The following is a 114,164-nucleotide window of genomic DNA, read 5'->3' on the forward strand; positions in this document are numbered from 1 at the left end:
CATTTACATCTGCTTGCTTCGGCGGTCTCCGAACAGCCATTATGGGACCTCTGTCTCACGTTTACCTGTGCGAGCTTCACTTTGAATCCAAACGCGCCCCATATACGTCACCCCGAGGAGTCGTAAGAAACCAGAATCCTATTTGTCTTTGCTTTAGTTTAAAACTCCCAGTCCCCGTGAAGACAATTACCGCACCCGCTATCTATCCTCACGTGCAATTACTAACAGTGTTTGCCTAATCATGCCGAGATTACCACTGAAATGATCCGCTCTATAGATATTGCACTTTGGAAATGATGTGCAATCTTCTTACATAACTACTTTGGAAGCGATCCAAATCAGAGCAACCCGTGGCGCTGTGGCGTAATTGCTCGACAAGAATAGAGTTAGTTCATAACAAACCTCAATGTGTCCTGCTGCCTTAAACCGCTGTGGGGAAAGAGGAAAGAGCTGTTAGAATGCAGTCACATGGGCCAGTTTCTGCTAGTTCGAAAACCTTGGATGAATAAATCGCGGCATCCAGTTTTAGTCATTGGATTGTGTTCATATTCCATTAAGATCAGGGGCCATAAATACAAATACAAATGAAAAATGTTCAATGTGTAAATGTGAAGGAACTGATCCATAAAACGTCCTTTCAATAGCGCCTTTGTGGTGTTTCCATTAAACTTCATGGCAGTTTTTGTTTTATGTGCATAGACTATGGTAAGTTAGGTGTTTAGACATAGTTTAATCCCATAATTAAGGCAAGACACTGCAGGTGAATAGGGAAAACAATTATATTTAGAGATATCCATTTGAAACTTTTGCTGTAGATCACTGGCATAAATGTGAGAAAAAAATACATGGCAAGTTTTCTGTCATTTTATCTTTTCATATAAGAACAAGGTGTTTTATGCCTAAAAATGCCCCAAATTTCCCATCTTTTCGGCAACGAAATTTGAATAATGAATAGAGCTACATTCAAATGTATGGTTTCATTTTATTGATAAATGAGTTGCCAAGACTTTTTCAGAGGGGATTTTGGATTTCTTGTTTAGTTTTAAAATAAGCAGTTTTTTAGTGGAAAGATTTGTAAAAATGTAATTTTCGCCTTATTTTTTGACATTCAAAACTCAATAAATGGGGCTTAGGGATTAAATAATAAAAAATCCCTCTGAAAAAATCTTCCAAATATTGTTCAGTCCAAGGCTGGAAAATTTGAAGTCTTTAGGTCCGACTGACGTGGACATAGTGCCGCCACAATGACAGAAAAATGTGTTTTGAGAAAAAGGCCCTTGAAATTGCATTGTCCCATATAAGTCTATGGGAGAACATTGAATCAGCGCAATATTTAAACATGTTTTTGTGAAGATTAGGCATATTTTCTGTTTCCAGGTGAAAGCTTGTATGTTCAGAGACCAATTTGGCCCAAAACCTGAAAACTGAAAAAATTGAGTTTTGCCTGTAGTGTCTCCCCTTAAGTTGAATTTATTTCATTTAAAACAGGCAGCAACCTTCCTCTCTCTCGGTACAGCGGCATTTTTTGCCTTTTTCTGCGAACTGCATTTGTGGATTCTGTGTTCCACATTGTTTTACAGGATACTGGATACTTTTTTTTAAAGGTCAAGAGCTAGCTTATCAACTAAACCCATTTGAGACACCTCACATTTATTATTCTGAGACACTGAAGAGGCACCAAGAGCCCCCACACACCTGCAGCACAGTGGAGGCGTCACAAGAGGCGCTACAGGAAACAAGAAAGGGACAAACCAGGAGGCATCTGGTTAAGACTCACAGCGAAGAGTGGATCTGATATCACCAAGTAAATAAAGGTCCTGGGTCAATGTCAAAGTTTTCTGCCCAGGACCTATGTTAGGGTTAAGGTTTGGCTGATTGGCTGGCTGTAACATATGTCCTGGGCAAATAACTTTACATTGGCCCTGGACTCCTTATTACTTGGTGATATCAGATCCACCCCCAGCTAAGCCACACATGCCTTCTATTGCTCTGGCTGATGGACATTCACTGGAGAATAAAACAGGTGGAAGAACAAGAAGGAGGAGGTGGAGGAGCTGACCAGTGCAGGACACCACGCTCTGAAACAGGGACAAACCCAGGAGGTGCTGTAAAGTGTCAGAGGATCAGAGGAGACTGAAGGAAGCCAGGTTTCCTCCGGTTGCTTCGGTCTCCTCTACCTCCAAAAAACATGCTGGTCAGGTTGACCCACAATGGCGGCGCGGCTCAGTCGCAGCGGCTCAGGACTAACATCTGAACACTATTTCGTTCTACGCTTGTACAATGACAAATAAACCACTCACTTGATGTCAGACACATTTTAGTCCTGATACGATCTTGATCCATACATACTTTATTTTATTTTTCTTAAATGGTACTTTGTGTAAAAACTTTGACAGCCACTGATTACAGATTACAGACAAGGTCAAAACATTTGTCTATAATAAAGTTAAAAGACAAATTCGACATCCACCTCCATAGACGATAAGACATTTTTTTAAAAGTCCATATTTCAACACTTGACGGGTCTCATTATAAAGAGAAACACAATATAGATTTTTTCATCTATATTTCCACTTTTGACCATTTTATGGGCAACTAAATCCACTGATAACATGGTGTCACTTTGCCTCTGCCAAGTGATGATGGATGAAAATATAGCTTGTATCTCTCCAGAATATGTGATATATTAATCATATTGTCATATTGTTTTTCATTTGTAAAACTTTTACCTTGGGGTCAAAAGGGGGATTGGCCATTAATTACAGCAAATGCCCTTCCTATAGTAACCAGTCATACAATGTTAAGTTAACAATGTTAAGCAATGACAGCCTTAAATGCCCTGTTGATCAGCTCGGAAGATAATATTTAAACCTAAAGTTGAGCTTATTCACAGGAGAAGTACAAAGAAAGAAGAAAAGTCTGCAGTCATCCAGGTAAAGAAGCATCCTTTTTGAGGTATTTTTCACCAATAAAAACACACTCCTATTTTATTCTCTTTATTGGGTGAAATGTTACGTGGTATGACTTTAACACTGCTCCTCTAAACTAGTTTGCAGAGTGCTTCCTGTTTGCACGTGTTGCTGCACAAATATTTACACCTATGATTGGCATGTGGTCATACTCATTAAAATTCATGATAGAGAAATACTGCTCTTGTGCCATCTGTAAGAAAAAATATTGAAAGAAGAACAAAAAACAGCATAACACGAATCCTTCTGCAAGTGGCCGTTCTCCAAGTCACTTCCCACTCACCATCTATGCTTGTGTGTCGACTTGGACAGTAAATACAGCCATACAATGAGCAGCTTATACTGGATTCACGTCGCTGCTGCTCACCCATGGGTGCCTTCGGCCTCTTACGGGCGCAATGTCAAGGTTGATCCTCCCAGTGGACGCAGGCTGAAAATGGTTTGAAATCCAGGTTTGATGGCCAGGTCTTTCCAGTGCATTCGAGGTGAGGAGACAATGGCAACACTCAGCACTATTTTAAGAAGATCTCAGTGCAGAGCTGTTATGAAATGCCTTTCTGTCTTCTCATCAAAGATGTGTTCTTTTCTGCACTGTGCACCAACACTGCCCCCTAAAGGGAGACAATGTTCACAACAACACATACAATCCCTCTCAATATATAACATGTCTTTGCAACATATGGTTAGGTCAAGCAGAGCATGGATTTCATACAGAGATAATAAGAGAGAACAGCTGGAAGGTAAAGGCATTCACACCACGTAATATATGGAATGTAAATATAAGTGGACAACACAATTACAGCAGCCAAAACATGGACAAGGAACGAGCCTAGTGTAGATGGCACCACAACAATCCTGATGTTGAGTTGATGAAGACCCATGGCCTTGTCAGCTTAGGAAAGAAAGGGTTTCACTTTTGTGAGGAGCCGGAGCTGAAAGAAGCTTGCATTCACAACAGCACAGACCTGCATGTCAAACTTCCGTTTGTTGACAAAAATGACCCGTAAATTCCACACGACTGAAGGGAACCGAGGGCCAAAGCTCAGTGGTAGCTCAACTCTCTGTTTTCTCAAATTGGGATTGAGTGGAAAAACGCCGAGCAAATACCAAACTTTACAAACATCTCAAAACTGTGAAAAGACTCATTATGTGGAAAACTTTAAAATAAACACCACTGCACTGAGAAATCTATACCCATTTACATTTTGCTTTTGAGGCTGTAAACTGATGCTGCAGCTGTAAATTTGCCGAATATGGAGCATATTCAGTGTGGGGTGAACAAACAGAGCACGTTGTGCTTTCAGATCAGAGCTCAGCCCTGGATCAGGACCTGCTTTGACCTCAGCACACAAATCTCTCCAGTTTCCACTGAACCTTTTCCTGAACCATTTTTAGAGGCTCCATCTTGTGTTATCTCCAACGGCGACGGTTTTGTTTTTGTGTTTCATTGTGGGGTAAAGTTCATGGTATTTGCAAAGCTAATCTGTTCTTTGCTGAACAATGTAGGGCCTAATAACAAACAAACCCATGTTCCCAAACAATGAATCCATGTTTAACTATCAGGTTTTCACACTGCGCCTGTGTCTCTATTAAAGAAGACAATGAGACACGGCTGTCCCATTCTTACTCTCAGAATGTATGTTTGACCTCCCTGTTCTTTTTAAAGGAGCAATGTCACATTAATGGAAACAGCAACACATAACCTCGTTTACAATCTGTAACGGTTTATTTGAGGAGCGCAACTCATACATAAGGTAATTCAAAGTGCTTATATAAGATTACAAGAAGGCAGATCAAATCAGTCCATAACACATCAATATAAAATGTAATTCATTAACGGCAGTCAAAGCAAAGAGCTAAATTAAAAGATATAAAGACTTTATAATTAGATAAACAGCATACTAAGGGCTTATTTTCCCACAAAAGTCTGCTTTTAGAAAATACTGGGGAAAAAACAAATTTATTCCACTGCTATAAAAAGCAACAAAAACAGGCAAATAGTGTCTTTAACAGAAGTGCAAAGAGGAAATGTATCTCCATGCAAAAATATTTTGGTCCCTAAAACACAACAGCCTTTTTTCATCTGCTTATATGCAAATTCGGGCAGCAAGGTGCTCCCAAATCTAATCAGTTCTTCAGGGGATGTCTCTTCATATTGTAGCAATGATTGTGCTGAGAACAATGCGTCCCCACCGCTGAAACACAGCGCAATAGAGGCCCAGTATACTGAAATGAAATCAATTTGCTTGTGTTCAAAGTTAGCTAAGGTGACCCTGTCCCGTGGAGCTGGCACCCAAGGGACCGCTGCACTGTGGGCGACCCAGAGCTGACTGATGTGGTAGGTCAGGTGTAATCTGTGACACAGAAAGAGAGAGAACAGAGGAGGGGGAGATGATGCCGGTCTGCAAAGTCACCACTGTGAGTGCCTTCAATAAAGACAAAGGGATGTGAGGCAGTTGAAGCTCCAGAGCCGAGGGTTTGTGGGTCAACGTCTGCCTCACCTCCCACTGAGACCAATGGGGGCTGGTTCAACATCTCATTTTCACATCAGCGCATTAGCTTAGAATAGAAAGAATAGAATCGAAATACATGACGACTACGGCGCAGCACGTCGAGAAGTTTGACAACCAACAAACAAACAAACAAAAAGCTATTACAGACGATTCTTTTTGCTTTGAACATTGAAAGGAAACGTGAACATGTGCAAACCCTTTCAGTACCAGCTGAGACCTGGGAGTCACAAGGCCAGAGTCAGCAGATGGGAGCATCCTCTGAAGTGTTATGGACAAACACGGTAGTGAATGCCTCGCATACATGACATGTCACATATTATGCTGGATAAGCATCAAGTTCCCTTATAGACTTAAGGTAATTGATGTTTCCCGTCTCTGCACTGATAAAAAAGAAAAAAGCTTATAGCATGCAGTCTCACATCCATCCCCTTAACACTAACCTACAACCTGCAACCCTTCATATCACACAACTAATTGGCAGTGAAGCAATGATTGGGTGGATCAGAGAGCCGTGTATAGAGAGCTTTTTCCCACTAGATGGCATTGTTGTCCCTGCAATTCACCAGGGGCTCAACTTTGCTCCTGATGTTTTCCGCTACAGGACGTGTTGTTTGCTGCTAAATAAACTGCCTTGTACAATCCACTGCTTCCTTTTGACTATTGACTCACTAAATTAAACACACGCACATATTGTACATCCATATGTGTCCAACACACGGCGTTAGGGCTTTGGCAAAGGCTCATGGGAAAAAAGATGGCTAAAAACAGCTTACAGTGTTCCAGGCTCACAAGGATTTGGATGCGAGCCTTTACACACAGGACTTACTGTATTTTCAATGGTGGAAAAGTGGATTAGGCGGCAGACAGGAGAATATGGTTCTCTTATTCAATTAGTTCAGTGCATTATCCAACACACAGCCAACACTTTATGGACAAATTCCTTATATCTGTTTCCTTCTTGGACAAACACATTCACTTATTTCACCCCTTTCCACTGATTTATTTCTTTGTCCAGGTGGTTCACTCCACACCTGGAAACAACAAAAATGGCAGAGAACTACTTGTGTTCCAAAGGTGCATGTGTGACTGGAGAGTTAGCAACCAAGATGAGAATACAACACAGCTCAAGAGAGTGACTTTCTTTATTCTCTTTAGCTTTTTGTGTTTGTATAAATGTTTGCAGATTGTGTTTACCACGCAAACAAAATGGAAAGAAAGCTACTGGTGGCACTTGAACTACTGGAGATCTCAACACTGACTGCAGGCTGGAAACACCCCACGCCAGGTTCAGATTTGGAAGTGTTTTTTAACCCAGTTGATTTGCTTTCAAAAATGTGAAACCCTCTCAAATCCTTGCTCATTTTTTTTTCCTTTTCACATCGGCAAAATGCTCCCGTGCAGTTCTGTAATGCAGTGATTAGAATACAAGTTATATCATACCTTAAAGGGATATTTCAGGATGTTTGACATAGGTCCTCATTTCCTTGTTATCCAGAGTGTGTTTGATTTCTGGAGATTTTTACATGTTTTATTCATGCAGTTCTTATATTTGAAGAGTTAGGCAAGTGCTAGGCTAGCGCATGTCTATGGTAACTAGTGGCCTGCATTAAAAACCTCTTCAAAATCATCGGGTCGTCCTCCAACGTTGCCATATCTGATTTGTAGAAAGCTCCTTTGTGAATTCCACATGTAGTAATGCCGGCCGTAGGTAAACAAACCACTGTAGATCCGGTAACCTAGCAGATCACTCCGCCGCTGCGTAGCTTACAACCAGGAAGCTGATGCTGCTCAAATATAAGTTATTTTAAATGCAAAATTGTAATATTTCACAAATTATTCAATCAACACAGACATTTATATTGGTGGTCTGGTGTTATAAGTGATTTGCCTCAGGTGCACTGTGCTTGGGTCAGACTGTTTTTAAATGCAGGCTACTAGTTACCATAGACATGCACTAGCCTAGCACTAGCATAGGCTAAAACTCTTCAAATGAAGGATTGCATGGAGTAAAAATATATATATATATATATATATATATATATATATATATATATATATATATATATATATATATATATATATACTGTATCTCCAGGAATCAACAACACTCTGGATAACTAGGAAATGAGGCCCTATTTCAGAAATCCTAAAATATATCCCTTTAATAGTCTTTGATTGATGTACAAGGCATAGCTTTGTGGACAAATATCCCTTTAGATTTTAAAAATAAATGTTCAACATGTACACGCCATACCTGATGTTGGAAAACTTAGCAACAATTTTAAGTTCACCAAGCCATAGCTCGATCTCTTCCATTTCAAAAGCTACACGTGACAACACATTTTTTTTTCCTTATTATACTTTGCTCATTTTGTGTTACTGTCACTCCCCATTGCAGAATGCACTAGTCAAAGGGGGCAGTAATTGGTAAGTGGGACCTCGCGATGGCCACAGAACAATGCTATCGATTCCACCTAATAAATTTGCAGCACGGCGAGAGCCTGGGCGTTCTTCGGGGACACATCAAATGAATGATAGCTATAGAGAGACGGATAGAGCTCGGGGAGAAAGCTTTAGGAAGGTAATAAATGGGGTGGCTTGAATGAGTGGGGACCCTCTGAGCAGCAGCCCTCTTCCTGTTGATGATTCGGTATAGATTTTCCATTTGTTTAAGCAGGGCGTTTGATATGCAGGAAATACTATGTTACACAGCCACCAACTTAACAACTGCTGGCTTCCGCAACTACGCTTTGTGGCTAATGGACTTTCATCAATCAAGGCACGATGCACTAAATCCATGTGTTGTATTTAGATGTTTAGGGGGAGACAGTGCAATTTTCAGATTCAGATTCACTTGAAAAACAAATAATTGGTTTGATTAGCTTTTGACACTTGAACATCAAAAAACAAATTTCAATTACACATTTTTTTCAGTAATGCTTATTGAAAAACTGATATCCAAAATTGCGATTCTTTTTTCACAAGCCCCTCCACAAGTTCATCTCACAACATGATTTTGGTTATGTAATTCTATCTTGCAAACAGAATTGACCTTTTTTTTTTTTTTTTACAGTGAGGAAGCGTGCACCATATGCATATTTAATGGCAATCCGCCTTTGAGGCCCGTCCCAATGAAATGTATTGACTTACTGGTCTCTGTGTGCGGAGCTTTTAAAAGGGGCCATCCAATAAACTTAAACACTTCATTATGGAAGATATATCACCTTAGGCCTGTGCACTGGAGGGAGCGCAGATGAGTGTAGGAACAGCTTCTCCTTTGCTGTAAGGCTTGAATCGTGGTGTAACAGGAAAAATCATAGACATTTTAAGAAAGTGGTCTCTCCATATTGACATTTTCATGTTCAAGTCAGTTATATTGTTTAACTTAACCTGAGTGTAATTTTGCATATTTTCTTTTGTAAGGCGCATTGAGTTGGTACGAAATGCGCGGTATAAATAAAGTTGCCTTGCCTTGTCCATTTCATCACATGTGGAGGAACGTACAAAGAATTGAAATGCTGATAGTCTCAAACCCTTGGTGAATCTAAAAAAATATGCCTTGGGGTTTGGTGTCTTTGCGGGGGCTGGAGTGTGCTTGCCACAAGAAAGCATTGGTTTTACTCACAGTTAGTTTCTCTGTGTGGAGTTTACATGTTCTCTCCTATGCCATTGGGGTTTTTTTGTCCAGGAAAGTCACTTCGGGGTTCAAAATATCATTTTTGAGAAGCCTGCTCTTGTCCCAAAATGAGCATTTGATAAAGAGAAACCAAATCACCATGAAGGCCCTTTAAACACTTTAGATGAACTAAATGAAATATTAATAAGCATTAGGGTGAGAAGCTCAGTTACCCGGGAAGAGCTCGGAGTAGAGTCGCTGCTCCTTCACGTCGAAAGGAGCCAGCTGAGGTGGCTCGGGCATCTGCTCCGGATGCCTCTTGGCCGCCTCCCTCAGGAGGTGTTCCAGGCATGTCCTATTGGGAGGAGGCCTCGTGGAAGACCCAGGACACGCTGGTGGGACTATGTCTCCGAGCTGGTGTCGCCTCGGGGTCCCCCAAGATCAGCTGGAGGAGGTGTGCCTGGAATGGGAAGTCTGGGCATCTCTGCTGAGATAAGTGGGGAAGGGGGGAAGAAAATGGGTGGATGGATCAGGTCAGGTTTAGGTTTAGGTTTAGGGTTGGCTATCAATAAGCGTATTACTCATGGTCTATTAGTATGTTAACAGGTAAAAGTATAATAAGAAGTGTGTTAAAACTTTACAAGCATATTATTAATGCTTATTAATTAATACCTTATTAATACTTAATGAGAACACCTTAATATAAAGCATTACCAAACATTCTTTGAGGTATGAGTGCTGATCATGTTGCATTTCAAAATTGAAATTCTTGACTTCAATATCAAGAAAAAAGGGGGCAAATTAGAGCAACTGTTGGTTAATAAAATATTACAGGCCTTCTTATAATATCTAATATATTATATTGTTATTGGGGTTGCGCGGTCACTCTCATTTTCTGATTATGTCTGCCCAATAGGAGGTAAGTGCGTTAAGAGGAGATGCCAGTGACCGTAAATATCCTGTGCCTTAACGCAGTCTGGTCCCGTCCTGACAGATGTAACCCTCTGGCCATCAATTACCCTGACTGTTTGAGGGGCTGGATACTAGAGGAGGAGAGTCTCTTAAAAAAAAACGCTCGCCACTCATTAGGGTGATTGTGCGCCGAGCGGCGGTCACGTGACGTCACGGCGCTTCTTTTTTCCCCCTTTTGGAGCGATTGTTCATCTGAGCGGAGCAGCACACACGGGGAAACAGTCCGGCCACGGATCAAACGGCGCGCTCCACCTCTTACGGAATTTATGTATCGACTTGTTTTGGGGATGTACTTCGCCCGCGTGCTTTAGTCCACCAAGGACGGCAAAAGGACAAAGTTGACCCTGCATGCGTGAAGAAATTTTGGACACGATCTTTTTTCTTTTTTTTTTTCTTTTTGGTTAATAAGTGAGTCACCAAAGTTTGCCCGTACGTGGTCTCCGTTCGCGTGGTGCTCTGTCACTTGTTTTGCGTGTGTTTGAGGGCACGCTTTGGTCCTGGCTGGACGCACGGGGAAGAGCTCGAGACGCACGATGATGGATCTAAAGGATGCGTTACCACAATTTGGATCGACGTGATGAGCTGAAGGGGATCGCTTCGACTCTCCGATTATATTTGATTTCACTCCAACTTTAAAAAACCGTCAAAGAAACATGTTTTTCACAACTTTAGTCGTTGTTCTGTCTTTGCAAGGTAAGTGCACACCGAGGCATGACCGTGCGTAAAGTTTCAAGTAAAGTTTGCGCGTTGTCGCCTATTGTTGAAGATGGGGAAACTTTACGCACAAACCATACATATTCCGTCAAACCCAACGTTGTTTTTATGTGTGTGTCTCCATTGTCAGATGTAGGCTTGAGTTTGAAGGGCGACGGTGCGTCCCGGTTAGCGCCAATGGACTGCGTAAAGGCCAGTGAGCAGTGTCTGAAGGAGTACAGCTGCAGCACCAAGTACCGGACCATGAGGCAGTGCGTGGCGGGCAAGGAGAGCAACTTCAGCGCGGTGACAGCCCCGGAGGCGCAGGGCGAGTGCCGCAGCGCCATCGAAGCTATGAAGCAAAGCCCGCTGTACAGATGCCGGTGCAGGCGAGGCATGAAGAAGGAGAAGAACTGCCTCCGGATCTTCTGGAGCATATTCCAGAGTCTGCAAGGTGCGTTCGCGCGTGCTTCAAAATGTCATGTCACATGGACATGAAGGTGCACAGGAAGGTCACAAAAGTATTACGCACAGTACAAATATATACATGTTTTGTTATTCCATATCAACTCAATATTAATCATGAGCTTACTTCACCAAAGCAGTTTTTTTTCTTGCCATAAAATTAAATATTAAAGGAAAATTATACATTTCCTTATAAAGCTGGGACAAAAAAAAAATCTTCTAGTTGAGGGGTATATGCTTTTATCCAAGTAAAAATTCCTGTATAAAGTACTGCAAGAAAAGGGATTAATATTGGTCTAAATCATCATAATTGTTGCACTATCATGCTTATGTTGTCTCTTAGTCATGCAGGAATCGTCGACTCTATACAAGTAGAAGTAGAGGATTTCAAACATCAAGATAAACAAGCGACAACGTACTTAGCCTACAGTGCACGCACCACCTGACATTAACAGCCATTATCAGCCGTGAGCTGTTATGACAAAGTAATCTGTTTTTGTGCAGGTAATGATTTGCTGGAGAACTCCCCGTACGAGCCCGTGAACAGCCGTCTCTCTGACATCTTCCGCCTGGCCCCCATTATCGGCGGTAAGGTATACACAATCAACACCAGTGGCATACCAGACGCCATTTCATTGTGCACAGTAAAGCTTTACTCAGTACACATCTATTATGTCTCCATTTCACTTTAAACCGGCCTTAAGTCGGCACATCTGCCATTTATTCCACCAGCACTCCTCTCAATTGCAGTCGACTTTTGCTTTCAACAGCTATTATCCATAACAGAGGCTCAGATGTGGCACTGTGACCTGTCGCACACAATGCATCATGTAATTTAGGAGATTTCACTCTTGGCTCTTAGGGCAATCTCTAGAGTTCTGCACGTTTGCCATTATCACTTGAATGCAGTTATGTACTTGAGCATGAATTGTCCCTCTTGAGCTTTTGCCATGCACCTGGTTAAAAAGTTGAAGGGGAAAAAAAGCAGTGAATGAAGCATGAGCACACACTGAGTTCATGATGTTCGTGGACAATTAAAGTGTGCTGGAAGGTTAAGCAGGTTATCTAACTGGAGATTTTGTGTTCTCAACTTGGGCAACGTAGCGCAACACACATTTGCATCAGGAAGGCAGGAAGGCGGGCATTTGGCTCATTATCCGCACTTGTTTGCGATATACCTGTAGTTGTATCTGGTTTGGAGAGGGTTCATTGTGAGCAGAGCTGGGAGCACGTGAACATATTTAGAACAGCTAATATCACCCACATAAACAGAGAAAATAAAAAAAAACAACAGCAATTAGCCATCTGCATGCTTTTACTGGGGCCCAGGAACAAAAGCATTTTTAATATGGCTGGATAGAGGAGGAGGTCTGCCGCTGAGCCAGACACAATACGCCAGCCAAAAACTGCCATTTGACTCGCTCTGGCACTGACTGTAATAGAAGCCACTTAGTGCATCACAGTGGCACCGTGCCATGTGTGACAACATAATGGTTAATAGTATTTTTTTTTTTTTTTTTTTTTACAAAAGGCTGCTGCGGTTTGACAGACAAAGGGATTAGTCCATCTCATTTCTCTTCTGAGCTGGTGACAATGCACTTACAGATTTAGCTATATGCTACGAGTTGGTGACATTGTTACTAAAGATATGGTAAGATATTAAATGACCCTTGGACCAAGTTTCTTTTTACACTCACCACTCTTATTTAGTTGGCCTTAATGCTCTATGTAGAACTTTTTTGCAGAGAAATTGTGTACTATCAGAATGTGAATGAATGTGGGTTGGCAGAAGAGATCACAGTCTGTTATACTCATCGTCTTCAATGGTTGGCAAAGGTTCTCAAGCCATAGTCTGTACATGAAGAAGGGGCATTATGCTTTTTGCAGATATTTAGTAAGAATCTCAAACATATCTTCTATCTTGCACTTTGTTGGGTGGATGCAATATATACTTTGTTGGGTGGATGCAATATATATCCAGTACCCAAAATATCCAGAAGTTTCACTTCCTGATGTTCATGCCTTTCTCACCATAAGCTCCTCCTCTTTCTTTCCTTCACTGTGCAGCTGTTTCGATAAACTGAAAAAGAATAGGGGGGAATGTTTGTGCAGCTCAAAAGGCTGTAGTGAAGCTATGGTAAATGGACTCAACTTATATAGCACTTTTCTACCTTTATCAGGCCCAAAGCGCTTTACAGTAAGGAACCAGTCAGCCATTCACTTTCCTTCATTTGCCAATGTACACAAACACTGGAGGCAAGTAGGGTGAAGTGTCTTGCCGAAGGACACAACGACAGTATGCATTTGCGGGAGCTGGGATTTTAACCCCCAACCTTCCGATCATGAAACGACCCACTCCACCAACTGCGCCACCAGCATCACCCCTATGCTATGGCGATAGTTTTTACTTCGCGATGAAAGGATTACACTTAGAAAGATTGAGAGGTGAGGAGCTCACCTGTCCAGGCTCCTCCCTGGTGCTGGAAGGAAAATTCCCATTCAGAATCTCCCTTGATTTTTCAAAGAAAAAATAACTGATAATAATATAATAGTTTCTTCCACGGTGCTAAGAATAGAAATTCGAGAAGACCCAAAGATTACTCAAAGATGCGCGAGTGGCTTGAAACACAGCTCCAGGTATGTTTTTGATGTAACCTGGTTAAAAGCTCTGAAAGAAAAACACTCACCCTTGAAGAGCCTTTAAGAATGATTGATTGACTTCTGGAATGAAGAGAGTACTTACTTCATATATTTCTCTATCATGTGACTCTAAATTAAGTTTTGGTCATTAATTAATATTCCAAAACTCTTTTATCATTGCTGGGCCTTGTATCTTGGAAGCAGAAGGAGTCACCGCTTAATACCGTAAGGATTATAAATCAACTTTGAATATACATTTCAGGGATTAAAAGGTCACGTATCCGGAAATCATTTGCTGCAAGTGACCTTAATCCTGTAAATCAAAGACAGGCTTGAGGGAAAAGCGCTGACATAATGCTCTGTGTACAATAACCAGTATGTGGGACACAGCACAGACATATGTAATGGTGATTTGTAATATTTCATTTGAAAAGGGTATTCTCTCTCTCTTCTCTCTCTCTCTCTCTCTCTCTCTCTCTCTCTCTCTCTCTCTCTCTCTCTCTCTCTCTCTCTCTCTCTTCCTCTCTCTCTTTCTCTCTCTCTCTCTCTCTCTCTCTCTCTCTCTCTCTCTCTCTCTCTCTCTCTCTCTCTCTCTCTCTTCTCTCTCTCTCTCTCTCTTTCTCTCTCTCTTTCTCTCTCACTCTCTCTCTCTCTCTCTCTCTCTCTCTCTCTCTCTCTCTGTGATATGACAGTAGCTATTGACCAATCTGCCTTTTCCTGGTTAAGAAGTGCACTTTATAGATTTTTCCTCTTTGGGCTCATGACAGGATTAGATTTCAGTCATTACTGGAGTCGTGTGATCATCAGGGCTCGCTCCCAAATGTTAAGTCATCAAAAATGTGTCTGTTAACACTGAAAAAGAAAAAAAATCACCATGCCTCAGTCCAAACTAATAAATATCCTTTTGTCATGCGTCTGTGCAGCAGTGGCTGAGTTGGTTCATAGAGAATATCTGATGTGATCTGGGACAATTGGAGTCCCCTCATTCATTGTGCCTGTGGCCCGAGGCACAGATTAGAGCCAGTCTGGGAGAACCATTCAGCGGCTCAGTGGCCACAGTGGTGCAACATGCTGCTTTACATTTCTTTTGGCCGCGTGCACAAGACAGCCTTCTGTTCAGCAGGGCTTTTAGTGGGGCATATTTTTTTGTAGGCAACACAGACAACTTGAAATTGTGTATCAAAGTGTATCTCCAAGTTATTGAATTGCAATCTTTTTATGGCGGGGACATGGATTACGCCTAGTTTATGTACCATGTTTTCTGGACAATAAATTACTCCGGAGTATAAGTCGTACCAGCCTAAAAATGCAAAATGAAGAAGAAAAAAAAACATATACGTTACTCCGGATCATAAGTCACACCAGTGTAAAAATGCAAAATGAAGAAGAAAAAAACATATATAAGTCGCTCTAGAGTATAAGTCGCACCAGCCATGTCAACTACCTGGGCATGGAGGCACTCTTCAGTGGTGCAGGAGGTATTAGTACAAGTCTAGAGCGGCCTCTCGCGGTTGTCAATGTAAAAATAACAAACATTGTGGGATTTTATATTTTGATATATAAGTCGCACCTGAGTATAAGTCGCACCAAGCCAAAGTTTGGGGGGCGAAGTGCGATAGTCTGGAAAATACAGTCTTGTTTTGGTCCAATTTAATTTGATCTTGGGCTCGACCCAGTGGTACTGAGGTTAAATACTTAATATTAGATATGAAGGGACATTAGGAGGGTCAAATCTTATATGACTCAGTAACTGGTGTGAAAAGTTTGAGACCCACTGCTGGAGAAAGACCAACGATTGTCCTATTTTCCTTATTTTTGGCAAATCCAAACAAGATGACTTGACACTTGATCCGTTTCCTTGTGCCACGCGGCCACGCTATATAAAGTTACACCCGGCATTCTTTAACAAGGGACGCCGGTAAATGGCAAAATCCATTTCCCATTAGCCCGAAACCACAATGATGATCTAACCTCGTGACCTAATGGATATGTGCCAGAGTGATTCAGTCTGGCCGTTGGACAGGTGCACCCAGCCGCGGCCGTGCATCTTCACAGCCTCCTGAACACAGCACTCAAACTACAACAAGCTGTCCATGCACCATTAGCCAGACGCCAGCGATGTTGATCTCCAAACACGTCAACATCGAAGCCACGAAACTGTAAACACCTACCTTTAGCCGAACTTATTCAAGTCTGCTGGAGCTTTAAGTCACTTTCGTCCGCCATCTATTTTTGTCGGAGCGTAAAATCGGGCTGATGCCAGTGCTCTTGTATCAGTTTGTATACGGTTATGTTGTACCTATTTCTAAAACACATCACTAATGCCCCCAAATGAAACACAACAGGGAAATAAAGTGTTGCCGCCATCTGAAGCCCCATCTGGAGGTGTTTAAGACTTTTGTAGTGCTTTAAGGGGAGCTCATGCAAACTTCTGAGGAGTCTATTTCGGGGGTTTGAATTCATGTCTATTAAAAACATTGCAGGCGTATCTTTTTGAATAGCCAAACCCTCTCAAAATGGCAAACAATGCAATGGTCAAAGTCATGTGATTGCAACCCATGAGAATAAAGATTACCAGTGAAGGTATTGTCTGTAGGATGCGCTCAGCAACTGAACTTTGGCTGTGTGAAGCTTAATATGAGGAAACAAGCACAAGTTTCACAGTTTGGAAAGCTAAATACATCCAGAATTCCGTCAGTGAGATTTATAGCAGAATGAAGTAACTCATGCCCCTAGAGGCCATAAGCGCCACTGCAGGTGTCGTAGCATGTTACGTTTTTTTACTCATTAATTGTCCATAAGAGTAAATACTACGCTGACAGAAAAGACAAAGGCAGAGAGGGATATTGTACATCCAATTACACAATGGAGATCATTTTTGTTACTCAAACTTGGCTGTAAATATTGTTTAAGTGGTGCTAGCCCACACTTAGCTTTGCCCGTTAGCCTGTTAGCGACTTCTTTATATTCTATTAGTGTGTATTGCGCCTCCAGGCAGGAAAGTTGTGGGGATCGAGACGTTTTCCGAGCTGGATTTCGCCATAGGTTCTTGTAAAAATCCAAGTTCAGTCATTTGAGGAAGATCACGGGTTAAAAACTGAACAAGGACTAAGAAAAAAGGTAGAAACAGACAGAATGGCAATATCTGAGTCACACAGTCACAGAGAGAAATATCTACAACAAAAGCAATTATTCAAACATCATTTTGAGGTCCAAATATAGTGCTTTGACCAGACCTGCCCACAATCTGCCGCGGTAATTGCACCACTTTTTAATTAATGCCTGAAGAGAAAACATCCGATTGTGCCAACTAAGATTTAGCTAATTGCATGGGGCACACTTCATAAATTCATCATCGAGTCTGAGGGAAGGATTTAGTGATTCTGGCAGCGCGCCTCCGCCGTTCATTTTGCTTTTTTTTAGAGAGACGGCAAAACATCGAATGGCCCTATACTGTCAGACGACAACAAAGATTGTGCATCAATAGATTTGGCGTGCGTTTCTACGATTCCAGTCTCAGGCGCACCGCAGTAAAGGATTTTCTATGTGCGGCTCGTCTATGGATCAATGAGTAGATACATATTCATAGGGCCAGTTCTCAGGTTGCAGAGTCTGAAGAGTGATCGCTGCAGGAACAGGGAGGGGCTTGTGATAAAGCAGTGACCTCAGAGTTGCAGGAAATGTTTATGTGACTCCATTGGCTGGGTACGCAGAGAAATGAGATGATATACAGAGCTGTGCAAAAGTTAGCTGTTGAAAAATGCCAGTGCAGTATAGAACACCAACGTTTCGAACTGTTTTTCGATATCCATCACTCAAACTAATGACAGCTAATCTAAACCACACACTAACATCCACAGCGTGACCCTCTCAGAGTCTCATATTGGCAGTGTTATTGAAGAACTCCCGAAGGACACCGTCATTAGGCTCCTTCCCGCAGTATCGTAGGATTGTATTAGTGAACCGGTCAAAGGTCAGCTTCCGGAGTTTGCCCCGAGGACGCATCACCTGACGTGCTCCGGCGGTGGCCTTGCTTAAAGGGAGAACCCAAAACCAACCAAAGCATGAGACAGATTTGTAAAGCTTCTCAGTCAGTTTGCCCAAGCTCATTTGTCAACGAGCTCGCATGGAATATTGTTGGAAAATGTGATTGTTTCGCCTGACCCTTTCGAAATGTGCCTCTTGTTCATACATTAGAAGTGTAGTCCTGTCGTGTTCCAGTGTTGACATTTCACATCTCTTCAACTTCAAAGTAACTTCATCCAGATTACTTGTTTTTGAAAACCTTTGCCATCACGGCTCCTTATTCGGATTTTGCAAATGGGCATTATCCAATGTTCTTTTGTGTCAGTGCCAAACCCCATTGAATACTGAAGGCTGCATCTACATCAGATTAGACAATATATGTTAAAGGTGCATTATGCAACTTTTTATGTGGAAAAAAAAAGTTGACATTTGTGCGTATTTGACCTTGTAGTGATCCAGCGCCTGTGTGATTGGTCAGCATGACGCCTTCACTTTCGATCACGGTGGTCTCCTGGATGCTCGAGGATCAATTGTTTTGTAGGTTTTTTGGCGAGAGGGTCCATCCGCAGTGAAAGCCTTCCAAACAATTGATCCTGGAGTGTCTTGGAGACCAACATGATCGAAAGTAAAGGCGACATGCTGACCAATCATACAGCCGCTGGGTCACTACAAGGTAAAATATGCACACATATCACCTTTTTTTCCCGCATAAAAAGTTGCATAATGTATCTTTAAATGTAAATTAAAAAATAATACAAACCAAAAAAAAGATAACGTCTGAAGTTTCATCATTTGACGTAGCTCAGCTTACTAGGGATTTCTCTGTTATTGACACATTCCCTGACCATTTATCGCCTTTATACTGGATGTGTGTGACTATGAGTAAGTAGTAAAAATGAAAGTAAAAAAGAAAAACTTGCAAGAATTGTGTTTTCACAAGTAATCGCTATGATTTTAAACTTATAGACACCATGTCGCCTTTAGTTCCCATGATAATTGATACTATTCTTATTTCCCTGCTTGAATTGCTCTACATTTCCTTTTACCTTTCTCATAATATTCAACTACTGTTCAGTTGTTCAGTTTCATATTCAGCCTAAATGAAGAGCCTATTTGAAGAGCATGGTTACGTGTAATAACAATTGACATCTGGTGTCATAGCCTCACCCCTGAGACTGAAACAGGAAGAGATCTGAAGGCATTTGTCAGTTGTAAAGAAATGGCTGTGGTAATGTGTGATTAACCCACGGTTCAAGACTGTATTCAGATGTAATCATTCCGCGGCGCACTGGGCTCCATTCTACCTCAAAGGCAGAATTACCAAATGCACTCTTCCATGCTAAAGGCGGAGGATACACTCGCGTTAGTGCACACAATCAGCGGAGCAAGAGCAGGTTTAGTGGCAGAAAAATGAGACGTTATCTTGTGTGTGAGTTGTGCAGCTGCTGTGTGTTGTGGAAGGAGTGAAGTCACCTTGAGGAGAGGTGTACAGGCAGGTTTTCCAATGGATTTCTGTTTGGTAATGTTGTGAACACTTACAGGAATTATGTGCATGACAAAGAACGCTACTGTGTTTTTGGTGTTGGATTCACAAAACGACTTTACTGTGAGTGAATGTTCTGCAATGACACTTACAAATGTGTTTACAACCCAGACACAGTCACTTCCAAATCTGAATGGACATCCGAACGAATCTGCCTTTCTGCACTGTGACCTTTTCACTGTCACTTCACTGTGTCCTCTTCTCTGCCATAGCTGAGCCTCCGTCCACTAAGGAGAACAACTGCCTGAGCGCGGCCAAAGCGTGTAACCTGAACGACACGTGTAAGAAGTACCGCTCCTCTTACATCAACCCCTGCACCAGCCGCGTCTCTGCCTCCGAGGTTTGCAACAAGCGCAAATGCCACAAAGCGCTGCGACAGTTCTTTGACAAGGTAATTGTGCACCACATGCAGATTCAGAACTATTTCAGTTCAGATTCTGAGATTTTTATGGGCAGCCTTACGCAAAACCACTGTCAGATTTCAAACACTTTTACTTTTTAGTCTAGACTAAATCTGACATCGTTGACGTGTGTATTTTTGTCAATCCCTTTCGTTGAATGAACAGGTGCCCACCAAATACAGCTACGGCATGCTGTTCTGCTCATGTCCGGTGGGCGACCAAACCGCCTGTGCTGAGCGCCGGAGACAGACCATTGTTCCGGTGTGTTCTTACGAGGACAAAGACAAGCCCAACTGCCTGTCCCTCCAGAATACCTGCAAGGCCAACTACATCTGCAGGTGTGGACGCCCGAATGGCCTCTTTATTGTCATATCGCACACATTGTCATGGTTGACAGGAGCCACATTTAGTTTCTCCAATTGTGAAATTAAAAAGGCCCGAAGAAGAAATGTTCCCATACACAAACCAAACCAGTTTTTGAACGGTTAATCAAGAAGGAGCCAATTTGTTTTACTTCTTATTGAAAAGGTTTTGTTCTGAAGTTCCCCTCAAGGGTCTTCGACATAGATATTGTGACCCATTGGGTGGATGTACAGTAAAGGTACGGCACATTTCTAATTAAATGTACATATCTTGCATCAGGGGATCACAATCTTAACAAAACTCAAATACAGTATCCAGCAGAATATAGACACTATCGGACTATTGATCAGTCTGGGGGCTTTGGCTTGAAAGAGGTCTGTTTTAACTAGTTTCCAGATGACTACGTATAAAACCTTTGTCACCGTCAAACACACCATACACAGACACATCAACAGAGAGTCTTTTTCTTTGTTTTACCGTTTTAATCCAGCTCTAACAACAGTGTAAAAATGTCCCTCTTTGTTCCTAGGTCGAGGTTAGCAGACTTCCTGAGTAATTGCCAGCCCGAGCCCCGCTCCATCTCCGGCTGTCTCCGAGAGAACTACGCAGACTGTCTCCTCTCCTATTCTGGCCTTATCGGTAAAAGAACTTCTCCATTACAGAAAGACAGACTCACACTACTACACGCTACTACCAGATTTAGCCTTTAGTTCACAATAGCCGACCCAGTTCAGCTCATTCAGGTGACGGCACAAATCACATACGTGACCAGCGTGCAGAAATAGTCGCTTTTTCTTCGTTCTGTCGGTCTCCCGCAGCAGTTTTATTGAGGTAAAATTATGTCCCATTGAAGTGAAATAATAAGAATTGAATGGGGGGCAGAAGTGGTGGACGTTTTAATCAGCACGAGTCCGACCCAGCTTCACATTGGTTACACTCGGATGAACTTACATCTCCCCCGTTTACCTGTTCAGAACATAAGCCTCGACCCCCCAAGGCGAGGAACCAGCACAGTCAAGCTGGCAAACCACTAATACGACTTTTCAGCCGGCCTCAGCCTGAACACGAAGACCACAGGTGACTAATGATATGAAATGAAAGCCAGATGCAGCTGTACTTTTATTAAAGATATCAATTTGAAACTTTTCAAGTAGATTTTAAAATATTCAGCATTTTTTTCCAAGGGCATTTTGGATATATTTGTGGTAAAGATTCTAATTCTGTCTCGTCAGGCTAAGAATGAAAAAAAAAAAAATCTCCAAAATAATAAGCATCAGATTTGAAAATGTTATGTCTGTAAGTGCTGTTTTAATGAGAGTGAAAAAATGGCCTTTGAAGGTAAAACGTTCTCCTTCTGAATCTGGTGGACGTTATGTTCGGTGCAGTTATAACCACTCTGACCTTCACCCATCGTACACTCACACACTCACACAGGCTGATGTGTGGCAAGGACACAACAATAGTGGCTCAGTGACCGACCATTCGCCCACCTTTCAAAAGTTCAGCGGTTCAACATTACGTGCAAATGCTGGACAACCGTCCCCACAAAATAAACTAATAATAAAGTCAAGGTCAACCACAGAGCTTGGTGATGGAGGTGGAGGTGGTGAAACAACTCTAATAACAAAACTACAGCTATACCTGTTACTCAACATTTATCACTGTGCATTTGATTATAAAGCATTTTCATTAATCATCAACAATCATCGGGATAATTTTCCTCCTTGAAAGTTGTGAAAAGCTTATGATCTAATTCATGTGAAGAATTGAAAGATAGAATTGTCTTAGGAGTGAGTTTGTACAATCTAACAGTACAACTTATCATGCTCCATCAAACTCAGGCCTTTAATTAAACGTTTTGTCCTTGAAGTTGAGGTGCAACAAGACTCCTTTTGATGGGAAGGCAGATTTTGTTCAGGGCTCTGTGTTTGTCACTTTTGATCAGAAGTTGTACGAGGAAGGAACCAGCAGTACACAGGTCACAACATACAAGAAACTGTTGCTCAAACGCTGAAATGTACTTTAGTAAGTTCGTGGCATGTGTTGCATTTTGTTCAGAAACAACCTTAGTAAATGATCATTTCAATTGTAGATATGTAACTTCAGTGCGTGTTTGTGTGCGCTCTCTGCAGGTACTGTGATGACACCCAATTACGTGCGCTCTCAGGGGATTAGCCTGTCACCGTGGTGTGACTGCAGCAGCAGCGGCAACAACAAGCCCGACTGTGATAAATTCAACCAGTTTTTCTCTGACAACCGCTGCCTACGTGAGTCTGGCTTTGTGGCCTCTTTCTGCCTTCGACCACATTTAGATTGGAAATAGGCTGCCCACTCTTTATTACTAATTTGTTGTTTAATTAGTCTATTGTCCAGCCAAGATCCTCTACAGTTTCTTTTTTTTAATTAACCTAATTCAAGTCCTTTAATAAATTACGAATAAGAGTCACAAAAGCCAGATTTAAAAGGATTCATTACTCATCTAGGCTACAGTATATATATTATTCTGAACATTCAAAGTAGCTTTACAATTTGTTCATTCACTCCCCATTACGATTGGCAAGCAACTTTTGCAAACATAACTACTTTGAAAAAGAGGAAATAAGGGCAAAATAGATTGGCTTAGTAAATTAGGCCTTATGATCACATTTGTCCACCTGCCTTTTAAAATATTTCAATGTTTTTACTCTTTTTACTCATATTATAAAATCATGAAATGTCCATATTAAAAAAAGATTTTGCGTAATTCCAGGAAATGCCATCCGGGCTTTTGGCAATGGCACAGACGTGGGAGTGTGGCAGCCACAGCCTCCCATTGAACCCACAGTGATGGAGCCACGCATGACCCGCCCCAGAGGCAAAGAGTCGAGCGGCAACTCCCTGGACGCACTGAGCGACATGAGCCGAATGGACCTCAGTGCGGACTCCTCCTATAACATCTGCGGGATGCAGGTACTTTAACTATCATGGGAAATTAATGGAATTAACCGCAGATCTTCAAGCAGAACTAAGTAACTTCTTTACCTTAATAAATCCTTTTCGTAGTCCCTCTGGGGGTAATACAAGTGTTAATGGGATGATTGGGGGCTTTCATCTCCCCCTGGCGTCTCTGGCCAGAAAACCACAATTGCAACTTCACTGCCACCGGGTCGGAGTCACCAATACACACTAATACGTTTGTTAAGTGGTGACGTCACAGCTCTACTTCCGGAGTCGCATAGACCGGCAGATGTGAAACTACAAAAAAAGTCTTCAATCTCACGATCAATATTTCTGAAACTCAACAGAGAGTTACTGAACATACTTATTTATCAGTCCCATTAACCAACAAATCTGTACCTACTGCTGTAAAAGTAATATTTACCAAAATCCTTACATTTGGGTTTAGCCGAGAAAAATGCTAATGTCCGAGTCGGCGCAGTAGCCACGCTAACCCCAGAAGTAGCGACTTTAGTAAATAATACTTTTTTAGCAGTAGGTGCAGCATTTTTGGCTAATGAGTCTGAGAAAAAAGTAGGTTCAGTAACTCTCCCATGAGTTTTTAGAAATATCGATTGTTGTTTTGAAGAGTTTTTTTTTTTTAATGTTTTTTTTTACTTGCATATTTGCCGGTCTGGTAGCTGAAGCTGAAGTTGTGACATCACACTTAACAAACGCATAGAATACGAAGAAGACGCTAGCAGGCTAAAGGGGAAAGCTAGCTGCGGGCTAGCGCCACTTAAACAGTTTTTACAGCCAAGTTTGAGTGAAAACATCTCTATCCTGTAAATGTATGTACAATATCCTTCTGTCCCTTTGTCTTTTCTGTCAGTGTAGTTTTTAATCTCACAGACAACTAATGAGTAAATGACACCTGCAGTGGCGCCTATGGCCTCTAGGGGCATAAGTTGCTTAGTTCTGCTTTAACTTTCCCCAACGTTGAATTGAGATTTTGAATGATAAAACGCTGGAATTATCATTAACAAAATCTGGACAATACTTTTTATATTGTTATTGCCAGTGTTAGTCTATGGAAAAAGTTTGCCAAACCCCGAAAACATTTCTTTGGTCACATTCAATCCTGAACATTACAGAGAAGAAACTTGTGAGAATAATACTAGATAAAAATGATTAAAAGAGGCTTGAAAACATTCGGAACCCACTATAAGACATACCAAGGGTTAAGGTTTCCCATTGTCTGGGTGGCTTGAGGAGATTGAGGGGCAAAGTGAAAGCTCGACAGACGTGTGGCTATGACACCTTGATAGATCCCCACCTCGGGCAGAAAGACGAGCCCGCTGTGAGGAGTGAGCCTTTCCAAACCTGTCACGCCAAAACCCAAATGTTTCCATAGTAACCTCAGAGTGGTTCCACAGTGATGATTGGCTTTACGTATTCAAACAAATTAAAGATCCTACCTGTATATTCTATGCTACAATACATCAGTGGACACTGCACATGGAAAGTAGCTAAAGCTAAATCTAGAGTAAAGCCTATTTCATTGTTTTAGCTCATGGTCCCAGTTAAATAAACGAATGAACTAAACCAAACATTAGTATTTGCCGATTTACCTAGCCTTCTCGTGAGACTTTTCCACTTTTCCACTCTGACTTCGCCCTCTGTTTTTGCTCCGATAAAACTTATAGGGCTATATTTTTTAAATGAGATCATATCACATGCTCTCCGCGGACACTCGATCATATTGGCTCTTAATAGAGATAATATGATTTATCGCCGGTGAAATAAAAACATAGTGGAGGAGAAAAGACCTCCTATAAAGCAATTAATCATTCGTCTCTTTGGCTGCTTTTGCAATTCTCCCACTTAAAGCCCGGCGCGTGCAGTGTTTATTATGTTCCCAGAGCTCTCTGGAGGCACTTTATCATTCGCTGTGGTCCATCTCTGCATCTGGAGGGAACTGGGTTTGTTTGTGCTTGTGTAGATATGTGAGAAATATAGTGGAGGAAACTTTTTCATTTTTTTTAATGCACGGGGCAGCTGTAAGCTTAAACTGCAGCCAATAAGTGCAAACAAACTTCTATCTGTCCCATTCGGAGTTTGGGAAAAGGAAGCGAATTGGTCGAAAGGCTAAACTAAACTAAACTTTAAGAGTGTGAATTCTCCAAAAGCATTCTGATTGTGTAAGTTGATTATTAAGTACCAATATACTTGCGCCTCACTGCAAGAAGGCTCCGGGTTTGGCTTTTCTGTGTGGAGTTTGCATATTCTCTTTGTGTGTGTGTCTGTTTCCTCCGACTGCTTTTGTTTTCCCTACCACTAAAGTACCCCTATGCAAAAGAGATTCTGAAATCTGAAATCTGGGAAATCTTTTTTGGTTTAACCTCTTAACCCCCCCGCCCGAACCCGAGGACATTTTCTCCAGTTTGGCTTCACGCAAATCAAAACGGGCCAGCGATAGCAAAACCAAAAAGCGATAGCAATAGCAAAACCAAAAAGCAACAAAAAAGTGATGAGAAAGCCACAAAAGAGTGACAAAAGTGTGCCAGAAAAGCAACACTAGCACAACCAAAAGTGAGACAAGAGCAAAAACGTGATGAAAACATGAAAACAAAAAAGCAACAACAAAAAAACGATAAAAAAAGAAGCAACAAAAAACACGTAAACCCCCCAGTTTTGTAGGCCTTAGCTTTCAGACAATACACTGTTGCTCTCCAGTCAAGAAGCTTTTTGATTTGGGTAAAGTCGAAATGGGGAAAATGTGGGTATGAGGTTAATAGTGGTCTATGAAAATATTTTCCAATCAAAATGTATTAATTTCATGTTCTTTTATGTTACATTATTATGTGTATTATGTGTATATGTTTATGTTATATCATGTTTGCTACGAATTTTGAGCAAACCACTGCTAAACCAGATCAAGCCTGAAGGACAAGTCGTAACTTAGCATGTTAAAGTGATAGTCTGTAAGTTTGCAAAGTGAGGAGAGAAAAGTATCATTTGAAAGTAAACAATCAAACGAATCCCCTCTTTAACCAAAAAGCCCTTTTTAGTTTGCAAAATGAGGTGAGCAGGAACAGAATGCATCACACTCCTCCCCTCTCTCTCCTGATTGGACCTAACAGGCTGGTTCACAGAAAGAGCTTGTCTCATTGGTCGACAAGGGAGGATTCTAGACTCTGATTAGTCGCTAAGATCCGGGAAGGAGGGAATCTAACTAAAAATAATGTATAATATTAGTTTAGTTTACATCAACATGCAAGACAAAGTGGTTGATTTTACACATTTTATAACATTAAAGACTTCCAGACTATCACTTTAACTTTCATTCGATTAACCAAAGAACAGAACTGCTTGTGGCTCTAAACCTATGAATATTTTTTTATCTATTTCGTTACAGGCTCAAAAACTGGTGTCTAATCTCTCAGCGGACACAACTCTCTGCGTGGTAAGTCTGTTCAGATTCAAACAATTGCACAAACCATTCTTTTTCCTACCATTATTCTTTTTCCTAACGTTGTATTTTGACACAGAACCACGCTTTGGATGCGTCCCGTTCAAACGCCATCTCCCGCAGCGGCGCAGCTGGACCTTCACATCAAGCTGCTCTTCTTCTCCCCCTGGCTCTGTCCTTCACCCTCTCTGCACCCGCCTTGCTCCATGGACATGTCGGACTTTTGTAGAGTCGGCGGGCGTGGATTTTGTTTTGAGATCATTTCAGTTTTTCGTCGAGTATGGACATGGCTTCTCAGACTGGTGAACGAGCCGAGAGACTTTGGGCTCTTGTTTGGGAAGACTGACATGGACTTGGCCCCACACTCTTTGAGATAATTTACTGTGTTTGGACAAGCATCGCTCTGTCGAAGGGTCAGTGTGGACAATTCCTTGCTTCTCGTGCTGTGTGTGTCCAAGCACCACTTTTGGGGCTGGGGGTAAAAAAAACTTTAAAAATAACACATAATGCTGCTCTTACTGCGGTTTTCTGATGGGTTAATTCATAGCTTAATATTGAACTGAAGCCGTGAGTTTAAACCTGAACAGTCACTCGTTTTATCCAGGTCAAAAAGAGAACCACAGGAAAGCCCAGTGTCGCTACATAGTAAAAGCTCAGCCCAGTCTCGCTGAATATATTGATTGTCTAAACATGTCGCCTTGTACATAGAATATGCCAGCGTGCATACAAAACAATGAACGGTGCACTTTGTAACAGTATGCTGCTGTGATGAGCTTGTAACATGTCGTCTGTGGTGTTTTTAGTCGGGTAGTGCGTACGTACGTGGACATCGGGACACACTGCAGCGTTGAAACAAAACCGATCTTTGTTGTGTTATTTTTTGATCGCCAAAAGTGAGTGGTGTATTTTTCCGGACGAGTCTCCTCTGTAACAAGATCAAGCAAAATATATTAAGTAATAAACCAAAATATTCTGACTTGATTTAACTTATTTTACAAGCATTTTTATAAACATTTCTTCTGCATCTCACGTTTTTTTTTTATTTGCTAACTGGTACAATACGTCTCTTCGAGGTTAATGTGTATTGTACTGTCCCTAAATAAACCCAACTAAACAACCCAGGGCATGACTTTGTTTTTTTTATTCTAGGAAACTGCATCTCCCTGTGGGTTCTTCAGCTCTTCATCATGTTCATACTATTTGGAAAGACACTAAAGGGACTAGATGGAAGTTGTCATTTTTAGACTCGCTACTGCCACCTCAGGTCTTTTACGCATAACTACAGCCTCCATATTAAAGCAGTACTAAGTAACTTTCGTAGTCCCTCTGGGGGTAGTGCAAGTGTTAATGGGATGATTGGGGGTCTTTTATCTCCCCCTGGTGTCTCTGTCCAGAAAACTTCACTTGCAACTTCCCTGCCTCCAAGTCAGAGGCACAATACACACTATAGAAATACAAAGAGAAAGCTAGCAGGTTAACGGGCAAAGCTAACTGCAGGCTAGCATCACTTTAGCAGTGTTTAGAGCCAAGTTTGAGTGAAAAGAAGGATCTCCATTGTGTAACTGGATGTACAATATCCCTCTCTCCCTTTGTTTTTTCTGTCAGCGTAGTATTTACTCTCACAGACAATTAATGAGTAAAAAAAAAATGCAACATGCTACGACACCTGCAGCGGCGCTTATGGCCTCTAGGAGCATGAGTTATTTAGTTCTGCTTTAAGCTCGTGCATGATGGTATTTCGGCCCAAGTAACAACTTTTTGAGAGACAGTGCAGGATTTTAGCGGCAGTTTTGTTGGTGGGTCTGGGCTCAGGGGGTAGAAAATACATAATTTTAACACAGAGGTGACATAGAGGTGACTATGCTGATTTTAAACCTTTTTAGTCAAAATGTGACAAAATGGATATGTTTACCGTCACGAGGAAAAAGGTACACCCCTTTTAGTCACATATTGACTATTTGGGTTGACCATCCACAATATTAACAAATGATAATACGGAGAAAACTTTACACATCAGGCTGATTTTTTTCTCCACAAATGACTACTTTTTACAACATGCTTTTATGGGGCAAAAACTATTTTACCCGACAAAAAGAAAAACATTTCAGGTTGCCTATAGCTTATTATATATTCATAGAACATTTGTAGCTTTGGGACACACCTTCAACTCATCATGACAAGCCACAACCAAAACAAACATGTTTTTCCTAACTAAGCTATTTGCACACCTTCTTTGTGTAAATGCATGATTAAAAAATATATGGTATTTCTTGTGATTGAGTCATTTAGCACAAATTATCTTAACAATTTGGAATAGAACGGAAGCAAAGTGCCATTAATATGTTTGTACAATGGATGTGGATAAACTGTATAAACAAAAATAAAAGCAACCATTTACCATTATAACATACACATAATAATTCAAAAATAACAATGAAATTCAAATAGTAGACTTGTGAGCTCATATATAGAGATACGAGCAAAAACAAATGTATCCTCCTGTATCCTTGGTCTGGACTCCTCCCCCTCCACTTTCAGACAGAATACTAAGTAAACAGCTCTTATGTCTAACAGGATTGTGGACAGCAGACAGACGAGCATTAGCAGTCCCATCACATCTGTCCCAAAGTGGAATGACACTGCAGACAAGGACGCAGCCCCGCGGAGGACAGACAGACAACCCAGTGGACGTTCAAGGGGGGGGGGGACACATACGCCTCGCTCAGAATATGTCCCCCCTGTTTTGGTCTCATGATGGAGCACCTGACCTAAAGAGAACGGATGAGATTTATTAGAGGTGTCACACGAGCTGAGAAGGAGCAAAGATCTCGCCGTGTAATGCATGAAATGAAAATGACAAGTGTCCGTTCAGAGGCCTGCTAAAGAGCCCCACTTCGACTTCATTAGCTTTGAAATCCCTCGAACATAGATCATCATAACTCAAAAGATTCTCATTCTTATTTACAGATTACAGATGTCAGTGTTAATATGACGACAAAATAATGTAAAAAGCTCATTAATGATATAGTCTGCATAAGGACACTGCGCTTATGCTGTACTTATGACTTACAATGTTCTTAGGTTGTGAGTCCCCTTTAAATACACTGTCCTTACATCTTAATACTCATAATTTGACTGTAATTACACAGTATAGTTTGTGATTTAAATAAAATACACATATACACAGTTTCATTCAGGCATAACAAAAACATATAAGTACAGATTTGTAATATGAATTCACAGTGGCTACGTTTACGTGGCCAAAAAAAGAAGAAAACTGGAAAAATCAGATAACCCAATAGTCAGATCTGATGAATACAAAACTCTTGGTTCTACATGTGCCATAGCAGATTTGGACTTTTAGAGCAACTGAATTCAATCAGACTCACCTGCAGAGCACTGGCTTATAGTAAGCTCTCTCAGTCAATACGCTTTGGGATTTGGATGCAGTAAATAATTGCTAACCCAAACTTTAAACCCTAACCCTAAGGCAGATAACAGGTTAAACAGTAAATAATCATACCTGGGACTCCAACTCACAATGCTGAAGATGGAGTAATATTCTTCCCCGATTGGTAAATGAAACGAATTTCATTAATCTGTTTTTTTTTATTATTATTTTTTTTACTAATATCTACTGCAATTCACATGCAATTACTCGAACTTGGGCCCTTTCATCCAAACCACTCCAGACCTCACCTTTTCCGCTAATGGACAGAGCAGCGCTTTTAGAGTTCGCCTTCAGGAGACAAGTGCAGGACAGATAAGGTTTAATAATGTTCTCAGCTGATAGCGCCGTGAAAGCTCAATCAAAGCTATGATGCGCCAGGCCAATGAAATGTTCTTCTCGTTAGGTCGGCTGGGTAATGGTTGGGTAATGAAAAAAAGAACAGGCAATAGACATGTGCTACCTACCAAAAATGTGGAGGATTAAAGTGGTTGTCCTCTTCTGCTTTACCGATACAGTGGGCTTAAGCTTATGTTTGTGCCTTCTTTCTTGCTGCACTTGCCTCCACCCTTCAGCACCACGGAGAGCTCCATCTGACACCGGCCAATCAGCGTCATACAGATGTTGTCCATCACCGTAATGACCGGGCCACACGAGATCCCAAATTCACCTTTAGATTACTGACCGCCGTTCGTTTCGAAATGCCGCAAAACGTCCACGGGGGCCGCCGAGTCCAGAGCCAGCTGTGGGTCGGCTTAAGCAGTTTTCTCACTGAAGTCTTGCCAAAACAACAAATCAGCTCAGATTACTTGGAGATGCCGTACCTGTGCGTTTTTTGAATGCTTCCTGGCAGTACATGTGAGCCTGTGAAAGTGACTCTAGGCAAAAGCTCGCATCGGCTGAGCAGCAAACGCACAAGCAAGCATGCACACATATGTGACAAGTTTATTCCGTGTTAGTGATGAAATGTGTTGGTGCCCACACACTGTCATACTGGAAATGTGATTTTAAGAAAGGTGCATATAGGCAAAGTGATCGGTGCCTCAAAGAGTTTGACTCCAGCCCGGCCAACAACATTTCACTGAGCTTTCCCAATAGTTATATCCTCAAAATATGGTAATAAGTTCAAGTTTCAAGTTTAATGGTTTTGTATTGCCCAATATCACAACAGAAGTCGCCTCACAGGGCTGCACCAAACATTAAGGCAATAAAACAGAGCAATAAATATGACAATTAAAAGTTCAGGTAAATATAATGGCAAATATAATGTCCAATAGGAGGTAGCGACGAGCGGCATGGGTGTCCCCTGTCCTTAGACTCTCCAGCACGGCAAGGAAAAACTCAAAAACCTGGCAGGAGAAAAGAGAAACCTTGGGGAGAACCACAGAAGGAGAGATCCACTCCCATGGACGGACAGGCTATAGAGACCCAGGGCCGAAGGATCCCTCAGCAGATGGGCCAAGATCACAGACCGTCCAGTCCTCAGATTCCAGAATGATAATACAGCCAGAAAAGCATCATGTGGAGGACCTTCACCTACAGGGTCTTTGGCCAGGAGTTGCTAGGATATGCTACAACTAGCTAAAACACAAAAGGGAATGATGAAGCAAAAAAAAAAATAATCTAATAATAAACAGTTAATTTGCTGTTTACCGTGTGTGTGCAAAAGCCCCGCGAACCCTCTCAACATGCATCACGTTTCAATTAAGCCTCTCGAGCAAATTGAAGGGAGAGAACCCAGTGTCCCGTAAAGCATATACATATCACGAGCACCAGATGTCCATCATTACACGAGGCTTAATGTCGCCAATGGGCGCAGCCGAGTGCAGCCGCGCCAGTGCAAAGCATACGCTCAGCAGTTCAGATGCAATTACGATATGAGGAATAGCAAAGCAAGCGTGATATTAATCCACTGATAGGGAGTCGATGGCGAGGGAGAGAGGCACCGAAGGTAACTGCCCCTTTTCATGTGTGACAATAAACAGGTTTGTTCAAAACAGCGCGCGATGAAGGGCTGGTTATTATATGATGGCGCTCGAGGTGGCACACATGACGCTAAGAAGGAAGGCTGAGAGGCTTTCAACAGAAAATTGCGTAATAAGGTAAAAGTTCAGTGACTTCTAACTTAACATTGGAGGGAAAGTGCAGGATATTGAGTTATTTGACGCAGCTGCTTGAAAAGATGCAGAGGCTTGACAGGTAAGTTTCTAGAGCATAGGGGTTGTTCAGAAAAAGAGGTTTGTTTCTGAATAGGTCGAGAACTCCGAGAACAAGTCCCTCTGGTCTTTAGAAGTCCACCTGCTGCCAGAGATCATTAGTGTTGCTGATGAAGCTTCGTCGATAAGGAGCGAAACATCCAACACTTAAAGCAGAACTAAGTAACTTGTTTACCTTAATAAATACTTTTCATAGTCCCTCTGAGGGGGTAATACAAAGGGTTAATGGGATGATTGTTTTTATTTTTTTTTATCTCCCCCTGGTGTCTCTGGCCAGAAAACCGCACTTGTAACTTTCCTTGCTTGGCGCAATACACACTTATAGAATCACAAAGAAAAAGCTAACTGGTTAACGGGCAAAGCTAACTGCTTTAGCAGTGTTTACCAGTCCCTACAGGATTTCTCAGGCATTTTTTGTGATTGTTGCGGGGTAAAGCGCATGATTCCGTGAGCCATTTTTCCAACAGTTGTATTTTTCTGCTTAAAACAATATATTTACACAAAAAAATAACTTTTCTTTGCATTTTACGTTAGTTTAAACCAAAGAGACTCTGGAGAATAATAAAATACTTAAAATATGTGTTATTTTAGATAATTGTAATAATACAAAATAAAAAAACAGAACCATGTGCGCCCCTCCCCTCTCGTCTCCTCCACTCAGCTACAGAAAGTGGGCGGGGCTAACAGGCACAAGCCTGTTTCTGTGAGTGCAGGTCTGACTCCACACAAATCTGATTGGATAGAGCCATGAATGAGAATCCGAGGAGAACAGACCAAAGGACAAATGTCGACAAAGTTTCGGCTCCGGTTCAACAGCACTGTGACTCCTAAAGCTCACACAGTAAAAGCACCAGCTCACACGAACACCACTGAGGAGGTGGAGCAGATGTGAAAGTCCTTCAGTCTGAGGCAGTTATGCTGGCCGTAAACACGAAAATATAGGCCTATTTAACTGATCAGAAACTCACTTTAGTTGCGGAGTTGAGGAAAAGTTGTGAAGGAAATTGCGGAGTATTGGAATAGTTGCAACTCCGCACTGATTTTGCGGGGTTTGCCTGATGTTGCGTTAATAGTTGCGATCGCAATATCGCAAAATCCTGGAGGAACTGGTTTACAGCCAAGTTTGAGTGAAAACATTGTCTCCATTGTGTCATTGAGTTGTGGCACAATGTGCAATATCCCTCTCTCCCCTTGTCTTTTCTGTCAGCGTAGTATTTACTCTCACAGACAATTAATGAGTAAAAACATCGAACATGTTGCGACACCTGCAGTGGCACTTATGGCCTCTAGGGGCATAAGTTACTTAGTTCTGCTTTAAACTGCAGAGTACAGATGACGGTTACATGGTCTCTATTTGATGACGGTTCAAGGTCGCGTTTGTCTGCGATGAATAAATGCATTATAATTACACTAACATTTCTTTGTGGAAATCTGTCTCGGCCTCTTTCAGATCCTTCCAGACTTTTAAAAGGAAAGTATAGCACCCAGAAGTTGAAAAAATTGGCAGATTGTTTTTTGACACACCCCATTTTTATGTAACATTGGCCAAAGTGACAGATTAACCACTGTTTACTGGTCGCTCTCGGAGACGCGCGTTTTGGAAGACAAAAACAATATGGACTTTTAAATTACACACATACCATACTGAATGTTTAGCGAGTCTCCCAAAATGATAGATTGTAGTCGTGCCATTTGTGGCCGTAGCGGTGGCAGTTTAAAGGACAGTTGTCAGCCAAGTCACTTTGAATATTTTCAGCGCATCCCTCTCCAGCACTTAGCACTGACCCGGCTCAATGAACTGTCATGGTGAAAAATAGCTGTCAGTTACACCTTGAAGCGGGCGCCAGGTTGGTCAAAAATCCCCCACACTTTGATGTTTTTCAGACATAAGGTCAGTCGTCACAAGCTCTGTTGTAAACAAGCAGCACAAAACATGTCGTGGGATGAAATTTTAGGATTATTTCAAATGTTATTTATTTGGATAAACTTCTTTTGTAGATCAGGAGAAATCTACTCTTAATCTAGTAAATCAGGTAGCAAAAAATTAGAGTGGTGGGAGTTTAAGTAAGTAAAGTAAGTGCTTTAGAGTATAGAGTTCAAGTGTTAGTCCTGAGCCGCTGCGACTGAGCCGAGCCACGCTGCCATTGTGGGCCAACATGACCAGCATGTTATTGGAGGTTGGGGAAACCGGAGCACCCGGAAGAAACCTGGCTGGCTGCCTTCAGTCTCCTCTGAACCTGAAATGGTGCAGCAGGTTTATCCCTGTTTCAGAGCGTGGTGTCCTGCACTGGTCAGCTCCACCTCCTCCTTCCTCTTCCTCCGTTCCACAACAGTCTTTCAACATCTTCAGGAAAGAGCTTAGCAGTTAATCCTCTTTATTCTCAAGTGAATATCCATTAGCCAGAAAAATAGTCGGGATAGAAGGCATGTGTGGCATAGCTGTGAGTCTCGCCCGGATACCTCCTCGTTCGTCCCTTTTTTGTTTCCTGTAGCTCCTGTGGTGGTAATGATATACCCTGCAAAATTGCTGACTCTTGTAGTTCCTCTCTCAGAAATACTATTGTGTGTGCAGACAGCGCTCTATCATCAAAAGTTATGAAATGGGTACACGAGATTCCAAATTATCACCTCCAAAAGGTTTAATGACTCAACTTGGTTTTGACTGAACTTTTATCCTGACAAAATTACGAGGTTGCCCGAAACTTCAATCACAGTGAAAGCGAATTGTTTGGTGAGGCCATGTTTGGACTACAGCCTTCCTCACAACGGTTTTTCATGATTTCTATGTCATTTTTGTATGGTTGATTGTGTATGTTGTAAATGTGTGTCACATGAAAAAGAGATTATCGATCTTAATTGACCGTTTCTTGTTAAATCGTTTCTAGTCAAAACAGACAAAAAGGTAGTGCATCTAGTTAAAACAAATACCAACTTTTGTGTGCAACAAATAGTTAAAAAATCCCATTCCTAATCTTGATGGAGGCTAATCCACTACATGTGCCAACAACTGACCATCACACGCATACTTTACAAGATAGAAAATACCAAATACTTCAATGCTTTAAACTCTTACTTACGGTACCAGGGAGGAGCCTGGACTGGACTGTTTTAATCACTTTATATATTTCACTCTTGTGACGCCTCTACTGTGTTTAGGACTTTCATTACAAATGTTAAACCCCTTGTGGATAAATAAAGTTTTCTGAATCTGAAATATATATATTTAGGAGAGAGGCACCAAAGGTACCAATACAACCTATAATATGTAGCATGTGGGTGACCTATTGCCCTCTTCACCGTGGTTACCGCATTCCAGAGATAACCAAAACCCCCACTTCAAGACGCGTCTTCACTCTTGTGAATGGCCTACCAGATTGAACACAGTTCGGGACAAGAAAAAGACTGTGACGATCTTTCCTTTAGACTTCACAACCAGACGAGAACTCTTTATTGACCTTCGAATTGGACTAAAGACTGAATCTCAAACATCCGATTTGAGTAATAAGCCAATTCTTTAATTCATGGACAGTGAGAATGAACTCAACCAATCTGTTCTAATGATGAATTCTTCCCCAGGTCAACAAAGACGCAATGTACAAACATACTGTCGAAATGTTGTTTGGAAAGTTGTGAAGTTGTTAATGTGTTTATCGCAATAGAAATGTATTTCTTGAATTCTCTCCCAAAGACATTCCCACTTGGGATCGTCATATCGAGTTACGGACTGAATGTCGATTGGTCGAATCCACGGAGAAAAAGGGGCCGCCCCCTTGGTATAAAGGAAGGAGAAATAGCCAGAAACGCCCCTTACCCTTGCTCTTCTTTAAAAAACGCGCTTCTGAGAGGGTTGGAGAAGGAGAGACGGCAGGATGACATCCCCCGCTGAACTCTGACCTCTCCTTTGTCTCAGATGGACCACAAGAACTTTAAGTTTGAGCCCGTCGTTTGACGTGATTTGTAACTATCTGTTACTTCTTTTAAGAACATTTGCATTTTTCCTACAAGACAACAACATTTTTGATCGCTGAGCTTTCAGCGATTTTGAGTCTTGCTTGGCGCCCAAGGCCAGAGGAGCTGCAGACAGGGCCGCGCCTGCATCAGCTGAGATAGCCATCCGAGAGAAACCACCACCACAGGCCGTCGGACGTTGGAACGCCGGACCACAGTTGGAGTGGAAAGCCTTTCTCTCACGGTCGTAAGCTCATAGACCTAGCTCAATAAGACTCACATAACCTCTAACCACCTTACTGACTCTCAGATACAATTTTAGAACATTTTATCTGATTATTCATCCTGTTAGCCTTCTAGGTTATTCTGTTTGCACTTTAATATTTAATGCCGTCTGTTAATTGATTTTGATCATTAAACCTCCATAAACCACAGTTTGCTTTGGTAATGTCTATGTTTATTATTCCAGAATAAGGGTCCATGTGTACGTCCAAGACCTCATTTCCTTCAGATAAATCTGTAGTTTAGCCTCCTATTCTTACTTTATTTTGTTCGCTTTTAGAACTGGTGCCCCGTTAAATTTTAAGGCTAATCTACAACCTATTAATTAATTAATATACAAATTAATTGATTAATAAACCCTCATACCCTACATCTATTTGGCGCCCCCGTGTGAGCCGTCATAAACTCTATCTGTTATTAATGATCACTGATCATTCCAAAGCAAACTTTGAGGTTCAATCTTATCAAAAAGTTGTTGAAAAAGAAAGAAAAATGCATTTTAAAGGTGTCCATTGAAAACAAAACTCTCTGCGCAACTCTCTCTCAATGCTACCGTTTACAGGTCGCAGCACATTACTTTAAATGTGATTTTTAAACATGCATGTTCTCTTTGTGCTATCAAAAGCACAATTCTCAAAGGCCTTAAGGTAATCAAATTTTAATAGCTGCGAATTTTCCAGTATTAAAAATTACCTGTATTTTGCAGTAAGTAATATAATTTGTCTGCGAGTTTTCCAGAAATTGTAACTTTAAAACTGCATTGGTGTTAAACTGTCCTCCCCTCCTGCAGGAGCTCAGATAACACCCCTAAGACCCCCCTCCTTACAGCTCTGGTCAAGGAGATATTTCACCCCTGGCCCTTGGCGCCAGAATGAGTCAATCATCCCCCAGAGTGGGCCGGTCTTAATGACATCACTTCCTTAGAGCCCGCCTACCGAAGGCTGTGCCACTATCTCTGCCCCCTACCGTGAAGGAGGAGACAGAGGCAGAAGTGATTTTAAGTGAGCTTTGATCACAACGCTCTCTTCCAAGTAAGTAAGCTTTACTTGAGTAACTTAGACAATAAAACTTAAACTATAAACACATTCAGTTGTACCTTAGTTTACTGTTGTTTTATTGGAAATAAAGCCAAAACATTGTCCTTTTCCATCTTTAACAGTTACTGTACTGTTCTTCCTTCTCAAGACTAACACTTGTCTTCGGCTTTAACTGGTCTTCTCTGATTGGGTCTAACTTAATGACTTGTTTTGTGGCCACACTACAAGCTCTTATTTGCCTTTATCTAGACCAATGCTCAGCCTTGCAATTTAAATTGCAATTTCAAATTGCAACGCATAAAATTTTACAATTTTTAAGCTAAAGGGCTCAATTCATATTTACCCTCTCTAAGTAAAACTTAGTGAATTTTCATCCACCTCTTGAAATCATTTTTAACTGACTGACTGCTGGACAGTCACCTATCAGTTAAGTCAAATTTTGATATTGAATTTAATTAATTAATTTGATTTTAATTCAATAATCTCTCTCCAAAATGTCCATGTCCTTTCTTCTCATTCATTTTGTCCCATTCCCCTTTCATGTCTTGCTTCATTCCATCTATCAACCCTGGTTTTAGTTAAGCACAATTAAAACTGGTTTGTTTCATTGTGACCCACAGAAGGTCAAGTCAGACTTTAAAGTTGTCTGAGTTTTGATAAAGCAACATGCCTCCAGGAAACCTAGCCGCTGTCTACAGACCAGGCCAGGGAGACGTCCTTGACTGTGTAGACAAAATGCAGGGAACAGATCCCTCTGAACTTGAATCCATAATTACATCTTTAGTAAGTATAACATCACTTACAGGAAAACAAGAGGAGAATCTGACATTGTTAGCTAAAATGGCAGTTGCAATGCATTTACAACTTAAACAAACACAAGAAGCATTAACTGACACAAGGAGACAAAATGATGAACTTACATCACAAAATGCCTCTCTCCAAGAAGAGAATGCAAAGCTTATGAGTGACAAGGAACCTAAACATCTAGAAAACCAACAACAAGAGGTTGGACAAAAACTCTTCGAGCAAGAGCAAGAACTGAAATTTGCAGATTCAGAACTTGACAAAACTAGCAGAACCCTCTCGGAACGAGAAGAGGAGCTAGTGACAGCCCATGCTGAGCTAGACAGGACGACTCAAAACCTTAACAGGTCTGAGTGCCTTCTCAATAAAGCCACCCTAGAGGTAAGAGATTTAAAATCGGAAATTTTGATTCTCCAAGAAAACCAAGAAAAGGACAAAACAAAACTAACTCACATTCAGAGCCAGCTTACAGCAGCTCAGATTAAAATAGATCACACGACGCTACAGCGCACGATCAGTGAGGAAGAAAAGAGCTTTAAAAGAGAGCAAGAAGATCCTCCTGAACAAGGAGTGAGATCTCAAGTGTATCCCCTGGGAACACTTCAGGAGGAAACAAATAAGTTCTTAAGGGACTTTCCTCCTCCACCTGCTTTAACATTGAACCCCAAGCCACCGCACCTGCAGCGGTTGGACAGGCTCATCTCTGAGCCACCTGATCAATGTTATGCTTCACAGGAAACAAACGATCCCGTCAAGATCTCCACTGGTGAGTTTGAGCGTGGATATCGTGTTCCAATCAAAGATCTTGACAGAATTGCACAACATGTCATTCGCTTTGATCCCAAGTCTGATGGTGCTAACGACACAAGCACCTACTTAAATGACATTGACTTTTACCTGCGTAGATTTCCAGACTCTACGGCAGAAGATAGAATTTACCTAATCAGGTTTACTTCAAGTAGAAATGTGGGAAGTTTCATTGATAGACAGGCGCGTCACACAAAGGCAGACTATGGTCGCCTTTGCCAAGCTCTCACAAAAGAGTTCTCAAACTGCCTGACTACTGGCCTAACTGCAGCCTTAAATGTGAAGCAGACTCGACAAGAGTCTCCACAGGCTTATTACTGCAGACTGCGCGATGCCTACTTTAGTTCAAATGAACTTGAGATGGAGGAAGATCTCCACTTTAAAACACTTTTTGTTCTAAATCTTCATCCCACAACAAAGTACCACCTTGGCATCACCGCAGATCCCGCCACTCAAACGAGCTACCAGCTTCGTGAACTAGCGATGCGTGCTTTCATGAAACACAAACAATCGATGATAAAACATCCAGAACCTTCCCCAGTTCTTAATCTCGAGTTAAAGAACTCACAACAGATAAGAACTCAAAACTGCAAGTCAAGCAGTTCAAACATGCGTTCTTCTCCAGCAGAGAAACGCAAAAGTGAAGTAAAACCGGCCCAATGTCAACAGACAAATGAGAAGCATAAGCAAACGCTGCTCTCCAGCCCTGAACTTGAGTGTAGGCAAAACCCCGCCTATGGCAAACAGTGCCAAACAAAGCAGCATCTCCAACAGGGGGGTCATTACACTCATCACAGTAAGAACAGAGAAAATCGGGATAGCACAAAGCATCTCCGAATACACAAAAATTCTCAATTCTTCTCGTCAGGAGAACCTGAAAGAAATCAGAATCATGGCTGTCAAAACCAAGTCAGTGAACTTGACAGCTCAGCTGATCTGACTCACTTCAGTGATGAAAATGACACTTTTATTGAACAGACTCCAGACAATGATGGTAAAGCTGAGCTATCCTCATTAGCCTCTTTAATCCATCAGAGCTGTGATAAAATGTCAATTAAACAACCTTTCAAACGTTTTCTGTGTAATCTCACTGAAAAAGGTTTGGCTGGAAAATTTTACATGCCAACCACTATTGAGAATGCTCTCCAAGAGGAAGCAATCCTTGACACAGGTGCTGACGTCAGCATAATGTCAACCTCTCTTTTTAGTGAAATTCAGGAAGCACTACAACATAAAAGAAGAAAAATAAATCTTCACTCTTGCTTCCTTGAAATTCAGCCATATGCAGACATTCAAACTGCATTCACAGAAATGGCGTACATTCGCTTGACAATTGGACCGATGACAGTGGTCCATCCATTCTTTGTGTCTCCACTTGATATGATGCCTCTCCTTATCGGAAAGGATCTCCTCAATCGATTTGAGCCTCTTATTGATTTCAAAGAATCAATACTCTATGCACAGGTGCTGAAACCTTGGCCTTTCTCACATCCAGGAAACTATGGTGAGATATTTCAGTGTGCCACTCTAACACATACACCTGTCCCAAAACATAAGGACTACAAACACAAGAAGTCAGGTTCTGACCCAACTCAGTCTCAGAACAGCCTCTGGAGACCCCAAACCAACTTCTTGTGCAGGGACACAGCTCTACCTGAGCTGAACTGCCCACAAATGCACCCAGAGAAGACTCAAGGTCACCTTTGTGACCCCCGACAAAACAATGAACTTCAAAGTTCATTGAAGATCTTATTCAAGCAGGCAGTCATTGATGACAACGCTGTAAAGGCTAGCCTAGAACCCCAGCTCACCCGGCCAGGTTCTGTTCAGCCTTTTCCCACCCTTCCCACCCTATCTGCCTCATTGGCCACCTCAACCCCCTCCTCCACCCTTTCTGAGCTTCCCTGCTCATTCTTATCAGACCTTGCCTCACCTCGGTCTGATGCTTTCTCCAATGTCGTCCCTAACACAGACGCTGCTTGTGAACGATCCTTACCTCATGTTTTCGGCCTTTGGTCCCGCCAACGGGTCCAGCCTGGCCCGGACACACTCACTTCTCTTATGCTCATGGTGCACCCGAACCACAGGGGGGTAGCGCTGGCTCAAGCACATAAATCCTCTCTGTCGGCCCACAAAGGCACTCAGACAGTGCGAGAAATAAGGCAAAAGGAATCCTGCTGCCCACATGCATGTACAAATGCATATGATAAAGGCACGATTAACAGGTCAACCTGCAGCCAATGTCAGACATCAGGTCTGAAGAAATGGGTAAAGCCCACAAACCAAATGTTTGGAGATAAACAGAACGATCTCCAAAAGCAGAGACACTTAACACCTGCCATTACCAAACCAGTATGGCATGGTAAGTTATCAGGGAACAAGGTAAGTTATCGCAACTGCCTCCAAGCTCTGAAACAAAACATCTAGTCCACTGGACAGATGAACTTGGTGCTCCAGATGCACACTTGTAAATAAACAGGAAACACAGCTCCTGTTTGTAAATAGACACTAGCCAGTCTATTCAGTGTCAATAGCAATCACTAAAGTTTTTCAATAGCAATTCCTTCTCTAACCAAAGGGGGGAGCTACTTTAAACTTTTTACTAACCTCTGCTATCCTCTATGCATGCTGTCATAACTATTGAGGCTTTGTTTTCAGTTTGATTGCAGTTAAACTCTGAACAACAGAATACCATTCAATCAGCAGTCCGTTGTCAATGCTCAAGTATTGCTTAAGACTCTTCAATCCATGGTGCAAAATCTTTTGTTGTAAAGAAAATCTTGGTGAACTCGCAGCCTTAGATATCAGCAACTCTAGAGACTTTGTTTTCCAATGGACCGCCTCAGTAAATTTAGCGCTTCTACCGCTTTTCCAAATTTAGGTGTCAAACCTGAACCCTTAGGACTTAAGTCGTGCATAGTTGCACACAATGCAACACATGTAGCTTCTAGCTAACATTGTAGCCACAGCAACAAACACGTAAGGCTAAACCTAGTCTGTAAATAGACTAGCCTATTGCTACACACATTTAGCCTAATATTGCCACACGGTTAGCAAACTCCTGAGCCAACTCTGTGTCAATGGACATCGGGCATCGTCTTCAGTCAACGGCCATCCCATCACATCACGGCAATGGCGTGCCAACCTCCGCCGTAGGGTGGAGCCTGCCACGAAGGGGGGACTGTAGCATGTGGGTGACCTATTGCCCTCTTCACCGTGGTTACCACATTCCAGAGATAACCAAACCCCCCACTTCAAGACGCGTCTTCACTCTTGTGAATGGCCTACCAGATTGAACACAGTTCGGGACAAGAAAAAGACTGTGACGATCTTTCCTTTAGACTTCACAACCAGACGAGAACTCTTTATTGACCTTCGAATTGGACTAAAGACTGAATCTCAAACATCCGATTTGAGTAATAAGCCAATTCTTTAATTCATGGACAGTGAGAATGAACTCAACCAATCTGTTCTAATGATGAATTCTTCCCCAGGTCAACAAAGACGCAATGTACAAACATACTGTCGAAATGTTGTTTGGAAAGTTGTGAAGTTGTTAATGTGTTTATCGCAATAGAAATGTATTTCTTGAATTCTCTCCCAAAGACATTCCCACTTGGGATCGTCATATCGAGTTACGGACTGAATGTCGATTGGTCGAATCCACGGAGAAAAAGGGGCCGCCCCCTTGGTATAAAGGAAGGAGAAATAGCCAGAAACGCCCCTTACCCTTGCTCTTCTTTAAAAAACGCGCTTCTGAGAGGGTTGGAGAAGGAGAGACGGCAGGATGACATCCCCCGCTGAACTCTGACCTCTCCTTTGTCTCAGATGGACCACAAGAACTTTAAGTTTGAGCCCGTCGTTTGACGTGATTTGTAACTATCTGTTACTTCTTTTAAGAACATTTGCATTTTTCCTACAAGACAACAACATTTTTGATCGCTGAGCTTTCAGCGATTTTGAGTCTTGCTTGGCGCCCAAGGCCAGAGGAGCTGCAGACAGGGCCGCGCCTGCATCAGCTGAGATAGCCATCCGAGAGAAACCACCACCACAGGCCGTCGGACGTTGGAACGCCGGACCACAGTTGGAGTGGAAAGCCTTTCTCTCACGGTCGTAAGCTCATAGACCTAGCTCAATAAGACTCACATAACCTCTAACCACCTTACTGACTCTCAGATACAATTTTAGAACATTTTATCTGATTATTCATCCTGTTAGCCTTCTAGGTTATTCTGTTTGCACTTTAATATTTAATGCCGTCTGTTAATTGATTTTGATCATTAAACCTCCATAAACCACAGTTTGCTTTGGTAATGTCTATGTTTATTATTCCAGAATAAGGGTCCATGTGTACGTCCAAGACCTCATTTCCTTCAGATAAATCTGTAGTTTAGCCTCCTATTCTTACTTTATTTTGTTCGCTTTTAGAACTGGTGCCCCGTTAAATTTTAAGGCTAATCTACAACCTATTAATTAATTAATATACAAATTAATTGATTAATAAACCCTCATACCCTACAAATATTTAGATCTCTGAAAAAGGGAGGTATATGAGTCGCTCTGACATTTTGATGAAAAGCTACGAACAGCAGCTGGAACATTATGTATATCTATTGTAAACTAAAAGGCCAAAAGTGTAAGCAATGTGGTGGTAATGATATACCCTGCAAAATTGCTGACTCTTGTAGTCCGTCTCTCAGAAATACTATTGTCTTGAGATTATAGTAAAATTAATTCTATGTGATCTAAAATAAAACAAGGATGTTCCCGGTCGAAGTGAAAGGGGCTCGGGTTTCTCATGTGGGACGTGATAGGACCGGTCTACAGTGTGGAACCGAGTCATGCATTAATAATCACTGTCTCTAGATCCTCCCTGATTCTCCTGCTTTCCTTGTTTCATTTGTATCGAGTAGATCTTGGCAATGTTTTCAATTACAAGACCTGGAGGACAGCACAATTGTATGTAATCAGACAGTTTGTTATAGTTAGCTTGACAACCTATAGATTTAAAGTAGCGAGAATACTTTAAAGATGGCAGCAGTCGTTTGTGGGACAGTGATAGCACTTCTAGATATTGTACCGGAGCATGATTGTTGCTGTAATATCACGGCAAATGTGGCACTGATAATTATTGGTAGATTTCTTGGACTTCTCTCTCCACCTATTCCAAGGAGATGCCACTCTGAACTACCAAAACACTTTGTGTGTCAGGTAAAAGCATTACCAAATTGCCAATGGCGGCGCTGTCACTTGTGAAGATGTCATCCAAATCTGTGTAATGGACTAAGTGACACAGGGCATAGATCAGGTCAGGAAGATCTCTCTGTGCCAGCGACTTGATTCAACTTTCATGAAAAGAGGGTCAAGGAACACTGAGTGCAATCAAGTGAAACTAAATCAGGTTTTGCCACTCTGAAAATCTCCCAAAAAATCATGACATGTCCATGTTATAAGGCGCAGGTAAAGCAAACTCTGTCATTCACTTCTATTCTCACAAAAGGGGCGACTTAAAGAAGGCTATAGCAGGGTTCTGAAATTACTCGAAGCTATTTTATTGATTGGATTCTATATTGCATTGAATGACACAAATTATATTGTTTTACATTCATATCTACTAGCCTCAAATGGAAAAGCTGTGTGAAGCTGGATATTGACTGAATGGATGCATTTACAGAAGTTTTTTGGCGTTATCTCACAATGAACTTCATATTTTGTTGAAACTAACTCATAGAAAGCAAATCTGACTTCTTTTATGCAACATACTTTGTGGCGTTGCTTTAGATCGCTAGGATGTTTTATTTTTTAGCAAAAGTCCCTGAGCTGTTTCTTAATCCGTGGAACATACTGTACCTTACGCAACCGCCAACCAGCTTCTTCAAAGTTTACAATTGAACACTTGAAAACTTTTCAATATCAATTTCAGAGTAAGTGGGGCATTTTATAATACTTAAGAACTACTCATGTACTCTGAGCGTACACTAAAAAATATCCTAAATATATATTACAAACTTATAAAGGTACAAGTGGCTTTCATCCAAATGATTAGGTACATTAAAGCCGACTAATGTTGCCTCGAATGGCACTACAGTGGGGTGTGAGGTGGAGCTTAAGATTCTTAAAAAGCTGTGTGGAAGAAAGTGCAGCTTTTATCGTGATATGGCGCGCTCGTAGTATACCCAGAGGCACTCCCTAAAGATAATGTATTAGTGATGACTCTGAGGATGCGTTTGCCCTTATTCCACAAACTCTGCATTGCCTTTGCTGCCAGTGCTTTTATATAGTATTAAGGCATTAACCTACTGCTTTTTATATACTGTATTTAACCTGCACAATTAGCTCTGACATCAGCCCACGGTCCGTGACTCAAATTGTCAGTGATGACTTTGAGAGGACAAGAAAGATGAGTCAATACTGTAGAAGTGTTGCTCGTAGGTTAGATTTGTTTGTGTGAATGTTTGATAAAGTTGTGCCCGGGCTATTGAGGCGCTGCAAACCAGTGACTCAGACTGGACGTTTAGAGTTGATGGCATAAGCGTTGACACTCGTGAGTCACACTTGTGTCCAGTGCAGACAGCGCTCTATCATCAAAAGTTATGAAATGGGTACACGAGATTCCAAATTATCACCTCCTAAAAAGTTAAATGACTCAACTTGGTTTTGACTGAACTTTTATCCTGACAAAATTACGAGGTTGCCCGAAACTTCAATCACAGTGAAAGCGAATTGTTTGGTGAGGCCATGTTTGGACTACAGCCTTCCTCACAACGGTTTTTCATGATTTCTATGTCATTTTTGTATGGTTGATTGTGTATGTTGTAAATGTGTGTCACATGAAAAAGAGATTTTTGATCTCAATTGAACGTTTCTTGTTAAATCATTTCGAGTCAAAACAGACAAAAAGGTAGTGCATCTAGTTAAAACAAATACCAACTTTTGTGTGCAACAAATAGTTAAAAAATCCCATTCCTAATCTAAACGGAGGCTAATCCACAACATGTGCCAACAACTGACCATCACACGCATACTTTACAAGATAGAAAATACTAAATACTTCAATGCTTTAAACTCTTACTTACGGCACCAGGGAGGAGCCTGGATGGACTGTTTTAACCATATTATCTTGTGCTGTCCATGTATATCAAAAATAAATAAATGCCAACTTTTAAGGATGGGATATGGAACACTATAAGGAAGTAAGTGCTTTATTTGTCATTGTAAGCGTTCAGGTGTTAGTCCTGAGCCGCTGCGACTGAGCCGTGCTGCCACTGTGGGCCAACCTGACCAGCATGTTCTTGGAGGTAGAGGAAACCGTAGCACCTGGAGGAAACCTGGCTGCTCCCTTCCGTCTCCTCTGATCCTCTGATACGTTGCAGTGCCTCCTGGGTTTGCCCCCGTTTCAGAGCGTGGTGTCCTGCACTGGTCAGCTCCTCCACCTCCTTCTTCCTGCTCAGCTCCCGCTGCTCCACAAGTCTTTCACCATCTTCTGGGAAGAGCTTAGCAGTTAATCTGTTTTATTCTCCAGTGAACGTTCAGTAGCCAGAACAATACAAGGCATGTGTGGCTTAGCTGCGAGTCCTGCCCGGATACCTCCTCGTTTGCTCCTCGTTTCCTGTGGCTCCTCTTGTGCCGCCTCCACTGTGCTGCAGGTGTGGGGGGTTATTGGTGCCTCTTCAGTGTCTCAGAAGAAATGTGTAGATCTCAAATGGGTTTAGCTCATTAGCTGTTTTTTTTTTTTTTTAAAGCTGCTTTCTTCAGGACCAGTATGGACTCTCTGCAGTAAAAAAAAATAAATACAAAAGTATCCAGTAAAACAATATGGAACACAGAAACCACAAACGCAGTTCACAGAGGGAGGTTGATGTAACATAACGGTGATTTTCATTTTTATAATCAGTGTTGGATGAACTCAGGGATCAGGGTTATTATTCAGACTAGTATGATATGATTTTGTCCACACAATGACAAAAGCAAATCATAGTGTACGGCTTCATTATTAGTGTTTAAATTCAATATTACTGTAAGAATTACATTACTTTACCAAAATCAAACCCCAGATGAGAAACAAAACCGTTTTGAAAATATTTTACAGATCAGATGTAGGCTTGCACTGCTCTGCTTTCCTATTCTAGCCAAAATCTAGACCAATTTAGACAGTGAAAGCAGTGGAGCCTTGTGGTCTCATCAATAGGCACAGTGCCATAAAAGTATTGTAATATGGGTATGATTACAACAACAAATACAATAGCCCAAGTAAATGTAACTTAAGACAAAGGTAGACAGCTCCACGACTATGTATTTTGAGACCTGTTTTTATTTTCCGGCATGTCGCCCATAAAATACACAAGGATTATCGATATGCATCTTTTTTTCATGTTACAGTGAGCTCCTGATTCCTGTGTAATAACACTTCAAATAGGATTACACCACAGAGATAAAATAAAAACACATTAGCTGGCATAATATCCTCCTATGACCACTTCGCAACAACAGAAAAGACAATGCCCATAAAGATGCACAATTCAAAAGTATGTAAAACAGTAAAATGATCTGACGGCAAGTGAATTACACAGGAATCCATTAAATATCAAAACAAAATATTAACACAAAATGCTTCTTTTCACAAGTGTAGCAAAAGACTTTTTTTTATATAGATAATAGTAACAAGTGACAAGGCCTAAAATCAATCATCTCTCACCAATTTGTCATAAAAACTTGACAAACACGTAATATCTCAAGAGATCCGAGTGACAAAAGACTCACATTTTTGTTCAACAAGACACTGTACAGCATCGGGGCGGTCCACAAAAAAAAACAAAAAAAAAAGAAGTCCACCCCCTTTCCTTCCATTAGATTTCAGAGTCCAAGAGGAGAATCCATGGCGTTATAAACAGGGATCTCCACAGTTAAAGTTTTCAAAGGACTAAAAAAAAAAAAAAAAAAAAGTACAAAACAAACCAGTAAACGGCATTCGGAGCGTGACGACGACTTCCCCCGACTACATTGTTCCATTAGGTCTTCAAAATACATATTACAATAGGAATAAACCGGGGATCAACTCTTTTCTTTCCAGTTCTGCTAACAGAATTGATTTCATTTTTGATCTGGTCTCCACCTCGTCCGTGTCTTCCAAAAGAAAAATACAGACTTCCGCTGGGGTGCATGATACAAACGCTAAAGGCTTGGTCGAATTGGCAGCACGTTGACGTTACAGTACAGTAATAACATAGTACTAGCGGGGGGCACCCAATTGTGTAATAACATGGTAGTGATGGTATTTACATGGAATAAGGACACACACAAAATGGATTCCATGAATAATCGTAACACTAATGGAGTATAAAGAATGTTAATTGCCTGGAAATATGGCTAGTGCTTTTCTTGGTAACAATATAAAAACAGGGCCTTGAACTGCAGTATCCTCCATTATCCATAGAGTTATCGTCCTGTGACCATGTTGTTACTGTGCTGTAAAGTGGGACAGATCTATAAACAAAAGGTGCTGCAAGCCTAATGTTATTATACCCCCTTCAAAAGGCAAAATGTCCGAACAGCGATATAAAATCAATGCTTTAGCACCATAGAAAACCACTTAATGGCAGGCAAAGGGAGGGCAAAACCTACAAAATGTCTACATTTGAATAACATGGGGCATTTCAAGCACTGGGAATTTCAGTCTCGATTGACAAAATTTGCTTTCCCTTCATGCTGCGATAATGATATGGCATAAAATGTTTATTCTTACCGCTATGCTATGTCGACACTGATTGGTATTTTCAGAAGTGTAACAAATATCAAGACACGGAGAAAAAAACAACAACAAAAAAAGACTGACATTAAGCTGAACCTCTGCAATTGCACGAAACTACAAAAATCAACAGAAAAACGTGTGTGATTCGTTCATCAAAGTGCAGTTTTGTGTGTCCTACATGTCTTCAACAAAAGTGATGCTTTCAAAAATAGCCTTTCTAAGCGTAGACAAGGCATAAGTTGGTGCAAGATCAAGTTCCCCCACATGCAGGTGTGAAGATTTCCCAAGATGGCTGCCCCCCGCGACGGAAGGCAGGGTGGAATCGTTGTAAAAGTTGCAGAATTTGAATACCTCTGTTGTTGATCTTCAGTTTATGAAAGCAGGAAATGTAGTGTATGCAACAGTGCGCCCGTGGAAAAGGTTTTGGTTGAGTGTTAGCAGCCAAATGAAAATATTGTACATGTCTATAGAAAAAAGGCGTCCAGGTAGTCCCCGACAGGACCTAACACGGGGGCATTAAACAGCATCCGTTCGCTCTGGGACTCAGACGCAGGTGCCTTGATGCGTTGGAGCGAGGGCCTTGCGGTTTTTCAAAGCCATAGACTTGTCCTTGAAATCTGACGGCTTCTGCTGGGAGACGTCGATCAGTGCACTGGCCACGATGATGCCTAGAGGAGAGAAAGAATGCAGTTACACAAATAGACACATTAAGTTGAGCTCGTCAGCTTTCAGGAAAATGAAAAAAGGGCAAATTGAGTGCTTTGGTATTGTCTGTTTCAGCAGGAGGCATCCATCATTGGAAAGTTTTGCAGTTAAACGGTCTGGTGTGGAAATGGCTGCTATAGCTTATTTTAATTCGATCACTATAGTTACCTGATTGTCCCGGCGGTGGTAACGCCGTGGATCCAGAGGGCAGTCGCATCAAGACGGTCAGCACAGCAGCTTTTCCTCCCGAACACGGCTCTACTGCGACTGGCTTGGGCACGCCCTGGCAAGACGAAAACAATGGAAGTTAAGTGTCTCGCATCAAAACAAAATCATCCACCAAAGTAAACTCTCTTAATTACTCAAAGTGAGGCAATCTTCGCTGATGAGTCTTGATGGTTGTTTTGTGACTGATACAGACGGGGCGGCCTCCCTCTGAGACAAAAGCTTTGATTGGTCACACAACAACACCACTTGTGCTGCTGTCAGACTGTCCACGGGCCGAGGCGATGACCTACCCTCCGAGTTAATGGCCAAAAAGCGCTTGTCTCAAGCGTGAAAAACATGTCATCCTGATAATGAACGTCAAACGTCGCTCTCGCAGCATGGTTTTTGCAAGAAGAGGGGAAAGAAATTGAGGAATAATAACTTGTCTGATGTGAGTGGGCTCTTTTGGGCACTGTGTGGCTAGTGAAATTCCAAATAGAAATCAGTAACAACAAGCAACAAGTAATAGGTATCAACACAAGGAGATATGGCCTGATATTTCTAGCCTGTACAGCCAGCCAAAAGCAGAAATGTCTGGGACTCGATTAGCTTTTTATTGATCCAATCACAGATGCAAATTTATAACAGCTCTTACCTGTAATGAAAAGAACAACGGAGTGTGGAGTGAATAAATGGCTGTAGAGGGTTTGAGGAGTTTGTTAACTCTAGTAATGCGCAATATATAAACGGAGTTCAGACAGGATTTAAAGTAAAGAGGCACAATCTCAACAAGTATGGGCTTAAGGAAAGGTACATGTTGGACAGCGGGACTGGGGCAGAACTATTTGAGAAAAATATGTAATTATGATTTTGCTAAAAATCAAGATTCAGATTATAGCTAATTTCAAACATGTCCAGGAGCAGTCACATTTGAAATAAGACAGTAATATTAACTGATTAACACAAGGATCACAAGCATAGTAGAATGTGTACAAGGAGAGCCTGTACAGATACACTGCCACCTCCCAAAAAGTCACCACCAAAAATAAAAAGTTCACACACTCTAATATTTCCTTGGAGAACTTTTACATTTGAATACAGCACACATTTCCTGTGTCATAGTTTCAAAAAGCTTCTGCAATGTCAAAAGATCCAGGGTTGCGTTCATTTTTCTCCCAAGATCTTGTATTGATGATGGGAGAGCGTAACCACTGCGCAAAGCCTTCTCCAGCACATCCTATAGATCACATGTGAGGCCCGCAAGATGATTTAATGTGGGCCTTTGTAGAGCATGAATTTACGAGTAAGTCTCTAGCCCATTCCTGTGCCGAGTTATGATTTTTTTAAAGAAATAACCAGAATGCTCACTCCAGCCACTAGGGGGCAACTTAAATAATAAAAAAGGATGTAAACAGCATATTATAGCCATGTGGTAAATGGTCAATCTGCACCAGGGCGGCTTTGGGCCCCCAAAACGAGTTCGACACCCTGCCATAGATTCCCAATGGGGTTCAGATCTGGACTTTGTGGAGGCCCATCCATGTGTGAATGTGACGTCTCATGCTCCCTGAAGCACTCTTTCACAATGTGAGCCTGATTCATTCTGACATTGTCATCTTAGAAAAAGCCTGTCTCATCAGGAAAGAAGAAATTCACTGACGGAACAACCTGGTCATTCAGGAGGTTCAGGTCGTCAGCTGCTCATTCTTTAAGCACATAGTATTGCTAAATCCAGGTAGCAAGTGTTGTGTCATTTGGGAGCATCAAAATGTCAATTTCCATTTTATTGCGAATTAAAGGATTCTGAGATATTGAGTAAGCCTGCCTGAGGATAACTCACCTCACGCCAAAGCCTATTGACTGAATCTTAACCACATTATGAGAACAGAATACTCCACTTGAAATCAATATGCTTTTTATACCCAGCAATGGCCTAAAAATTAAATTACACAATAGATCATCTTATGACTAACTTTACATCAAGGACACAGGTCAGCTCCGCACTTCAGCGCACGGCACATATTTCTATTTTCTGCGCATACACCAAAACACGGCACGTCCGCTCTCTTTCGCCCAGTGGCAGGTGTCATCGATCATTCTCCCTGCCCATATGCTGAGCGCCATTCAAAGTGAGTGGAGACATCTGTGACACCCGGGCCTGTAGCGTTTAGATGCCAGATTGGCGCAGTTGTTAAGCAGCTGTTGACATTGTGGTCAGTAAAAAAAAAGGCAGTGTCCGTCCCATAGGGGGCTTCAAGAGGGCCAAAGATAGAGAGAAAACAGTCACTGATGCCATGACACCCCCCACCCCACCCCATCGGTCCAGCTGGAGGCTTGTGAAGACTCAGTGACAGAGGGCTATAACTGAAGCTGTGTCATTCGCGTTGACAGTACAGTACAGCGCGGGGTAAATGAAGGTGTCGGCAGAGGAAAGAGTGACGACTGAGCCAGGAATAGAAGCTTACGAGCAGGGTCGCACAATTAATCACAGAGATGTATGATAATCGCAGTTCATGTGGTCGCAATTTGCAAATTACAAAGGCTGCCATCACTTAAAGATGACCAAAGGTGTTGCTAGCATTTAGCACACACAAAGACCAGCTCAGGTAAGAACATATCTCAGTATGGAAAAACGGTGGCCTGTTCCTTTAAGGCAAAAATAATGTCTGAACTTAAGACTAAAGGCGTTCCCAATCCCTTCCCTGCAAGAAGGTCCCAGATTGATTCCCAGACCGTGCAGACGACAGATTCCAGAATAATGCACACTGCACCTTTAACCTAAAGGTTCCAAGTTGTCTTACTTAGTATAAAACTGCTAACCTTGTAGTTTAGATCTTTAAAACAGGTTTGTGTGTTAGCGTATGAGTTAATATTTCAAAATTCTCTCAATCTGTGATGTTTGATTTGTTTAAAATGTGCACTGTGATCTGAATCTTGAGTTTAAGACAGAAATTGTTGAATGTTGAATACTTCATATTTTAGCCATTCATTGACATCTCATCAGAGGAGTCTACGTCGCTTCCCTGTCTCCTATTATTTAAAGATCTGCAAATTGGAGACCACTAAAAAAAAGAAGATGAGAGTGTGTCTCGGCGTCATGTCCTACAATTGATGATGCTGAACAGCTCGTCATGTAAAATCGTCACACAAGACAACATCATTCTGAAAGAACATCTAAAATGTTGTTCTTCTATCTTTGTAGTCATTACTATTCATATCTTCACAGACCTGATAATGGTGCTTCCCAGGTTTTTATTCATTGACTCTTCTGAATGCATTATCACAAAATAGTGATTTCATGAATATTCTAAAAAGATAGGACGATGAAACACTTAATCTAATTTTGGATGCCACCAAATGCAAAGGAGCTAGCATTAAAATTAGGCAGACATCTATATTTAATGTTTTAGCCTTGTTAATTCAAGTTGCACTATTAAAACTATTGTCACACGTGACAAATGATTCTTTGCATTAAAAACATGCCTACAGAAAAATCAGCCTTTTCATCTGATAGTGGAATTTGAATTTGTTCATTGGTGTGGCGATCTTGGAGTTTTAAAGAACAGTTGTGCTCAGGTTCAACCTTCATCTTGAGAAGGACAGCAAAAAAGAAAAACATTATCATTATCTAAAGCGCTTTCTGAAACACATTTACCCATAAGGGAAGGGAGTTGATTTATAAAGAAGAAGTGAACACTATATAGAAAGCCCTACTTCAGAGCAGACACTTCCCCGTCCCTGTGACATTTCTACAGCATCTAATCATCAGACCACTTTAATCAAAGCTGTCGCAATAAAAGTAGTGGTTAGCGGCATTACTCAGTCGCGGACTGTATTTAAATGCTTGGGTAAATGCAGCACAAAACGACCCCCGGCACGAGTAAAGAAAGCATTGTTTTTTTTCCGTCCTCCTTTGCTCTTTACATTGCCCTTCACAACACCATAATGCATCGTGAGTAGCACTCGGCGGCGCAGTAATAGCTAATGTAGAGGCTTTTTGCGGGCTGCCACAGTGATTTTATCCCTCTCAGCTGCAGGTGACACTGAGCTGGGCCATGGCTGAAGGAACATTGTTGGTCCTCGGATGTCGATTTAAGGAAGCGCCGCTCTTTTCCCTGTGCTGTGCTCTTAACACGAGTGGCAGAAGGAGTTTGTTTGTTGGTCTGTGCGCCAGTTTAGAGACTTCTTAAAGGGGCATTTAGGGAAAACAAAGCAAAGGTGAAGATCTGAAGAGAGCAAGCATTTCATGTCGAGGGCATATAACAGGAATCTGTAAACAATTTGACCTCGTAAGTTAGAGCAGCTTATGCTAAGAGGATACTCAAGTGACTATAGGACTGAGGCGGAGTACACCTTGGACATTTAGCAGCCAAAGTACTATTTCATTACATTAGAGAAAAATGAAAAATGAACTACCGTATTTTCAAGACTATAAGTCACTCTTTTTTTCATAGTTTGACTGGGGGTGCGACTTATACTCAGGTGCGACTTATGGATTGAAAAAACGGTAATCAAGCAGCAGAAAGAAAGTTTGGAATAAGCGAGAAACTTGTGAGGGACTGGCGAAAAGTTACACTTACTGCAATGAAGAAAACAAAAAAGATAACTGTGGGCTAGAAGCTAGATGGTCACAGCTAGAGGAACGAGTGAAACAAATGGGTGCTTGAATAAAGTCCTGCCGGAGAGGCTTGTCACCAGTGCAGTTATGCCTCCATGCCCAGGTAGTTGCCAATGGTGCGACTTATACTCCAGTGTGACTTATATGTTTTTTTCTTCTTCATAATGCATTTTTTGGCTGGTGCGACCTATACTCCGGAGCGACTTATACTCCGAAAAATACGGTATATTCTGAATGTTTGCAGATTGTGCCTGAAATATTCATCAACATTGAAAGCAAGAGACTAATCAAATTTGACTCATCAGGCTCCTGAGGTTGGTCATACCTGGTGATGAGGCTTTAAAATGGTCATGCCACATTTTAATGCAGCGTAGCCAGAAGCAAGTGAGAACTGGTTAACTGGATTTGTACCATTTTATTACATTGTATTTGTATAGCATTATAATTTCCTAAGACTACTTTGTTCGTTAGTGGATTATCGTCTGCACCGATTAGACTTTCAACAACACAAGCTAAAAGACACACAAAAAAAAGAAAATAATATTTGATGTCTATACCTCCAAACCCTCAATTGAGTGTTCTTTTATTTTCTAGCAGTCATCCTCGCCTGTCAAATAATGCAGTTTTCAAGAAATCCATAAACATCTCAGAGAAACTTCATTTCTCACAAAAAAAAAGATGTTTGTTGACATCGATTGGTCCACATCAGCGGGTGTACAGCCCTGATTGCAATAGACAGTGTATCTAAAGCTGCGGGGTTGAGATGAGGCCTGGTGGAGTTCTTATTGATGTGGGAGTGGACATCATGTGAGGGGAATGTACATTTGAATCATGCTATATTTGTGGTATTTGCGCTACTTTTCACGTCATCAACAATATTCTATAATGCAGTAATAAAGGGCTATGATTCTCTGCCTATCTGGCATATTCGAAATAAGAAATGAAGCTGAGAGAAAGCCTGGTGGAACTCTAGATTCTGCAGTACATCATATTGTTCGCAGATGTACGGAAAGCCAGGACTTTTATTACCAGAAATATTTTCTTCACCTGCGACTGCCAATGCCCGAGTGTGCATAACGTGAGATTACTTTCGCTTTTTGTAGCTTTAAATAGTAAATCAATTCTTACATCAAGCACAGGCTGCAGGAGCTCCGTCTGCTCTCCTCGTGCGTCCAGTGCAACAGCCACCGAGGCAAATGGACGACTGGCCATCTGCTGCCGCTCCCTCATCAATTGCTGTAAACAAACAAAAACAATGAATGAGTTTGACGTAAAAATCAACATGTTTCATTCCTTTTGCAGAATTGGGAATTTTTAATGTAGCCTATGTTTTGCCTGAGGTTGTGGAGCGCTCACAATTGCATGATTACCAATGAAACTAGTCACTGGTAATCGACGAAGCGGCATGCCATCATAAGGTATCTGTGCGCACCAGAATTGGACAATAAACGGTCATCTGTAGCTAATAAAACAATCTATAGCGGCTGCAATATACTTTTTAACTCTTGCCATAGCCAGTTTTCTCATACCTATTCGACTGATTCAGTTGATTGGAAAATGGTATCTTTTGTTCTAAATTAATCAATATGTCAAATAACACCTAGCACCATGCTTTCATTGCCAAGACATCGGTTAATCGATATCTAAACAGGTAGCCATTTTAGTGCCAAGGACACTGCTGATCGGTATTGGATTTGTGATGAGCCTAAGTGTCCGGCATTAAGGTTTAATTGTACTTCAGCGTACGAAGCCGCATAGACCTGTTGTAAAGATCAACATGCAATTACCCGCCTTTCAACGGCACTTCACTACACACATGTGCACCACTTCTGCAACACTCTTGAACTATATTGGAAGGCAATCATACATTTTTGTTTTAAGAAAAAAAAAAATGCTTTTTTTTGTTTTAACCCAAGACACTTGTATAGGATGAAATATGTAGTTATAATGACCAAGGAAAATATTGAATTGGCTACAGGGTTTAAAGGATTTCAGGATTTTTGACATTGGGCTTCATTTCCTAGTTATCCAGAGTGTTGATGATTTCTGGAGATATTTTTTTTTTTAATTCATACAGTCCTTATACTTGAAGGGTTTAATGGTGCTAGGCTAGTGCTAGGCTAGTGCTAGGCTAGTGCTAGGCTAGTGCTAGGCTAGTGCTAGGCTAGTGCTAGGCTAGTGCTAGGCTAGTGCTAGGCTAGTGCTAGGCTAGTGCTAGGCTAGCGCATGTCTGTGGTAACTAGTAGACTGCATTACAAACAGTCTGGCCCAAGCACAGTGCACCTGAGGAAAATCACTTATAACACCAGACTACCGATATAAATGTATTGACTGATTTTTTTTTTTTAAATATAACCATTTTGCATTTAAAACAACTTACATTATTATTACTACACGTGGAATTCACAAAGGAGCTTTCTACAAATCAAATATGGCAACGTTTGGAGGACTCCCCATTGATTTTGAAGAGGTTTTTAATGTAGCCTACTAATTACCATAGACATGCGCTAGCCTAGCACTACTGAACTCTTCAAATATAAGGATTGTATGAATTTAAAAAAAAAATCTCCAGAAATCAACAGCACTCTGGATAACTAGGAAATGAGGCCCTATGTCAAAAATCCTGAAATATCCCTTTTTGCAGTTATTTGGTAATATTTCAAAAACACAACAATCCACCCCCATCCTCCACTTCACAACAAACCTCTGCAGCTGCCTGTGTGCTTCTTTGTAGCAGTGAAGCTTCGGTGGATGTTTTGGCCTGTCGCTACTCTATGATGGAGGGATAACTTTTGCCAGACATTGTCAGGTAAGAAAACTGGTTCGCGTGACAGGAGGAGCTCAGGGTAAATGGGAGGAGCGCTGTATAAACCACTGCCGCGGTGAAGAAACAAGCGTGAATGGCTCAAAACACAACTATGTTTCTGATGGGGGACAACATTGTAACAAAATGAAAAGCTGTGTAAAAAGTGTATTCTGCTTAATATCCCCCCAACCCTTAATGCTGATTTTGGGACTATTCTGTTTGGATCAAAACAGTCTGTGTGGTAATGTTTAAATGAATTTAACCATCTTTCATTTGAGACTTGAGTCTACAGTGCACTTCCTAGTGAGAGCACAGGAACACTTTCCCTCAGGCAGGTAAGTCTGAGAGAGTGGAAAGAAACAGCCATCTGAAATTGAGATTGATCACCAGATCGATTTTCCCTGGTCTTTATTTTTGTTGTTGTTGTCGGCAACTGTTTCTTAAACTTCAAGTCTGCTCCTGCGTTGGATTGGTGTTCATCTCTACTATTAAAACATCTAACAGCTACAGCAAAAACCTATAGATTGGAGGCTGCAGGGCTGCCGCGGGTCAAAATGAGAAATTTTTGCCCTTTTCCCCAAAGATAAAAGCAGGATGGAGGGCCTGGCAGGGAGGTTGCAAAAGCAAGAAAACAGCTCGCGGCTTATTACGGTTCCCAACATAAGCGCTTCAAATCCAACAACATTTATCCTAAATGTCAGATAGCAGTAATGTTATTTATCACGTTGCTGGGTTCAGTTAAAGACACAAAGCACGAGGGGAGCGCTGGGGGAAGAGTCAGGGGGTTGGCTCCGCTATGCCGTGTCCGGTAAATGCATCACGAGCGCGGCCAGAACGCAATCGTCAGAAAAGGACAACACAATAGCGCTCGGAATCTAGAAATGAATACTAAGTTTGAGACAAAAGGCAAAGGGGTGAACTCTGTAAAACTAATTAACGTGTGTGCAATGACAGACTGATCTTAGCGGACAATATGAGCGGAGTCCTTTCAGTGTTGTGATAAGGGCGGGTACGCGGGCGCAACGCCGTGGCACTTGATTAATTTGGCAAGTGACTACGTGAATTATCTGTCTGGAGAATAGGCTTTCTGTTTCATTCACTGGTTTCTATAAAAGGCGAGGTGTCGGACCCGCCTCTGAGCATATTTTACATCTAAGCAGGTCACCCTGTCCTTTGCAAAGATCACACTTCCTACCCAAGGGCAAAGCGGCTCCGGAATAAAAATAAACGAAAGGGAAAAATTACTCATTCAATAAAAACGCCCATGACTCTCTCTGGAATATTAAAGATGGAATTGTGCCTATTTAATCCAATGTATTTACTAAGTTTACGGAGCACTTTATGCAGATTTGCGTGATTTGTCAATGTAAAACGAAGCGCATCTAAAGGCTCAGACTCTTCCGTTCACCCTTCAACAAAGAGGACATTGTTAAAGACAAACTTCGGACAATCAAGGTGACCAGAGGCTTAGGAGAAGGTAATCTTATTACAGCAATCGATGGCACAGATTGAACTGGTCAAGATAAAAGCATTGACTACCACAATGGGAATTCTCCTCTACACCTGTGCTATTGTTACAGAGCTACAGTTCATTAAAGCTATTAGAAACACTTAGTATGGCTTTCAATAACATTCAGGCAGGTTTTTTGTCCCATTACTATGCAGCAGCTTTCCGCCAGAGCAGCCATGCAGTGTGATGTGTTTTGGAGCTGAACATAAAAAATGAAAAAAACGCCTTGCTTTCTATCCATGTATCTCCGTGTTGGACATGTGGGTGCTGCGGCCTTGTGAAATGTCACTGCCCCTCCTCTGTTCCTCCCACAGGTGCCTTCAAAAAGCGCTCTGGCCCTGTCCTTCAGCCTGGCATTTACAGCTGTTGTCTTTTCGGGCGCAACAAACCACAGATCTTGTCGCTCGGCCTCAAGCTAAATTATTCAAATGGGGTGCCAAGCTGAAAGAAAAAGCTCTCCAAAGATTATTGAAGGGGGGGGAAAAAAACATGTCGTACAGTGTTTTGGCGTCTGAGTTGATACAGGAGCCCTCAATCATAACTGCTTCTGAGGCTTTGAGGTGGAGCAAACGAGAACTGAACTTGACAACCTCTGGATTAGTAGCTTTTAGAGAGGAAAATTCACAACAACTGGAAGACAACATATAGAATAATAGAATCTAAAGACACACACATCTGCACCTTTCATTCCACATACAAATCTGAGCAGACCTCTTGTCCATACACTTCTATATTTCAATAATCCTCGGGAGGGTGAAGACTTTACAGCACAGTGAAGGGCCAATCAGCCCCAAGTGTCTCACAAAGACGGAATGAAAATGTTCTGAGAAATTATTGTCATTTTTTGGAAGAGAGCAGTCATTATCTCTTGCTGAAATGCACAAAATATTATCAAGGCTTTTTGGGGACAAGTGACGAGCTTCACAGATTGTGATTAATGCTTTGGAAAGAACATGGTGTGCAGCAATGCTAAACATTCACAGGTACAAGTGGACTTGGACTTTTAACACTGACATTTTCACTGTAAACAAGCGGAGAATCATTAGAGTTAGCAATGATGCAACCGAGTGCAAAAACTCTTCAAATGGATGAAATGTTAATGTTTTTGTACCACTTAATATTTCAAATTTACCCCAACTTACTCTTGATGGTGAATCATAAGGGCATCTAGACAATACTGATGAAAACATTTTTTTTTTTAAAGCTGGATTGTTCCAGGATATAAGGTTGAAAAGGTTCTCCTTCTAGAAAATTGGCCACCGTGACAAATCTTTGGGAAATATCCTGTTAGAGATTTTTCCCTGACAACTCAAAGCAGGTGCCAAAAGTTACCAAAAGACTTTTACAGCCATCAACTCAACAGGACTTTTGTCAAATTATACAAATTAAGTAGAAAAGTGAGTGTGTGTGTCCAGCTTGTATATTCAAAAGTCAAATTGTATTTATTAGAGATGCACCAATCCAGCTTTTTGCTTCTGATACCGATACTGATACTTGGGGTATGAGCATCTCCGATATTAACCAATACCAAGTGAAAAGTAAATGGTCCGCTTATTTTCATTGTGAGATCAATAAAGTAGTTTCTTGTCATGATTTTACAGATCAATTATCAATTATATCTATTAAAGGGGGGGAATTATGCAAAATCGACTTTTTCAAGCTTTACGTCATGTTATTATGTTATTCCCTCATTAAAAACATGCCTGAAGTGTTGCCTTGGCACATTCACGTATTTTTGAGTAATCTGTAAAAACTCTGATGGCAGCCATTTTAGGGATAGGTTTGCCTGAGTCCTCCTAGGAACGCCCCCACCTCCTGGAGACGCCTCCGAGCTTTCGTCACCAGCCAAGTAACCAACCACTGCCCCTCAGCAGAACCCCCTCCCCACTGAAGCCACAGACAGCGTGTGAAGGGGCGTGTCGGAAAAGGTCAGAGGTTCTTACAGAGACAGAGGCCTATTTCAAGACATTCACTACAGCCATTTTGAGAGAGCAATTTTATACAAGGCAGTTATTCTAATTTACTGCATTTACAGACCAACAGAAGGTTTCGTCATCATTGTAGTGTGATATAGACTGGTGCTATGTGATTGAAAAAATCATAATAACCCCTCTTTAATAAACTAATGGAAACAACAATGATCATTGGATTTTGACACTATCCTTGGGACAGGCTATTTTACATGAACAGCTAATATGAAGTAATCTGATTATTACAACCTGCGCATTACAAATAACTTATCAGTTATTCTTGGCCACTCCAGCAGTGCCCGATGTTATTTTATTAGCCCTTCAGACTTTAGATATTTCTATCATATATTCTGACCAAGCCTTGATTAGAAGAAGAAGATATTTATTTGTTGCCGTTAGCATTAGCATGCTCCCGCTAGCTTTAGCATACTGTTGCTAGCCACGGCATCTTACACAGCGTACAAAAACACATTTGAGGAGGCTAAAGCAGTAATAAGTAACTTGTTTATCTTAATAAATCCATTTCGTAGTCCCTCTGGGGGTAATACAAGTGTTAATGGGATGATTGAGGGTCTTTGATCTCTCCCTGGTGTCTCTGGCCAGAATAACACAATTCCAACTTTCCCTGCTCCGACCCGGAGACCCAGTACACACTAATAGAATCATGAAGAAGAAGCCAACAGGGCAAACTGCTAGCGCCACTTAAACAGTTTTTACAGCCAAGTTTGAGTGAAAACAATTATCTCCATTGGAAGTACAATATCTCTCTCTCCCTTTGTCTTTTCTGTCAGTGTAGTATTTACTCTCAAGGACAATTAATGAGTAAAAAACCGCAACATGCTACGACACCTGCAGCGGCGCGTATGGCCTAGGGGCAATGAGTTACTTAGCATTGCTTTAAAACTAACTCCGCAATCAAATTCTCCAGGTTTTTCCCTTGAAATTACTTTTGACATGTCCATATTCACTTAGATTTAGTTGTCGAAAGTTGTGTTTTTAAAGCGGTGAGAGCCAAAACTGGTGTCGGTTCAGAATCGGATATTTGTAGCCGATACACGATATCGTATTTTTTCCAGTATCGGATCAGTCCATCCCTAATATTTATTATCTAATCAGAAGTAAAGCAAGCATTGATGCCTGTCCAACCAGTCCAGCTAAATCGCAGAGCAGGATCCCGAGAAAACTAACTCAACATGGAGAGAATCATGTTTACTGTACCGTATGTTCAGCAGAGTTTTTGAAACAACTGATGGAGAAATTAGAACTGTTGCCAAAGCGGTCATTCTTGTGGGATCTTAAGTTCACAAAATGGCCTTCATAACTGAAAAAAAAAAAAAAGTCTCAGGAAGCAAATATGCGGGTGTGGTGGAGTGGAGGTGGGATGTGTAACCTGCCTGTGCACATCTATTGTAGCAGGAAAGTGGGATTAGATGGAGATGATGGACTCCCAAGCACTGCAGCTCGGAGGCAAAGCAGTAAATTAGCATACTTTTCCTCCATCTTCAGCGTATCTTTCTTCGTATTTTTCTCCCCTCAGACCACTCATTTCAACGCTGACCCCTTTTTTTATCCCAATCTTTTCTTAACCCGGCTTCCAGTATCTACGCTGAATTTTAATGCTTCGTTTTACATCTCTTCCCTTCAGTCATTCACCTTATCTCAAGTGGCTATTTTCAGCATTTTTTAAATTAAAGTTTCGGCCCTGTCCAACATCCACTATTGAAATTACATCACTAAAACAGGTCGGGACAATTACACTTTATTGTACAGTTTGAAATCAGATTCTTTTTGGGTTTTGTACGGTGTTAAATGACCACTTACTTCCCTCCGCCGTGAGGCCCAGCAGGTCTGTTTGATCTTCCACACCACGGCAGCCACGAGGAGAAGAGACAGGAAGCAACTGAAATGAAAAGGGAAACATTTTACGGTGAAATCAAACTATGGCAGACTGGTCTAAGCATTTGTACATAGTTAGAATAATAATGTTTAAGACATGGCTAAAGAAATGTTCATAGTTTCCCCAATTTTGATAGGAGTGTCTCAGGAATTCAATCATGTGCCACAATTGTATGTCTTGTTTTTAATGAAATGCAATGAATACTCCTGCACTTTCATATAAATGCATCATACGGCGCCTATAAAAGTCTGAAGATGGACAGAGTAGATGAAATGAAGAATTACACGCCGCGCTCATTTCTCAGTGGACTGAATATTTTGCTCTATTACTTCAATTAATAACCCAACGGTGAAGGCATTAGTCAAGGGAGATTCAGCAGGATCTAATCTCTGCTGGGACAGAAGAATGATGACTGATTGAGAGCTTCTACTTCATTATCCAGGCCATGGCTCCGAATGCAAAGACTTTTTATAAACTATGGACGCTTGCATCACGTTAGATTGACAGCAGTACAGTGCATTTCTGTTTAGAAATTGTTATTTGTGTGTAATCAAGAAGGGCGTGGAGCCATTCGATTTGAAAAGATTCGGTGTGTCACTACCGGGGGGTACGGGGACCCCCGGGAGTACATGAATTATTTCAGATGAAAAAAGGGAGTGAAACTCAATACAATTTGATATTCTCTCTCTGGAATAAGAATGTCTTTGTAGAACTTTGAACGCTAACCTCTTAACCCCCACTTTAGCCGAGCACATTTCTTCAGTTTGACTTGATCCTAATTTAAAAGCTTCTTGGGGGAAAAAAGGGTCAAAATAGTGACAAAAATGAGGCGTAAATGAGGATAAAAAGCAACAAAACAGTTACAAAAAAGCAGCAAAAGTAAGATGTGAAAAAAGAAAAAGAGACAACAAGAAAGGCAAAACATTAAAAAAAAACTGGTGACAAAAAAAGCAACAAAACAGGTGTCAAAAGAGTTATAAAAAATATGAAAAAGTGATGAACAAGCAACAAAACAGTTACAAGAAAGCAACAAAAGAGACAACAAAAATGAAAAAACAAAACAAACAAAAAGACAAAAAAGCTATAAAAAAGCAATAAAACTGGCGGCAAAAAAGCAACCAAACAAGACCAAACAAAAATTTGACAAAAAAAGTACCAAACATGACGAAAAAGTATCGGAAACACGAGGAAAAATCTTAAATCAGTTTCGTAGGCCTTAGCTTTCAAATGGGGCGTTCCACTGGCCTATAGGCTGTAAGTTCCGGTCAAGAAGCTTTTAGATTTGGGTAAAATCTAAAAGATTAACCTCTTAATCCTGTTTAAGAGGTTAAACAGGATTAAAACTGTGTACTTCAAGTATACTATACTATACTACAAAATATTCCGCCATTACAATTTTAAATAATATCCTGACAATAAGATAGTAAAACACAAAGAACTGAACTGTAAGCTCCTAACTGAACAGATCACATTAAAAAAAAAAAAAGGTCAAAGGGTAAAAGCACAATATATCACTATGTAAACAACGATTTGGCAATATTGATTTCGCCCCTAATTGGAATTAACACAGGAATCCTGCTTGGTCGGACTGAAGTAAGTCTGCCCTATCTCACAAAACACAATAAAGCGACTAAAATTCCCCGCATAAAACACCCCTTACACCTCGAGTAATCTTGAGTAACAGACTAACAAACTCTTCATTCATCTTGCAGGTAACTAACATCATCCTTTAAATGACAGAAATCCACTCCTCTGCTCCACACTGGCACCTGCCAAGTCATTTTTTAATCTTAGTTTTTGCATTTCAAGCTCCAATGTCCCTCCGATTAGACACGATTGTTTGATATTTAAACCTAAGAGGCATTTTTGTCCCCTCACCCCCTTTTTCTCTAACACCTTTAAAGACTTTCTTTTTTTTTATGCTGGGACAATCTGCCAAGGCGAAGGAGAATGATTTTCGTGGGAATTTCACTCCTTTCTACATCAAGCCAAAGCACAGAGAATTTTACTTTTGGAGGTGCACAAGTAGGGAACCTCTTTTATTCTTTCAGAGGCATCATCTAGGACACCTTTGGAGATAAACATAACTCGGGAGGGGAGGAGATTTTTTTTTTCTTTGTGACAGAAGTGACAAAAATCCCTAGATAGATGTTTTTTTGCTTTCAGCGAGAGCATTTTGGAGCGCCAAGAAGCTTAAATCACCTTCCCCCGTTCTTCCCGTGGTTTAGAAATCTGCTATCACTCATCGTTTTAAGTCTGCGGAGAGAAAAACCAAGCACTTCTTCTTGCATCAATACTATGTGCACTTTTTTCTCTAAAGCCATTTGGGGTTTTATATACAGAATAAATGTTTGTTTTTTTCCTTCAATGTACTGCCTTAATTGTACTTTCCTTCTCATGGGGGAACAGGAAGTAGTACGCATTTGTTTGGGAATCATTCAGAAGGTCACCAGTTTGGGCCCAGTCTCTCTAGTTGAGTTGGTCCGATTCCAGCCTTAGTCAGGGTGCACCTTTTATCCAATCTCGGTAGGCAATTTGCAACAGGACAGCAACTTACGTGGATACAGGCTCTAATAAGAAACATATAAACCTGTTTTCTCTTACTGTGACTACTACCACAACTACTGCTACCACTATCGTATTTTCCGGAAAAAAACAAAACATATACCGTATTTTCCGTACTATAAGTCGCATTTTTTTTCATAGTTTGGCAGGGAGCGACAAATATGTGATTTTTTTTTCCTTTTTTTAAATTCAAATATATATTATTTTGCCACTAGAAGGCACTGCAGGCTAATCAAGCAGCAGAAAGAAAGTTAGGAGTGAGCGAGAAGCAGAGGTTACTCTTAGAAGAAAGCTAATCACGGGCTAAAAGCTAGATGGCCACATTTAGAGGAACGACTTTGCAAATGAGAGATTGAAAAACGTGCTGTTGGGAGAGGTTTTCCAACGGTGCAGTGGTATGTTCCTTATGCTTGAGCTACCTAAACTGTTGTGACGTTAGTTCGTTGTGTACTATTCAACCTGTTGTTTTTCTCTCATTAAGCATTTTATGGCTAGTGCGTCTTATACTCCGGAGCGACTTATCTATGTTTTTTTCTTCTTCATTACGCATATTCAGGAGTATAAGTCGCACTAGCAAAAAAATGCACAATGAAGAAGAAAAAACATACAGTATAAGTCGCTCTGGAGTACAAGTCGTACCAGCCAAAAAATGCATAATGAAGAAGAAAAAACATACATAAGTCACTCCGGCTGTATAAGTCGCAGCCATGGTAATTACCTGCGCATGGGGGCATAACTGCACCATTGACAAACCTCTCCCGGCAGCACATTGTTCAAGCTCCCATTTGTGATCTTGTTCCTCTAGCTGTGGCCATCTAGCTTTTAGCCCGCTTTTAGCTCGTTTTGTTTTCTTCATTGCAGTAAGAGCAACCTATGCTTATTGCCAGTCCCACACAAGCATCTCACTCACACACTTTTTTTCTGCTGCTTGATTACAGTTTTTTAAATCTTCAGTGGTACAGGAGAAGCAGATACTGGCACACAAGCAAGAGCGCCCTCTAGCGGCTGTCAGTGTGAAAAAAACACGTGAAATTACATATTTTGCCATAAGTTGCACCTGAGTATAAGTCGCACCTCCAGCCAAACTATGAAAAAAGTGCGATTTATAGTCCGGAAAATACGGTGCTAGAAATAGTTGGAGTGGGATTTCCTTTACTCCGACTACAAGATTAACACCAAAATAAAATCTCAGTGAAAAGAATCATTAGTAATCTGTATGCAACAATAGCAGAAGGCTTTAGCGTGATTAGCTAGCGTTAGTGTCGTCTGGCACGGCTCTATCTTTTAATTACAAGCTCTTTTGTGTGACCTCAGCCATCCCGCCGGCTACAGTTACTCACCAGGGGAAACAATCAATAATATATATACACTCACTGCTTCTCCAAGTTTGAAAGCCCCTGTATTTATACAATCTGATTTCAAATGAACAGTTTCGCCCAGGTTTACGTCAGAGGGCTTACTGATTCGAGTGGCGCAGTACACGCTGAATGATTGATCAAGGGGAAAAAGAAAACAGAACAGTACGCTAAGAATTTTGAGCACACGCAGCCGCGACTGGTACAAAGTTGCACATGTTAATTGGTGAAAATGAGACTCCGGGGTTTCTATGCAAAGTGTGGCACAGCATCATATTAAGAGGGCATCTAATCAAGGCAGCGTAAGAAAAACAGAAGTCGGGGAAGAAAAGTATGCTCAAAAATCAAGGTGGGAAATTACAGTATTGTGCAAAAACAGGTTTTCGGAAAGAGACAAAAAGAACAAAAGATGGGACAAAAACAGAAAGAAATGAGTAGCTTCCTTTAGTTCTGGGATAAGAGCTCTTACCCCAGAGTTATATACAGATGCATTATTCATAAGTGATTCCAAACAATGTGAACACATCAAATTGATCCAAATAAGCATAGAAATATATACGCAGCAGTATTGCACTATGAGGAATTTAAAGTCAACAATAATATTTTTAACTCTCTCCAAAATGGCACTGTAGATTGGAATAAAGATGACAAAGGAGACAAAGATGGGGCTTATTCCCAGTCCCAGCAGTGCGCCTCCTGCTCCTGTTATCTCCTCTGAACCCTGTGGGATGAAGTGACATTTGGGCTGAGTGAACCTGTGTCCTGCAGGTTTACTCCCCTCTGAACCCGCGCTCACACATGTAGCGTCTGTTGTCTTCATGGGTCACTGAAAACTGGACAACAAGGATGCACCCGAGAGGACGAGCGCAAATACAAAAACAAAGGCCCTGGCAGTATTCCTTTTACTTCCCAATATAAAGCTCAATAGAACGCGCCGTTTGGTTGCTTTATGGCCTCATATTTTGATTGATTTGCGTTTACACAGACGCCACAACGCTCTGATAAGCCATTGCTGCCTTAATAGTTCATTAAAAACTGGAGAAGCACTCGAACTTGCATGCAGAAACAAATTGGTTTTGCAATAATGAAATCACAAGGAGTTATTCTGGACTTGCTTATTTGTCTTGAAAACAATTGCTTACAATACAGCGCATGTTTATAAATAACAATTTAGAGAAAATGAGAACGTGCAGAGCGCTATAGCAAATACTTTTGTTTTGCTTTTTTTTTTGCATCGGGAAACTGTTCCAGTCATAAAATAAGCTTCCTGCAGCATTTTCCAAGAATTCCCTGATTTGGTCGATTTGGCAGTAATTTGATCAGATAAAGCAGACAATAACAGTGACAGCGTTTAGGGGAAGTTATTGTGGAGCGACCACTGACAGCTCTGTGCCGCAGGCAAAGACTGTCTTCCATTTCCTACACAGATATTACACATGTCTGCCTATATGAAGCCGTCCTACAGTACACCAACACAGACTTGTGCAAAAAATAATTATTGGATTTTTTTTAATTGGATTTGTTGATAAAAGGTCATTATTGGGTCAAAGACAAAAAAATATTATGAAGACAAAACCATTAATCACTACACGAGTGCATAGGTAGTTTCAGTAGATTTTGTACCATATTGAGCGCCATACAATACCAAAGTTACAGTTTGCTGCTTATAAATAGAAAAAGCACTTAGCACCTCAGCTGGACAATCATCATGTCTGGGCAAAACAATTCCAAATTAGGGCATTGTCCTGTACATAAAGGTAGGGGAAGACTTTTGGATACAAAGATGGCATGTGCGACAGTTACGATGCATTTGCAAAATCTCCCTCAAAATGAATCACAAATAAAAAGCCATTAAAAGCCTTCATCTCTTCTGCCGTGTGCAAATATCAGAATACTCATTTCCAGTTCACTTTGCATGTACAAAAGCAAGCCAGTGCGTGAGAAGCTTTTCATGTTCTCAATAGTCGAGCAACAGACGGCTCAAGTAACTCAATTCCCCCTTGAGACAGGAGTGGGAGATGTAAAGAGTCTGCCGGAGAGGCATTGATTGAAAGCTAATACGGCCTGTATAGATAGTATGTGTGTTCCTTACTTACCTAAAAAATGTCACAAAGAACTGGACCAGATCCATGATGCTGTTGTGTTGAGAAAAGGCAATCTGTAAAAACAGAAAACATATAAGTCACAACTGAGCAGAATCTGACAATTAAAAAACATAAACATGACAATTAACAATTAACAATGTCAAGGCCTACATTTGTAAAGATTCCTACCCTTTATAGTTATTAGATGGTGTGAACATGGGTTTTGTTTAAAAAATACTGTAATTATTCCCATAAAATACACTATTGTGACGTGTATTTTATACCATGAAAGGCAAACATGTTTTCTTCCCATTAAAACTAATTTCCAGGAGGTTCCTGATTGATGTGTATTACAGTCACATGCTATAAAGTGCAAGTGGTGTTGAGATCTAATAGTGGTGTTGAGATCTAGTAATACGGTCCATGCAATTGGACTCAAAGTGGCCATTTCAAGGAGGCTAGCTTTAAAAGCCACATTTAATAAAGGTAAATGGATTTAAAAAAAGCCAATGTCAGAGTAGCAGTAGATGGAGTCAAAGAACTGCTGGCCCTCTTAACATTTTTGACCCCATTTTTGGTCTTTTTTTAAGCCTAAAAAGAACCCCTTGATCTTGCACAAAATGTTCAGTGACCAGGCTAACGTGACGCCAAAGCACTTATTATGGCAGCCCTCTTGCAATATAGTTTCTAAGCACTTTGACATAATGTGGGGGTCAGAGCAATTCATTCGGGGTTAATTCAATTTTAATTGAACATAATTGGTCAGTCAATAGAAAAGTTTCTATTGGGCTACTGTAGCCACATACTGAAAAGATACAGCTTAAGAAACTACTTGGTAATATGGGTTGAGCTTGTATTATACATCTGTGTGTAAACGATGTGGACATTGCATACAAAAGCACTCAAATGCTGTTTCAAAATCCTTTTTATCTCTGCTGCATCAGGGCACTACCTTATCCAGTTACAGAGGCTTTAACAGCTCAGTCCATAATGAATAAGTGACTCAGAGTGAGCAAATCTAATAGAAAACTATAACTGGGCCACCTGCACTGATGGACTGACCCCCAAGATACTGTTACCCCCTTCATGGTTCAGTCATCTATAACGGGTGCGCTGGAGAGGGGGCTAATCGAAAAATCTATAGCTTCAAATAGTGAGTATTTGTAGATTAGGTTTTATGGTATATCATAATCATTGCTATGAACAATGGGGAAGGGAATAATTGTAGGTACATGGTTGCATCGTGTGTAAATAGTAAAAGAATGGACCACAATTCTCATAACACAAACCTGATTGGAATATGATTATGACCAGACCTTCTATAGTGACCATACAACAATGTGGTCACTGAAAGTCTATATTTAAACCCCATATAACAAAGCTACCTCAGGAGTGATATTTAGTTTTGAAATCTGGAATAATGTCATGGGCTTCAAAAATGTCGGTTTTGTGTTTCATCTATGACACAAAATAATCCAGGAAGTGCAGATTGGAGTCTAGTTTTTTCTGCCATCAAACACAACACACATAACTGTTAGGTTATGATACAGATAAGGTCTGATCTGTGCTACATGGAATTTTTGAGTTATGCCTGTAAAATGATGAGTAATATTCATTGAGCTCTACATCAAACTACTCATAAGTCAGCGTGGCGTAAATGTAATTGTCAAAATCCACGCTTAAACCCTTATATCTAGATGAGTAATGATGTATTTTTGCCAAATGTTTTAACTGCTGTCATCCTGCCAGCTTTGATTTGTCACTTCATCAGCTAATGTAGAAGTGATTGGGATGAATTCGAGTTTGGCCCGCCTCCCGTATTCGCCGGGGCAAATTAATTGGCGATATTTGGTAAACAACCTAAAGCTCGCATTTGTTGTTGTCACCCCAGCCACGGGCCTTCATCTTGGAGAAGGTTAAATGGTGCTTTGCTGGTTGCCCGCTAAAAAAACAGCTGTGCACCTCTGCGCGCTAACCGCTGCTCATTAAATCTCTAATTAGAATAAAGTGCACTTGAAATCACCCTGAGTGAATGTGGGCTGTATGTGGCTGTATGTGCCATAGTGATTATTATGAGCGTCAATCAGAGAATCATTGTCATTAAAGAGCTTTTTCTTTTCTTTGACCCTTTCCCCTCTTTCTTTAAGTGGCACAGATCACCAAAGCCTGCATTGGCAATAATTTAATTTCAGCATGTAGCTACAAACTAGGAATAAGGATCTGCAGTTACTATACGATATGTTTCGCAACTCGAACCGATTCATTTAAGATGCAGCTGCTAAACCACCAATCTCTAACAACTCCCAACACCAGGGTAGTCCTTTTAAGGCAATTATCACAAAGCATCACGATCCAGATGTAACGATTCAACACAGCTAGCGCAAAGTGATCGAGATTCGACTTGCATTCAGTATTATTGCCGTGAAATATATATAGGCCTGCTGTGCATTTATAACTCCAAAAATAACTATGACATCACACAGAGTTCCAGCGGCCATTTTGAATACCGAAGTAGAATTATGCAGTACTACAACATGGAACAATATCTCTACTCAGGATGAAAATGAAAGACAACTGATGGACAGTGGCATTTTTATGTACTCGTAATCATTGCTCAAGAAGATAACAGTTAAAACACGACCCCAGAGACGCACGTTTATGTGAAGAAACCAGCAAATGTGGCACAGACATTGCAGATCTGTCTGTCGAACTACAGCAGGATTTACTAAAGATCTGCTTCACTCCTTAGAATAAATTAAAACATCAAAGAGGAAACAGAAAACCTTTCTCTGTGATTTATACAGTTTGTCATGTCATAAGATTCTCAGTCAGTGTTTGAGCTGCTCAAGACATTAGCATGCTAGCGGTTAGCAACTGTAAGGCTGCTAACATGTGTGGCTCACATCTAAGAACACTGAGGAAATACTACAGTAACAGCTCAGCTCTGACCTCTGTCACAAATGTAGCCAAGGTTTGGAGTGTGGTTCAGGGTTTTCTCTTGGAGAGGTCAGAGCTGAGCTGTTGAAGCTAAATGCTAACCGGTAGCATGCTAACATCTTAAACACTGACCCACTGGTTTCTTCACATTAACGTGCGTCTCTGGGGCAGTGTGTTTACTGTTATCTTCTTGAGCAATGACTACAGATACATAAAAATGTCACTGTCAATCAGTTGTCTTTTATTTATATCCTTAGTAGAGATATTGTTACATGTTGCAGTACTGCATAATTATACTTGGGTATTCAAAATGGCCGTCACAACAACAAAGTCACATGACTGAAAGGCATTTTTACATTAAGGAAAACCCTTTATAGGTTTTAGATTTTTGGACTCTTTCTGAACAACTTTACATTTTTAACTGGAAATAATGGCTTGAGCAAAGAAGATTATTGTGAAGATCATCATTTGGCCTTTTTGCAACTTTTTTTAACGTGCTCTTCATATGGGACATCCATCATTAACCACAACTCTCTGGCCGAACTAGTCCCCTGCCGTGGTTTCACACGTTTCAGGACGCACAGCTGCCATTTCTGCCATCGTCATTCTCAGAAACCCTTTGTGTGAATCAATGCAAACCACTACAAACCTTTTGTCATCAAATTTACCAACTGTGTAGCAAATGTAACTTAAGTCGGGACATTTCAGGTCAGCTTGCTTGTGAAACCATCTCATTTTCAGCTTAGGCTTGATAGGCTTGGTATCGCGATCACATTCTGCTCAATTTAATTAATGGATTACTTGGGAACTTCATCAAACGATTATTGATTAACTGTTAACCCACTGAGTAGCGGTGTGCTGGTGGTGTGCAGCACCTACCTGACAGAGCGGGCTCAACATGTCTCTGTACAGGGCTAAACTCAGGAAACAGGAGGCGTACCGTTGGACAGAATGATGGATGTCACAAAACAGTAGCATAAGGACCACGTGCATCGTGCTTTGAAGTCTGCGCGGAGGGTTTGCTATATTGTTGAGGCAGGACTCCTCACGGGAAACAGAGGTAGACAGTGCATCTCTGAATAAACGCAGCGACTCCTGGTTTAGATGTGGCTTGATATGGCTAAATATTTACCCAAAAATTAGTCCTACTATAAGAACAGTATAAGCTATTCAAAATACGCAATTAAGTGTACAATCGGAAAAAGCTCAGCAGAATAAGTTTGAGTTATGGTTGGTGCGGCCCTCTGACTCAAATGACTCTGCGCATAACGTTAAATCATAACAACGCCGCCCAAGAAGTGACTTCCTGTTTCGATCCAGCACGCCAAAATAAAAGCACACAGCTCGTCTCACTGATTACTTCAGCAGGTACTTGCAACATTACAAGAACATAACAAAATACAAACATTTTAAGTGTTTTGTCTGTTTATAGTTACGCAGAAATAAAGTTGAACTAATGAGTAAGACGGTGCTTTTATTTTGGTGTGCTGGATCAAAACAGGAAATCACTTCTTGGGCGGTGTTGTTATGATTTGAAGTTATGCACAGTCAATTCAGGCTTCTTATGTGACCCCTTTGAAAATCAATTGCCCACCCCTACCCTATACTATACAACATTGCAAAGAGTTACTGACAATGAACTGTAACCATGTTGTACAATTACCTGGATCTTGATTGGCCATGAGAAGTTGCTGACGTACACGTAGAAGGTAATGTTGGGGTTGCTTCTGAACGTGAACTTCTCACAGGAGAAACTGTCGCGATACTCCTTGATGTTGGTTTTGGACACAATGGGCACCTCCTCTCCAGATATGGTGCCAGCTGTGAGGACAGAGGTCACAATTAGCCGGGGAGCCGTGTGGCGCAGTGAGAGCGACTGCATACAGATTGAGATAAAGCCGCTCTGTGACAACATGCCATTATGAATCCATTAATGTTTATCACAACAACCGGGAACAACGGGGAACTCTCAGTCATCATTATTATGTCTTGAGTGCTTTAACGTTTTTTTTTTTTTTGCTTGACCTGCAACAGAGCAGAGCTTTATTGCATAATTACACATTCAAAGCTATATTTTTATGTGGAAGGAACAAAGAGGTGGGAGAAAGGCACAGCTTGAAAGAGAGACTGAAAGGCTGCAGCCCATAGGTCCCGCCTGAGTCACACTCGCACATACTCATCATTGACATCCACAGCAAGCAGCACTTTCATGCATCGTGTTTCAGAGAGCCGCTTTTAAAACGGAAAACTGCTAATACTGAGAGGAGAGGCTTTACTGACCAAATATGGATTCTTACTTAATTTACTGGCCTCTTAATTTTGGCAACACAGTGTCTTACAGTGTCTTTTTCTATAATAATATAGGTATTATATCATTGTCGTCATTCTTTGTATCTGCTCTAAAACATAAGCGTAGGAATAAAAAGAGGGGCGAATACTTCCTGGACACATCATACAGTGTATTGTGATAACCTTTACAGGACTCATTTGCTGTTTGTTCATACAGGTGAAACTCAAAAATTAGAATATTGTGAGTTAATTTACTTCTGAAAGTCAACTTAAAATGTGAAACTAATATATGATGTAGACTCATGGAATGCAAAGTGACATATGTCAAGCCTTTGTTTGTTTTAATTTTGATGATTTTGGCTTACAGCTTGTAAAAAGAAGATTAAAATACTACATGAATTCAATTAAAATGTTTCTTAACAGAGAAATGTCGGCCCTCTGAAAACGATAATCATGCATAAGTACTGAGTACTTGGTTTGGGACCATTTTACTTGAATTACTGCCTTAATGTGGCGTGGCATGGAGGCCATTAGCTTGTGGCACCACACTTTTGAATGGCCTTTTCCTGACAGTCCTCTCCAGACTGCACTCATCCCTGCGGCTTGTGCACCTTTTTCTTCTTATTTTTCCCTTCCAACTCTATATTCTATATATATAACTCTATATTAATGTGCTTTGATACAGCACTTTGAAAACATCCAACTTCTTTTGTTATTGCCTTTTGTGGCTTTCCCTCCTTATGGAGGGTGTCAATGATGGTTTTCTGCACAACTGTCAAGTCAGCAGTCTTCCCCATGATGGTGAACTACTGAACCAGACTGAAGGACTATTTAAAGTCTCAGGGACCCTTTGCAAGTGTTTTGGATTCATTAGCTGATGAAAGAGACTTTGAGCCTAAAATATAGTCCCTTTTCACAATATTCTAATCTTCTGAGATTTTGAATGTGTGTTTTTTTTACCAGCTGTAAGTCATAATAATCATGCAGAATGAGATATATAATTTTGACAATTATGGTTCACAGCTTGTAAAAACCCCAAAGAAAATATCTATTGAAAATGGACAGTAAGCCATAATCCTCAAAATTAAAACAAAGGCTTGACATGTCACTTTACATGTCATGAGTCTATATCATATATTAGTATTCACATTTTAAGCTGAAATAAAATCAATAAAATAAATCAACTTTTTCACAATATTCTAATTTGCCGAGTTTCACCACTAATATCTAATAATGTAACTTGTTTTCCCCGAGCGCATCCGTGCCACCTTTCGATTGTGATGCACCATATTTCCAGCTGATTGATCGTGCCTTTATAGCTTGTTTATAGGTCGTAAAAAGAAAATTAATGCGTTTTTGAGCAGCTCATAAAAGGCTCTACATCCCATTGATCTCTTTACTCAAGTTTTCTTGTCAATTATATTCTCAGATCATTTCAGACTCGTTCTTATGTCAGCGAGTCGGGGCCGCATTGACATTCCAGGCCTCAGCAGTGAAACAAAAGAAGTGAAAATGACAGCTTGAGTGTGGCTACGTGAGCGTGTTTATCTTAATTGAAATCACCCTCCCCGTCTCACCAGACTCCCCCCCCCGCCCCCCTCGGCACCGCCACCTTAAGGCGCTTCACGCTCTGGTCCCACTACTGAGAAACTATATCAGGAGGGAAAAAAAGGGAGGGACCTGACTTCAAATACATACTGGCAGTGACCAAAATAGTGGGTCGATGTTGAAGTGAAGCCACGAGGTTAATGTCTTTAGTGACCAGGTCAGAGGGAACAAAGGGAGAAAGGTTGGACAAAGTAGCAGATTGGAAAATGGGTGTTTGTTAAGTGTAGCAGCCCTTGATGTCATGCTTCAGGAAGAAAACTACAGATTCACGAAAAACCTCACCGTTATGTACTTATGTATTTTAATGTGAAACGTACATGCACAGGGAACAACTGTCCCTAAATCTCCAAACTGTCCACCGCATTACAAAATGTATTTACCACCAGCAGTGTCTGGCCTTAGGAGGAGAGACAGCGGCGGGTAAACAGACAACTGCAGTGTCCTTGGGTGTCTGTCCTCAGGGGAGCCATAATATCCACTCAACAGTAACATCGTAAACACGGACACATGGCGCGAACAACATAGCCATAATTTTGATTGGTCTGAATAAACATACAAAGTTGAGTGTGCTAATTTATATTCAGTGGGCAAAAAAAAAGCATCTTCAAACTGCAATAACGTCGGGGTGCTTCCCATATTTTATGCATATTTCTGAAAATGTTTTTCTTAAACACAAACGCAATAAAGCCCTTAATTTTTAAACTGGGAAGGCTTGCGACCCAAATGTGTAATAATGTTTTGTGACCTACTGTGCATTGCTTATTTTTCGGCCCTTTATGATGATAATGCAGGAAGACAGTGTTTGAACTTGGAAAAGCGCATTTCCATTGTGTAATTGGGAAATCTGCAACAGTGATTCGCAGAAGGAAAACTCATTATGAGACGGCTTGTTGACAACGGTGGCTTTTGGAGGAAATAAGTGTCCGCTTAGCTCATAATCAAACTTTTTTTGTATTCAAATGAGCATATAAAGCGTGTTCATGGTTCGGCGTTTCTGCCAAATGTTACCTGTTGATCCCACAGACCAGGTGATATTGAGGTTAAAGTTATTGGATGCGTTGATGGACATGTCCAAATTCTTATTGGCCTGGGAGAAGAGAAAAAAAAAGACTTCAATATTGTGAAAAAAGAACAAATATAGATTGTAATTCATGTTTATAGTTACCTGCTCTGGGGAGGCCATGAAGTTGATGGCAGTGTAGTGATTGTCATCTTCCTGGATGAGGCTGAAGGTAAACTGGTAGTCGATGAGGAGATTATCTGTTTGAAAAAAGCAAACATCAAGTCTTGAATTTGCCACTATACAGGCCCAGTATAAACCCTTGTGTATTTGTCGGCATATTTACAAATAACAACACAAGGTAAAATAAATGCTATTAACCTGTCTGATGAATAAAAGGCTGTAATCAAATGCATTAGGAGCAATCAGAGCGGACAATTTTCTCATCAAGGAGAGACAAGTACTCAGGCCTGACTGACCCTTCAAACACTAACACTACTGTGTCGGGCTGTCACAATAATTACTATATCAACTTATTGTTCAATAAATAACAGATAAACAATATAGTTTTGGGCTCAATATTTAACGTCTGTACATTTCTTAGCATTTTCCCCTATTTTTTATTTGTTCTAAAAGTGCGTCATCATATCAAGTTTTACAAAGGTTTACTGTCATTTTTTTGCCTGAGAGTTGACCGTATCTAGTATCGTTTGAGTCAGTAATATCGTTTATCGCGATACTTTCCTGCCTCAATATATCGAACTTCAAATTTGTTATTGTGACAGGCCTAATGGTGCATCCAGACTGTACTATCTGTTTTGAAAGGTGATTTCTCTTTTCTTTTTTCCTCAATCCTGGACTATACCGACTATGGTCCAATGAATTACAAAAAAAACAATATTTTTTAGGCTCAGCAATTATCGTCAGTGAATTTATTTACATTTTTCCTAAAAAAAATGTTCCTACTCCTGTAATTTGATTTTACTGAAGCAAATGTTTGTCCTTGAGTTTCATGTTATTTGCAACTTGTTTGTTATAAATGTGCACTTTTAGAACAAGGTATTACAAGGTATCGGCATCAAGTGGTCCTCGCTATTATCGTTTATTGCGATATTTCCCTGCCTCGATATATCAAACTTCAAATTTTGTTATCGTGACAGGCCTATTACTGTGAAAGACACTCATTATTTCATCAATTAAAGACAATATAAAGAGACACGTTACATTTGCAACTATCTGTCACACAGTACAATATCATTACTTTATACTGTTTATTTGATAATGCAACGTTGATAGTGGATTCATTTATGTCTCACAGATTGAGGATGTGTCAAGATTGTTTAGATTATGCTATCTGGTAATAAACATAAAGAAGTAACTTTACAGTAACAAAAGGACTGAATAAATATCAAATAGAAGCAAAAAGTGTCATCTTTACTGCAAAACCTGAACAAACAAACAACACTGCATGTGCCTGTGTCAGCACAGACTCCGCTGGAGCCCGTGGGAAACACTGCACTGACATCAGAAGAGCAGTCACAGATAACTACACACACAAGTCCGCAGTAGCTGTGAATAAACTGCACCTCATGTTCATTCATGTCCGCTGGCCTTTGAATGCGATGAGCCACATGTTCACAATGATGCAGAACAGATCTCAAATCCAAAGGTCTTGGAGCTGGGCAAGAGGTTAAAACAGGCTCCGGGGCTCACAGCACCCAGTCGCGTCACCACAATGGCATTTCAGGAAAGGGGACAAAACCCTGGATATAGCTCGTGTTGTCAGTGCCCGAGTGTTGAAATCGAGATATCGAATTACCAAGTAGCACAGCGGCGTGAAGGACACCGCACTGGCTTCAAGTAAATAAACACCAATATGTTCTCCACTCTGGGAAAAGGAGGGAGTCTCAACGTTTGTGTAACTTTTCTAAACGCATAAACAAGTAGGTGGGTGATTGAGAGAAAGCGAGAGCATGACACAAGTGGAGAAGCTTTTATACTCCTCCTTGATTAGCTCAGTACTTCTGATGCACTTGACATTTCACCACGACAAGTCATTCTGCCGGCGAACAAGCGAGCGCCCTGGTTTTCTGCCAAAGTGCGAAAAAGACTCCATCTGCCTCTAGCGGAAGTGGAGGAGTGCACGGAGAGCGAGCGCGGGAGCGAAAATAAAGAGTGACAATAGCCAAGAATAATCAAGACCCGGACAAGAGTCTGCGAGTCTTGAGTGCGCCGGGAATGTGCCGCCAAGCGAGAAGGAGCCATCCAGTAAAGAGTTACTCACAGTAGCAGGTCCCGCGGAGTGGATTGCCAAGGTAACGGTTTTCTGAGTCACATCTGCAGTGGAGAAAACACAAGAGGAGAGGAGCACAAGATGAGCGTTAACAGATTGAGAGCAAAGAGAGAAAAAAAAAAAAAAAAGTCTCCTTATCAGAAGTGGAAGGTGCCAAGTGCCAGCGCATTAGCTCCTGCTGTTGGCGCCTCATCAGCCTCGACTTCTGACAAAAGGAAATAATCTGATAGTTTGGAAAAGTTAATTAGTTTTCACCTTTTTTTTTACTTTCGTCCATCAAAGCAACACTGTGTGACATACATCGCAAACTTTATGTACCTGATCAGCTAGAGTCGGAAAGTAATGTGCCGTGTTTAATCCTTGAACGCCCCGCAGCAAACAACTTATGTAAATTTACACTCGATAATGTGAGATCTCGGAGCTTAAACTGGCGCCTGAAAGAGCAAATTAAGCAAAACTACGTCTCGAGTTGACTTCGGTAAACAATCTGAGGAATTTGAAAGTAGTGATTTCAAATACAGGAAGCCCGAGGCGACTCTAACCCGCTTTCACCTTAATCATCAACGCAGAGCTTTAGGGTCCAGACCTGACTATTTCAAATGTATACAGCTCTGTTCTTGTTGTTTGGCTGTAATTGGGAAAAGTCATTCAATAAATGTGAAAATAGGGGGTTGTCATGAGTTTCTTTCTTCCAACAACTAGGATAATGATGACGATAAATTAACCGAGACCGAGGGCGCTGACATAACTATGGCCACTATATATGACACCCAATTCCACAATACAATTTTGGGCAGACAAACACTGCCCTTTTACTGACCTTGTGCCTCGCTAATGTTCAAGATTGAGAACATAAAAACATATGTTCTTTGTTGCCTTGTGTGAAAAAGCCTAAGAAAATCAATCGGTAAGGTCTTTAATGTACCATCTCAGACAGAACTGTCGTGCGAAAGCCTTTTTTAAAGAGTTTGAAATGGCTCGATTCTCATCCAGTTTATTATGGCCAGCTTTTAAAGTCCACTTAGCCTGTTTACAGACACGGCTAAAGTGAAGCTGAAGACAACAAATTGCCTGAAATCATTTAACCATTAAACAGCAGATCAATCCAAAATAAAAACCTCCAACAAGGCCACAGCACGAGAGCGGCGAGATATTGTGAAATCAGCCAAATGATATGGGGTAGTACGTGGCTTCACGCTACTCTGTACTTGTTTCATTACAAGTAGTGCAAGTCTGGGCGGTCTGACAGCACTAAACCATCTGAATGCCACTGAGGAGGTGGTAACTGTTGCTGATGTTGTGGTGTAAAGGTCTGACACAGACGCTATAAATACATGCGTGTTTTTGCATTCAGTGCAGACGTTATCGTGAGCAACCTGTGATCAACTGTCCACAGCCCAACAACGTCATTAGATCAAAACTGTTTTATATACCACATTTCAGAATCTACAGCTACATTTGACTTAAGAGTAAAAATATAAAATGTGAAGTTTTGTTAAGTTTTCTTTAGGGCTGTGCAATTAATCGAAATTCAATCACAATTTCGATTATTACACTAAACTGACTTTTTTTATTTTATTTATTAAATTATTATTTTTTTATTTTATTTTTCAAAGCAGACTTGCATTATTTCATTGCGCTCAAGTTTTGCCTGATATAAAAACAAACAGCGCTGTGTGATGATGTCATCAGGCCGCGCTGCTCAGTTTACTTGCGCAGGTGTGAGGGCTGGCCAGCAGGGGGCAGGTGTGAAACAGAGACCTCTCCTTAATCAAGGCATACTTTAAATCATTTGTACTTTTATGACTGTTCAGAAAACAGAAAATATTCAGCATAGTTTTTTTTAATAAATATATAAATAAAATAAAGACCTTTTTTTAAAGGCAACAAATAATCGCAATTTCAATTATGACCAAAATAATCGGGATTATTATTTTTTCAATAATCGAGCAGCCCTAGTTTTCTTGTTTTATTTGACCCAAACTCTCAAATGGTGACATCAACCTTTCATGACAAGCCGGCTGTTTTGTTGTGTTCTCTCTGTCTTGTCAATCTCGTAGACAGATGAGGTCTTGTGAAAGTGTTGTCACAGAATAGATTTAGACATTATTAAAAAAAAAACACAGAAACAAAGAAACCACAGCCCGAGAAGAAAGCAGCTTGAGCTCTAAATCTTAAAGTGAGTCAACAAGGCGGGGGCAGAGTGCTCTTTTCCACAAAGTACGGAGGACAAGTGCAGCCACAAGCTTTTGAACCTCACAGAACACCACTCCTGGGCTGTTTTGTAGCGCCTGACATTTACAGATGGCCACAGTGGAAAAAACTAACACACACGGGCACAAACACTAGAACACACTTCATAGAGAGACATATAATGCAACTCTCTCCCATATCTTAATTTCATCTACACCTGCATGCATGTGTGCACACATCTGGATTGCAGGCAAGCCCGCCGCAGTGTATCTTAATTTGATCTTCAGTCGGCTGCTTGAACCTCCGTCTCCGTTTGCGCACATTTAACACGTCGTACAAATGAATTGTGGGTAACAAAAATAAGAAATGCATCTTCCCCTTTGACTCATTTGGGGTGTCAATTGTTTCCAAAAACAATTTCAATTCTGCGCAGACGCACCCCCTCACTTCATTACAGCTGAAATCACTCCGTGGTCCTAATGGCGCTCGCAATAGTGCAATAGTGTACATGTGTGTGTGGCTCCGTGCTGATAGAGTCCCCTTTTGTACAGTATGCGGGTTTATTCAGAGGTGACTGTGCCAGCGCTGCATTTGGGGAGGCACTGATTACGTGTAATGGGATACCTGAAATGACATTATAATAGGGGAACAGCAAGCACTCCGCCCTGAAATAATTAGGTTATGCTCAGAAAATTGTGATTACACATATTTATGTTTTGATATGACAAAGCGTCTGCTGCTTTTCGACGCTTACATCACTACATATTGGTCAGAAGGTAATTCAATTAACAACACGGTCTTTACTGTAGGACGAGAACACTAACAACAAAAGAACAAAGGGAAATGGAGCTGCACCATTAATTGCTATTAATTCTAAGCCGTATTTAGAATTTTGAATATTCTGTCTTCATGTGGTCTTAAATGATTCGTTCTTGTATTCAACTCAATCCTTTTCCCAAATGTTACGGCTCTGTAACAAGTGCATATAATCGCAATACTAGATACTAGTTAGAAATATTCCAATTAATACTTTTCCAAAATCCCACAGACCTAGCACGATGTTTATTTTGTATTAGTAAAATGATCAATTGCCTCGGCGGTCTATGCCTCTGCTGCCTTTGTAGTTTATAAAGAAAGTCATTTGCATCAGCCGTTATCCACCTGTTATCCGACTATTGCTTTGAATTGTACCAAACACAATTCCATCTGGCAAAGGAAATTAAAGTGCCGGTTTATCATCATGCACAAAGTAATTCAGTTTACTCCGGGAGTCGAGAGGAAACAGGATTCGGCTCATCTTTATTCCAGACACAAGGCTTTTGTTTTGCTTTCTCACCATTTCACTTTGCACTTGTACTTGTACTTTAAGTAGTTGTGTGCCGCTTGTTGTTCCCAAGGATTTTCCCTTTGGCAGCTTTTAAAAATGACCTGTATGGTCCAGTGGGATTATTTGACAATGATACCGCTAGATGAGTGAAATTGGGTAATATTTGTATAGCTATTGCAATATTCAAGACAGTTGTCAAATATCGCAATTTAATTCTTTGCAACCCTACTTCAAAATATAAAAAACAAGCATCAAACTTACAGCCTATTGCTAAAAAGCAGAGGCATTAACCACTCTGAAGCAATTCCATCACTTCAATTAGGTAAAAAGAAATCCTGACACATTTTATTATAAAGCCTTTAATTCAAAAACATTTAGTTCAGACTTAATGATCTTGGCAAAAAGCAAATGTATTTTAATGCAAATCAAGCTGTCTCATTCTCAATAATATGATTTGAGACAAAGGAGGAGACGGATCATCGCAGTGTGTGGGCGTGTTCCCTACATGGGTCCCGTTTGCCAGCGACCCCTTCATAACTCTTGCTGCATTAGAGGTATTAAAACCACAGGCTCCGTTCTGCTTACCAGTGGGAAAGCGGAGCACTAAGTGGAGATGGCCCTCCTACACCGACGGGGGATTCACCACCGTCAGCACAAAGCGAGCAGGGGGTGGGGTCCGGGGCCGCACCAGGACCTGACAGTTGTGTTTACGCCGCCAATCAGTAAAACATTAAAATCTTCGCATGGGGATAAACAGGCAGCTAGTGATATCCAAGTGTCGTGTTATAAATCTGTCAAGGCACAACTTCCTCTCAAACCTTTTCAAATGCAAACGACGCGCATTGATTACATTATTGGACTCGACATGAATTCAACTGCATCAATAACCGTCAATAGCTGGTCAGTAAATTACTAGAGCTTCCAACTAATCACATAAATCAATATATATAAATTGTGCTTACATTGTATTTTAAAAAATAATACATGAGGGCTGTAATACTGTCCTCTGCAAACAACAAAATATCTTGTCTCTAGGGCTTAGTCCTCTATAAATGTACCCTGTTGTGTGTCATACTTTTTGTCTTTTTTATATGTAACTATAAGTCGCTCCGGAGTATAAGTCGCACTAGCCAAAAAAAAGCATAATCAAGAAGAAAAAATATAAGTCGCTCCGGAGTATAAGTCGCACCAGCTCAAAAATGCATTATGAAGAGGAAATAAAACATATATAAGGCCCTGGGCATGGAGGCGTAACCGCACCATTGACAAGCCTCTCCCGGCAGCACGTTGTTCAAGCTCCCATTTGCAAACTCGTTCCTCGAGCTGTGGCCATCTAGCTTCTCGCTCTCGATTAGCTTTTTTTGTTTTCTTCATTGCAGTAAGAGTGACCTCCGCTTTTCACCAGTCTCTCACAAGTTTCTCGCTCACTCCACTTTTTTTTCTGCCGCTTGATTACCGTTTTTTAAATCTTCTGTGAAACATGAGAAATTATATATATATTGATATATAAGTCGCACCTGAGTATAAGTCGCACCTCAAAAAAACTATGATGAAAAGTGTGACTTATAGTCGGGGAAAATACGGTAGTCTTGCTTAGTGAAAGTAAGTGAAACAATAGCAAAACTTGTCAAACCCACACATCCCATATCAATTCATCAAGTCAGAATCAAATCAGACCGTACACCGTCCCGTACATATATCTGTCTCACTGTCACACTGGGTCTGCCTTGACATGCCCCCAGCGATTCACAAGGGCTAAATCCACAGAGATTACCTGTGTGGCGACAGCAAACTCCGACACACACACTTTTGATTGACACAACCATCAGTCTGAGGCTCAAGGTGGAAAATGGACAGGATTCTTCTTGGCTCTGGGTATAGCAGCGTTTTGACGATCATATTTTTTAGTTATGGCATTATATCGACATACTCAGGTAAAACCTATTGGCAGGATAATGGACCTTGTCACTAATAGACTAGGAATGATCAGATTAGACATGTGATTTCTAACTGGTGGGGTGGGACCCTATGGTGAGTCACAAAACCATTTTCAAACCAGACGCATTGAGGTGCCTTGTGTACAAAATGCGCGGTATAAGTAAAATTGCCTTGCCTTGCCTTCAGTGGGCATTTCAATATTTCAAAATTTCAGGAACTTATTTATGGCTCAAAATAAACTAAATAAAAAACACTGGATTAGACTAACTTGACTAATTCAAAAAAAGATAAACATGACTGGTTATGGGTGACTCCAATTAATGCATTCAAAGACTATTTACAGGCTCTTATCCCAAAGCTTACACTTATGTATTTGCACTTTGTACACAGCAAAGAGTTTCTGATACAATACAAGTTTCTAACCATCATCAGATATCAGGTTTGATGATCACAGTCACTTTGTTAGTTTGTTTTCAAGGGAAGTCTTCGCACTGGCAAATCAGATATCAATATAGAGACGTGTTATTCGGAATGGTGCAACCTAAACACTGGTTCTATCCAAATATGAAAACAGCCAAAAAGGTATTTAGAACCAGTATTGGTGTCCAGAAAGACAGAGAACTGAGGTCATGGCAGTCAGAGCTGTATTCATAGTTTTCCAGAAGGGAAAAATGTGTGTGCCTGTGTGTGAGTGAATGCGTGTTGAGTACTCACAGCTGGCACTGGTCTCCTTTGATCCCCTTGGTGGTACAGAAGCACTTGCCCGTTAACACCTGGCACACATTTGCATGACCATTGCACTTGCACGCTGCAGCAAAAACACAAATGGAAAAAGGAGGAGATGATTACAGACTAGGAAAACAGAAAAGGGACTCCAAATCCAGCTTTTGATGCATACATTACTCCACTGACTGCCCCCAAAGACACATTAAAGACTGCACTTCTAAATATGCAGGGTTAGGTTCCTCTTCTGGGTGCACAGGGATGGCAGTTTTCAATTGCTTGCTGTCATAATGCAAAGCTAAGGTTGTCAACATCCCCAGCACTGTGCCGAACATAGTGATGAAATTGATATTGATCTTTGCGAGTAGGTAAACAAGTGTATTTCCCAAAAGATTGGTTCAACTTAAAAAGATCAGATACATGGAAGAACAAAATATGCCACTACAGATAGTAAACTACGATACCCAGAAGGCATGTGCGCTGAATTTAAACACCGTGGCAACGGGCTGCGGAGCAGGAGTGAATTAGCTCCGAGAGAGAGCGGGGGCACCCTTTTAGGCTGCATTTTGCTGAACAAAAAGTGACCTATTCCTTTCAGTTCGCCGCGCTTTAAACACTGAAGAGGTGTATTACAGCAGGGTCACTGGGCACAATTTCCCTCAAGTGCCAGACATCTCCCTTAAGCACATTATCCAAGATACTTTTATGAATATTTTAGGCAATATCGCTGCTTTTAAGGGAGTTTTCTACTACTCTGACCCAGAAAAATGGAATACACATATTTAGGAACTCATATAAAAGACGTAGTGAGCCTAAATAAATAATCAGCTCGTATAAAGCAAAGATAAAAGGCTCAATCATTTGGACCTAGGGCTAGAAACAAATAAGAAGTCACTGGAGCTCACCTGTGTAGTTTCACCTTACACTCAGAGCTAAGGACAGTACATTAGAAGAGGCTACCTGAGCTTCCAACAGGTGTGTGTGTGTATATGTGTGTGTGTCTGTCCACTGTGGGCTAATTCATACAGCAGGAACATGTAAGTGCTCAGGAATGCTATTCATGTCTCCGAAGACGGGAGCGTGGGTTAATCTCCTCTTGACAAGAAACTCTGCGACCGATCTCAAATTAATTTCATAAAAAGACGCGTCGCGGAGACCTTTATCAGATGAACATACAAACCTGTAATATTTGAATCAATTACTCCGGGGACAGTCCTTATGCGGTCTGTGCATTAAATTCAGCTCACATACTATTTCCCCCCCCCATACTATAAAAGCAGAATGATTTATGAATAATGGCTTGCCGTCAGTCAAGAAAATGTATTCAGTCGGCGTCCAGTTTGAGGGGGGAGACACATAATAAATCAGCTTCACGTGTGCTTCAATGCCATCTTTTAATAGTTTTATACTCCAAACGAAAGCTGCAGTGTCATAATATTTAGAGAGAGAAAAAACAGACCTGACAACTTGTTACAGTTATTACGAGGAGTTGCAAATTGTTAAATCGTAGTCATAAATCCACACTAAAAAGGACAGTAAGGTTAAACAATTGTGGATTGTGAGTTTAGTTCATTCTCTGCTCATTCTTCTGATATTACGTCATCAAATGCGACCTACTCAACAAAACTGCTGTTTGACCTTCATCATAACATTGGGCCGAACTTCCTATCTACACCGCATAAAAAGTTAGGAACATGAGATTTCACTGCCTTTAAACTAAAAATGTAAATTCACTTGCAAACTCCTTCTGCTACAGCTTTACTTTTTTTTATTACACTAACATATGGAGAAATAGTGTCATCCTTCAATCATGCCGCTCAAAAATGACATACCGCAAACCCATACACAACAGTGCCATCTGTTGGCGCTGTTGTATAGCGCGGCGTGTTCGTCGTAAAACAACACTTAACGGTTCGCCTCAGCAGAATTATGACAATGTTAAAAGATGTCGTACGGGAACAATTACGGGAACAACAGAGTAAAAGGCTCGAGTCTGTTAGCCGTGATAACAAAATAAATTCACCTTGGCATTTGCCGCCGTTAGTGGGGTCTCCATGGTAACCGGGCATGCAGGTCTGGCACTGGGGGCCGGTGGTGAGGTTGCGGCACTGCTCGCATACGCTGCTGTTCACGCACGTGCTGTGGCCATTGCACTGACAGGCTGAGGAGAAACAGCGGTACAAACAGTCCGGTCAATGGGTGTGAAGATGGCTCATTAAAAACAGACAGAACAGAAGCGTGAATGAAGTATAGCTTGTATGTTCAGTTGTCCCGGTTCAATGACCCGTTTTCCTGTTAAGATTTCACTTGTGAAAATATCATATGGCCAAATCGATACAGGAACGTCGTCATCTGACCCCCTGACATAATCACATCCTAAAAGCTGGAAACAAGCAATGCAAAACAATATGGTTTAACACAATAGAGCAAAACCCCACCAAGCACGCCGCACATCCTCAATTTACAACTATCAGTGGGCGTGTTATCAGTTTACATGACATCGGCTGCATGAAAGCATTAAATGGCATAGTAGCATAAGATTGCACATAGTCAATAGGGACGTATTAGTTGCATAGGAAGGCTGTAACACAACTCCTTAATAAGGGCCTCTTTTTAAAGTTAAGACGCTCAATAAGTAATCTGTGATGGTGAAAGGCTGCAAGAGTAATTGCGATGGTTGAAAAAAGCAAATTGCTGCGAAAATCTACTAAAATGTCCTTGGTAGTGAACTAAATATCCAGGCTCCATGGCTTCAAATTCTGTTATAATTGCTACTCTATTCCAAATCAATGTACCGTATTTTCCAGACTATAAGTCTTTTTCTCATAGTTTGGCTGGGGGTGTGACTTATACTTAGGTATAGTCAAAAAAAGCTAATCGCGGGCTAAAAGCAAGATGGCATTTGAAAATGGGTGCTTGAACAGCGTGCTGCCGGGAGAGGCTTGTCAGCGGTGCAGTTACGCCTCCATGCCCAGGTAGTTGCCAAGGCTGGTACAACTTATACATGTTTTTTTTCTTCTTCATTATGCATCTTTTGGCTGGTGAGACTTATGCTCTGGAGTGACTTATAGTCCGAAAAATACAACAATAGTAAAATCTCAAAAAGTCTTTCCCAAATATTTCTCTTTCCTCCACTGCACTCACCAGGGCAGTGGATGAATGCCCACTCAAAGCCCTTGTCCTTGGGGCAGATGCCAGGCTCCAGGGTCATGTCGGAGGTCTGCCCCTGTTGGCCCTGCTTGGCTGGTCTCCTCATCGGTCCTCTGTAGGAGCCCTCCATGCAAAGCCCCTTCCCCGTGCTGCTCGGATCTCCACACCATCCGCACTCGGGCTGCTCCAGGCACTGGGAACATGTGCGGAAGCCCGAACAGTTTTGGGCTAGAAAGAGAAAGAGAATTATTATCGTATTATTATGTTGATTCTTGTGCTGCCTCTCGGCCAGGTCAGTGGTTGCTTAAACAGAATAAAATGAATACAAATTGTTATTGGTTTCACCGATCTTTATTCTGTTCCTCAACTTCTTCAATAACCTCTATTGGCAATCTGCGGTTTAGAGATTTCTTGTGAAGCGTCTTCAAGTGAGAGGCAACGCGTCCTCAACACAACCCAGAACAGATGACAGTTTAGGATTAGTTTTGTTTGTAAGACAACACCATAAACAAAGCTTTGGTTACAATGCAAACAAAGTATCTTCAACCAAAGCTGGCAATTAAAGGTTTCAGATACAGCGATAAGGGTTTGATCAAATGTGACGTGTGAAGTGCAAACCAATGGAATAATCCTATTTTCTCAGCTTGCGGAGACAACTTTGGGGACACTAAAACGCTTGACAAGTTTGAGTATCTCCACTTTGCTGCCAGACACACATGGTGAAAATGCCGCTACTTTTTTAAGGAAAAAAAAAGAAAAACATTGAGTGCTTTTACCTCGGTCTTATGTCAAACAAATCTCTGTCTATTCGGCTAATGGATGTGAAACCATGACAACGGCGGAGCAATCACGAAGAAAGTAAGACCACTTAAGTTTGTTTTGACAATACGGCGCAAGTGGCACATTTCACACAAAAAGACTTGGCGGTTTTAACCCTTCTCGCTGCAGGAGACCGCTAAACAATCAAATTAACACTATTTTTCTCACACTGGATTTCAGTAAATGTTACCTTCTTGGGCCATCAAACCAATAGCATGCGTGAGACCAATTTTTTTTTATTGTCTTTCACTACAATGCAGACAGAACTTACTTATTTATGGGTGCTTCCAAGTGCACTTTAATTATAAATGAACAACATCTTTTACAGCAAATATGGCATGACTTTATGACTTCGGGGTCAGACAGAGGAGCATTAGATTATACAATGAAAGCACATACATTTTGCAGTTTGAGTCTCCTGTGACTACACCGTAAAAGCTGTGCGACTGATTCAACATTGTTCCGTCTAGACTCAGCAGAGACCACAACAAGTATTGATTAAAGTGACAGTTTGCCACACAAAGATATATAGCATGTAATGCATATCTGATACCAAACGCGAACACTATCAGTACATCATCAACAAACGCAAATTATTGTTGTTGTTTTTGTGGTCCTTAAATGAAGATTTTTTTTTAGATTTTTTTCCAAATTACAGGTGCATAATGTAACTTTTTATTTATTTGTTTTAACTTTATTTGACTTTACTTTACATCCCAATGGCCTCTAGGACGCTCCAGGATCAATTGTTCTTCAAGGTCTTTCTGGTAGGTTTTCTCTACTGATCTTGTCTCCATGGTTCCACCCAGAGAAAACCTACCAGAAACTGTAAGAAAACCAGAAATAAAATTGATCATGGAGTATCATCGCTTGGTAGCTTCTAAGTTCACCACAGTTTGGAGCTATACCTATTGCTGGGAGAGGCTGAATGCTAACAACACGCACAAAGACCAGACAGGTACGCATCAACTCGTCTAAGCTAAGGTAAGAACATATCTCAGTATGGAAAAATAGTGGCCTGTTCCTTTAAAGCAGAACTACGTAACTCATGCCCCTACAGGCCATAAGCGTCACTGCATGTTGCACTTTTTTTTACTCATTAATTGTCCATGAGACTAAAATGCTACAATGACAGAAAAGACAAAAGGGAGAGAGGGATATTGTACGTTGTGCCATAACTCAATTACACAATGGAGACGTATTGATGGCTTCTTCTTCGTGTGTATTGGTGGCTCCGACCCGGAGGCAGGGAAGTTGCAAGTGCGTTTTTCTGGCCAGAGACACCAGGGTGAAATGAAAGACACCCCAATCATCAAATTAACACTAGTATAACCCCCGGAGGGACTACGAAAAGGATTTATTAAGGTAAAGACGTTACTTAGTGCTGTTGTAAAGTAAAAATAAATACATGCTTGCACACGTTACAGTAAAGACTGAAGCCATTTCAAAACAGTTCACTTGGCGAACTGTGACTGCCATAGACGGCCATTCTCCTGCCTGTCACATATAGTACATGTCAAAAAGGTATTTCAATATTTTTCATATGAACTAATGAGGAGAGTGTGTAGTTTTGAGAAGTGCAGGGAATGACAATTTAATAATGTAGCGGCTAGCGACTCAAAAAAGCTAACCGGGAAAATGTGCTAAATTCTCAGTCAGTCTTCGCAGACGTGCACCTTAAAAACAGAGAAAAGTGAGGCACAAGCATGAGGTGGCGCGCAGGGGGTTTTATAGGGAGGCTAACGAATGGTGCCAGCTGGCCACACGGTCCCTTGCTTTTTCTGGGCAAATAGCGGCCTGAGCCACACTCGGCACCAGCGGCCTGGAGGTATCTCCTCCAGGTAGAAAAAGGAGCCGGTGTCTAAATAAGCAGCTCTTTGGGCATAAGCCGCCTGGGATCCGTCTGAACATGCATGTTTGTAAAAGGCTAGAGAATATAAATAAATAGTAATTTTTCAGCACAATCACATCACATTGGTTCTTGTGCAAATTTGATTTAATTTAAACACTAAAAGTAAAAATCTTTACATATTCAGAATGCCTATAATTATTGATTACTAAATTTGCATTTGATTATCTTAATAGCCGACTCATCAAACGTAATCAGATTTGTCATCGCAGCACTCCTCAGAAACAAATAGCAATGGCATTCAACATTTCAAAGACAAAACATGAATTTGTAAGACCTTTGAATAGGAATGACAACCACACGTTTAATTCAAGAAAGTGTGAATTTATGGGTCTTGGATATACACTTTTATTAATTGGAGGGACTCTTGGGCTCTAACACAAGAGGTTTAAAGGAACAGGCCACTGTTCTTCCACACTATGATATGTTCTTACCTGAGCTTAGACAAGTGTATAAGCACCTGTCTGGTCTTTGTACGTGCCCGTGGAAGAGCGTGGTCGCTTCTAACTCAAACCTGTTAAGAGCTATAGGAATATACTGGGAGAGGATAAATGCCAACATCATCTTTGGTCTTTATGCGTGTCTGAGCGCACGCACAAAGACAAGACATCACGCATCAACTCGTCTAAGCTCAGGCAAGAATATATCTGAGTATGGAACAACGGTGGCCTGTTCCTTTAAGGTCTGCAGAAATCTGCACTTAACTGCCAGAATGGTTTGCTACACTGAATTAGGCAATTTAATTTAAGAACAAAATATATGATTAAAATAATAAAACCTTTATAAGATTCCACATAAATTGTAGAAAATATGCACTTGACCTTGGGCTTTTTTTGAAATTCTATCTAAATTAAACATAACTGCATGCGAGTCAAAGCGCCATGATGAAACAGGCAGTCAGTGCTCACAGCATGTTTGACCAGAGCGCGGCACGGACGTTTGATGCTGGAATACGCTCTAGAAAGACAAATCACCGATAGGCCATGAATTCTGTGATAGCATTTGCCTTTCACCAGTCAAAATGCAGACGTGACGCAACATTCATAACACAACAGTATATTGCAAAATCATTCTTCCATCTAACTGAGATTGACACATTTTTTTCGCCAACGCAGCCCACACCAGAAACGCAAAGTCACTTAAAAATGTATAAAAATTCTGCTTAAGTCATGATCTTCCTGATTTAGTTCGGGTCCCGACTTGCTGTATTGATATGGTTTAGCAAAATAAAGTATGATCGTAATATTCTGCCCTGTACACTCCATATTTTAGGAAGGCTGGTTTGCCAAGTGTCCCCACGGGCTCTGTAACTAGACTGTGCTGCTGTGACTCCAGTTTTCAGAGCATTACTGCAATGCACTCAGCCTAAAGCGGTAGTAAGAGGTTTGAGGGGAGCTGTGTAGGTGAAACCATTCAAGCCAAAAGTGGAGGCTGAATTTCTGAAGGTGAGTGAGACAAGAGTCAAACAGAAAAAATATGAAGACCGGGGAAAGTATGGAGTGGTGATAGGATTTATAGCATAACCTTGTCTGCCCTTTGTTGCCAAAAGGGACAAATTTCTCAAGACAAATGTCCACAGAGCAGAAACGTCTGAGAAACCCAACACTGACCGACATAAATGAATTTGAGACCGTTCCCGACGGGGCCCTGAAACGGTTACAGCCTGGAAGGATTTGAGAAGTCTTTATGTCCAGACTAAACTAAGGCAGTAATTCATAGAGCATAGAATTTATTGTGTTAGTAAATCTAATCTGGAGACAGCACTCCACAAAGCAAACAGTTTTGACACCGTCACATGTGAAAGCAGAGTCACCAGGGACAGATTTAGACAAACAACATCTACAGTAAGAAGATAGGTCTGTTCTGTTCTTATTATTAATTGTAAAAGCAGAGAGAAGGGTCTGTAATCAATATCGATATGAGAAATCAATGTTTAAAATGTCAAGAAAACAATGACCAAAACTCAACTGCTCAACATTTTTAAGTTGCCATGTGTTTTTGCTTTAAGTTGTGTTTACAAAGTCTGATGGAACACCTCAAGGATTTTGCGATACGTTTAGTCACTTAAAGCACAACTAAGTAACTCATAGTACCAATAGAGGCCATAAGCTGCAGGTGTCGTAGCATGTGATTTTTTACATATTAATTGTCCTTGAGAGTAAATACTACGCTGACAGAAAAAAAATAGGGAGAGAGGGATATTGTACATCCAATTACACAATGAAGATATTTATTTTTCACTCATACTTAGCAGTAAGTACTGTTTAAATGGCGCTAACCCGCAGTTAGCTTTGGCCGTTAGTCTGTTAGCTTCTTCTTTGTGATTCCATTAGTGTGTATTGCTGACTCCGACCTGGTGGCAGCGACGTTGCAATTGTGGATTTCTGGCCAGGGACACCCGGGGGAGATGAAAAACCCCCCAATCATCCCATTAACACTTGGACTACCCACAGAGGAACTACGGAAAGGATTTATTAAGGTAAACAAGTTACTTAGCCCTTTTATATTGTGATAACAATCATTTGGTGATCACAAATTGTGCAGTCCTATCTGTGAATACAGCCTTATTGAGTTCCCTTCTCATTCTTTTAGTTAGGAAACATACTTTCTTCGTAGTGTGTATAATTGTAGAAATGCTTAACGGGAACATAAGCTTTTACATTGTGTTTATATGTATTCCCAAAACAGTGTTTTCCCATTTACAGAAAGTACAGGAACACCGCTCCTTGATCTTCTGCTCAAAGTCAGGTAATGGTAAAGAATCCATTTGCGTCTTGGTCAACAGGGAAATCAACAACTGAAGTCAGTATATGAGAGGCTAATTGGCCATTACGAACCCAAAACAGCTTCCAAAGCAAATCGCTGAAAACTAATACCCTTTTTCCCTTGGACACAAAAAAAAACCTTCCATTTAAAAGCTTTTTCACTCTTTAAACCCCTATCTCTAAGTGATGAATTATCGACTGCTTTACAGAGCCCAATCTGAGAAAAGCTTAGTGCTGATCACCTAAATGCCAGACTTCAAAGCAGGCCTTTTAGTGCAGGTTCAGTCAAAGACACTCACCCACACAGTCTCCGGTCTGCCACTCCAGACACTGGCCGTACGGGAAGGAGATGACATACGCTGTGGAGTCGACGCAGCGCTGAGTGCTGCTGCACCACATGCACTCCATGGCCTGGCTGGTGCAGTTGGCACAGCTGGTGTGGAGTGAACAGGGCTTTTTGCAGGACGGACGGGAGCTCTGATTGGGGTTACCTGGGGACAAAGTAACCTTTATTCATACAGAGAGCGAAAAGTTATGAGAGCAGACGTTTGTGTTGGCTCTAACTCGACCATATTTAATGTGTTAGAAATTTATATTTACACATTTTCTTGTATATACAGTACATTTGCTTGTGACCTACCTGCAGCTTTCTCGCAGATCAGCCCGTGTGCCGTGGCAGTGCACGGATTTGCCCTCAGTCCCGACACCTGGGGCTCCTCTAAATAGGCACAGAATCCGGAGTCGCTTGGTTCCCCGGGCAACCAGCGCAGACTAGTGTTGGTGAAGGGAGACATGTCCTCCCAGCCCCAGTATGACACATTGATTTTCCTCAGGCCAACCCAAGGAGACAGTCGCTGCGGGGACATAAATAAACATGTTTCAACAACTACTGTAAATAACGCGTGCCTTCTGCCACACGATGTTGCCGCAGAGTGGCTCCTGCACACAGCACTTTGGATCCAAGAATGCCATTAAAAGTTCACTAGAAATAATTTCACAGATATGATTACTTTTCCTCCTCCGGCGTTCAGCTTTTAATGTAATGGAAGAAATGATGGGAAATGGTATGTCAAGGTTCACTTTGGAACAAACAGTCTCCATCCACATAGACACAAAGCATAAAAATGTCAAACAAAAAAGCATAACTAAACAGCAGATACTTGTTTATGCTCATAAATATTATGGTGAATGACAATGCTACACATGACGTCTTAATAATAAATCGACTTCATACAAGGTTAAAACAAATGACTGCAAGGAATATATCTTCGACTTTCCACAATGTACAGTAACTAAGCAAGTTCAAGGTTCTCAAATGTTTCACTAGGGCACAATTCTGGAAACATATTTGCAATTTATGGTTTTAATGATTCAGTTCACAGTGCACATGTTAAATATGCCCCGAAGACGCTGTGTGATATAAAACAATTACAAGCCTTTCAGAACATGTTTCAGGAATATGTTTAGCACCTGATCAGGTTGAAAATAAACTTTCAGGGGAACAATAGGGATAAACCGACTCTAAAATAAAGAAAAACAATGTTGACTTAACTTACTGTATAATAAGAATTAGCAAAAAAACCTGTAAAAAATACTAATCAGAGAAGCCAGAGTACCACCTGAAGAAGTCCGTGTACCACAGTATGAGAACCACTGCTCTGGGGGAATACAGGTGAAATTCGGAAAATAAGAATATTGTTCAAAAGTTCATTTTTTTCTGTAATTCAACTTACAGTCCATTTTCAATTTTAATTTGGGTTTTTTAAAAGTTGAGCCCTAACGAGTATGTAATGAGACTATCATAACAGTGCCAGACCAAAGATGTTGTTAAGCATTTGGCCTCTCCCAGCATATTCCTATAGATTAAAGCGGGGTGAAGTTAGAAGCGACCAAGCTCTTCCACGGGCACAAGCAAAGACCAGACAGGTACGCATCAACTCGTCTAAGCTCAGGTAAGAACATGTCTCAGAATGGAAAAACGGTGGCCTGTTCCTTTAAGCTGCATAACAGAAATAAATGCACTTTTTAACGATATTCTAATTTCCAGAGAATCACCTGTAGATTGTACCAAAGCAATGGCTTTCTATTTACACATTGATCATCAGCTTTAGAATGCTATCTTCTGTTTATCTAGGCTTGGGACTGGCACAAAGGAAATGGTCAAATGTTGTACATTTTATTGGGCCTGTTTATTTGATCAGGACAGAACAAGAAGAATTGTTACAAATAGCCAATGCCATGTTCATAGGCCATATAGCTAACAGCTAATTTGCAGATCTGGTCCCTAAGACATAAAAATACACTGTTGCATTGGTCTTTATTGGAAGGAAGCGACTTTGGTATAAAAAAAGAAATAAAAAAAAAGAAACATATAGGAAACAAAGCTCATTCTGTCTGCTGTATTCCTCAACCTCATAAATAAAACTATGCAATTGTAGCAGTTGTGTCGTCAAAGGTTGTACTGCCGGTTGCGATGCAAAACAAAGTTGATGAAAATGGTTGGAGAGGAGAAAAGATTCATCCCGGCTAAAAAATAAGGGCTGCAATCAGAGAGAGAGAGAGGGAGAGAGAGAGAGAGGGAGGCATGCTGGCTCAAAGCTTGATCAGCCGCGGAAAAATCATCTCCCAACACACAATTCTCATCAGAGTTATTGACAGGCTAAGGCTAGGACACAACCACACCCTGCTCTTCTTTCCCTCGGCATCAAATTGCAGAATGGCAGAATGAATACCCAAACACATGCGTTCCCCCAAGATGGAACAAAATGTTTGTAATTTCAGAAAACCTCAGACATGTAAACCAGATGTGAGAAGGAAAAAGGGGTCTGTCATTGTGTTTGTATGTTAATTCTGGGTAGAGGAAATCATTTCAATATTCTTTATTCTGGGAAACAATATAATACAATGGAGGAGACTCTCCGGTGTAAATGTAAAATGTATCCTATGTTGTGTGTGTGACTGTTTTCAATTCAGAATTCTGATCCGACCCTTTCCTTTGTGTTTTGCTTTTGTTACTTTGAGGGCGCTATGTTTTTACCAGTATGTTCCGCCAGATTGCTACAGCACTACAGCACATGCATAAAACAAAATACCAACCACCACTACTGTTTCTGTTACTTATTTATGTTCACCTTGTCTTGCTGCTGGAGATTCTTGAGCTCCTCCAGCACAAAGTCCACTTGTTTGGACGTGGTGAGGGAAGCTATGTTCCCGTGGAGGTTTTTGCAGTAGTGCTGAGCGTTGTCATAACTTTCTCGGCTCGAGTTGATCCGGAGGCAGGCCTCGCCCACCTGGCTCCAGCCCTCGCTGCACTGCTGGGCTGCACAGAGAGAAGAAAGAGAATGATGACACGGTGACGACACCGTGTCAGAAGGCAGTGTAATCGCCTTCATCCCATTCTGTCAAAAGTACTACAGAAAGTTAGGTGTGACGGGAGCTAAACAAATCAGAAAAAAAATATCTATAGTATTTTCCAGACTATAAGTCGCACAATGTTTCATAGTTTGGTTGGGGGTGCGACTTATACTCTGTGGGGAAAAAACAAACATGTGAAATTTTATATTTTGATATACAAGTTGCACCTGACAGGCGCTAGAGGGCGCTTTAGGCTTGTGTATCAGTATCTGCTACTCCTGAACCACTGAAAATGATAAAAACGGTAATCGAGCAGCAGAGTGAGTGAGAAACTGGTGAGGGACTGGCGAAAAGCGGAAGTTACTCTTACTGCAATATTCTTTTTTTTAAAAAGCTAGATGGCCACAGCTAGAGGAACGAATTAGCAAATGGGTGCTTGAACAACGTGCTGCCGGGAGAGTCTTGTCAGCAGTGCAGTACTCTATTGCAAAGCAATGCACCGTATTTTCCGGACTATAAGTCGCACTTTTCTTCATAGTTTGGCTGGGGGTGTGACTTATATATCTAAATATAATAATTTGACATGTTTGTTATTTTCATACTGACAGCTATGAGAGGGCGCTCTAGGCTTGTGAACCAGTATGTGCTACTCCTCTCCCACTGAAAATTAAGAAAAAAATGGTAATTGAGCAGCAGAAAAAACGAGTGGAGTGAGCAAGAAACTGGTGAAGGACTGGCGAAAAGCGGAAGTTACTCTTGATCCAATGAAGAAAACGAAAAAAAGCTAGATGACCACAGCTAGAGGAACTAATTACGCAAATGGGTGCTTGAATAATATGCTGCCGGAAGAGGCTTGTCAACGGAGTAGCTAGGCCTCCATGCCCAGGTAGTTGCCAATGTTGGTGCGACTTATACTCCAGAGCGACTTCTAGTTCAGAAATTACGGCAATTGTCATTTTCCCGACCATTAGGCACCATGGGAAAACAGAAATTTAGGAAAACATGTAACACTGCTACTAATTGCAGCTGATGCAGTTTGCAGATTGTAAGCATTTAATTTGCAATGAATGAATAGAAATTAAATCAGTAGAAGGAATAATTAAAGGCTGTGTCAAAGTGTCAAAGAGCACAACACGCGGCTTAATAGGTCACTTTCATCCCATTTCAAATAAACACTATAAATGTGCGTTGTCGAAGTCAGAGGCGTCAACAATACGCCACATCAAAGTATAATTTGCAGTTCACAACACTGCAGCGAGCCCTTGAGCGACAGAGCGAACATTATGGATCAAGTGACAAAACCATTTCAGTTTTTATTTTCAAACTCACTGAACGTCAACATTTAGGGGGGGAGGGGAGGGGGATTTTGTTTGCCCAATACTCCGTCAGGCTTAATCAATGACGTCAGGATGACATCTATGAATAGCACTGCGTAAATTCGGGGCACGGTAAAAAGAATAGACCGCCCGGTAAATTGTCCTCAGCGTTTTGAGATGAACTGCGTGCGATTATTAAGGCTGGTCAAAGAGGAGCGATGCCGACGGCAAAAAAAAAAAGAAAAAATCAATGATAATCTTTTTAAATATGCGCCTCAGGTTTGAATGTCAGCGAAGTCATTTTATTTTCATTACAGTGTGGACCACAACAAATCTTACGCTAAGTGGTTCTCTCAACCTTCTGTGTTCAACTTCGCCATAAAGGATCACATTTATGCACAGTTGAAAGCTACAAAATGGTTTCGAAATTATGACATTGTTGTTTTTGGATTGGACACATTGTCAAATGCGCTGCCTGGAACTGACTGAGCTCCATGCTAATGCATTCACAGGGGTTTAATCCAATTTCCTCTTCTTTCTTTTTTTTACATCGTCTATCATCATGTCAATGTGTTTTTTAAAGCCAAAATCCTTCTTACCAGGCATAGCGTGGCATTCGGACTGATTTTGGTCCCACTGACAGTTGAGGTTGAGGGAGCAGCTCTTGCAGTTGGCCAGCTTGCTGCACACCTGCTCGTTACGCACCGGACACTGCGTGAAGTTCTTTACACTCTGGGAATCACAATGGAAGAAGAAACTATTTTAATTATCAGTTTTCACAAAGCAATGTTTCAAGACCGACTGGGATTTTGCCGAAGGTCAAGTAAACGAACAGTGCCCTCTGCTGGTGGACTTACAGAAGTGCAGTTGCTGGAGGCAGAGATGCATTTCTTGTCGTCACACCACTGGCAGCCGTTGGTATTGGCCGCGCAGCTCGCACAGTCCGAGAAACGGTAGCATCGCTCGTCTACGGTTGCTGAAATGAGAAGGGAAACATTGCCACCAAGTGTTCAGGATATTGTATTGTGGAAAAGAATCAGGAAAATGAGTCCCTGTACAGATTCCCGGAAATATCTTCACCAACTGCATACAAGATGATTATTATTATTATTAAAAAGTTGAAAATGACACTGAACTTGCAGACTAACACTGTAAAGAGACAGTACTTATTAACCTCTTAACCCCCGCCTACACAGTCAAAGTTTCTCCAGTTATTATTCAGGTATCCAGTCAAAATTGCAATGAAAAGGAGACACAAATGAGGGTGCAAAAACTACAAAAACACAACAAAAACACATTAAAAAATACCACAAAAATAGTGAGAGAAAATGTCACAAAAAAGTAATAATAATGCATCAAAAAGTAACAAAAACACAACAAAAAAATACCACAAAATAGTTAAATAGAAAGTGAAGGAAATGAGGGAAAAACTCAGTCTTAGCTTTCAAATGAGGCGTTAAGCTGGCCTTTAGGCTGTGAGAGGTTTTTAGATTTGGGTAAAACCGAACTGGAGAAAATGAACTCCGACAAAGTGGGGGTTAAGAGGTTAAATGCAAACGTTAACACATTTCAACACTTTGGAATCTGAGGTGATGCACAAAGAATGTTGTTCATGTTTTTACTGCACACTTTTTTTGGGTACGATGCCGCGGGATATCAGTTACCAGACAGCACCGTAATATTTTCAAAAGTTGTAAATGAAGGGTTAGATCAGTGGTTCGTGTACCACTGGTGATACCTGGCTTTCAGGTGGTAATGAGGGTCATCTGTTTTAGATTATATTCATTTTAAATGGAGATGGAGGCTTTTGTAATACAGTACATTTCAATTAGGTGTTAGTTTACACCAAGTTTAGACATAATTTAGTGAAATGCTGATCTATTCAAGTCCATTTTACAGCAGGTTTAGTTCTGACTTGATCCTGATAGAGGCCTAGCAGTTCTTGGTGAAATATTTTATGAGGCAGTACTGTGAAAGGGCTGTGAAAGGTTTGAGAACCACTAGACCAGGGGTGGCCAACCAGTCAGAGACCAAGAGCCGAAATTTTGAACCTTGATCCTGTGAAGAGCCACAAAGGCACCGACCATTAGCGAGATTCCGGGGCGGTCGTTTATTGTGATTAAATAGAATGTGACCGTTATATTTAATCACAATAAACTATAACTTTATGCCTTTTTCTTTCTTTTTTTTAATAATTGTGTTAGATTGAATGGTTTTACTCCTCAACAAGATTGAAATACATGTATATTAAATGACATTTTGTGCTTTCAGCTCTGACTGAGACAGAATTAGATTATTATTATTTTTTTTTTTTTTTTAATGCTGGGGTGTGTTTGTATGTGGGGCCCTGCCCACTGAGCCCCCTTCTCTGATTCGCCCCTGGCCTGTGCGCTCAGTGCCTGCAGCTTCGTCCTGACTGGACTGTGCAGAGAACGCACTCTAGGCTGCATAAAGTTCATGAACTTTAACCAGGAGCCTGTGGAGGATCTGAGAGTCTGTTTTAAGTTGCATCTGTTACAGTCTCTGTCACATGTGAAAGAAAAGTCAATGACTTTGCGTATTTCCGCGTTACGATGTCGCGCTTCGCATCATACGCTTCAAAAGAGCTCCGCTTTTTTCCATTTCCTAATTTTGATCTTTTTCTGTGAATATGTGGCCAAATTACATCAAATAAAGAGTAGCTGATCAGAAACCTGAAAAGCACAAAGCTAATCCTAGTGCCACGATCTGCCTGCCTGTTGTTTAACCTACATCCCGCTTTGACTGAGGCTGCCGCACGGGCACCTTCTACACGCCGCCTCGAAAAGGAGAGAGATACAGACTCTCATTCATGTAGAGATGGAAACAGGGTCTGTAGGACTATGGTTGGATTTTTGGTCAAAGACTGTTACAGTTTATGGGAAATATTTACCAATTATTTTGCAAAGAGCCGCATTGTATTAAACATCTCCAATCATGCAAAGAGCCGCACTCTGATTGGCCAAGAGCCGCATGCGGCTCGAGAGCCGCGGGTTGGCCACCCCTGCACTAGACAAAAAGACCCTCACCAGGTTTGGGAGGGCAGAAAGCAGCAGGAGTCAGGCTGCCGTTGGACATGCTGGGCCTCCAGGAGAAACAGCGGCCCTTGCTCCAGATGCAGCGGACCCCGGGGCCTGCGCCCAGACAGCTCTGCTCTGTGGAAAAGGCCTGGCAGCTGGGCGGTCTGTACACGAGCACGTCATTCAGGAGCACACTGGAGAAACCCCCAAACACGTACATGGACCTGGACAAAGCAGACAAATGTGTTCAACGACATCTTGGTCATTATATTTCTCGCAGAACAACTTGGAATAATGCACTTTAAGTTGAAGCAACAATAAACGCAAGAGATATATACAAATAATGGAAGGCGGCAGGTGCTTTGAGAGCAGAAGAAGTCATGTGCGAAATTAATCTAAATATCACAGCTGGTACGTTTCTGAAGAGGATCCAAACATTATGACATGGTCAAAACAAACAAGATATTTGCATAATATTGGCCAATAAATACGTCAGAACAGCCTTCATGGTGAAACTGCGTTGGCCTAGTTGAAATAACCTATTCAAAGTGTGTCACTCACCCATTGCTGACCACTGCAGAATGACCAAAGCGATTAACATCCCTGTGCAGGTCTGGCTTTGGCAGAAGCTTCCACTCATCACAGGCTGGAAAACAATACCACAGTATCACTACAGTATACCTATATATTAAGAACACCCATTTCAATATTTCCAGCATTTTTTTGTTGTATGATTAATGTTGTATTATGCAATAAAACAATACGTATTAAGAATATCAATGGCTACACTCTAATCTATACAATAGTACACACTCCATCAGTAATGAACTTTGAAGAAGGAATAATTAGTTTCCTCAAAAGGCCATGTGTTACCAATGTCATAGGCGAGGAAGTCCGCAGAGAAGCATTTGGCCCCGTTGCTCAGCGACGTGTCATTGTGCGTGTTGCCGCCGAAGACGAGCAGGGTGCCACTGAGGAGCACGGCTGAATGCAGGTACCGCGGGAAGCCACTCTCCTTCAAGATGAACCTGCGGCATGTGCACGACAAGTGTGAGGAGGACAGACGTGACATGACATGCACCCACTGTCACTGTGCTGCCCCGAATACATAATGAACGAGGCCGCTATGGCGCTGTGAAGAAGGTCCTTGACATGTTTAAAAAAGGCCATGAACTAATGTGTAAAGATGTTCCAAACCTCAGAAAATATCAAACTGCAAGAAAGTCCAGCCTTCCACTGTGCCTCAATGATGAAACGGATTATCAACCTATAGCTTTTGCATATTACCACATAGTGTGCACTTACCATGTCCGTTTGTTGACATCGTAGCGGTAAAGGTCATCCACAAGGCCGTATTTGTTAGCAGGTAAAGCTTTGTAGCCTCCGTGAACATACACACTGCTGCTGGTGCCGTCGTAGGTGCTGCTGTGTCCATAACCACCCTGAGGGATGGCACCTTTGGTCTCCGGAACCACCCATGTGTTGGATTCTGGCAAGACAATGACATCGTTACCAGAGCGCATGATGATGATGATGATTAGAAAAGGCAATGGGCAATTAAATAACATAATTAGGACGCAATCAATTATATTTTTGCTATGCCTAGACTAACCATGAGACTCAAGCATTGCGAAATAAAGAGCGCTGTCATTATCTCAGCATTCATAATAGGAAAAAGCGATGGGACTGTAGATACTGTAATAAAAAGTATTGGAAAACTGGGGCACAAGAAAACAAGGACACCAAACATTTCACTATTTTCAGCCACCTTGTCCCCATTCTTTAGCCTACTGTCTATGATCCTCAAAGTGCACACACCGTCTTGAATAGCACCTCAACAGCTAAATCACAGAGAAAGACGACAAGAGGTTACAGACACACTGAAGTGGCCTTTGCCGGCATTTGGCAGATGAGACAAATTAAGCACTGAATACATCGTATAGATGTCCTGATAATGTGGGGAAAGAGCGCCCCGAAGTGATCTTTATAAAGACAAGTTTGACAGCGATACAACCACAGAAAATAATTGGCTTTTCTGTCGCCATCTTTAGCTGACCAAAGTTGATCTCAGCCTATCCTGGACTAACCTGGATCTGCAGTAAAGATTCGAATTCTTATGAAATATTGACATAAAAAGGACAAAATACAATCAATCAAATAGTTTGAAAATATATAAATAGACTAATGGACAATGCATACACAGTTAAAGCAGAACTAAGTAACTCATGCCCCTAGAGGCCATAAGCGCCACTGCAGGTGTCGTAGCATGTTGCGTTTTTTTACTCATTAATTGTCCGTGAGAATAAATACTACACTGACAGGAAAGAGAAAGGGAGAGAGGGATATTGTACATCCAATTACACAATGGAGATCTTTTTTTTTCACTCAAACTTGGCTGCAAATACTGTTTAAGTGGCGCTAGTCCGCAGTTAGCTTTGCCCGTTAGCCTGGTAGCTTCTTCTTTGTTGCCAGAGACACCAGGGTGACATGAAAGACCCCCCAATCATCCCATCAGCACTTGTATTACCCAAAGAGGAGCTACGGAAAGGATTTATCAAGGTAAACAAGTTACATAGTACTGCTTTAATGCAAGAGAATACCCAATCAAGCATTTGGCAAAACACCAAAGCTAAAAATATGGCTCAAATGATTAGGTTTAAAAAGGACTACACAAATATGTTTTGTCGCTTCAATAATCTAGTAGAAACCTAGTATTCAAGTTAAAGGAACTAGATGAAAGTTGGTCATTTTTAAACTCATTACTGCCACCTCAGGTCTTACGCGTAACTGCAGTTTCTATATTAAGCTTGTGCATGACGGCACTTCGGACGGAATTATCACCTTTTCCAGTGACCGTGCAGGATTTTAGAAGCCGTTGTGGTGAACAGGTCTGAGGTCATTCTACACATTAGGATATTACTGGAACATGTAGGGGGAGGAAAATACTTAATTTCAACATTTTTAAACTCTGTATTGTCTCTAAGTTTAGATAAAATGAAAAAGACCTCCACTAGAACAGGCCCACGACCACATTTAACTTCAGCTGTCAGTTGTTACAGCTCCTTAAATAAAAATAATAATAATTAAAAGAACTATTCCAGTCATAGATGTGTTGTTTCTGGAACCTAAAGATGAGTTCTCTATGAAAAGGGTTCACGCATTGGCCATAATTCTGAACGGTACAGCCTCTACATGAGCCTGTAATTTTTTGTAATTATGGATTGAAAAATAATATCTTCAGTATCAGCCTTCAACATAATAACGTTGGAATAAATAGAACCCAGCACAGAACCCACTGTCCTGAAAAGTGAAGAGGCAGCAGCTCTAATTTGCCCAAGAGGCAGTGACTCACTCAGATTGTACTCCTGGACGTTGCTGATGTAGCTGTAAATGGGGGAGTAGCCAAAGATGACCACCATGAGTAACTCCCCCCCCTCCAGCAGGACGCAGTGCGCGGACTGCCCCTCCACGGCGTAGATCTGAGTCTGACCCGGGACACCCAGCACCGGGCTCCTCTTCTGCCAAGTCCGGCTCACCATGTTAAACACCCACAGCTCGTCTGTCACGTTCCCCGAGCCCGACTCCAGCTTCCCACCAAACATGTAGATTTCATCCTGAAGAAGAGCAGCATGTTTGATCAAGTTTTGCCGCACACCCCATCAACAGTTAAGGCTGCCCCAAACTGAAATAAAGCCAGAACTTCAGGGTACATGTATAATAGTCTGTGGCCTGACCTGGTAGGCGGCGAGCGAGTGGCCGTATCTTGGCAGAGGGCCACTGTTGATGGGCACGGTGTTCCAGACGCCGCTCTCCAGGTTGTAGCTGCAAAGAGACACAACATTAAGCTTTAATCACAGAAGTGTTTATTAGAATCATTTACATTCAACCGTCCACAATAAAGCAGGGCTAATGGTCGGTTTAATGCTACATCTGGAGCCCAAGTAAACAGTTATTTCTCTGTAATTACACCGAGCAATTGTGGTCATAAAATTGTCGGCCATCTAAAAATAGCAAGCTGTAATTGTACACATGATTAGCGTCACCTTCTGTAAAACAGTCAAGTGTACGTGTTATGAAAATGCAATGCTTATTTGCTCAGCTAAATTTACATTTAAAAAGAAACAAAAACTTTTTTTTCTTCCAAAGTTCAAGAGGTAACAAACAAAATCTATTTTTTGGCTGATGTAACCCGAACTTACTCCTACATAAACTCCCACATTTGTGCGCGCTTTCGTATTTTACATCCACAAACAAAAGATTTATATAAACCTAGAGGGCATATGAAGGCCGGCTTTAAAAAAAGACTCACTTGAGAATCATCTGAAATGAGCTGTAGTTGAAGGTGTATCCGCCCACAACCCACATGACCTTCTCCTGCACCACGGTCTTATGGGAGGCTCGGGCGAGGGACGTGCCAAAGGGCTTGACACTGGGCAAGACCCAAAAGGACTCTGTGGATGGCACAGTGAGAGAGCAGTCCGGGCCTAAGGGATCAAGGAAAAGGGACACAATTAAGAAAATGGCAGTGCGATTACCAGAAAATGCAGCTTATTCTATGACTCTATGAGGAAAAGGAAGAAGAAGACGAGGCAGAAGAAGAAGGAAAAAGGGAAAAGGAAAAAGGAAAAAGGAAAAAGGAAGAAGGAAGAAGGAAGAAGGAAGAAGGAAGAAGGAAGAAGGAAGAAGGAAGAAGGAAGAAAGACAGGAGACATGGTCACAAAGCACTTTACATGAGACAATTGTACATTCACCCAATACTCGGTGGTGTTCAGTTTTAGCCTGGCATCCAGAATGATACCCCTCCGTATATTTTATACGCGGGGATATCAGTCTGAGGAAGCTCGCTGTTGCCGCTGAGCCGAGGCTTTTTTTTAATCAGCAGTAAATTACCAAATACACATCGGCAGTAGTAGTAGTGACTTTTGTGATTCATAATTCTGTTTGAATATTGACGCAAAACCGACACAGACGGCCCTTCACTGATTGGTTTCCTCCGCTTCCTGCTTGCTTGCGTACAGAAACGGCGTCACGAAAAGACTGAATTACGCCACAATTTGAATATAAAGTTAAAAGCAAAAAATATTACAACATGGACATTATACATGAACATGAACACAAAACCAGCATCGTGCTCCTCTTAAGTGAACACAACAGCCCTGGAGGCGCGAGCATGTCTGTCTGACTGAGTGAGCAAATGCCGTGTTGAAAAGGCACATGCCTGTTAATGATCCTGTCAAGTTTCATCACACAAAAAGCGTTTGTCCCTCTGCAGCTGGAGGCACCAAATAATGCTCTTTAACACAGGCTTATCGACCTGCTGCAAATCAACAAAATGCCACGCCACCGTACAGCTGTTTGAGCTCGTCTGTTATCGCATTCTTCATTACATTGTACTTGTGAGGAGCCACAGGCGAGGGAGGGGCGTTATTGTTTTACAACCAGTGGATGCAGCAAGGCGCTACATGAACGCCACAGTAGTTAAAGTTACATTACCTGAATTTCCTCTCGCCGTCTTACCTGGTGTTTCGCAAAGCTTTAGCAACAACAAGCAGCTATATACTTGGTGACTATATTTTCCACAAATCTTTTCCTTATAATCAATGAAAAACTGGACCAATATTTTTCACCCCATAGCCCGGTTCTAGGATTATAATAAAGGTGATTCCACTCTAAAAATAGAATATGAAACTTATTTCCATAGTCTCAGCAGAATTAGACTACAAACGCAAAGAAACTATCGCCCATCTGCAAATTCAAAGCCCCGCAATGAAACAAACTTCCTCTTTTATATTATTACTTCCTCACAAACACTTTTTTCTGTAAACTAATAAAAAGAGAAGAAAGGGACGTTGTATTTTAATAGCCACAGCCGCAGATAAAGACGTATTTGTTGACAGCCCTACCTTGCCAGCTATCATTGCACACACAGAGCTTCTCCCCGGTGAGGTCACAGTAGCCGTGGTCCGGGCTGCCGCAGTTGTTTCTGCAATAGGGGATGTCACAGGCCTCTCCTTTCCAGTACTTGTCACATTCACAGTACACGCGGCTGGCAATGGAGTTGCCTGTGGTGCACTTCCCGTGGCCCGAGCAATTGTTGGGACAAGAATTAATGCTAGATGGTGCAAAACAATAGCAAAGATAGTTAACATCAAAGCCTGCTAATGGTGCATCAATGCTGCTTCAGGGTTTATGATCGATACAAATTATTTATAATTAGATTCAGACATCTCTTATTTCACAAATGTCTGCCTTTACTGAAGAAAAACCTTGAGTACGGGAGGACCTTCAATGGCTTTGCTAAAATATTTCTACAAACTGCAGTGTGTAAGGTGGTGGTGTCCTTGCAAGAGTACTCACGAGTAAAATATTTCAAATCCTGTCAGGTTATATGCTGCATCGCTGAAAAAGTGTAGTAGTGCGTAGCCCGAAGTCGTCTCAACCTCAGGAACCGTTTCATTTCCGCGGACCTCCGGCACAATAAGGCCGCTGGGGGTGGGGAAGGACAGGAAATGCATCATAGGATTTTACAGCCAATTCAAAGTTTAAAACAGTGTGACATTAAATGAAAAAGTGCTGCCAGGTTGTCGGGCTTGCAGGGCTCCTCACCTGAAGACGGCCACCAGAGGAGCGTATATGGAGTCCCCGTCGTACACGTACATGTGGTCCCAACTACATTCCGTGGCGAAGTGGTTGAAACGTAACCGGAGGACCGCATTCGGACTGTGAAGTAAAAAGAAAACTATGTTCAAGCACAAGCAAAGTCTCGTCATTATAGTTATAGAAACAAACCAAGCAGTACGATTCAACAACATGCCTATAATGTAGTCCCAACTGTAACTAGAGGCTGAAATCTTTAAATCTCTCATTAGACCGAATTTTACACTTCAGCTTTTACAATAAAAACATCCCAGCAAGACTTGGATTGAAAAAACACCTGTATATTATAAACATCTATAAACAGACATGATGATCAGCATGATTTAATTACATGAAATGTATCTATAAACACAATCAAATGTGCCTTAAGCAGAGCAAAGTCATTTCAGAAGTCACTTACTAGCCCTCGATAAGCCATGTGCATTTCGTTTTGTATTTGTAGTTGATTGGGCCGTCTGTGAGGTATCCTGAGGGCTCTGTCAACCTACAAAAAGCAGAGAATGAAAAGGAACGCCTTAATAAGTCAGACACTTTAAAAACACTACCGTGAACGGGTCATTTCAGTGCTTTACATAATCGCACAGAAAATGTGGTTGGCTTATGGTCACCGCTCAGGACGCGGTGTTTTTAGACTGTAATAAATCATTTTTGGAGGTACAATTGTTGATACATTCAGGAGCATAAAATATATACTATGTCGGGTTTTGAATTGCTGACTTTGAAACTCCCCTGCATTAACAACGGGCTGTACTGACTGCAAAGGGTCATGGCCTCACTGGACATGTCATTGTGATAAGTATCCCCTCTTGCACTTGTGCCAATTACTACTGAAATACAACACTGCAGCTTAACACCGAATGATACTCAACCCTCCCTTCTTCAAAGAGGGTAGACCACTTAATATGGCAATCATTTAGTAACTAGTGAAGCTTATCCCGTGGAATGTACAGTCCAAGAGTGCAGGTTCGTCAAAATGATCAGGACATTTTTTCTGAAATCATCACATTTACTGTCACCCCTATAAAATAATTATTACTAAAGCTTGAGAAATATTTTATGGGGCCTAAGTTTTCTAAATTGAGAGTCACCTTTTTTTAGTTCTAGGCCCAGCAAAATTATGTGTTCATTAAAGTGTTTTTCCATACTGAAATATGTTCTTACATGAGCTTAGACGAGTTGATGACTAGCTGTCTGGTCTTTGTGCGTGCGCTCAGTCACACAAAGATGTTGTTAGCATTTGGCCTCTCTTAATGTATTCCTATAGCTCCAAACGGGGTTGAAGTTGAAAGCTACCACGCTCTTCCACAAGCACGCACAAAGGCCAGAAAGGTACGTATCAACTCGTCTAAGCTCAGGTAAGAACAAATCACAGTCTGGAAGAACTGTGTGCCCTCAGTCATGCAAAAAGACCAAAGATGTTGTTAGCATTTGGCCTCTCTTAATGTATTCCTATAGCTCCAAACGGGGGTGAAGTTGGTAAGCTACCACGCTCTTCCACGGGCACGCACAAAGACCAGACAGGTACGCATCAACTCGTCTAAGCTCAGGTAAGAACATATCTCCGTATGGACAAACGCTGGCCTGTTCCTTTAAGATGATGGAGTAAAAGCACAGCGTTTATATGGTACAAGTTAAGTTGCACTGCATTGGATTAGACTAGGGGTTATAAATCTACTAATCTTTTAAGATACAGAGAATCTCTTAAACGAACATCTGGTTGAAACATCTACAAAACTTGAGATTTTATTAAATACATTACAATGTGCTGTACTTATTTTAAACCCTTGTGGGCCAAAGTCAAAGGTGGAAAGAAGTAAATTATAGCGATTTCGAATGAACTATGCAGATTAAATAAAAGCATTTTGCTACATCAAAGTTGTGGTCTCGTATGAAGGATTAAAAATGACTTACTTGAACCTTCCTTGACAGTGCTGACACTGGTCCCCGACCCATCCTCTGTCACAGATGCACGAGCCATTGATACATTTTCCGGAGAGGCAGCTTTTGTCACAAGATTTCGCAGGCGACGCGTGTGTGAAGAGGACAAAGTAAAACAAAACGTAGACCACCAAGTATCTGTTTATGCTCCGACAGTCCGAGCCGGCGGTTGGTTTGGCTCCAAAGAATAAGGGTGTAATCTTGCATGTTCCCCCGGGGTCCATCTTTACCGAGAGAAAGCCCTGGGCCCTTGAGTCTTGCTTTGGTGGAGAGCCTTACCTACTCAGGCTGTTTTAACATGGAAGTCCTGCATGTTCCTGAAGTGGCAAGCATTCTCTGCTCTGGGCAAACTTTACGCATTAAGCTTGGCCCCCCCCAAAAAAAAATATATTTTAAAAAACAATCAAAATGTCAATGCAGATTCCAAAGCTCTGTGGGTAAAGCGAGTGCATAGATGTGAGTGGGAGGAATCCCCTTCACCCCTGCCTCCCACTGGAAGAACCATCAACAACCAAAAAAACGCAAATTTGATCATGAAACACACAATCTTGACTCACTAGATTGGATAAAATTGTAGCATGTCGTTTGCAGGCTTTAGCCCGTTCGCCTTAGCTAGGTAATGTTGCTGCATTGATTCAAGACCATTCTCCTCCAAAAAACATTACAGCAGCCATTTTACTCCGAAAACAATACTTAGGAGCGAGAGACAGATGAGCATAACCGCACGGAGCTCCAGAGCCCGGGCAGCCACAGTTCAGCCGTGTCTCGGAGGATGAAGAACAAAAGCGGATCGGTGTTTGTAGCACTGGAGCCGAGCGAAGCAGCCTGGCGCAGTCAACATCGATGTGGTGAAATGTTGTGGAGGCTATTCTCCTCGCCGACTGGGGGATATTGAGCGAGCACTTTCAACTTCTCGTGTACTTACTGAACTGTATGGAGGTGTCCACAGCCACGCGCACACTTTGTTGACAACACACTGTGGCTGTGTTTTCTTGAACCCCTCTGAAAACGGCGCTGTTGCTCACTGATCACGACAAGAACTGGCAGGATGGATTTGCTAGCGCAGCGACAGCGGACAGTTCAGCCGAGAGAAAACTAAACACTGGCTGCGCATGCGCAATAGGAGCGGGCTATTTAAAGCAACAGCGTCAAAACTTTGAGCAACTGGTTTGTGTCTGTGGGATTTAAGTGTGATTATTCCGGGAAATATATTGTATTTTGACTTACATAGATCTGACAAGGGCACATATGTCATTAAAGAGCATTTTCAACTACAGCCCCATCTAGGATATACTGCTGAAATGTCTAAAATGTAGGCTACATTTAACAAATATATTTTCTATTCATAATTTTATATATCCTTATTTTTATTTAATGATTCGATTTTAAAATCCACACATCAAAATGCTCATTCATTTAGAGAATACCCCATCGTCATCTGTGATCATGATCATCACTAGAAAGTGTAAACTTTTGCATGTGCACCTGAAGATGGCACTATTGCTCAGTAATTTGTCTTTTTTTTGTCTTGTTTTTTCCCTAACTTTTATTTTACATCTTTTAAAAGTTATTTCGTCTTGTACGCATGCACTTGTGCAAGAAGATTTAGCCTAGTGATATATTTTGTTTTTATCTGATCTTGAAAGGTTGTTGTTGTTTTTTTCTCCTTCTTGCAAGAACACAGATTCTCAATATTGCTAAATTAAAAATGGTTTTAGGCAATAAAATAAAACACGCAATAACAAGGTAAAATAGACACTTAGCTCTAAGTATACAACATACAGCCTACCGATGAAACAAAGTTACGTGCATATTATTTACAAAAGTACGATAGCAGCAGACTGTGGTTAAGGGTAGAGCAAATACAACAGTGCAAAGGCTTGAATCCACGCAGGTTTTATAAAGACTATGACCCTGATAATTTATCATTTTAAAAAAGCAACAATTTATCAAACACTTCACCCAGAGTTCGATCAAGTTTGCTATATAAGTCTGTGTTTAAAGTGTGGAGTTAGTGCCTTTTGCATTACAACACCAGAGGCGCCACCTATAGGCAGAACTGGGAACTCCCAAATGTAACTGTATGAAGAAAACATGCATGAGATCTTATAAACGCTATTAAAATAACCCAGTAGGCCAGGGGTGTCCAAAGTGCAGCCCGGGGGCCAAATGCGGCCCTCAGACCAATTTTTGGTGGCCCTCTGCCTTCTTGCTGAATCGGGACACATCATCAGAAATAGTCCTTTTTATTTGAAATGTAATAATTCTACACAATTCTAACCAAACAACTAACCTTGTACTGTGAGACAGAGCTGGCATGAAGGTTTTGAGCATCAATAAAGGTGTGGGGCGCAATTTAAACCTCTGCTAGTCAAAGGTTTTGCGGCACTAACGACCGATCTGGCCCTTCACCCTATGTACGCTTCAGTATGCGGCCCCCCATGAAAAAAGTTTGGACACCCCTGCAGTAGGCTATTTAATACAAGGATAAGCCCTAATGTGAAGTTTAATCAGTGATCTTTCTATGTGTACAGCAGTAAAATTGGTAGAATTGCATGTAAGCTTGTTGTACTATCAGCTGATACAATGTACTCTTGCTCATTTGGGTAAACTTGTGAAAATCTATATGGTTCAAGGCACTACTAACCCAAATTCTTCTTGTAATATTGTGAAAACATTCATAGCTCCGGGGCTCCCACAGGTCTGCTGCACAAAAGGAATTTCCCCCAGACTAGATTAACAAAACTTCTGCTGCAGACAGAAAGAAAGCACACAAAAAAGGGAAAGGCCAGACCACCCTGGGTTATAGTTAATTCTGAGTGCTCATGCCTGACTCACATTCACAGATTCACAACTCACCAAAGGCTAAATGATGCAAAAAGTGAGCATGACATCACTCTTTGACCCCTCAGTGACCAGTTTGGTTTAGTAACGGACAAAATCACATGCCTGCTTCTAGAAAACTAACAAAGATACTGTACAAACTTCACCAATGAACCACGAGGATAGACTTGAGTAAGTACAACATTGTTTATCCCCCTCAGGTGACAAATAGCCTAGGATTCGCTTTCATTTTATGTGACAGAAAAGTTGCAGAAAGAACATTACATTTGATTTATGTGGTATTAACAAGCAAGCAATGGCCTTATTCATTAAAATTGTACTTTGTTGGAATGCATTTGATATTGATGTGTTCTAGCCAGTTCACTTCAATCAACCCAATTGTTTGTTTGTTTGTTTTTTGTTATAGCTCAATATCATAACAGCTGTTGCTTCATGACACTTACCAATTACTGATTCAATCAAGCAGACAAAATGTCTATCAGTGCTTATCAATTGTCAATCAACAATGGGACCTATATCAAATAGGGAATCAAATGTGGTGTATGTGAACGATTAGCAGATGGGTATGTTTTCTCTGGACAACCCCCGGCCTGAGACCCTCCTTCAGAAGATCAATTCAAAATCCCCGTTGAGAGAAAAGCTTGAGGAAAACACTGAAGGAGAGATCCACGCCCACGGCTGGATTGCGCTCAGGGTTAATGGAGGCTATCTGTGGAGCTATCATCCAGTCCTTGCTGGAGCTTCTGGACAGTGTGGGGAAGTTCATGAGACTCATCCAGGTGAGAGGGTCCATAGGTCGTTCAGACATCGATGGGGTGAGGCAGTCATCACTGGGACATCGGGCAACCAACTTATGCTGAGCAACAGAAAACAGAAAAGAAAATGGCAGGCAATGTAATATATTCCATATTGATTGTAGAGATTTGGATTATGATGTCATCCTTTAGCAACAGCCTTTTCAACAGAAGCCAAATGAATGTCAACACTGTGTTGCAAAATTTGTAATTATTAGGACACTCTATTTAGAATGCTGACGGGTTGGTTTAGAAAGTGAATGTACGTGCATTCAGTATACCCTCGAAAATTAGGATTTTACAAAAAACATTGATTATAAAGGAGTTTTTCTGGTTAGAAAAAGTTTTGGGATCACTGAGGTATCCTCTCATAAAATAGTCACTTAGAGAAAACTGTTGGGAACAACCCATTTACCATAAATTCGCCAGACTCACACAGCCCCCTCCCTCTTACTGTGTCTGCAGCCCACAGGCGCTTATAGAAAGTATATCATTACTGCATCATGACATCACACCAGTGACTACCCCAGTCTGCGTGCGTTTTTTCCTTTGGCTTGTATGGGTGGGACTTCATACTGCTGTTTTTGCAACGTAAACCACTAAGCTCTTGGCCCTGGCTGTTTCAACACATTATCGCCTTTACTGCCGTATTGTTGGGGCTACATGAAGTTGGATA

The 114,164-nt window shown here is 41.2% G+C and overlaps 2 protein-coding genes across 2 annotated transcripts; one reads left to right on the forward strand and one right to left on the reverse strand.

Moving 5' to 3' along the window:
* The first annotated feature begins 10,163 nt into the window (after positions 1 to 10,163).
* Positions 10,164 to 27,662, forward strand: gfra1b (gdnf family receptor alpha 1b). Its single transcript, XM_079577595.1, has 10 exons — positions 10,164 to 10,763; positions 10,915 to 11,217; positions 11,733 to 11,816; positions 19,650 to 19,828; positions 20,004 to 20,176; positions 20,731 to 20,840; positions 22,334 to 22,468; positions 22,951 to 23,150; positions 26,536 to 26,583; positions 26,669 to 27,662. The coding sequence occupies exons 1-10, from the start codon at positions 10,724 to 10,726 to the stop codon at positions 26,816 to 26,818; spliced, it is 1,422 nt and encodes a 473-aa protein (XP_079433721.1). The 5' UTR covers positions 10,164 to 10,723; the 3' UTR covers positions 26,819 to 27,662.
* Positions 27,663 to 47,429: 19,767 nt separating this feature from the next.
* On the reverse strand, positions 47,430 to 110,936 carry atrnl1b (attractin-like 1b). The gene is made up of 29 exons (XM_079577581.1): positions 109,824 to 110,936; positions 108,313 to 108,396; positions 107,862 to 107,975; positions 107,613 to 107,741; positions 107,159 to 107,367; positions 105,565 to 105,739; positions 104,990 to 105,077; positions 104,608 to 104,869; positions 102,561 to 102,744; positions 102,129 to 102,283; positions 101,817 to 101,901; positions 101,265 to 101,479; positions 99,075 to 99,193; positions 98,817 to 98,949; positions 96,679 to 96,866; positions 94,188 to 94,401; positions 93,847 to 94,038; positions 88,049 to 88,282; positions 86,928 to 87,065; positions 84,896 to 84,989; positions 78,715 to 78,767; positions 76,596 to 76,690; positions 76,439 to 76,517; positions 73,197 to 73,354; positions 68,609 to 68,670; positions 62,517 to 62,595; positions 55,538 to 55,645; positions 49,753 to 49,867; positions 47,430 to 49,547 (listed from the first exon to the last, which is right to left on the reverse strand). The coding sequence occupies exons 1-29, from the start codon at positions 110,072 to 110,074 to the stop codon at positions 49,423 to 49,425; spliced, it is 4,137 nt and encodes a 1,378-aa protein (XP_079433707.1). The 5' UTR covers positions 110,075 to 110,936; the 3' UTR covers positions 47,430 to 49,422.
* Between the last annotated feature and the right edge of the window lie 3,228 nt (positions 110,937 to 114,164).

Source organism: Gobius niger, assembly GCF_951799975.1.
Source record: "Gobius niger genome assembly, chromosome: 19".
Classification (NCBI taxonomy): domain Eukaryota; kingdom Metazoa; phylum Chordata; class Actinopteri; order Gobiiformes; family Gobiidae; genus Gobius; species Gobius niger.

Coding starts and splice junctions, on each gene's coding strand:
- gfra1b (XM_079577595.1), top strand. CDS start 10,724: ATGTTTTTCACAACTTTAGTCGTTGTTCTGTCTTTGCAAG. Junction 11,817..19,649: donor CCTGGCCCCCATTATCGGCG/GTAAGGTATACA, acceptor TCTCTGCCATAG/CTGAGCCTCCGTCCACTAAG. Junction 23,151..26,535: donor ATAACATCTGCGGGATGCAG/GTACTTTAACTA, acceptor ATTTCGTTACAG/GCTCAAAAACTGGTGTCTAA.
- atrnl1b (XM_079577581.1), bottom strand. CDS start 110,074: ATGGACCCCGGGGGAACATGCAAGATTACACCCTTATTCTTTGGAGCC. Junction 62,596..68,608: donor TTCTTTGTGACATTTTTTAG/GTAAGTAAGGAA, acceptor TTTTCATTTCAG/TTGCTTCCTGTCTCTTCTCC. Junction 49,548..49,752: donor ACCACCGCCGGGACAATCAG/GTAACTATAGTG, acceptor TCTCTCCTCTAG/GCATCATCGTGGCCAGTGCA.